Source organism: Vicugna pacos, chromosome 13 (assembly GCF_048564905.1).
Source record: "Vicugna pacos chromosome 13, VicPac4, whole genome shotgun sequence".
Lineage (NCBI taxonomy): Eukaryota > Metazoa > Chordata > Mammalia > Artiodactyla > Camelidae > Vicugna > Vicugna pacos.
The window spans coordinates 56,047,516-56,162,000 of record NC_132999.1 but is presented as its reverse complement, the minus strand read 5'-3'; the positions used below and the strand labels follow the sequence as shown (position 1 = coordinate 56,162,000).

General features: G+C 51.1%; 2 protein-coding genes across 3 annotated transcripts; both read left to right on the top strand.

Annotated features, from left to right (window-relative positions):
- The first annotated feature begins 44,216 nt into the window (after window positions 1-44,216).
- PADI1 (peptidyl arginine deiminase 1) lies at window positions 44,217-80,013 on the top strand. The gene is made up of 16 exons (XM_006196699.3): window positions 44,217-44,421; window positions 59,748-59,928; window positions 60,966-61,038; window positions 61,633-61,694; window positions 62,971-63,088; window positions 63,176-63,301; window positions 65,306-65,478; window positions 65,609-65,712; window positions 66,654-66,777; window positions 67,182-67,289; window positions 68,669-68,820; window positions 72,117-72,261; window positions 73,057-73,150; window positions 74,381-74,460; window positions 75,214-75,339; window positions 77,992-80,013. The coding sequence occupies exons 1-16, from the start codon at window positions 44,330-44,332 to the stop codon at window positions 78,223-78,225; spliced, it is 1,992 nt and encodes a 663-aa protein (XP_006196761.1). The 5' UTR covers window positions 44,217-44,329; the 3' UTR covers window positions 78,226-80,013.
- Window positions 80,014-82,067: 2,054 nt separating this feature from the next.
- PADI3 (peptidyl arginine deiminase 3) lies at window positions 82,068-111,219 on the top strand. 2 transcript variants are annotated; one of them, XM_072975276.1, is made up of 16 exons: window positions 82,068-82,199; window positions 90,003-90,183; window positions 92,543-92,615; window positions 95,471-95,532; window positions 96,508-96,625; window positions 97,635-97,760; window positions 99,390-99,568; window positions 99,907-99,998; window positions 100,103-100,214; window positions 101,514-101,621; window positions 102,774-102,925; window positions 104,159-104,303; window positions 104,399-104,501; window positions 106,394-106,473; window positions 108,533-108,658; window positions 110,378-111,219. In XM_072975276.1, the coding sequence occupies exons 1-16, from the start codon at window positions 82,108-82,110 to the stop codon at window positions 110,609-110,611; spliced, it is 1,983 nt and encodes a 660-aa protein (XP_072831377.1). In that variant the 5' UTR covers window positions 82,068-82,107; the 3' UTR covers window positions 110,612-111,219. The 2 variants fall into 2 exon arrangements, with proteins under 2 accessions (XP_072831377.1, XP_006196762.1); XM_006196700.4 differs by having other exon boundaries at window positions 99,907-100,010.
- Window positions 111,220-114,485: the final 3,266 nt, after the last annotated feature.

Here is a 114,485-nt window from a genome sequence, read left to right as displayed (position 1 = left end):
TTGGCCCATGAGCTGTAGTTTGCTGTCCCCTGGGAGCATCAGACAAACCCAGACTGAGGGACAGTCTATGAAAAAATTTCCTGGACTCTTCAAGAATGTCAAAGTCACAAAATGCAAAGAAAGTCTGAGGAACTGCTCCAGAGTAAAGGGCACAAAAGAGATACCCATTGGGTGAAATCCAGTGAGATCCGTGGGTTAGGTCATAGTGCTGCGTCAGTGTTAATTTCCTGGTCTGGCTAACTGTGCTCTGGTTATGTAGGAGAATTCCACGCTTTTAGGAAATACATACTTAAGTATTTATGGTAAAAGGACATCATGCCTGCAACTTACTACTAAGTTTAGGAAAATCGACAAATACATAATATATAAACCACAAATAAATATACAGTATATAAATATATATAAACTATAAATAAATATATGCAGTGGGAGAGAGAGAGAACACGGATGTAGTAAGATGTTACTATTTGGGGACTCTGGGTGACCTAGATGCAGGGCATCTGCAGATTCCTTGTTTTATTCTTGCAACGTCTCTGTAAATCTGAAATTATATCAACAGAGAAATTTGAAGACAAGTAGAGGGTTGATCATTCTATTTTATGTATCTATTGATATTGGCAAATTTCCTTCCAAAAAAGATGATACCATTTATCTTCCACACCAACAGTGAAGGAAAGTGCCAGTTTCTCCACATGTATACTAACACTGAGCATTATCAATCTTTTGAATTTTTGACATTGTGATAAGTTAAATATATATCTTATTTGTTTCCTTGGGCATTTCTTTTGCTATAATTGGGGCCGAACACATTTTTCTGTGTGCGCTGTCCATCTATATATTTTCTTCTGTGTAAATAGAAGGTGAAGGGGGCCAAGACCACATGCTGGGACCCTTCAACATTGGGAGGAGGAGCAGAGGAGTCAAGGAAAGCTGAGACAGCATGGTATCATGGATGCCAAGGAAAGAAGGTGCTTCAAGAAGGAGGGAGGCCAGTTGTGTCCAAGGCTGCTGAGAGAGCCAGTAAGATGAGGGCAGAGGAGTGACCAGTGGGTTTACTGGCAAAGAGGCCAGTCTTCATGGCATGTTGGATGGTGGCCCAATCACAGTGGGTGGAGGGGAGAATGGGAGATGATGTTTCGAAGATATGGACCATCCCAGCTATTTCAGGAATGCTGCTGTGAACTAGAGCAGGACTGGAGGGGGAAGTGAGACCAAAGAAGGGTGACACTCCTTGTGTTTGCTTATGGGGGTGATTCAGCAGAGAGAGAGAAAATGATGACGCAGGAGACAGCGGAGATAACAGAAGGAATGAAGTCCTTCAAAAGAAGAGTGGGGCCATTTTCTTCTCCTCAGGTGACCTCCCCCAGTCCCATGGTCTAAATCCTATCTAGACACCAGTGACTCCCAGTTGCAGGCTCTCTCTTCACCCTAACTGCCTGCCTGAACCCCAGTCATATCCATACACCTGCCTGCTTGGTATCTCTCCATGGATGGTCAGCAGGCACTTGAGCCCAATCTGGCCCCAGAAGAACTTAACTATTCTGGGCCTTAGTTTTCCTCATCTGTAAATTGGGGATGATAATCGAACTCATAGAGTGCTAGTGAGGATTATGAGAGAACCTATGCAGAGCAGTGTTCCCAACCAGTAATGATTTTACCCCAGGAGGCTATTAGGGAATGTCTGGAGACATTTTTGGTTGTCCAGCTGAGTGTGTGTGTGTACACATGTGCTACTGACATCTAGTGGGCAGAGGCCAGGGATGTTGCTAAACATCCTACAGTGTTCAAGACAGCCCCACAACAAAGAATTATGTGGCCTCAAACCCCTGATGTAAAGCGTGCCAGGCACAGAGGAAAAGCTCAGCAAGTGTTAGGTAATACTATAATTTTATTTTATTATTTTTATTTTATTTATTTATTTAATTATTTCTTAATTGAAGTGTAGTTGATTTGCAATGTTAGTTTCAGGTATAGAGCAAAGTGATTCAGCTGTACATATTAATACTGTTATTTGAAAACTTCTGTCCAAACCATCTCCTGCCCACCACCTCCCACCCTGTCTTCTGTCATTTTTCCTATCCAAGAAAAAGTACCACCATCTACCCAGGGCAAAATATATATAATATCCTTAACTTCCCATTTCCACTCATCCCCAAATCCAGTCCATTATTAGTAAATCCTGTCAGTTACTACCCTAACATCCTGAATCCTTCACCCCCACCCCGACGCATTCACCTCATTTCAAGTCCTCATCACTTGTCCACTGGTCCCATGTAGGCACCTCCTAACTCAATTCCCTGCTTCCCCTCTGGCCCTACTTTTGTCAACTCACAGCAGCCAAAGTGAGGTCTTTAAAAAAATGCAACCACATCATATCACTCTCCTGCTTAAAACCTTCCGATGGCTTCCCACCTCACTCAGACCTCAGCCCTCTCCCCAGCTTACAGAACCCTGCACGGTCGACCCCTCCCATACTCCACACTCCCCTCCTTGCCCACTTCTCTCTGGCCACACTGGCCTTTTGGCTTCTTGAACATTAGAGCTCATTCCTACTTAGAGACCTGGTGCTTCCTTGCTGGTCCCATCTCTGGAGTGCTTTCCCCAGAGAACGGCTGGCCTGTTCTTGTCATTTGGATATCACACCTTCTTTCCTTAATTTTTATTTTTTGTTTTATTTTATTGAGTATATAGTCAGTTACAACGTGTCAGTTTCTGGTGTACAGCATAATGTTTCAGTCATACATTTACATACATGTATTCATTTTCATGTTCTTTTTCATTATAGGTTACCACAAGATATTGAATATAGTTCCCTGTGCTGTATCAGCACCTTCTTGAGAGGTCTTTCGTGACCACTCACCTAGAGTAGCTCTGTCACCTCTATCATATCGCTCAATTTTACTTTGCCGTATAGTACTTATCATTAGCTGCCATGTGAGATATATATGTTTATTTGTTCGTTACTGCTGTGTCCCCTCACTAGGCCGTTTCAAGAAAGCAGGGACCTTGTCTTGCTCACTGTGTACCTCCAATGTCTAGAACAGTGCCTGGCATCCAGTAGTTGCTCAATGAATGATCATTGAATTGATTTAAAATTATGTGGCTTGCCTCTTTGTGACTTATACCTATTTTTGTATTGAGTTATTATTTTTATTTATTTGTAAGAGCTCTTTGTTTATTAAGGATATTAGCACTTTGTTTTCTGATTTCTTGAGAGGTGCTTCCTGAAACAAATGGTGCAAACTTTGGGCTACAGTAGTGTGAGTACCTAGCTCCTACCATTTGGATTAAGTGCTCCAGCCTCGGAATATGAAGAGTGAAAAAACATGCATGAATACCCAGGGTTGGCCAACTCTTTGGCAGCATCAAAGGGTGGGACCACTTCCCCTCCTTGGAATGCTGGGGAGCTTGGAGACCCAGATCCTTGCCCTGACTTAGCTAGTGGCGTGAGCAGGTGACTTTTTGGCATGTCTCTTTGCCTGAGCTGAGTCACTTGCAAATTGGGGATAATGATGCTTGTCTCTGGTTCATCAGCTTGGGGTATTTTAAACCTTTTAGATGGTAGGTTTTGGGGTTGGATCAACAGGTCCACAAATATTTATTTAGTGAGTTCCCTTTCTGTGCCAAGGCCCTGAAGGAATAAGACATAGTTCTGCCTTTAAGGAGTTTACAGTCCAGAGAAAGAGAGACATGTATGTGTATCATTAGAGGGGCTATGAGAAATAAGTGTGTGCACAAAGCACAGACATCAAACCCAAGAAGAAATGGGTAATGGCCTAGAAGGAGGGCAAGGAAAGCTTCCCAAAGGAGCTGACATCTGAATAGGGTTTGAAGGAATGAATACGAGTTCGTCAGACAGACAAGGGGACAGAACAATCAGAGCAGAGGGAACTGCATGTGCAAAGGCTTGGAGGCATGCAGCAACACAGTAGATATGGGAAAATGACAATTCTGTGGGATTCTTCTCTGTCTCACCCCAACTTCCATTACCTCTTTCCTTTCCCGACTTTGGCCTGAGCCAGTGTGTTCTTGAAGCAGGGGAGGTGGATGATGTGTTGGCAGGGGTGCTGAGCCTCCTTGGGTAAGGCTGGGCAACAGCCCTGCAAGGAGGTGCTCCCTGGAGGTGGGGTAGGTCTTTAGGGGACCTGCTAAGTCTCCTTCCTCTCTGCCCTTGGCCCAACAGTCTCATCCATCATGGCGGAGGACCCTTTCCAGGAGCAGAGAAACCACAGGGCTGGGACTCTGGGAGAACTGGAAGATGCTGACTGAATGGCAGAACTGGGCAGAACCTGAGCTGCCTTAGTCCTGGGAGGGCAAAATATTTCATCTTCTCTGGCACTTGTATCCTTGGTGTTTGGTGGCTATTGGGAGTTAGGTAGCTGAGGCTGAGATATGTTTCAGCAGGAAAGTGTGCTGGGATCAATTAGCAATGTCTGCCATGACTGTTGGAAGGGGCAAAAGTGGCCTGTGTGCTAGTATCTTGCCATTTCTGACCTAGTCAAGTGCTCTCATTTCACAGATGGGGAGACTGCGGGGCAAAGAGTCAGAGTGCCGCCTAGTGGTTCTATCTCCAGTCCCAGGACAGTATCTGTCACACAGCGCCAGGAAAAGTCTGTGCAACTGACTTGTATGAGACTAAAAGCCCAGTTTTCCCAAGTCTCAGTTTCATGTTCTCTCTGCGAAAACTGGACCAATGGCTGTCTGGTGCACAAACGCTTGCACGTTTCCTGGGAGATTTTCCGCCAAGGAACAGCCCCCAGAGGAGGCTGGGGTGTCAGAGTGGTGCCTCCTCCCGGCAGCTGTGGGCTGACCTCGGCAGAGAGGCTGGGAAAAGGGTCAGGCACCAGGCTGCAGAAGGGCTGACTTTGCCCTTTTCAAAAAGATCAATTCAAGTATATAAAATATCCCAGCAGAGCCACAGAATTTCAAGTCTGAAAGATCTCAGCAGACTTTAGTTCAATTTAGTTGGAAAAAAAGCACAGACCTGTGCTTTAAATCTCAGTTCTCTTTCTACCTACGTGATCTTGAGCAAGTGACCTGAACTCTCTGATTCTATTTAGTTTCCACATCTGTAAAACAAAGATAATATCATCTCCAGCTAAAAGGTTTAAAGGAAATATGCAAGTGCTTGACACTGAAAATAGGAGCTCACATTTTACAAAGTGGAAACGAAAGAAAAACGGGCAGATTCTGGTTCCAAAGACAATAGTGTTGGTATTTCTAGCAGATATACATATAAAAGAGGCACATTTTACTGCTATTCTGCACCTTCCAGAATATTCCATCTCCTCACTTCTTCCACCAAGTCTTTGGGCCACAGTCTTGTCTTCTGCACCTGTACAGTGTGGAGTTCTGGGATGACCCCAAAGACCCAGTTTCACTCAACACCCATTATGTGCCAGGATCTGGCTTAAGCACTAGGGCATGAGTTTAGTCCACACAGGTACAGGCAATGACTGTCAGAGGATCAGTGATTGCACAGGGAAGTCCAGCTCTACTGGTCCTGGGTAAGTTCCTTCTTGCTGGGCCTCAGTTTTCCCATCTGTGATATGGGGATGTCAGCCTGTACCAGAATTGCGGGAGCCCTTCCTCTGATCTCTCTGAGAGGGTGGGGGGTGTCTGGTGCTATTAAGGAGCTGGGGTTGGGGAATGGTGGACCACGTGGTGTGAGCAGGGCGAGAGAGATGCGCCTGGCCAGGCACTGACCCATGACGGCCCAACCCAACCCAGGAGTGAGCTCGCAGTGAGGCTTAGCATGGCATTAGCCGGGGATTAGGACGGGCGGCAAGCGCATTAGTGACTAAGCCTGTGTTCGAGGCCTGAGCCACTGCCCGGGGCATCTGAGCTCTGAAGGACGGGAGATGTTGTTAGGCCTGGATGCTGAAGAAATGCCAGAGCCCAATGGCTGGTGGCAGCCGCGTTGCCATTTGGCAAACCAGGCGCCTCCATCTCCCCAGGACTCGCTAGAGTGAGCTTGGGGCATGCAGAGGGTGCTCCACAAAGACCCCAGGCCAAGCCTTACTCTGCAGGTATCTGTGCTTCCCAAAGCATGGTCTTGTGGCCCCAAGTGAAGCACCTCTTTGTCGGTGGTTCCAGGCATCCTTTGTCCAGGCATCCTACCGTTTCATGTTAGCCTGGTGTACCGGTGCAATCCCCGGCCATGGGTTCAAATCCCACCTTTGCTGCTTGCCTGCTCCATGACCTTAACAAATTAAGCTCTCCAAGCCCCCACATTCCTTACAGGACTGTGGCAAAACTCATTACTAATAATAACAACAATAGTGAACACTTATTAAGAGGCATTATAGAGCCTGGAAGCTCTGAGTATGGTCTGTGGACCAGGAGCACCGTCCTCTCCTGGGAGCTTGTTAGAAAGCTCCAGCCAGACCTGCTGAGCCAGACCACATTTTCACAAGATGCCCAGCAGATTCGAGCACGTGGTGCAGTCTGAGACTCACTGGAGTGCCAGGACCTGCCTGCCAACCCCTGCCTGCCTCCTACCAGCTGCTAAGTTAAGACAGGTTACTCTGGGGTGCAATTTCCTCTTCTCTAAAATGGGGATAGCGTGCCTTAGAGAGATGTAGTGAGGATTAAACAAACTAAAAATTGAAAAACTGAACAGTGCCTGGGACAGAATAAGGACTCTGTAAATGACAGCCAAGCACGGAGGGGCTCCCACATCCCACCTTTGCTGCTTCTCCGGCTGCCGGCTGCGGTCCGCTCTCCCGTCCTGGGAGGCGGCTCGGCCCTAGCCCCGTGCCTCGGGGCTGTGAATCCCCTCCCACCTTCCCGGCAGCCCGGCCTCCCTTTCTCCCTAAGGCCGAGTCCCCCACCAAGGAGGGGACACGTTTTACTGGGCCTTACCCACAGTAGGTCGTTAGTAAGCGTTTGTCCAACAGGAGTGGGCTGCCCCCGCCATTGTGTCTTTATCTGTGTGCGTGTTTGGGTGGGGCGGGGGTGCTTAAAGGGAATTTAATGATCGCCTTTATTAAACGCTTACTGTGTTTCTAATCCTTGCTAAATACATGACATGATTATTCATGGGAGTGAGGTCGGTACTCCAGTTACTGCCATTTTTCTGATGAGGGAAAATGCGGAGGCTCAGAAAGATCAGGTCATTGGTTCAAGTCCCCACAGCGAGTAGGTGGCCAACTTGGGATTTGGTTGTCTTTCTGCCCCACGGTGTGACCCTGTCTCCCCTTTATTAAGTCTCTGGGGACAACAGTCCATGAAGACACTGGGGAGAAGGGAGTCTAACCTGGATCTGGAATGACATGGGGGTCAGAGGTTCTCCTTTGCTTGCTCCCTGGAGAAAGCCATGGGCTGGGATAGAAGGAGGGAGGAACTGAGGCTCTGAGAGCTGCACCTGGCATCGGGGCCAGAACCTGGGCCCTGCCCCTGTTTCTTCCGGCCCCTCCCAAGACTCTCCCTTAATCCTGCTGCTCTGGCCTGGCCAGGTGAGGCAGCTCAAGACCCAAGGTCTAAGAGTGTTGGGGTGGTGCCTCACTGAGGTGGGGGACAGGCTTCCCAGGGCTGCCCCGCCTGGCTAGAGAGGAGTGAGACCCCCACATAGGTCTGGATTGGAACCCTGGACTTTGGGATGTCAGGGCTGAGCTCTCAACCTCTAGTTCTGCCAGGAATCCGCGGAGGTTGGTGCAGTTACTTATTTCCCAAATAAACAAACCGAAGCTGTGTCTGTATTAGCTTCCTACAACTGCCGTAGCAAATGACCACAGACTCGGTGGCTGAACAATTCAAGTTTATCATCGTGGAGTTCTGGAGATCAGAATTCCGACCTGAGCTGGGCTAAAATCAAAGCGTCAACAGGGCTGCATTCCTTTCAGGAGGCTCTAGGGGAGAATCCGTTTCCTTGTCTTGTCCGGCTTCTTGAGGCCTCCCACTTCTGTTGGCTCACGGATTCCTTTCTCCAACTCCAAAGTCAGCGATGCTGTGTCTTTCCGACTCTTCCTCTGTAGTCACGTCTCCCTCAGACCACAGCTGGGGCAAGGTTCTCCACTTTTAAGGACTTGTGGTTAGATTGGGCCCTCCTAGATAATCCAGGATAATATTATCTTAAAATTCTTAACTTTAATCACATTTGCAAAGTAGCTTTTGCCATCCTCACAGGTTCCAGGGGTTAGGAAGTGGATGTCTATGAGGGAGCATTATTTTGCCTTGCACAGAGGGGTGAAATGATCTGCCCGAAGTCACACACCCCAGAAGTGGCAGAGCCAAGACTTGAATTTCAAACCCCATACCCCAAGCACCAAATCCCTCAGTGATGCCTCTCACCGTGTCCTTCTGCTGCTCTGGTTCTAATGTCTATTGACTGGATGAGGTTCACTCAAAGGTTTCAGGAAATTTCTAAATTAATAAATCTTTTAGAAACTAAGATGTCTCGGGGAGGGATATAGATCAGCGGTAGAGCTCATGCTTAGCATGCACAAGGTCCTGGGTTCAATCCCCATTACCGCCATGTGAAACAAACAAACAAACAAACAAACCTAATTACTTCCCCCCCAAACAAACAAATGAAACTAAGATGTCTCAGTGGGTACTTGCCCAGTAGATATGATTAGATGGAGGACAGAAATGTCAAAGATGGGATGGAGGAATGGGACTGCCCATGTCACTGCTGCCCATGGAAAGTTGATCTTTCTACCAAGGCTGCATCCCAGATTTGCATTTGGGGGCATAACATTGAGGTCATTATTTAGCAAAAGTGCAAAAAGAAGTGGCAATATGGATGGAGCTGGAGAATGAATAGTGCCCACTTTCTGACTTTCCTACAACCTGCCTTAGTAACAAGTGGGGCTATGAGAACCTATAAAAACAGTCACTGTGTTTATTGTAGGGATATTACTGACTAAACTAAACTGTTTATAGTTGTTAGAATACTCTTCATCAGCTACAAGGTGTAGAAAACCCAGCTCAGCTAATAAAGGGAATTTATTGGCTCATGGTACTGAAAAGCCAGAGGTAAGTTAACCTTCAGGCATAGCTTGATCCAGCAGCTCATACATGCTCAATTCTGTAGCCTCAACATTAGCTCAATTCACAGTCAGACTCTTCCCTTGTGTTCTTATAGATGACTCAAGAAGTTTCTGGGATTCTCTGTTTCTAGATTCAAATGCAGTAGAAAAGAGAAAGTTGCCTGGAATGGGGTCTTGTTGGCCTCAGTTGACCTGCTGTGGGCCATCTGTCTATCTCCTAATCAGTAACTATCCAGAAGGATGGGTCATGCTAACTGACTTAAGTTAATTGGCACTTGCCTCTGAAGCTGAGGGTGGGGTTAATTCCTCCCAAAGCATCAGGTTGGCAAATTCAGAGTCCCATTAGGAAGGGAGAATGGATGCTGGGGTGGCTAAGGCATCACCCTCCAAGTCATCATCGTGTCCCCCCTTGTAAAGACACACAGCTTTGCTATGTGTGACAATCTGGGCAATGGGCATGTTTGTACCTATGGACACCATGACTTTTGTGTGTAGGGGAGGGGGGAAGGGGTGCTCAAATGAAAAAGCAGTTAGGAGGAAGAGAAAATGAAGGTCAAGTAGGATAAAGCCAAGGAGAAATAGCACACAGAGATTAATGTCACAAGCATCTACTTTGTCTCAGCCTCTCTGAGTCTTAGTTTCCTCATCTATAAAATGTGGATACTAACCCTGGATCATGAAATCAAGTGAGAGGAAGTTTATAAAAGTTTTTGTGAATAGAAAATGGTGGCCATCCAATCATTCAGCAGTCATTTATTAAGCACCTAACATGTACCAGGCCCCGTGCTGGGGCGCTAATGATGGGCAAGACAGACGTGATTCCTGACTCAGAGGACCCAGAATTGCCCAAGTATAGAAGTTGTTATTATTAAAAGATGCCAATACTGGGGGTCTCCCCAGTCAGTTCCCAGTGCTACACATCGGTGGAGCTGGGACTTGAACCCTGAGCCTCCAGCCTTTGCTGCTGAGATCCGTGGCCTCTTCCCTCCCCACCCAGTAGCCACCCACTGGTTGATGCACCAGACTTCCTTCTGGTGCACTTAAGAGCTGTGTTTGATGTTGTTCTTCCTGGCTCCGGGAGCCGACAGGCCCTTCCCAAACTATTGCTGGTAATTGGGCTGGAGAATTAATCACAGCTTTGTGGTTCCACTTTCCCTGCCGGCATCCGGCACTGCAACCCAGAGAGGGAGGCAGAGCACGAGTGGTGGGTCGTGAGTTTTGTGTTTTGGGCCGAAGCCACCGAGTGGAGGTCAAGCCCGCTCTGCTCTGTGTGTATGTATGTCTGGGTGTGTTTGCACATTTGGGCATGTGTGGTGTGCTCTGTGTGTGTGTGTGTGTGTGGCGGGGGAGGGTCTGCAAGTGTTGGGAGCATCACTGTGCAAGGGTAGGGCCCTCCCCAGAGTAGACCTGGGTCTAGACCTGGCTCTACTCTTCCTTAGCTGCGTCACTGGGGCCAAGTCACGTTTCTCCAGTTGGCCTCAGTTTCCCTAACTGTAAAACAGGGGTCATCTCTGCCTTGGTCCTTGCCTTCCTTATGAGATGTTTATGAAAAACAAATGAGACTGTGAGGACAAAAATGGACAGGGGAAAAAGAAGGATGTCCTATAGAGGCAGAATGTTCTCATGGTTAGAATGCAGACTGCCTCTGTTCAAGTCCAGCTCCCCTGTCTTCTAGCCGCATGACCTTGACTTCGCCTCTCTGGGCCTCAGTTTCCTCATCTGCAAAATGGGGAGAGCATTAGAAACAACCAAAGTTCATCAAGTCTAAGACTCCCTTCAATTATCCAACATCAATATGTTATGTATTATAAATAAAGAAAAAAGGCTACCACTTAAACTAGGACGTAATGCTTCCTTATCACTTAGATTTTATTTTATTCTCACTGAAAGAGCTCTTTCAGGCAATGTTCTTTATTATTAATCAGTCTTATACATATATTAAAAGGAAAATATAAATAAAATGTATTAGTTAAGATATTCCATAAACATCTTCACATTCAGAATCCAACTTTCCTGAATCACTTTTCAACTCAGACTTGCTGGGGACCATGTTTCCCCTGATTGTGTTCTCTGTGCCTGCAGGAGTGTGGAGGTGGGGGGGGCAGCTTCTCTTAAAAGGGAGCTTGTCCTACACTGTACTTCCTTTCAACCCCTGACCCTCCTGCATTCGGTCCTAGACACGAGGCCTCTTGGCCAAGGGAGGGGAGTTGGCCCTGGAAATTAAGAGCAAAAGCATCAAAAAAGCTCCATCTGTATAAGGCAGAGAGATTCAGAAGAAAATTGACAGATTGTACCCCACCGCCACCTCCTTGAGAGGCACTCAGAGGGCAGGGGATGAGGCCACAGAAATTTGGGGATCCCAGAAGAGAGAGGGCATGATTCTTAACCCAGGAAGCAGTGATGATCAGGGGGTTGGGGGATGGCCCAGCAGTGGCCTAAGTTCTCTGACCTCAGGTAGGGTGTAGAGCAGGTGAAACTTCCAAGGAAGGTGTGTGGTGATGCTGTGGGATCGTGATAAGATGACACTGGGCCAAGGCAGCTGAGACCTCACAGCTGGAAACCAGGCAGGGATGCAGGGTACTTAGAATGGCCACGAACTCCATGGCATTATGTCCACCTCTGATTCTGCCCAAATGCCAGATGGCCCACTCTGGTCAGTGATATTGTGATGCTCTATTTAAGTTATTAACTGGAACTTAAATGCTACTGAGGAAGGAGGAGGGGGTGAGGGATGGGGAGGAAGAACCCGAAATTGATGGAACTCACCCTGATTTGCTTAAGGCAAACAGCTCCTTAACTGAGATTAATCTGAAATGACCAAGGTTATCCATTAGCCAGTTTAGGTTTCTACTAGCAGGAAAGGAGCTTGAGGCATAAACTACATTCAGTTGCAGGAAAATAAAGTTATATTTCTTGTGTACCTGAGTTTGTAGCCTGGGAAATCCATACCCACTGCATATTCAAATACATGTGCCCACATACATAGATGAGTATTCATGTATATATTGATATATGAGGGAAAAGAATCAAAGGAGAGACATCAAATGTTAACAGATTCCCTTTGGATGGGGCTACCCTGATTTGTGTCAGTTGGCTCCTGGGTTTTGTAGCTGTAACAAAGGCCAGAAAAGCAGTGGCTTTCACAAGAGAGGAGAGAAATGGGCAGAACACACACAGTCTAGGAATGATATGGAGGCTGACTGACAGGTTGGGTCCCAGACGCCTTCTGTCTTGTTGCTCTGCCTTCCTCAATACTTGACTTCTGCCTCATGATCTAATCTGGCTGTCCCTGGTCCCTTCATTACATCTGTATTCCATCTGCTGAGAAGGGAGAAAGGGGAAAGGGAGGGCAGGCTTCTTTGTTTCTTTTGTTTTTTAAGGGCACCATCCAAAAGTTGCACTCATCACTTCCTATCACATGACTTGGACCTATCTTGGTCACATCATCACATCAGCTGCAAGGGTGTCTTTAGCCAGGCAGCTGTGTGCTCAGCTGAAGCTTTTACTCTTTTTTTTAATATATTTTTTATCAATTTATAATCATTTTACAATGTTGTGTCAAATTCCAGTGTAGAGCACAATTTTTCAGTTATACATGAACATATATAATATTCATTGTCACATTTTTTTCTCTGTGAGCTACCATAAGATCTTGTATATATTTCCCTGTGCTATACAGTACAATCTTGTTTATCTGTCCTACATTTTGAAATCCCATCTATCCCTTCCCACCCCCCACCCCCTTGGCAACCACAAGTTTGTATTCTATGTCTATGAGTCTGTTTCTGTTTTGTATTTATGCTTTGTTTGTTTGTTTTTAGATTCCACATATGAGTGATCTTATATGGTATTTTTCTTTCTCTTTCTGGCTTACTTCACTTAGAATGACATTCTCCAGTAACATCCATGTTGCTGCAAATGGCATTATGTTGTCGGTTTTTATGGCTGAGTAGTATTCCATTGTATAAATATACCACAGCTTCTTTATCCAGTCATCTGTTGATGGAAATTTAGGCTGTTTCCATGTCTTGGCTATTGTAAATAGTGCTGCTATGAACATTGGGGTGCAGGTGTCTTTTTGAAGTAGGGTTCCTTCTGGATATATGCCCAGGAGCGGGATTCCTGGGTCATACGGTAAGTCTATTTCTAGTCTTTTGAGGAATCTCCATACTGTTTTCCACAGTGGCTGCACCAAACTTCATTCCCACCAGCAGCCTAGGAGGGTTCCCTTTTCTCCACAGCCTCTCCCGCATTTGTCATTTGTGGACTTTTGAATGATGGCCATTCTGACTGGTGTGAGGTGATACCTCATTGTAGTTTTGATTTGCATTTCTCTGATAATTGAAGCTTTTACTCTTAAAGAAGGGGTGAGTGGATCTGGGGGAGGGGCATCTAGCAGTCTGTCACATGGATGGTTTTCAGTATTCTTTTTCATACTTTCGTACTTAGTGAAATCATCCTGACCTGCAATGTTGATTCATTTTTAAATGTTTTTCTTTCCCTGTTTAATGGGAGGCAGTGTGATATAGAAGAATGAAGATCTGTCCCGAGTTTAAATTCTAGATTTGCCACTTTCTAGCTGAGAAACATAGGGCAAGTCATTTTAAACTCTCTGTGGTAGATGTTGCTGTGTGTTGCCCAGATGCTCCCCCGCCCCCAGCAAAAGAGAAAATCCCTGAAATACACGTGCCCTGGTTTCGGGGAATATTGTTGGCTGACGGCTCTCAGATGAATCCCTCTCCAGGAATTGCCCTTAACCAAAGGGAGCCGCCCTCGGCCAAGGCCATGCCCCTTTCCTGGGGCAGCCCGTATCTAGTGATTCATCAATGTGGGGGTGCAAAGCCCTACCCCTTGCCTCCATGTAGGACATCTCAGAAGGACATTCCAACTCCAGAGCCTTCCCAGGGGTTAGTTGAGGCCCCTGTTATGAATGTTCTGTAGCCCAGCTTCTCCCTTCACCCTGGCCAGCTTCCCGCCCTACTCCCCGCCCAGATGTCCACTCTGGGAGCACTTCTCAGTCACTGCCCGCGTGCAGACCTCCATCGCAGAGTCTATTTCCAGGGAACCTAACTTCACCCACACTCTAAGCCAGTTCCCTCAATTTGTAAAATTGAAACAAACTGCTATAAGGGTTAAATGTAATATTTTAAGTGAAATATCCAGCACTTCGCAGGTGCTCAGTAAATAATATTAGTGAACACTTAAATAGATAGCACTGACTCTGCTACACCCTGTTCTGTACCCTTTACCTGCATAACATCATTTATTCTTCAAAACAAGTCTATGAGAAAAGCACTACCATTGTCCCCATTTTACAAAGGAGGAAACTGAGGCTCAGAGAGGTTAAGTAATGTGCTCCAGGCACCAGCTTGTAAATATGCAGATGCAGTACAGATACGTGTCAACTGGTGGATCAGGATTATGAGGCCAGAGCCAGGAGGATAGGCTCCGTGACTCCAGCCAAGGAGCCTGGACCTTAGGAACCTCTGCTGGGAACTTCCATCCAAGTCAGCACACTGGCTCCTTCAAGGCTCCCACGCGACCATAGAAGGAAGTGCTTTGTAAACTGTAGTGTGCTTGCTTTGTAAACTGTAGAGTGCTGGGCACCTCTGCAGTGTGGTCATCTCTCATGACTCTTCCTTCCTTCCTTCCTTCCTTCCTTCCTTCCTTCCTTCCTTCCTTCCTTCCTTCCTTCCTTCCTTCCTTTACCTTGCAATGAGAAGGCTTAGGATTTACTTTTACTTTTTTATTAAAATTTTTTAATTTAAATAAAATTTTATTTAAATAAAATATTTTCACTTAAATAAAAAATTTTAATATATTTTATTGAAGTACAGTCACTTTACAATGTTGTGTCAGTTTCTGGTGTACAGCACAATACTTCAGTCATATAGGCACATAAATACATTCATTTTCATGTTCTTTTTCAGCATTGGTTACTACCAGATATTGAATATGGTTCTCTAAATATACATAACACATCTTCTTTACCCAGTCATCTGTCAGTGGACATTTAGGTTGCTTCCACGTCTTGGCTATTGTAAACAGTGCTGCTGTGAACACTGGGGTGCATGTACCTTTTCAAATAGGAGTTTTCCTCTTTTCCAGATACATACCCAGAGTGGGATTGCTGGATCATATGGTAAGTCTGTTTTTAGTTTTTTAAGGAATGTCCATACTGTCCTCCATAGTGGCTGCACCAATTTACACTCCCACCAAGAGTGTAGGAGGGTTCCCTTTTCTCCACATCTTCTCCAGCATTTATTATTTGTAGACCTTTTAATGTCTACAAATGATGAAGTCCATTCTGACCGGTGTGAGGTGGTACCTCGGCGGAGTTTGGCTTTGCGTTTCTCTGATAATTAGTGCTGCTCGTGATTCTCTTTACAATGATGATAATAGCACCCATTGGTGGTGCGCTGGCCCCACGTTAAACACTTGACAAACATTATGCCATTTATTCTCACCAACCGCAGGAGGCAGGCAGCTGTTGCTGTCTGTGTTTTACAGATGAGGCCACAGAGGCTCGGGGAGGTTAAGGAAATCGCCTTAGGTCCCAGGGCCAGGAGGTGGCTGTGTGGGACGCAAACCCAGGTCAGTGTGAGTCTGGAGGGTGACCCTGACCCCGAGGCCAGCAGCAGGAGGAGGCCCTGCAGCAGCTGCCCTCAAACAGCCACTTCTCGGATTCTAGTTAATGATCCCAAACAGAGAAAGAGAACTTTACCAGGGCTTCCTGAGCAGGGGATCCAGGGAGTTCCCAGGGCGTCGGGGAGACACAGGTCCACGCTGGAGAAACTTCTTCTGTGCAGTTTGATGGGCAGGCTCAGCCTCTGTCCCAGCAGAACCACCAGTCTGAAGCGGGGAAGTGCTGGGGGAGCTCCTGGTGTGGCTGGAGAAACACCGGCCCTGCCTTGGAGGAGACCGTGATCTAGTAAGGGAAACTCTGTCCCTGCCCTTGCTCCCCGCAGTGGGGAGCTCGGGTGCCAACAGAGGCCCCAGGAAGGAGGAAAGAGTGGTGAGAAGGGGCCGAGGAAGGGGAGAAGCTGGAGCAGGGAATCGGCCAGAGGCCAAGGTCAAGGCCAGTCTCTCCTGCCTCGCCCCTCCCCCTGTCTGTTCGGGTTTCTGTAACAAGCCTGTGAGTACCTGCCTGGGGGCTGGGAGGCCAGTCACAAGGACATGATGGGGCCTCATGAGGAAGCCACACGGCCCGGTGTGTGGGACCTGGTGACTCAGGAGCTACCCTCTGGGGTGGTATGTGGCTGGCTCCACCATCTGCCCAGGCTGCTCCCCTCCCCAACTCACTTCGCGGCCCTGGACCAACCTCCTCCTCTCTGGGCCTCAGTCTGCCCATCTGCCAATGGGGGGAATAGCCCTGAATAGCCTTTCTCCTTCTGTGGCTCAGTTGCCTCAGGCCACTGACCCACAGGAGCCCTCAGTCTGGGAAATGTGGTCCTGAAGTCCCCTTGGCCTCTGGTTCCTGTCCTGGCTGGCTCCATTCCCTGCTCCTTCTCAGCCCTCATCGCCCGCTTAAAGACCCCCTTCTGAGGAAGGCCTTGCCGCCAAAGCCAAAGGTCAGTCCTAGACTGACAGCAGCTTTGATTTCATGAGCTGTCCCTCCTGGGTTGAGTGACATGGCAGGTTCCTGGTTCCCCTCCTGCTGCCCCATCACCTCCTTTCCCTCACCCTTGGCAGGGTGCAGGGGGTGGGGGGACACTCTGCAAGACTCAGATGTCCCTCTGTGAGAGCGACTCCCAGGTGTGTGTCCAGCTGCTCGCGGGGCCTTCCCTCTGGGGTGTCCCCCGTGCGGCCCGACAGGATACACGGTTTCCATGCTCACTGCAATTCCCCATGCCCCGTTCTGGACGTGCTAAGTTATTTCCCCTCCCCATCCTCAGTTATCAGTGAGGTCTTTGCATCCCTTGCTCCCAGGATGTGCCTGGGACCCAAAGCCAGGCGCCCTTCAGACGTATGCTCTGTGGAGCTGGGACTGTGTGTATCTCGCACATTTTGGTACCCCCCGGTCTAGGTTCCACACCTGGCATGTGGTAGGTGCTCCATAAATATTTGTGGACTCGATGGGTGACCAGATGGAGGGGTAAGTGCATGCAGTGTTGGCATCTGTGCGATGGGGAGGGTCACGGTACTGACTTCTCAAGGTTGTTGGGAGGAGAAATGAGAAATGTCTGTGAATAGCTTAGCACAGCGCCTGGCACACAGTAAGTGTCCAATGCATGGCAACGGGGATCGTTACTTGCTGGCTGCAGTTTGACAGGGTAAAGTGATGAGAACTTGCACCTGTCACTCTGCTGGTTTCTTTTGGGCTTTGATTCAGATTCCTGCCCATGGCCTTTCAGAATGAGTCCAGGTCGGTATCTGATGGAAGACCTTGGAACCTCTGAGTCTCAGCCTCCAGCTCCTGGGGACTTGTGGGCCTCCCAGACCCCAGTGTTTTTGTTGGCCAGTTCCCATAGCAGTAACGGGGAGGGAGGGAGCCCTTCAGGAGGATCCCCTCTGAAAGAACAGAGCTGAAGCAGGACCTGCACAGAAGGTGACTCCTTGGGTTGGACCAGCCTTTGGATCAGTCTCTGACTCTCTACTGAGCATCTGCTGGGGGCCTCCACCTGGGAGAGTGGGGTGTGGGTAAGATGTGAGAGGCGGCTGCTTATGTGGGGTTTGGAGTCAGACAGAATATAGGGTGACTGGGGAGGAACCCCTTCATCTCTCTGAGCCTCAGTTTCCTCAAGATGCAGGGTGACTGTGAGGACTCAGTGAGGATGGAGCACAGCCTCATATGGTCACGCTGCCGGGCACAGTGTGCAGCATTCAGAAAATAGCACCTACCTCTTACACTTAATTATACGGTAGGGTTTGACTCTTAAGGATCTCACATTCCAGGTAAGGAGATGGACTGATAAGAAACAAGCTGAGAGCCCATAGTTCCAGCCATGATGTGGGTCCCAAGTGATGTGCAACTGGAAAGAGTTAAGACAGAAACTCACCTGGGTTAGAGTGATCCAGGAGGGCTTTCTGGAGGAGGAGGGGTATCCCTCAACCTTGCCCAGGGGAGGAACAGGCTGTAGACAGGTGGATGGGAGAATGGAGGGCATTCAGGTAGGGGAATGAGGTGCAGGGAAGCATGGAGGTGGGGTGATACCCATACACTGAACCTGGAGACAGTGTTAGGGGGTGGCAGTGATGTGGCCGGAGGGCTGCCAGGGACACTTTGGGGGATGTCACAAGAACAGGGTGGGAGGCAGGGCCCACAGCCTTCTGGGGGCAGGTGGAGGTCGCTGAGTGGGCCTGATTTAAGGAAGGTTTATCATCTCTTCTGCACTAAGCTGGGTTGGAAGTTAGTTTTAGCAGTTCAGGGGAGAGATGAGGGGGTGCAGCCTCCCATGGCCTTCAGGACCAGTCCAAGCCCCTCAGCATGATCCCCCCACCCAGGGCCCTTTGTGACCTGGCCTCTCCCCATCTCTCCGACCCAAGCAGCCCCACCTGACCCCCTAGCCAAGCTGAACCATGCCATGTCCCTCAACGTGCTTCTGGCCTTTGCTCTGCTGACCTTCCGCCTGGAATGATCTTTCCCTCACACCTACCTGGAAAACCCCTGCTAATCTCTTAAGACTTAAAAGTCACCTCCTCTGTGAAGTCTTCTTTGATCTGCCCAGGAGGAGTGGGCTCCTTTCTCCCGTGTGCCCCACACATTCATCCATTATAGCAAATGCATTTTGCTCTGCCAGTAACTGGCTATGTGACCTTGGGCAAGTTATTAAACATCTCTGTGCCTCAGTTTCCTCATCTGTAAAATAGAGGTAATAATGGTACGGCCTTGAATGGGCTAACACTTGTAAAGCATTCAGAACAGTGCCTGGCACTTAGTAAGCAGTAAATGTTATCCATTATTAAAATAATTACTGTTACCTCATAGGGCTGTTACGAGGATTAGATGAGTTAACACATGTCAAGTGCTTCGCACCATGCTGGGCACACAGTGAGCCCTTAACAATTTGGACCGATCATCCCCATTGTCATCACCGTCACCACCATCGTCATCATCATCAGTCTGCCCATCTGCCTCCCCTAGACTGCGAGGCACAGCTATGCCCTGGCTATCTCTGATCCCAGAACCAGGCACACAATAGATGCTCAGTACGTGTTTCTTGGGAGAATGAGGAGAGAGGGCTCTGGCATGGGGGTGATGAGGAGGGCAAAGATGTAAGCGAGGTTTTGGAGGGAGAGTTGTCAGGACTACAGCAGTAGGGGTTGGGGTGGGTATAGGGGAAAGTGCTGGGTGGGCATTAACATGAAACCAACCAGCACTGGGAGGCTCTGTCCTCTGCAAAGTCTTTCCAAAGCCCTTTGGATCCAAGCTGCAGCCTCTGTTGAAGCAGAAGGGTACTAAGAGGGATTTGGAGAAAGCAGATCCCCTCGGAAGATAGCTCGTCCTAAACCTCCAGCCTCAGGAACTGTCTCCAGTCTTGGACTCCACCCTGAGCTGAAGCTGTTGACCTCATAGATGTATGGGGTGGCCCTGGGCGAGGACGGTGCGTGTGGCTCCAGGATAGTCTTCTCAACAACCAGCGATATGGATGGAGAAGGGTGTCCCTGGGATACAAGCTGAGGGAGTGTGAGAATTAGGGTGGGCTTCCTGGAAGAGGTGTTTGCAGTTGGGAAATAAATCCAGAGAAGGGATAGGTGGTACCAGTGGTCAGCAGAGAGAGAGGAGTGAGCCCTGGGTCCTCAGGGCTCAACCTACCCACCTCTCCCCACCTCATTGACCCTGCTCTGGTCCAGACCCCCATCTCCCCTGCCTGGACTGCTACATCCCTCTTCTTCCTGTCTTGCCTCCTTAGATTCCACTCCCTGCCTGGCATCCTCTGCTCAGAACCTTGCAGTGATTCCCGTCTCATTCAAAGTCAAAGCTGCCAGAGGCTCTGGCATGACCCGGCCCCTGCCTGTGGCTTTTATCTTCCTCACCCCTTCTGTCTCTCACCTTTCCAGCCACAGAGGTCTCCTTGCAATTTCCTAAACCCTCCAGGCTGTTTTCTACCCCAGGGCCTTTGCACAAGCTTTCCCAGCTGCTTGGAACACTCTATTCCTGACAATGCCTGGGGCCCTCTCATTCTGGAGGTGTTAGCTTAAGTGTTTCCTTGTCTAAGGTTTTCTCAGACTTCCTTATTTGATTCCTTCATAGACTGAATCACAATCTGCAATTCCCTGTTCTGTTCTAAAATTTATTATTCCTTCTCTCCACTAGAATGTCAGCTCCACAAGGGCAGGGAACTTGTCTGTCTCTTATTGCCACGTCCCCAGAACCTCATGCAGTGCCTGACATCAAATAGACCCTCATTAAATGATACAGAATCCATACTGTGCTTTGAGATTAGGAAGGTTGGGAGAATTGAGGAAGGCTCCCTGGAGGAGGTGTTTAGAGCTGGGAAACAAATGCAGGGCTGGTATGGGTGGTGGACAGGGAGGACAAGTTAGAGATACACAGGAGATGGGTGGAGAAGGCCCAGGGGAGCCGTTTTGCCCTCTTTGGACTATTTTAATGATAGCCCCCACCTGAGGCTGGAAAACTTCTGTCTAGGTGTGACCTTGCTCCAGGAGGGCCATCCTGGGAGGCTTTAGAGCCAGGAACACCCAACTCTGCAACCTGTGGACAGTGCAAGCTGTGTGGTCACGGGGAAAGTCCCTTAATAGTACTGGGCCTCAGTTACCCCATCTGTTTAATGGGAGTGGTGCTAACAAGGCCAGTATTCAATGAGCGGCAGCCCTGGTGCTAAGTGCTTTATAAATGCAGCCAACTGGATCCTCACAGCCACTGCATGTGGCAGGTGCTACTGAAACAGGCACAGAGGGATTCCGCACAGTCTTGCCGGTGAAAGGCTAGTCTCCACGGCTGGCCCTGGTGCGCACTCAGCACTAAGGGTCACCAGTGAAATCGAGGCTGTGGGCACTTATTTCCCCTGCAGAGGGAGCCCGGGAACCTGCTGGATGCTGACTGGGACTGAGGCAGGCCCATCCTCAGGCTGTACCTTGATGCCTGCCCGCACGAGGGGACTTCTGCCCTTCTCCAGGCCTCTCTCTGGAGCTCGGTCAGGTCACCTGTCCCTCTGGCCTGCCCCACTGGTACCCAGGGCAGTGATGTGAGTCATGCAGCGCTGCCTCCCTGCCCGTGAGTCAGGCCAGCTGTCTGCTGTGCGTCACATTTTTATGTCAGTTAATTACAGCCATTACTGTCATTATGAAAAAGTTATGTGATCTCGCAGGTCCAGGAAGCCCTGAAATGCCCGGGGGAGCTGCTCTCCATGGATGTGGGGACGAGGCTTTTCCTTGCTGGCCTGTTCCCTCTTCCTCCATTGCACTAGCAGCCCTCTGAGGATAAAGATGGTATCTCCCTCACTGGGCAGGTGTTCTGGACCAAAGACCTAAAAGAATGTTTTAAAATGCATGATTCAGCTGGCAAGAAAGTTGAAGCACTCCAAAGCAAAACATAGATAAATAAGTTTTAAACAGTAACGAATTATAAATAGAAAAGAATGTGTGCACAAGCCGAGAGAGGTCTGTGAGCCCTGAACCGGCAGCTCCCCTAAACGAGTCCTGTAAACTAGAGCTTTGCTGGTTTTCAAATTAAGGCCAACTTTACACAGAGTAAAATTCACCCTTTTCAGTATAAAGTGCTTTGAGTTTTGACAAATGCATATAGTTGTGCACCATTCACTACAATCAAGATGTAGAATGGTTTCACCTGCCCTCAAATCTCCCCGTGCCCCTCTAATCTCTTTCCTCATCCCTGGCAAACATTGATCTGTTTCCTATGCCTTCAGTTTTGCCTTTTTTTAGGATGTCATATACATGGAATCATATACTAGGTCACCTTTTGTGTCTGGCTCTTTTTTACTTAACATAGTGCGTTTGAGATTCCTTGGTGGTGTGTGTGTCAGCAGTTTACGCCACTGTATGGATGTACCACAGGGTGATTAACCATTTGCTTGTTGAAGGACATTTGTGTTGTTTGCAGTTTTTAGTGAGTATGAATAAAGCTGTTAAAAACATTTGTGTACAGGTAGCGGTATAAATGCAGGTTTCTATTTCACTTGAGTGAAGAGTCTGGGGTGGGATTGTTGGGTGGGAAAGTACAAGCTTGACTTTATAAGAATCTGCCAAACTGTTTTCCAAAGGGTTGTGCCATTTTGCATCCCCCTCCCTGACCAGCATGTGGACCTTTGCTTTTAACAGATGTGCATGAGGCAGGAGACAAAACCCGAGACCTCACCAGACAGAAGGTGGGATCTGAGACTCCCCCGTAAAGTCAGAACCTCTGCAGACAACATCATTAGAGAAAGGGCAAACTTGAAAAATACCTATTTTCCAAAGGTAGATGGTGAGAAAAATGATTGGTCTTGACTTTGACTGAGGATGGAAGGGGAAATAAACTCTTCCCTGAGCTAGCCCTCAGGTGAGGTCAGAGCCCAAATTTCTACTTTTTGTTTAGTCTGGAAACTTCAGGCTGAGAATTAGTTTGAAGTAGTTTCTAGTGAGTAATGCTCCCAGGTGTCCAGTGAAAAACAAACTAAAATCCTTTTTAGAGGAAAACATGATAGTCAAAGCCTTATACAATTTCCAGATAGAGTCCTAATGATCATGAGCTTACAATGAAGAATTTAAAAAACACACAAAACCCAAGATTCCAGGAGCAAGTTTTAATAGAAACAAAAAGCAGCAGAATCAGACCTTCAAACACCTCAGGTGTTGGAGTTCGAGCATTCATATTAGGAAATAAGGGTGCTAAGCAATTTAAACAAATAAAAGGAAGTACTGAAAGTATGAACATGGATCAGGAAACTACTAAACATAACCAGGTACAGACTCTCATAAAATTAAACATCTCTTTACTGTATGAGCCAGCAACTCCCTACCTAGGTATTTGCCAAAGAGGGATCAAAGCATATGTCTTGGAAAAGATTTGTATATGAATGTTTGTAACGGTTTATAATACCTCCAAACTAGAAATGACACGAATGTCCATCAACATATAGATGGAGGAACAAATTTTGGTATATAATGGAATTCCACTTAGCAATAAAAAGGAATGAACTATGGATACTTTGAACTATCTGAATTAATCTCAAAAACATTATGCAGAGAGAGAGAAGGTAGACACAAAAGAGTACAAACTATGTAATTTGTATGAACTCTTTGAACTGTCAAAATCTAAGCTATAGTGACAGAATATAGATTACTGGTTGGCATTGGGCAAAAGGACACAGGAGAGCTTTCTGGGAAAATGGAAATGCTCTTTTGTTTTTCTTAGTTTTTATTGAAGTGTGGTTTATTTACAATGTTAGTTTTAGGTGTAAAGTGCAAAGTGATTCAATTATACATATACATACATACATGTATATTTTTTCCACTATGGCTCATTACAAGAAATTGAATATAGTTCCCTGTGCTATACAGTAGGTCCTTGTTGTTGGTCTGTTTTATATATAGTAGTTTGTATCTGCGAATCCCAAACTCCTAATCTATCCCTCCCCCTGGAAATGCTGTATGTTTTGATTGTATTGGTGGTTATCTAAGTGTATACATTGGTCAAAACTGTACACTTAAAATAGATGCACTTATGGTATGCAAATTTTAGGCAATATAATTACACCTCAGTAAATTACATTTCAGTAAAGTTAATTTCAAAACTAAAGAGTCGGTTATCAGGAAGTTTGAAAAAGACTTAGATTGAAGTTCTGGAGGTGAAATATATAAAATCAAAATAGAAAATACAAGAGATAGGTTGAGTAGTAGACTAGACACAGCTGGAAAGAGGATTCGTGAACTGAAAGATTGCTGAATAAATCTCCAGATTGCAGCATCGGGAGACAAAGAGATGGAAATCATGAAAGGAGTTTAAGAGAATGACGCGAAAAGAGCTAAAACAAACCAACTCAGAATTCTAGATAGGGACCATAGGGAAAGTAAAAGAAAAACATTTTTCAAAAGGATAAAGGCTGAGAAATTTCCAGAATTAATGAGAGATGAATCCTCAAATTCAGAAACTCAGCCAGGAAAACTAACAAGAAATACATCTTGACAGTTATACAGAAATGTTAGGATAACAAGGATGAAGAGAAGACTTTTAAAAGCAGTTAGAAAAGTCAGGTCACCTACAGAGGAATAACAATTAGACTGATAACTGACATTTCATCGGAGACAGTGCAAGCCAGAGGCACTAGAATGATACCTTCAAAGTGCTGAGAAAATAGCTACTGACCAGAACCAGATACTTAGTGAAACTATCTCTGAGGAGTGAGTGGGAGTTTCAGGCACTTCTGGATCAAGAAAAGCTGAGAGTTTAACTCCAAAGGAGACACACGAGAGGAAATCAGAAAGGATGTGCTTCAAAAAGAAAGAAAATGATTTTAGAAGGAAAGTCTGAGACACAGATGGAAATGTGAATAATAAACATGCCAAACATGTGGCTAAGTCCAACTAAATACCAAATCTATAATTAGTGATGGTAATATCTTTTTTGAGAGCATAAAAAAATACGAGAGAATGAAAATGCCAGGCAGCAATAGCATGTTAAGTCAAGAGGGGTGATCAGATTGAAAGCTTTCTAAGGCTGCTGGATTATTTTGGAGGAGAGTGAATGCAGTGATTATTACATATGCTTTTTAGGACAGAGGTCTGCAGACTATGACTCTAGGGCCAAATTAGGCCCAGTGCTTGTTTTTATAAATAAAGTTTTATTGGCACACAGCCATGCCCATTCCTTTATGTATTGTCTATGGCTGTTTCCATGAGTGGTTGCCACAGAGGCAGTAATGGCTCACAGAGCCTAAAACATTTACTACTGGGCACTTTGCAGCAAATGTTTGCAGATGCCTGCTTTTAGGTTTTTAGCTACTGAAAATACAGAAATAGAGGATATAACATTTAAACAAACTGAGGGGGACAAAAGCATGAGGAGAAAACACAATCCAAAAGAAAAGAAAAAAAGAAAAATTTACAAGAAGATCAAGATAATAGAAAGTACAAAGACGGCAGAATTAAGTCCAAATGCTTCTAGTCACTGCCCGATTCTCTGCTTCCATTTCAGCAAAGCCCTGCCGAGGTGGCTTCATGCACAGTCTCCATACCTCGCCTCTCCTCTCTTCTCAAAACACTGCAATGAAGTGCTTGTTCCCATGACCTACTGTCCCAGCTCTGGTCAAGGGTACCAATAATTTCCACATTATTGAGCCCAGTTGTCCAGTTTTCCAACTGGAGTCCTATGCGTGGAAGGGTCTCAGATGCCCAGATATGGGTTCTCTCTGCTCTTGGGGCATTGGGCAGGGCCAGGGGTGGCTGGAAGTCTCAAGTTGGTCACCTGCATCCTTGACAGCCTTGTCTGTTTCCCTGGGAGGCACACAAATATTGGTGTTTTCTGTGTATCCCATCACATGGAAAACGCTGGGAGGCTTGGTTAGGTCCGTCTTCAGTCCTTTCCTTAGACTCGTCTGTAGACTTCTGCAGCTGATCATGCCTCTTTTGGGGACCCTTTCTCTTCTGGGTTGCGCCCACCCTTTCTTGGTTTTCCTCTTACCTCCCTGGCTGCTCCTTCTCATCTCCTTCCTTCTCCCCAACCTCTAATGGTCGGAGGACTCCAGGATGTGGTCCCTGGGCCTCGTCTCTCTCCGGTCCACAGCCCCTAGCACTCTCACCCAGACTCTGGCTTCAAAACTGCCCTATAACTCCCACATTTGTATCTCCGGCCCAGCCCTCACCTCTGAACTCCAGTGGGATCGTCTAGTCCCCTCCACATGTCACCTCTTGAGGGTCTAATTGGCACTTCAGTCTCAACTCCTGTGAACCCATCCTCCTGGTTTGCAGTCCCACAACCCTGCGCCTCCCCCTAGAGTCCCCATCCCAGTCAGCGGCAGCTCCACGCTGCTGATTTCTTACATCACAAACGTGGCATCATCTTTGGTTCCTCGCTTTCACTCACACCCCACATTCACTCCATCGGTGACCTCTGTTGGATCTGCCTCCAAAAAAAGTTTCAAGCTGACCACTTTTTACCTGCTCCATTGCTTGTTTCTGGCTGAGATTATTAGCGCTGTCTCCAACTGGTCTCTCTGCTTCCACTGCTGCCTCCCTGTAATCTGTGGTCTGTGGAAAAGCATCTGGAGGGATTCTGTTGAAACGTGGAGCAAATCGCAACTCTTCTGCGCTTAAATTCTCCCAATGATGCCTCATCTCACATGAGTGAGACCCTTCCTTTGGCCTTCAAGGTCAACACGATTCTACCTTGTACTTTTCTGACCTCATCTCCTAGTACCTTGGCCCCTTCCCCCCTACCCCTTGGCCACATGGGTCTCCCAGCAGGTCCCTGAACATACCAACCAAGCTCCTGTCTTGGGGCTTTTGCACATTCTGTTCCCCCTTCCTGACACTTGGACCCTCCACATGTCCACATTGCTTGTTGCCTCGCTTCCTTCAGGTCCCCACTCAAGTGTCACTCTGCTAGAGGGGCTTCTGGGCCCCTGGATAATACAGTGACCTTGCCTTGTTCTATGGCGTCGATCACCACATCTTATCATTGATATTGGCCTGGATCACCTGGCTGTGTGTGACTGGCACCTTAGGCTCCTCACTAGGCTGGGAGGGTTAGGAGTGCTCCCTATGTGGTCTCTACTTACACCCTGGGAATGGGGGTTGGCCTCATTACCCTGAATGGTAGTGAAAGTCCTGACCCTCTTCTAGACTTCCCCTGACACCGCCCCATAAGGAGGAGCCCCCTGTTCCTGCCGGGTGCTGGGAGACCAGGTCCCCTCACACGGTCTCCTCTGGTATCGCAGCATCAGGGAGGCACCTCGTTAACTCCCAGTGAAAATGCAAGTCCTGGCTCCTCCGCGTACTCTGACAGCGGCACAGCGGAGCCGTTGGGGCACCTTATTACCGTCTGACAGAGATGGGGGTCAAGGTCCCCTACTCACCCTTTGCTGGCACGGTAAGCCTGGGGTCACAGTTTTTTCTATGCTGTTTGGCTGGAATAGGTGGTTATTGTCTCGAAGTTTCCTGTCTTACTCAGCTACCCCTTTCCTGGTCATTTGGCCAAAGAGTGCAGGCTTTTGTGGGGCTTTTTTGTCTCATGTTTCTGGGTTGCTGGCTTCTCCAGTGCTCAGTCTGGGATATACAGTCATAAGGAAAACTCAGGAAACTCAACTGTGTATATTTTGAACTTACGTTGTTAAACCATACAAGTTCAGAATTGTTCCAGCTTTCCAGTGTGTTGAACATTGTGACATTATGTAGTAACCCCTTTATTATTACATTTATTAATAATGTACATTATATATTTACTGATAATATATTTATTTATATACTTATAGAGAATTATGTATATTGATATTAACTATGAAGTTAATTAATAATTACATGATTTCATATATAATGTATATATACATTATACATGTATTGATGAAATAAAAATTCATATTCTAAAGCAAGTCAAGAAAAATTTAAATATCAAAAATTTTCTCTGCCTTTTGGCCTCCTCTCCCCTTTACTGTGCGTGTGTATCTGTGTTACGCATCAAACAGACCTCCCCAGCAGCAGAAATACCTGCTCGACTATAAAGAACAACATTCTCCTAGCACCAGCAAAATAACTCCTTAAAAAGAAAGTTGTGGTATATAAATACAATGGAATACTACTCGGCCATAAAAAAGAATAAAATAATGCCATTTGCAGCAACATGGATGGACCTGGGGATCATCATTCTAAGTGAAGTAAGTCAGAAAGTGAAAGAAAAATACCATATGATATAACTTATATGTGGAATCTAAAAAAAAAGACACAAATGAACTTATTTACAAAACAGAAACAGACTCACAGACATAGAGAACAAACTTATGGTTACTGGAGGCAGGGTTGGGGGAAGGGGTTGGGAAGGGATAAATTGGGAGTTTGAGATTTGCAGATACTATTAATATAAAATAGATTAAAATAGATAAACAACAAGTTTATACTGTATAGCACAGGGAACTATATTCAATATCTTGTAGTAACCTATGATAAAAAAGAATATGAAAACGAATATATGTATGTGTATGTATGACTGAACTATTATGCTGTACACCAGAAACTGACACATTGTAAACTGACTACACAAAAATCAGTAACAGAAAGATAATAGGAAAATCTCCAAATGCTTAGAAATTAAATGATATGCTCCTAAATGATACATGGGACAAAGTGGAGCTCTCAGGGAAATTAAAAAATACATTAAACTGAATGAAAATTGAAATACATCATATCAAAATACATGATGAGCAGGAAATCTATAGCTCTAAATGCTGACATTAAAAAAGGGAAAAAGTCTCAAATCAATATTCTAGGCACCCACCTTAGGAAATTAGAAAAAGAAGAGCAAAAACAAAACAAAACAACAACAAAAAAGCAAAACCCACAAAGCAAGTAGAAGGAAGGAAAAAAAAATAAGAATAGGAGCAAAATCAAAGCAATTGAAAACAGAAGAACAAGAGGGAAAAGCAATTAAACAAAAACCTGATCCTTTGAAAAGATCAAATGACAGAGAGAGTGAGTGAGAAAGACACAAATGATCGATATGAGGAATGAAACCAGCAATACGAGATCTGCAGACATCAAAGAATGATAAGGGAACACCACAAACAACTCCACACACATAAACTGGAAAACTTGAATGAAATGGATCACTTTCTTGAAAAACACTAACAACAAAAATTCACCCAATATGTAATAGGTAATTTGAATAGCCCTGTATCTATTAAAGACATGGAATTCACAATTTATAAATTCCTGAAAAAGACATTTCTAGGCTCAGATGGTTTCACTGGATCCTACCAAATCGTTGAAGAATTAACACCAATTCTATACAATCTCTTCCAGAAAACAGAAGAGGAGAGGTCCTTCCTCAGTTCATTTTGTGAAGCTAGGGCTAATATCAACATACAGGCAACCAAAGTGGATTGACATCTGAGAGCTGGAAAAATCTACTCTCAGAGCGGGAGATTTTATGGATAAACTGATGGATAAACCAGCCTCCTCCTCCCAAATCAGTAGTCAGTAGAAGATTTGACAAACACCAATAACAAGGTCCATCCAACCAACATTGGTGCCACCTGCATCAACCATGGACAAACACATTCCTCTCAAGCACTGTGAACATATACAAAAACTGACTATGTGAATCCTGGCCGTAAAGCAAGTCTCAACAAAATCAAAATAAATCGGACCATCCTGACCACATCCTCTGACTCAGAAGTGATTAACTTAAAACTCAGTCAGGATAATAAGAAAATCCCATTTGTCCGAAAAATTTAAAAAGTCATTTAAAGAACTCACTGATCAAAAGAGACAGGGATGGAAATTCTGAACTGAACAATAGCAAAAAGACAACTTATGAAAACCCAGGGAATTAGCTGAAATGGCTCTTAGAACAAATCTTAAATGGTTGCGGAAGGAAACAAGAAAGGCAGGAAATGAATGAATTAAGCACCCAACTTGGGAAGTTTGAAAAATAAGATTAACCCAAGGAGAGGAAAGATAAATATAAAAGTAGGAGTTGGTAAAAAGAAATAGGATTTTTTAAAAATCCAAAAATTGGTTCTTGGAAAAGATTAGCTAAATTGGTAAGCTTCTGACAAGATTCATTGAGGAGAAAGAGAAAAGTATAAATAAAGGGATTTAATGAGAGATTCACAGGAGAGGATGAAGATGTACATAGGAAACCCAAGGAAGCCACCTTGGTGCCTGCAGTGGAGAAATGGGTACCATCTCAGATCTACCGGCCTTTGAATGACCCCAGGAGGGGAGACATCCGTGTCCTGTGATCTTTGGGGAAAGCCAAGCTTATGAAGCCAAATTTCACACTCCTACCTACAAATACACAGGACTCTAGGCCTCCAGAGAGGTGCCTGCTTCCTCAGAAGAAAGCCCCTGGCGTAGCATTCCCTTCCTCTTACACCTCCTGCCTCGGTCTCCTCTTGCTGAGAGGTAAAAGAACTATCAAACTAGCACAAAGATGCACCGAGCTGCATTTCCAAGCAGTGACACCATTTTACATCCCCACCAGCTGCATATGAGAGTTCCAGTTTCTCCACATCCTTACCAACACTTGCCATCATCTGTTTTTTTAATTTTTGATAGTAGCCATCCTAGTGGATTTGAAGTGGCACCTCATTGTGGTTTTGATTTGCATTTCCCTGCTGACCAATGATGTTGAGCATCTTTTCATGTGCTGCTGACCATTGGTACCTCTTCCTTGGGGAAATGTCTGTTCATATCCTGTGTCCATTTTGTAATTGGGTTGTCTTTTTAATGTTGAGTTGTAAGAGCTCTTCATAGATTCTGAATATTAGACCCTCCTCAGATAAGACTTGCAAGCATCGCCTCCCATTCTGCAGACTGTCTTTTCACTTTCTTGATCTTGTCCTTCGGATCACAAAAGGTTTAAATTTAAGTGAAGTCCAATTTATCTATTTTTTTCTTTAGTTGCTAAAATTAAATGTAAATGAAAAGAAAATATATACCAACAAACGTGAAAACCTAGAGGAAACGGACAAATGTCTAGAAAAATGTAACTTTTCCATACAACCAGTGGTGTGCTGGTAAATGCTTAACATTTGGCTTTCCAGACCAACCAAACACACACACACACGCACACGCACTCACACAAATCCCCTCATTTGTAGCATTTACCAATTTCTATAGTGTAAATAATACCTCTCTAGCCAGTTTCAAGCTTCCAATCTGACATCATTGAGCGTAGAGGCAGCTGCTAGCGCACCTCTGAGTTCTAACATGAGAAATGGAAATCTGTCATGTCTTCCTGCAAAGGACGCCCCAGCAAGGCACCCTCCACTCTGGTAGTCACTGATGTTGCAGTTAGTGAGTGATGACCTTGACAGAGTCCCACCAGAGAGGGGCAGCCCAGGAGTTCATACCCACTCCTAGCCTGGCTCTCTTTCTAAGGACCGATAAGCAATGGTCCTGTCTGAACCTTTGAACCTAACCAGGCATGTGTAGAAGTGTGCATCACAGGATGTTAATGACCAACTCTGGCTCAGAGAGGCCCAGCAACATGTCCAAGGTCACACAGCAAGCATATGGCAGAGTTCAGCTGGAACCCAAGCCTCCCACTCCAGCCTTGGGACTGTGCAAGTTTGAGTCTGGCTGGTGAACTCCTTTAGCTGGGCGCCTGGGCCTCCCATGTTGCTCTGTGCTGAACTGGGGATCCCAATGGGTCACTCATACACCAAGGCCAGGTCTGACTGTCTTTATTGCTCCTCCTCAGGAAGCCTAGGGGTCTCCAAGAGCAGGTCTATGGCTAGAGGGCAGTCAGCAAGGCCAGCTTTGAGCCATGGGGAGAGTCCACCTCCCCAGGACCAAGTCATCAGGATAAGGTTGACAGAAGGCTCTAGACACTTTCCAGAGGAGGCAGGCATCCCCTGGGGCCCTTTCGGAGGCTGTGCGTACGATGGGGAAATAAAGCATGGGCTTTGGAGGCAGACAGAGCTGGGCTGGCAGTCCAGCTCCCCACGGAGGTGCTGCGTGACCTTGGGCAAAGCGTCTCAACATCTTTGAATCTCCGTTTCCTCTCATAAAGGTGCCTGTCTCACAACGGTGTGAGGCTCGCATGAGGTCATGCTCAAGGGCTCTCTCTGGATCCATATACAGGAGGTGCTCAGTACACAGCAAGTACCGCTCCTCGCCCGCTGTCTCAGCAGGGCCTTTCCCCTGTTCAGGGGATCCTGCCAGCTGACTGCGTGGCGATGGGCAGACGGGTGATATGAGTCTGTAAGCCTCACAACCCCTATCTTGGAAAATTCCTACCATGGCCAGGACCTGGGTCAGTCCCCTCAAGGCATGCTAAGGAGGGGTGGTGTGCAGAGCCAGGAGTTGCAGGTCCAACCCCAAGGCAATCCTTGAATACCCCAAGTACAGAAGATCTTTCTGACCCCTGAGCTATTCCCACAAGGGCAGCTTGAGGTGAAGAGCTGCTCCCCGTGGCCCCAGTGCTGGCAAGAGCCTTGGTCAAGGGTCAGGGGGCCAGTGGCAGGTCCGAGCTCTGCTGCTGATGTGCTGTGTGACCTTGGGCAAATCATTGCCCTTCTCTGGTCCTCACTGTTCCCTTCTGTAAAAGGCAGGGGTTGGGCCAACTCAGCCCTGGGGTCCCTCTGGCTCTGATCGTTGGAGATTTTAAGCCTCCACCCAGCTATGGCTCTCAGAGAAGTGGCCTGGGCCAAGGCTGCACCCTAGCAGGTGTTTTCCTTGGCTCACGCAGGAGCTGTGCCCCAGGCTCCCTGGGCCAGACCAATAAACTGAGCTCATAAATGGCTGGCAGGGCAGCAGGACTCCCTCAGATAAAGTGTTTTCCAAACAGATTTGAGAAAGGTCAACTCTGGGCAGCCCTGAGTCAGCTGTTGTGGGGCAGTGGGGCAGAGGGCTTCCGGCTGGCTGCCCAGCCCTCCCAGGCCAAGGGCGTGGGGAACCAGCTCCCTTAGTCATCCACCCCTCTTCCCTACCTCTCTCCTTCCCTCTTTGCCTCCGGAGATAAACTTGGGCTCTGGTCCTGCCTTCCTGTGGCCTTGGCCCTGCCACTTCTCCTTGTGGGCCTCAGTTTCTCCATTTGTCAAACAGGTTCCGCAGAGCATGGCCTGTGCCTCCTCCTTCAGACTGGGGACCCCTGTTGTCCTTCTTTGTCCATCTCCTTCAAAGCCAGCACCTAGGACGCATGTTGTGGGCAGCTGCTGTCCGCGGGGCTGGCCCTTGGGGACCAGCGCTGGACGTCAGGGAGAAAGGAGGCCACACGTGGACTCGGGGAAGTTGAGCAGGAAGCACGGATTAAAGCAGAGCTGTGGCTCGGAACGAGGTGCCCGCCCTGCCAGGCCACGCTGGCACCAAGAGCTCAGGCAGAGGGCCAGGGTCGGGCTGGGTGACTCAGGCCTGCACTGGGGCTGGTTGGCTCTCAGACTCAACCCAACCCTGACTGGCCTCACTGTGGGTTATTTGGAGTGAGGAGGGGTGGTCACTGAGGCTGGGGGCACTGGGATGCTCTTGGGAAGGAGAAGTGGGAGGGGTACCAGGAGGTGTGGGCCTCGCCTAGTCGCACTGAGTCCATGCTGGTCAGCTCTCTTGGATCAGCTACCCAGTCTTCTCCTTGTACAGATGTAAAGACCAAGATCGTGAAGAGGGTGCCCAAGTTTACACTGCCAGTCTGCGGGGCATTAGACATGGAACCCTAGGCTCCAACTCCTGGCCCAGTGCCCCTTCCACTCTGCCTGCCTATTTTGTGGGAGACAGAGCCCGAGCACTGCCTCCCATCCGAGGGTGGATGGAGCCCCCTATCCCCACCCCACGGTTAACACTGAGCCCCGACAACCCGGGCGAGAGTCTGGGCGCTGCCTGCGAGACTTCCCAGGCCCTCTTACCAAGGACACGTGACCTGACACTTGCCAATATCTACCCCTGAGTAAAGGCACAGCCAGAGACATGCCCTGGAGGGGCTCTGGGGTCGCAGCCTGGGAAGCCAGCTGTGAGCACAGGATCTCCTGGAAGGTTCCTGTTTAATACCTGCAGCCTGTGAGCTCTGCTCTACCGTGCAGGACTGGTGGCTTCTCTTTTTCACACTGATTTGCAGGCGCCCCTTACAAAGTCTGGATGGGGGCCCTTTGTCACATGTACGGATTACAAGTTCTTCTCTCCTACGTGGAAAATGAAATCATTTGTCATCAGCTCACCCTGGGAGCATCAGTAATGAATGGGCCAAGCCCTGTTTATGCTGGGCACCGGGGTTCCCAAGTGCGTGTGATGTGACCCCGTCCTCAAAGAGAGCGCACCTCTGGGGGATGAGACGGACATTTAGAATGAGGAAGAAAGAAAGGCCACTTTTCCCAGGTTAACATGATTTTCTTTACAAAAGGTCTATCAACACTTTCTTTAGAACCCAGGGAGAGTGAAAAGCAAGGTTTCCTCTTGTTTGTTTTCTGGGCTGGGTCTTTAAATCAGTTAAGCCCTGCTTCCAGATACTTCCTTGACTCCACAAGCCCCATTGGCTGAACCTCACCCGCTGACCTGTCCCCTGGTTTCTGCCCTGGTTTTGTGTGTTAATGGCTGGCAGGATGGGGAGCAGGGGTAGGGTCAGGCCCCATGAATGTTCTGCAAAGCTGGGTCCAGTTTAGAACTCCTCATCTGTCCTGGGGTCAGTGCATCCCATGTCAGGCAAAGCCAGACTCCCCCTCCCATCTGAAGGGGACTCGGGAAGCTGTGAGCCAGACGAGGGACAGAGGCCAACCCTTGGAGCAAAGGGGCCAAGTGGAGGCTTTTCGAATGGGTCTGGCATAGAAGGGGGGCCCAGGCCACAGAGAAATCCATGGCCCATCAGTGCACGGATAGTGGGGACTTGGCAGGCTGGGGGCAGTATGTTTAGAAGTATGACAGTAGGCAGGGGAGGGCAGAGGATGCTGGGCAGGGTGCGAGAGGCCTGGGTTCTAGCCTGGGCCCTGCTCCTGGCCTGCCATGTGCCAACCAACTCCCGTCTCGAGGCCTCAGTCCTCTTATCTTTGAGGTGGGTGGGCAAGAAGGATCTTGGTAGGTGGGTGGTGACAGTTTCCACAGCCCATCTGATAAACCTAGAGCCTCCTTGCCAAAGACTTCATGAGATTTATTTGTTTTCTTTGGAGCCAGGCAAGGCGTCAGGCGAGCTGGGTTCCAGCCTGGGCTCTGTGGCTAGCTGCTTCGTTACCCAGAGCCAGTCACCACCCATCTCTGGGCCTCAGTCTCCCTGTCCATGACCTTCCTGCCAGCACCCTAGCAGCAGTTTATTTAGATGAGTCATCTATGGCTCCCAGCCCCATTTTCTTCATCTGCAGAGTGGGGATAAACACAGCTACCACCTGAGAGGTGTGGCGGTGGGGGGGTTGTCCTCAGCTCCCAGGCCAGGGGCAAAGTAAGTAATCAGCACATGCCTGGGTACAGGGAGCAGAAGGCTTGGGGAAGAGACCCCGGGGGAAGCAGGAAGGCGAGAGAGGATCTTGTGGGCTCTAGGACTCCCTCCTGCTCCTCCCTCAGTGTCTCTGTGCCTTTCATTCTCTGTTTCGGTCCCTCCCTCTGTCTCCATCTCAGCCTCTCTATGCATCTCGCTGTCTCTGTTCCCGCTCTTCTCTGTGGCCCTCCTCCTCCTCACTCTCTCCCTTTGTTCTCTCTTTTTGGGCCTTCTTTGTCTGTCTCTGTTTTTCAGTCTGTTTCTTTCTGTCTCTGTTTTTCCGTCCCCTTTTCCCATTCTCTCTTCTCTCTGGAGGCCCTCTGGCTTCATGGAACCTCCAGACCAGGCTGGGTAGGGAGAAGGATGCAGCTGTGCTCCCAGGTGACCCCAGGGTCCCTGAGGATGCTCAGCTTAGTGCCAGGGTCAAGGAGATAAAGGCCAGACAGCCCAAGAGCTGTGTCAAGGGATGGCCAGAACCTCTGCCTGGGGAACATGGGGGCTGCTGATTGGCTGTGGGATGGGTGGCCGAGAACTCTCGTACCTCTGTGAGTCTGGATCTTTTCATTTAAGCCAGTTTTCTCAGCCCCTGCCCCTACCACCACCAGAGTCAAAGACTTGGCCACTGTCTGTCCTCTGAAATGTGCAGTTTTGCCAGAGTGACATGGGATCGAAGCAGGTAGTTTTCCAGGGCGGCGCCTATAGGGGTCACTTAGAGAACAGAACACTCCTGGGAGCCAGAGCCATCTGGAAGGGCTTTCTGGAGGAAGCGGTCTATGAGGGACCAAGAGGGAGCCTAGCATGTCCGGGGCCCTGACCTATGCTAGGTGCTTTAGAAACTGCAGGTGAAGAAACTACCTGGGAGATGTCCGGGGAGGGGGGTTGTGTGTGTTGTAAAGCCCAGCGCCCGGGCCAGGTGTGCACGTAACAAGTCCCTTTCGGCAGATGAAGCCAAAGCAGCCCCAGAGGGGTCAGCTGGCTGCTCATGGTCATGTGGCCAGTGAATGATGGGTCAGGGCTGGACCCATGCTCCGTGCAGTGTTGGTGCCGCCTGCCCAACTGCTGACCCCCCTACACACCCCTAGGGGCCCTTCCTCCCTCCCCAAGTGACCTCGGGTCTGTGGCTGGCCCACTGTGGGCTTACAACCAGTGGCAAATCAGGCAGGTGGCTTTCTGAGCGGATCTGTGAGCCCCAGGCTCCTGCTCTAGGGTTTCAGGGACTGCTGGAGGGGGAAGGGGTGAGCATGTGGGACTTGAGCCCCCAGCCGGCTTGGGCCCGAGTGTCTACTCTTTAATCAGTTTTCAGTGTGACCTCCTGGACTTCCAGGTTATCTCTAAAGCCTCCCCTTGCCCTGACTTCCTAGGAGGGCACGTGTTCCCACGCCCTTACTCCAGCCATCAGGGCCTCTCTGCCCAGGCTAGCCCCCAACCCCAGGACTCAGGCCAGGCCAAGGCCAGTGGGGACAGGATGTCCTGGCCCTGCCCTGGGAGGCTCCAGGGCCTGAAGGGGTTCCAGAGTGATGGAGTGACCTAGGCTGATGTCCATAGGACCTTAATGGTGTGAGACGGCTGGGAACTGGGTATCTCTTGAGTTCTTCTGCCATCAGGCCTCTGTGTGGGGGTCAGGAAAGGGGTTGCTCTGGGACCAGCAGGCCAGACCCAGGACACCCTTCCCAGGGCAGAAGTAGGTAAGGGATACACGGATGCAACAGGAGAGGCTGAGGCCAGTGGCCCCCAAAGCCTCTAAGCGCCAACAGCACAAGAGCTACCCTGGCTTCACCCTCCTTGGGGGCAGTAGAACGTAGCAATTAACACACAATCTCTGAGTCCCCTGGATGGGGTTGCAACTCTGCTCCCATCCTCAGTAGCAGGACACCTTGGACATGTTGCTGAAACTCTGAGACTAGATTTCCTCCCCTGCCAATCAGAGGCAGCAGCAGTGCTCATCTCCTGGGTTAGCTGCAAGAATGCAAGATAATGCCTGCAAAGCGCTTAGCAGAGCTGGCTCAGTGTCAGCGTTCAGTCAGCGCTGGCTCCTGGCATTACCATCCCTCCCCCGCCGTGCATGCATCCCTGCTCAGAACATCCCCACTGTGGCTCTTACAAAACTTCTCAGTGACAGCATGTTCACAGTCCACATACTCCATAAACTACGCTCTCCTATAAGGCAAGTTGAAATCAGGTCTTGTTCATCTGCTTATGGACTGGCCCACAGTAGATGCCCAAGAAATATTTGATTGAATGAGTGAGCGATTTGGGGAAAGATGCTGAACCCTCTGTGTGATGGTTTCTCTGCTGGGGGTCTTGGCAGATGATGCTTCACCAGTAACATAGACGGTGAGAGTAGCAGCTGGACGGGTCAGATGTAGGTGGAGCATCAGCTGGCCTGAGAATCCCAGTTTCTAACTCTGGAGTCGATTCTCCCTCTTTTACCCCACATTGCCTCCACCCGGCTGTGTGTTTTGAGGCAAGTCACTACTCTTCTCTGGGCCTCTCTGTCTCTGTGTGTCTGATGAGGCAGGTGGACCAAGTTTTCTGGAGGGGCCTGCTGAGACTTGAAGCATCTCCCCAAACCCCTTTCCAGGAATGATTCTCCAGCTCTGAGTAAGTGGGTGGAAGGTGCTGGACCCGGGATGATTCTCACAGTGAATGTCAACTGCAGCCAGATTGGCCAACATTGGAAGATATTGGATCTCTGCCTTCTCAGCACCAGGAAGAGCCATCAGAGAGGTCACCCCCAAACCCTCTGCCATTCCCTCCCTATTCAATTAAAGACTTGGATAAATGAAGAATGCTCATGGAGGAGAGTTGGAAGGATACAAAGCCCATATTTCTATAGACAGTCCCCTCTGCAATTACCTGTGGATCAATCCAGACCCAACCATAAGAATGTCGTGGATCACTTAGTTTAATATCCCACCCTTGCTCCATTTATTAAACGCCTCTCCCGGGGTGGGGGCAGGGGTATTTCCCTCAATTCTCAGAGCCTGAAGAGCTGGGCTTCTCTTCCTCAACTGTTTTAGTTTTATCTCATGAGCACCATGATTCATGGACTTGATGATGTTTCCCTTTTTTCCTGGGCCACCAGGAAACTCACAGTGAAATCTACCAAACCAGACAGGATGTCTCTCCTTGTCTTTTTCCTTCTTTCCCCGCTGATTGACTTCATTTTCTCACTTAAAATAGCAGTCTTCTCCAGGTTGCACTTTGTAAGCTGTCTCAAATCTTTGTTATTAGGGTGCAGGCTGTAAATCCATGAAAGAAGTAGAAGAAGCGTTGAGTTTTCCCATGCAGTGGGTGCTGGAGGAAGAGAGGTGGGAGTGTGGAAGGGAAGGGGAGGGAAGGAAGGCTGGTAATGGGCAGAGGTTCACGGAAAAGCCCAGGTCAGTGAGTGAGCCCCGAGTAAGGGCAGGAGGGCAGCCCAGAGGTAAATGATCAAAACGTGGGTCAGGTACTGAGTGAAGGAGGGATCATCAGGGGCCTGGTCTGAGGATCTTTAATGCTAGACTAAATTTCTATTTTTTGAGGATCAGTTATACCCCAGGTAGTTTATGCATGTCATATATAACTTCTCCATTATTCCAGGTTTTGTGAATTAGGGGACAGCCTCAGAGAAGGTAAATTGTTTGCCTAGGGTGCTGAAATCTAAGAAATGTCAGAGCCCAGACTGGAACTTCAGACAGCACGGCACCCAAATCTAGGCTTTGCCCACTTTCCTTTATCCTGGGGACCGTAGGAAGCTGAAGGCTTTTCAAGGGAATGACACGATCAGATGCGTGTTTCCTACAGATGACTGCTGCCTGTGGCAGGGAATGGGGTTAGTCTGGGGCCTGGGGGATCTGCTCAGATCTCTGCTGAGAGTCAGTGGTGACTGGAACCAGTAACGGGGGTGACAGTAGGGTCAGAGAGAAAAGGGTGGGGCCAAGAGAGATTTGGGAGGTAGAGCTGACAGGTCAGGTGAGGTGACTTTTGGTGCTGGGGGTGACCAGAGAGGTTGCCTGGGTCTCTGGAGTGGGCACCTTGGGGTAGAGGCAGCACTGTTTGCTGAGATGGGAAAAAGCCAGCTGAGGGCAGGGAAAGAGGAGATGTGCTCGGGAGCCTGCTGAGTCGGCCACCCGTGGGGGCGGGGCTGATTCCACCTGGCCGCAACCACCCCCAGGCCTGGACTGTGCCCAGCCCAGCCCCTCCTGTGGTGTCATTAGCTCTGCTGACATTGCCACATGGAGCCTTGGCCGTCCCAGAGAAGAGGAGGGAGTCGGTGATTCCTGCAGGTCCCTGGTGCCCAGCGGAGACTGGGGCTGGGGTGTCAGACTCCAAGGGGACAGTGTGGATTGAGTTGGGTGATTCACGGCCCTCACTACTTCCTGCCATTACAGCCACTAGCCCCAGGCGTCAGTGGGTCTCCTGCTTCCACACGATGGCTGAGTCAGAGCCCACGAGGCCCCTCCTCCACCCACCTGGGGGCCCAGGATCCTGCTCTGAGTGTCAGGCGCACAGGGAGAGTTTGGCGGTGAACTGGGAGATCCTGGAGGGGTGACTCCATGTAAGAAGCTGAGAAGACTCATCAGGGAGTGAAAGCTCTGATCTCTAGAATAGCATCTATATACAAAAAGTGCCCAATAGCTGTTTTTCAGTGAAGGAAGGAAGGAAGAAATGAAGGAAGGAATGCATGAAAACCTTGGATTCAGTGTGATCGCTGTTTCATCTCAGAAATGTCATTACTCTTCTCTGAGCCTGACTTAACTTCACTGGAAAGTGGAGGGGCTGGATGAATGGCCCCCAGGGACCCTTCCAGCTTTAAGTTGAGGATTCTAGAGAGCAGACGGGACCGGCCCTGTGGTGCTCAGGGGTGCTGGGCATGGAGAAAGGCCACAGTGGAGAGTCCAGAGAGCTGAGCTCTGCAGGTCCTCCCACCCTCCCTCCCTGGCTGCCCCAGGTAAGCTCAGGCACTAACTGTGTGTGTATGTTGGGGGCTGTTCCTCCAGAGTGGAAGGGCCCACAGCTGGTGTCAGCAATGATGGGGACAGCCCAGAAGCCACTCCCACAGGTTACAAGGCCCGACGCAGGCGGGTTCCACGTCCCGATGGCACCAAGACTCACCTGGTCCCAGGTAGCTTATCCTCATGGGCATCAAACGACTCCCTCGACCAGAGTCATTCCCTCCACCACCCTGCTTACCCACCAATTCATAAATAGTCCATGCTGGGGTCTCCAACTAAAGGCCGAAGGGTCAGATCTGACTTCCAAGTGAGTTAGTTTGGCTTGACCCATGGTGTTCTGTTTTTAAGGAATATTGCATTTTAATGCATCTGCCAAAGCAGGCTGCCTTCCCTTTGTCATAGCTGCCACTCCTCCCTCTCGTCTTGCACTTGGTAGTGTCACACATTCATGTTATCCTCTGACCCCCGAAGTCATCTGAGTTTGGAAACTGAGCTAGTTCAGCAACCTGTGAGCAGGGAGACGAGTGGGGAGGATGGAACCCTGGATGATCTGAGGTTGGAAGCGGTCTTGAAATCATGAAGGGCTCATTTTCAGACCTGCCCCAATATCATTTCTTCAGGCCTTCCCTGGCCAGCCTACTCAAAACAGCACCCCGTCTGCTCTGCCCCTTACCCTGCTCTGTCGTCATCACTTCCTGACACCCCAGTCTCTAGCCTCCCAGTCTATTCCCTGTCCCCCCAGCTACTGTCTGTGCCCCAAGAGGGCAGCGACTTGGTTTGTCTTATTTCACTGCTACATCCCCAGTGCCAAGAATAATGGCTGGTGAAAGGTAGGTGCTCAAAAAAATTGTTGAAGAATGAGGAGAATGAGGTATCTGGACATGGTAGCGCCAACCCAGAACCTCCCAGCTACAGTTTCCCTGGGTTGTTCCTGGACATTCTGGAGTCACGCTAGAGTCCTACGGTCACCCAGTGGCTGGCAGCTCTCTTCCCCTGCATGGTGCTGTGTTTGAGGTTCACCCATCCGTGTTCTACCTGCCAGAGGGGAGAGGGGCTGGGATGTCTTCCAGCCCCCCCCGCTCCTCCCCACCCCTCCTCCCCACCCCTCCTCCTCCCTACCCCTGCTCCCCAGTCCGGTCTGGAATCCCAAGTTCAAACAGACCACAGCCTAGATGTGCAGGATGTACCTTTTGCAGGTTGTGGGCAGGGCAGGGGCCCGGGCAGGTCATGGTGTCTTAGGTGTTCTCAGAAACGAAGCAAAGAGGAAGGCTGCAATCTGCCAAGGGTGGGCAGGGAGGCCGAGAGCAGGAAACTCTTCTTATTTTTTTTCCTCCAAGAGAGACTTTCTTTTTTTCAACAATAAAAATTTTTGGTCACAAACTGTGTCAACACGCCACAGAAGCATGAGGAAGAAGGTAAAAAGGACACGACATTCTACCTCCTGGAAATCTAGTCCACAACACGAGCCTGGCTAGAATCAGATGGCCAGGGCTCAAATCCTGGCTTGACCACTTGCTAGTGACAGACCCTAACTTCTTGGTGCCTTGATTTCTTCATCTGTGAAATGGGGATTCTCTGGTGTTCCTCTTAGCCTCTCTGCCCACTCCCTGCTATTTCCTCCTTCTTTCCTCCAGCTCTGAGAATATTTCTTTTTAGGACACCATGACCTAAAAGGGCCCTTGCCCTGCCCACAGCCCACAAAGAGTACATTCTGCACGCCCAGGCTATGGTCTGTTTGAACTTGGGATTCTGGTTTAATCGGTACCTGTCACTCAGTATTGTTGTAAGGATTAGATGAGTGAATCCATGGAAGGGGCTTAGAACAGTGCCTGGTACATGGCGAAGGCTGTGTATGTGTTTGTTAACATCTCACCATCATCTTCACCATCGTCATCACTGCCATCATCATCATGGTTATCATCATCACCTTTGCAGACAGCCATTTATACACCAACCTGCATTCCTCCTTCTTTCTCATCTGTTCATTCACCTATCCATCTGTCCATCCATCCATCCACCCTCCCACCCATCCATCCATCCATCCATCCATCCATCCTTCCACCCTCCCACCCATCCATCCATCCATCCATCCATCCATCCTTCTGTAATGGGAACATACCCATGTGCTCTTCAGGAACCTGCTTTTTACACTCCACATTACATTACGTATAAACTAAATGGCTCAGGAACTGGTTAATGCGGAGGGGTGTGGGTGGTGGAAATGAAACCATCACGCATCCCATGCTGTTTTGCTGGGTTCTGTATCCATGGGGCAAATCTAGACTCTGCCTTGGTGCCTTTGGGTGTAACGAACTTTGCAGATCAGGAACATGCATAATCAGGTACATTGGCAGTAAGAAAGATCATTCCAGGAAAGTCTTCCAAATCAAAAATAACAAGATAAATGTTTATCCCATTTTTATGTTTCCCTTCTCCCTGACCAGGCTGGGCATTTCTGGAGGTAGGGACTGTGTCCTCTCCTGCCCCATCAGATTGACAGTTGCCCTAGGCAAGGGGTGTTTCTCCTCTCTCTCTCTTTGCCATCCTTCTACCCCAGACCTGTGGATGTGGGTGTTCTGGTTGTGGGTCCACTCTGTGCAGTGACTGCATGGCTGAGAAGGGCCATCATGGGATTCCTGAGGGAACTCTCCTCCTTGTCACCCACCGGTGCCCAATATAGAGGAAGCATGTCCCCTGTAATTACTGGTCTCTACCCAGGGGCCCAATAGACATTTCACGCCTGACAGATCCAAAATAGAATGTCTGGAACCCCTGCCCAACCTGCCCACCCCCCGCTTTCCCCATCTTTCTGAGGACAACTCCATCCTTCTAGTTGCTGGGGTTCAACCACTCCAGTCATCCTTGACCCCTCTCTTTCTACCACACCCACATCCAATCCATCAGCAAACCTCAATTCTGTCTTCAAGATACGTTCTGAATCCAACCACTTCTCACCACCTTCACTGTTACCCCAGGACAAAGCCACCGTCATTTCTGGCCTGGATGAGGGGGACGAGCATCCTGACTCTGTCTGATGTTACCCGTACTTGACTTATGTAACTTTACTTATCCTCCGTCTCCCTGGAATACAAATGCTGTCAGAGCAGGGACTGTGGTCTGTTTTGCTCAGAGTTGTGTCGCCATCGCTTAATAGGGTGCCTAACAGAGTAGGTGCTCAACGAATGTTTGTCGAGTGAATGAATGAAATTCCACAAACATCCTGAGAACAGGTGGGAGCCAGTGCTTTCCAGAGCTGAAAGGAGGGGACTTTTCAGAAACAAATTAGGGGGAGGGTATAGCTCAGTGGAAAAGTGCATGCTTAGCAGGCATGAGGTCCTGGGTTCAATCCGCACTACCTCCATTGAAAAAAAACCCTAATTACCTCCTCCCAAAATAAAAAAAATATTTTAATAGGGACTGAAAAAACAAAAAGAAATCAGTCTTTCCTAGCCCACTGTTCTGAGCTCCTTTTCAAGTTCCCTCCCCACTGGCTGTCCAAGGATACTGACATGGGGTGGCTTTTGCCATCTCTGGAGTTGGGGGACAAAGGCACAACCTCACCCCCTGAGGGGTGGCACAGTGTGGTGAGTCAGCAGACCTGCCTGTGGCTCCCCCACTGACCAGCAGTGGGATCGGCAGCCGGGGTTCTCCTGTGACATGAGGGTACCGGCAGTGGTTGCCCGTGTTTCTTCTAGTGAGTATTACGTGCCAGGCACTGTGCTGAACCTCCTACTGGGAGGCCACACAATCTGCACATCAATCCAATGGAACAGGTACTACTGCTACGACTGCTGTCTCACACACGGGGAAACGGAACCTCAGAGAGGCGGAGTAACTTGCCAAGATCGTAGGATTTTAGAGGCAGAGCTGGGATTCGAACCCAGGCAGTCTGACTGCACCTTGGTTTATGTGCTAGCTGATCGCTTAACATGTGAGATAAGATCTGCGAACCGCTTAGCCAGCATGTAGTTAGCCCTCAGAAAACACTGACATCGTTACCGTGTGGATTCAGGCACTGAGAATCTGAGGATAGAGGCAGAACTGCAGAAAGGGGGACAGGGGCTGCGGGGGAGCTTGGTCGCCTTCTGTTGGCAGCTGAGCTCTGCTCCACCAGGGGCCCCAGTTGAAGCCCCCCCTTCCCCATCCTCCGAGAGGCCCTGGGTACCTCCTCCCTTATCCTCTTCGATTGACAGGCCTGAGTGAGGAGGGATGGGCATGGAGCCAGGAGGTGGGGACGTGGCTCAGGCAGGCTAATCAAATCATAGGGTGAAATTAAAAGGGAGGAGGAAGGCACCGGCTCATCCGAACTCACTCTCCTTCCTGGCAACGAGGTGCCGGGGAGAGCAGCTGGGGAGCCAGGGATCCTGGAGATTGAGAGCCGGGGGGACAGGATGGCCCCGCAGAGAGCTGTGCAGCTGTCCCTGAAGAAGCCCACCTATGCTGTGTGTGTGGTGGGAGTCGAAACATATGTGGATGTTTACAGGTGAGAACTGAGAAGCACCCACCTGGCTGCAGAGGGCTGGGCTGGAACGGAGGACCTGAGGCAAGGGGTGGGCACTGGGTGGACGAAATCAGACACTTTTGAGGAAGCTGGCAGGAGGCTGTTTTGAGGAAGCAGAGCAGGCGGATTTGGCTGTAGCACCTGGGAGGGTGGGACGAGGATATCAGGTCCACCTTGGGGCTCTGGCTTCTGGCACGGGGAGGGGGCAAGTCTTTGGCCTCAAATCCTGGGATGAGGGTTCCAGTTGTGAGCCGTGGGACCAGGCTTTGGGGTCTGGGCTCTGAATTCTGATGTCCAAGCGGAACTCGTATGGAGCATCAAAATGAATTGTTGCTCAAAACAGGGGACAGGACTGGGCCTCCCCTGATTTGCCAACAAACTGATTTACCAACAAACTGATTTGTTTCAGTTTCTTGCCAACAACCCATCTCTCTGAGGGGGAGGGGTGGTGTGTGTGGCAGCTTGATCATCGGAGGCCAGACATCGGAGGCGACTGGGATCAGGAGGGAGTGGTTAGGGAACAATTCAATGAATTAATAAAGTAAAAGGCTGGGAACCAGCCTGGGGCTTGATGGTGATGACAGCGGTGACGGTGGCAATGATGACATCTGAGGGGCAGTGTGAGCGTCAGCTTCTCCCATGGGCCTAGAGTCTCCCTGTCCCGGCCCCAGCCTCAGGTTCCCCAGCTGGCCACTGACGGAGTTGGGCTTGAGGATCTCTGGGGGCCTTTCTGGCTCTGACACACTGTCTACGAACTCCGTCATTACTGGAACAGGTGGGGCCAGAGCCCTAGCGGATGGGGGGTGGGTCAGGAGGGGAGCCTTCCTCCCAGAGGAGGTGGGGGCTGAGCCTCTCCTTCCTCCCCTCCCACCCCCATTGGCCCCCTTGGGTCTCAGTCCCTGCGCTCTCCCAGTCTGGTTAATGAACTCTGGGCCCAGCTTCACCTGGCTTCAGGTGAGCCTCTGCCCCAGAAGGCCTCCCTGCCCCTCTCTCGGGCAGTGGCCTGGGGCCGAGGAGGGACAGGGACAGCCAGGAGCCCTGGAGGCTCTAAGTCATCCTGGGGGCCCTGATGTGGGGCAGGTTCCCTTGCATCTGGGTGACCAGCAGATCCCATTTTCTCCTGCCCTTTTAACACAAGGTTGCCAGACTTAGCAAACGAAAATACAGGATGCCCAGTTAAGCTTCCACTTCAGATTTAAAAAAAACATTTTTTTTTTTAGTAGTTGCATGGGACATACTTGTATTTAGAAAAAAATGGCTGTTTAGCTGAAATTCAAATTTAGCTAGGCACCCTGTACTTTATTTGGCAACTCTGCTTCAACACCGAGAGCAGAGAAGGGGTCTCTAATGAGCCCCTAGCTTCCCAGTTCCAGACCCCTGTCCTCACCCCAGAGGATGTCTGTCTCTGGAAGGTCATTTCAGAACCCCAGGCCCTGGGCTGAGGTTCTGCTGTCTAAGGCCAGAAGCACTTGACTAGTCACTGGTCCTCCAAGGGCCTCGTTTCCTCCTCTGAGCTCTGACAGGATGACCCGAGTCGCCTCTGCAGTTCAGGGTGGCGGTAGGGCCCCCACACTCTGAGGTTGGACGGACTCAGTTTCCTCATCCCAGCCTTGTTCGTAGCTGTGTGACCCTGGGCAAGCTACCCTACTTCTCTGAGACTCTTTCCTCATCTGACAAGCCGGGCAGCAATAACATTGATGTTAATGGGTTGGGGCAGGAGAAATAGGAGCGTACCTGTGCCGGGCCCCTTGCTCCTCGGGTGCCGGGGAAGTGGGAGGTGCTTACAGCTCTGACTCCCCAGCTTCTTGAGTTCTGTTTCCCCCACTATCTGTTCCTCCCATCTCACAGGGTGGGGTAGAGGACAGATCAGGGGATGTGTAGTGGGAACATGGGGGCGATGCTGTCTGTAAATCTTCTTTGAGATCACCAGGCACCTTGGTATCCTCAGGTATGGGCCCCGGCCCAGGTGAGGGGCACAGGGAAGTTGCCTGATTGTCCGAAGCTTCTGTGCCCTGGTTGATTCTGGGGGGAGGGAGCTGCTCGGGTCCTGAGTGAGCACCAGTGAGAGACCTTCAGGAACCTTCACCCTGGATATTGGTGGTGACTAGGGTCATAGCCACGGAGAGTCGCTAAATTAGAAAACTGAATTTTTCTGCAGCAAGTTGGTTTTAAAGTAGACCTAAAGAAGAACTTCCTGCCAGGGAAGTCTTTGATAGGTGGAGAAAGGCAACGTGGAATTGTCAAGAGAGGTGGAAGCGGGGGGGGGGGGCCATGAATGGTCAACCTGGGGTAGTTTTAAGGGGAGCCTGAAGCTAACTCCGGGCCTGGGCTGGCTTGGAGGGAGGGGCTACACCTGATGGTGACCCTGGGGCTTCCCCACCCTCATTGCCAGGTGACTGGCTCCAGCTGAGGACAAACAAGGGCCTTCTGTTTGGCTTTGCTGGTTGAAGGGGGAAGCCCCCCCAACCAAAGAGGAGGTGTACCAGTCGCCTGAGCTGCCCAGAGTCTGAGCCCTCCAGGTTCAGTAGAGATGGGTGTGTAAGGGTGACATCACAGGAAGTAATTAATTCCCCCATGTGCTCTGTCGACTGGTTATTTGGAGAAATATTTGTACTGGGGTAATTGTGTGCCCCAGGGTGTCCCAGCCCAAGGAACCCTTAGAAATCCTCTGACCCAGCATGTGCCGCAGATCCTACACTCATCCCAGCGGGCTAGCTCACCACCGTGACCCTTCGGGTCTGGCCGGATGGCCTTGGCTGTCCCTGTTCTTCCCTGGAGGTGGCCCCCAGAGGACTCATGCCAAAAATGAGGGGGTGTGATGTGAGGAATCCATTAATGATCCAGCCTAGGCTCCCTGTCTGCCCAGGGGCCAGAATCAGAGCTGGAGGCCAAAATGAGTGTTTATTCTTGGGGGTGGAGGAAAAGGCTGGCGGGGTGGGGCTGGGGATGTTCTCCTGGAGTTTTTCTAAGTCTCCCCCAAGCCCAGCAAAAGCATCAAAGCAGAAGAGACTCTTTAGATCCCAGATTGTTGGGATTTGAGGCTCACAGAGAAAGGAGTGTCTGTGGGGCCTCTCAGACAAGCGGGAGAGAGGACCAGGCCACTTCCTTTTTCTGGGGTTACCTGTATTTCAAGACACAAAAATACCCAAACAGAGTTATAAAACTTGTGGTATATATATATTATATATATATATAATATATATATATATATATATATATATATATATATACACACACATATATATATGTATGTATTCTTAATGTTTATGTTGAGTAAATTAATGGTTTTAGCTTGCACAGAAGGACAATGAAGCATAATTGTGCTTCTCATGGAATAATTATAGGATTGATGCCGATACTAATTCACAATGACTGACAGGCTCCGAGAGCCCGGCTGGGACCTGGGTTTAAAGCCGGATGAGGACCTCAGCTCCTCCCAGTTCCATTCTGCTGCTGCACCACATTCCTTTATTGGAAGTAATGTTGAAGTTTAAATTTGAGGGTTCTTGGAGAATGTGAAACGGGGGTCCCGCATAAGATCCACGGAGCTATGAGAGGTTGGAGGTCGCAGAATCTGGATGTGAAACGGTGGAGTTAGTGAGATCTTGATGTGTAAAATATTAGCATCAGGGAGGGCATCAGAGGTCAGCCTCCTCTTAAGTCTACAGATGTCCTCACCTCCCTGGTCCCCATTGCCACCTCCTGTTTTGAGATCTGGGAATCCCTCATCAGTCTCTCTTTCCTCCCCATTTCTGGCCCTGTAGCCCCTCCCCTGCCCCAGCCTTCTCTTTCCCATCAGTTTGGTCTTAGAATCTCTCCTCCTCCTCCACTGCACTGACTTCTCATCCCTCTCCTGTTCCCATCACTTCCAACCCCCACTTCTCTCTCTTCCACCCCAGCCCTCTCCCTGCTTTTCTCAGTGGTCCCAGGGGGCCAGCCGATGGGCCCTGAGAAAAGACATGAGATACAGGGAATGGAATTATGGTCGTTTGCCCGTGATGCAGATTCCTTCTTGATCCCAAAATGCTTTCCCTATGATGTGTTGTCCTCTCCTTTGCTCTGTCCAGAGAAGCTTCCACTCCCTTTGCTGTGGCTTCTAAGCAGCTGTTCAGCTCTGACAAGTGGTCCTGATGCTCAAAGATATGTGGAGGGTGGGATGTTGGGCTGGAAGGAACTGGCAAATCCACACCCAGCCAAGGATATCAGCCACCTGGGGAACCCAGGAGGGGTGCTCAGCTGTGGGCTGAGAGCGGTGGGGGGATTCCAAATGCTGCTGCCGAGGGGCCGGTACCAAGGAGGCTGGGATCTGCTGGAACTTGATAGGGGCCTGGCCTCTTAGCAGGTACAGACCTGTGATGGGCCCCCAAATGCACCCTGGGCCACAGAACAGAGAACTAGGTCACCCTGCATTTGAGTCCAAGGCTACTTAAAGCCCTGCCAAGTGCTTCTCCATCATACCTTTCCAGCCACGTTTATGCCCCCTCCTCCCCGCACCTGGCTCTCTGTTGCCATGCTGGGAGGAGTGGGCAAAGGAAAGGCCAGAAATTCCTCAGTAGGATCCTGCAGAAGGTATGGTCTGAGCCAGGCTGCCAGGCATAGAGGAAGAGGGGGCTGGGGTTTCTGGACCTGGGTGAGGAGGAAGGAAGGCTGGGCACTGTCCCGACAGCCCCAGAAGACGATGAATTGGGGTGGGACCGTCTGAGAGTCAGTTCAGTGACTGCTAAGAACGGGATGGTTGGTAGTTATAACCACCAGCTGGGGATTAGGCTGGTTCTTGCAGGCTGTGTGACCTTGGGCCAGTTACTTAGCCTCTCTGAGCCTGTTTCCTCCCATGCTAGATGGGGATACTCTCATCTGTCGGCTGTACCTGTGAAATTGGCCCCTGTTATACAGGTGAGAAATTACCTCATCCTCAGAGCACAGCCATGCAGTTCCCCATTTTGCAGATGGGGAAACAGGCTGAAAGGAGAGAAGTGACTCATGACTGTGATCTTCCATGCAGGGCTCTTCTCTCAGGACATTCTGGCCCCCAGCCCCTGTCTGTCTCTGCTGGGAAGGCCCATGGATGAAAGCCATCATTCCCCTTCTCCAGCCCCCATTTCTGGGCAGGCAGAGGTCCACTGAAAGAAGGCCTGGTGGGCCCAGACCCTCCTTGCAGGCACTCTGGATATGCCCTTAGCTGAACAATGACAGGGCATAAGGCGCCCGTGATTACTGTCTCTGGGGAGGAAAGAAAGAGGGAGAGGACATAGCCACGCCCTGCGTGATCCTACACTTAGGGGAAAATTCCTGCCCACAGTGTGGGGTCTGGGCGGGGGCAGGGGGTTGTCAGCCATCGCCCTCCCCGCGCTCTGTCAGCACAGCCAGCACCCAGGGAGGACCGTGCCAGGGTCTGAACCTTCGGTGGCCTTTACTCTGCTGCAGTCACTTAACAAACGTTACTGGACACCTGCCCCTTGTCCAGCTCTGTTGGGCTGTGGCACGTGGAGATGATACAACCCACACCCGCCCCTGAGGGGCTCCCATCTTAGTCTGGGAGCTAAAAAACTTCAGGATGCGGATGCTGACAACTGCATCACTAACCAGGTTTTCAGGCAGGTCAGGAAGTGAAGGGAGGTGCTAGAGTCCTCTTCCCCAGGGTCTGCCTGCTCCCTGTGTCCCCTGTGACAGTAATGACAGTGACGGCAGCACTGTGTTACATGTTCACCGCAGTCTCTCAATTAAGTCTCACAACGAACCTATGAGGTAGTGACACCTAATCTCCATTTATCGGACAAAGAAATGGAGATACAGAGAGGTCAAGAGACTGGCCCACAGTCACACAGCCTGCACATAGCCGAGCTGGGATTTGAACTCAGGCCTGCCTGAGCCCAAATTCTCTGAGCCCAATCCCGAGAGAGCCCATTATCTGGGAATCTTTTATGTTGTCGGGTCAGCTCTAGGGGTGGGGTGGGAGCAGGGCAGAGAATGAGCTTTGTAGTCAGACCTGAGTGGGGTCATATCCCAGCTCTCCACTGTCAGTCACCCTGTGTGTGGCCTCTCTCTGGATTTCAGTTCATCTTCTGTAAAATGGGGAAAGGAATGAAAACTGCCTTGCTCAGCAGACAGGAGCCATGCAGATGGAAGGAGAATGGTGGAAAAGCATGTTGCAGACCATGATGTACCTGCCGTGGGTGGGTCCCAAGAGGGCGGGGGCAGGGGTGACTCATCCCTGCTTTCCCAGGACCCAGGGTGGCACCTGACACAGTAGGTGCTCAGGAAAGGCACCTGGAGGTGGAGCAGCTGACAGCAGTAACCGGAGCTCCCTGTGCTCCTGGGGAGGGGTCTGCCATCCTCTACGGCATACGGGTGGTCGGCCAGCTCTGTGGGACTCACGGTGAGTCTCAGCTCCTGACAGGAGTAACCACAGAGCTGGATGCACCAGAGAGGACTTGCTGGGCCTTGCTGGCTGGTCCCATGGTATTTCTTGTGGCGTCAGTCCAGGGAATGTCAAGTCTAGGCCCCCTGGAGGGTCACACCTCTGGGACTTCGGGAGGGCAGGTGGCTGGCTGGGTGTGAAGGAGGATCCACGGGCTTGGCAGGCTGGTCTGCACAAAGGCGGCCCACTGGCTTGCTCCCCAGTCCTTCCATCCAATTCTTCACGGTTGTCCCTTCTGCTCTCGCCTCTCCCCCACCCCAGTGCCCTGGACAAGCCTCCAGAGCACACTGACCCTCTGCCACCACCTCTCATACCCACCCACCCAGCTGGAGGCTAGGTCAGCACCACTCTGCCTTCCCTGCCCACACCCTCGACGGGCAGAGGGGCCCCTGACCCCTGAGCTTGTCCTGGGGCTGGTGCTGTCCAAGAAGCAGGTAGGAAGGACGGCACGGGAGGGAACTTCTCTATGACTGCGGTGTTTCTCTTCTCCCTGGAGACCCGGTGGTCAACTTCCGAGCAGTTGAGATAAGGTGTGTCCTGTGGAGCCCCAGTGGGAGGAAGCTTCTGGATGCAGGTTGCAGCGAAGCCAGAGAAAAGCTTTCTAATGCCCTGGGCTGTCAAAGTACAGAGGGCGTAAGGTAGTGAGCTTTCTGTCACAGGAAGTGTTCAAGCACGGAGTCCTGTGATGGGCAGGGAGCCGGCCAGGATGACCTCTGAGACCCTTCTCTGACCCAAGGCCTATGCAGATACTCCACAGTCTCATTGTTTTAGGGCAGAAAGGGGCCAGAAGGTCATGGGCGCCACTCTCCCAGTCTGGACCTCACCTCTGCAAAGTTTGGGTGTGCGGAGCGGGAGGGGGGGACATGGCTTTCCTGCCTCAGTGCCTCCATCCTGCCAGCTCCTACAGGAGTCTATTGAGAAGCTTGTCTTGCAAAGTTTCAACATTTTCCTTTTCCTTCCTGCGTCTTCCCTGTCTCCTTCCTCCGATCCTTGCCGGGGACATGCTCAGGGCACATACACCCATTTTAATGTCAGCCGGGACAGCATAAGATAGAAGACAAACCTGCTGTTCCTTCCTCCCTGTGTCAGCTGTGTGACCCTAGGAAAGTTACTTAACCTCTCTGAGGAGATTGCTTCATCTGCTGAATGAGGACAGCAACACGTATGTAAGAGGGTTGTGGTGAAGTGTAGATGAGATCACAGGTACCAAAAGCTAAGCAGGTGCCTGGCACATAGTAGGTGCTTGAAAATGCCACCCCAATATTACCCGATTCCAGTGTGACCTGTGAGACATGCTGCCCTTATGCCTTAACAGGTAGGTGGGCACATACCTTGCCAAAGCAGGTGGGCCTGGCTGGGAATTAACCTGTTGATTTGAAATTCCTCATTCCTTCCTCTGCGCCTCCTTTTGTGAGATTCTGTGAGAATTGACTCCATTCTCCTTGCAGCCTCTTTATTCATGTGGTAAAGCAGGCCTGGCTCTGGGCATGGGGCGTGGAGATGTGACAGGGTGAGTCAGGGTGTTGCTCTGGGTGACACGGACTGTGACGGGGTTGGAAGGAGGGTCTGAACTGTCGCTGTGGGGTCACAGAGGAAAGGATATGGGGCTCTGGCTGAAGTGGGTTGGGCTGCTGGGGGCTCTGGGAAGAGTAACAGCAATGATGGACCTAACACTTATTAAGCACCTACTGTGTGCCAAGCACTTTAAATGTACCACCTCATGAAATCCTTCCAACGGTCCTAGGAAGTAGCTCTGGATTATATCCATTTTACAGAGGAGGAAAATCGAGGCTTAGAGTGGCTCAGTGACCAGGTTCAAAGCCACACTCCACACACAGCTCACACTCCACTCCACGGAAGGGGTGGCATTTGAAGTGGGTCTTCAAGAAGGCAAAATATCGCCCTCTCCCGGTTCCCACCCCACCTCTGCCGAGAAGGGCGAGGGCAAGGTGAGGGCACAGGCCCATCAGTGCAACAATGGGAATGAGGATACAGATGCTAAGAATGATGACACCTGCCAGATGGCACCTCCTGTATGGTAATGACTTAGTCCCTTTCCCTTAATAAAGGGGTGCTTTCAAATCCATTACCTCACTTGACTCTGAGTTTGGGGGCATGCCAGGACTGCCTCCCGGGGTTTGGTTGGGTCTGGAGGCTGCATCCTAAGACCAAGAAACAGCTGGTGGGGTGGGGGGAGGCGAGGATTGGGAGGAACCTGCCCAGCCGCTTGGGAGAACTTGTGAGGCAAATTCCACTGGGGGCAGCCTGAAGCTCACCCCAACTCCCACACCTGCCTGTTACACCCTCTAAGAGCTCCCCCCTCAGCCTGCAGAGTTCCTGCTGGGACAGCCTCAGCTCCCCGCACCTTTTTCACCCTGAGAGGCAGCACAAGGGGAACGGCTTGGTTGGGGAGATGGGGCCTGGAAGGCAGCGGGGCTAGGACCTGAACAGCCCCCTCCGGGAGGGCAGGTGAGACCTGCCCTGGGGCTCAGCCCTTCCCATCACGTGCAGGAAGCCTCCTTTCCCCAAGGTCCATCCTTGCAGGGCTCACCTGGCACCTGCAAGGGGGAAGGGAGGAAGCTGAGACCAGTATCCCAGCGCCCCAGAGAGGGGCGAACTAGGAGTGAGCTGCAGAGCAAGGTGGGGGGTGGTATTGAGACTGCAGGACACCAGGCTGGGCTCAGAAGGTCCTGATAGCCCCTCTTCTATTATTAAAAAAAAAATTATTACTATTTTTTCTACCAAGACTCCAAATAAGGGGTTGTGTGGCCAGGGCTGTGGGCAGCATGCAGTTAACTTCTGTCACCGGGTGGGGGTTTCAGGCTCTGTACAACAGTTCAAAGGACATGGCTCAAAATATTATCTATGGCCCTTGAGAAGAAACTAAAGTCCTTAACTTTGTTTAATGGCTAAAACTTTATCTTGCTTGACTCTTCTCCTTTGTTCCTACATTTTCTCACTTATCTGATTAAATTTATTCATTGGAACTTGGGGAGGGCCTAGGAGGCTAACGTTTTTCTACAAACAAGAGGCAGGTGAAGGACACGGGGTGGGGGTCTGTCCCGGAAAGGTCCATAGTATCCTGTTTGGTTACAATTCCACGTTCCTGGACTGCCTTGTCTTCATCTATGAAACAAGGGTTTCCTGTACTCCTCAGCCACGGCAGGCACTGCGCTGGGTACTGAGCTGACAGTAGTTTTAGCGAAAGGAAAATAGAAAAGTTCTCTGCATTCTAGAGGGAGAGATGGACAATAAGGAAATACGTCAAATAAAGATGACACATCAGGTGACAAGTGCTGTGGGTTGAAATGAAGCTGGGTCATGGGTTTAGGGAGTGTGGGATTCGTGGGGTCATCCACGTCTCACAGCCTTAAATAGGGCAGCCAGGAGGACCTCTGGGAAGGAGGGGATGAGTACCCAGCAGATGCCTGCAAGCTGGACATTCTGAACCAAGAGAACTGAGCGCAAAGGGTCTAAGGCAGCAGGGAGCTTGGCAGCTGGAGGGAGAGCAGGAACTGGGTCTGTGGGAGCAAGGGGGTCACGGCCAGCTGGGGGCAGACCACGGAGCCCCCACCAAGGAAAGGCTGCAAGTAGAAGTGACCTTGTAGACTTTTGTTTTAAGAGGATCCCTCTGCTGCTGTGTTGAGAACTGACCGTGGGCTGCAGGAGAAGAAGCAAGGGGACTAGCCTGTTGTAAAAATCCACATGGAAAAAACTAGTGCCTGGACCAGGATGTTAGGTATGGAGGAGATGCGAAGGTCAGCAGGCGGATGCTGTGAAGACGGAGCTGATGGGGTTTGCTGGTGGCTAGATGTGAGCGTGAGGGAAGGAGAGAGGGCCGGGCTGACCGGACTGACTTGGGTAGGTTTCGACAGAGCAGGAGTTGGGAAGGAGGAGTTTGGTTTTGGATATGCCTAATAGACACCCAAGGGAGATGTTCAAAAGACAGCTGTAAGAGCCTGGAGATGGAAAAGTGGGGGTTCTCAGCATATTGGTGTGACAGGTGGCAATCACTCAGGGGGCGAGTGTCGGCAGAGAGGAGGGGACAGCCCAGCCCTGAGCCCCCGGGGCCAGGCCGGCTGTAGCCACTTGAATGCACTCGCCAGAGCTCGAGCCCATTGCTAGCGCATCCATTCCAATCCCGCATTCCGGACCTGGGGGAATAAAAGTGCGGGCTGGGTTTGTTCGGGCACCCACTGGACCCATGGTGAGACAGACCTGAGCTAAACTCCATTGATCACCTGATCGCTACAAGCCTCTGCTCTGACTGGTGGGCTGCAGGGTCCCTTTGAGTCTCCCAGAATTAGTGTCAGTTCAGAGCCAGTGTCCATTAAAACCAGAAAAGTCTGATCATTTCCTTTTCCCCAGTGTAGAGTCACCCTGGTAAAAGGCTGTAAGTCCCTTTGGGGACGGCTGGGAGAAAGGAGAACAGCACAAGTTTTTAGCACTGTAGCAGGATCCTTCCCCAAAGGGACCTGGTTGTCCATTGTTTTAAGGAAGTTAATGAGCCTGTCATCAAACACAGCCCTTATTTTAAATTAAACTACATATACTTACCGTTAAATAAATTAAATAAAATTCAACGATAATGAATACTCAAAGTGCATCGCTTCCTAATTATTTGACTACGTTCTACCAGTATCTGCGATCATTCCCCTCCATGTGGTAGGAGAGTTATCCATGGAGGGGCTACGTGCACCTCTTTGCAAACCTGAGTTCAATGACTTTGCAACGTTAACTTGACATTGTCCATACTGGGAGTATTTACACCGTGGAAACTAGCCAAGGCGAGTCAGGACTCCATTGATTGTTTTCTCAATGAAGAAAAATTAATGATGCAGATGTCACTGGAAGGTGTATGGTGTCTATAGCTGTCCCCTTGAGATTAGCACGAATGTGTGAGGAGGTGCTCTTCAGTGGCCTCTGACTCAGCAAAGAAGTCTCTCGTGGCCTTGATGGAGTAAAGTCTGACATCGTCATGGTTTCACTTTCCTCTTACTCTCGAATAGAAAAGAAAATATCAGTCAACATCCATGTCACATAAATGTTCGGCAGTAAACCTACTGGGGGAAGAATTTGCAGATCCAGATGCAACTCTGTTTCTGGAATCATGACTGAATTGCAACCATAGGTTGTTGGCTCCATTGATAAGAGAGGCATTTTGTAAGAGTCAGTGAGCTACGGAGCACTGACAACACATTTTACAACAAAGAGTAATGTCTGCTGTACTGTTGTTTGTATCTTGTGTGTTACATGTCATCTATATCAGTAACATTTATAGTAAACTTATATCTGTGCATACTTTGCTCCCTCCCCTCACCCCAGCTGCTGGTGTTAAATGTGTGCCTGTGCACCACAGCCTGGGGCACCTGGAGTTAGAACAAGATGCAGGAAGGAAGCAGCAGAGGAGACAGCCAGGGAGGTAAGAGAGCAGAAGAGTCTTGTGTCCCAGAGGCTGAGTGGAAAGTGTCTCCAGGAGGAGAGTTGGTCACCTGGGTCAGATGCCGCTGACAGATCACCTGGAGGAAGAAGAGAAAGGACATTTGGATTTGGCAGCAGAGTGGTTTGGATGGCACTGTGCAGAGGAGAGCTTGATTAGAGGCAGGTCACAGAGAGGACAGGAGGAAAGAGCTGGGCAGCAAATAGCCTTCAGTCTTGAGGAGCTTTCCTAAGATGGGAGCAGAAGAAATGAGGCGTGAATTGTTACGATGGATGATATTTATAGTATATCTGTATGGTCGTGAGTGAGGGTGAGAAGGGGCAAGGCTGGGGCGATGCCCTCCAGTAGGGAACGTGCACTCAGGGAGGGCTGGGGCAGCCCATCCATTGTCCAGGAGGGCAGGCGTGCTGGGCTCAGAGGCAGTGGACTGACAGGTGCGGCGCTGGGAAGAGGGAGGTGACCAGCTCTGAGTGATGGAGGGAGGAGTCAAAGAGGAGAGGCCTGGAACGGTTTTCTGGGACCACAAAGGAGAAGAGAACCCCCCAAATTGTTGTAAGCGATCAGCTGCATGGGTGCAGATGTAGAATTAGGGTGAGGTGGATTTGACGGTGGCTGGAGCTTTGCCAGGCAGTATGATGGAGGGAAAGACATGCAGGGGTGTTGAGAGTGGAGGAGGGAGTGACCTTGATGTGGGATGATGGAATCTAAGCCTGGGGAGGGGAAGAGAGAACAGGAGGGGTGAGGGCTGGCAAGAAGGGGCAGAGTGGGCTCAGCCTTCCATGGATGCAGGTCCCTGTGTACTTGAAGGCCTGCTGCAGTTGGCGTGGCAGAAGGACCGGGCAGGTTGGGAGGTGGTATCAGGGTGGGTGGCTAGTAGGGGAATTTGTCATGGGTGCAGTTCTTGGCAATGACAAAGTCTGGGGTCCACCCACGGGAGAGGCCGGGTGGAGGACAGGACCACTGGAAGAGAGGAGGTCAAGGGACTGAGGGGCCAGGCTACCCCCTCACCACCCCTGTGGCCCTTGAAATAAAAGTGGTGACAGCAGCGCTGGAGATGGTGGCAGGAGCTGACACCCTCAAGGAACAAGGACAGAGTGACAGTGGCCTGGAAGGGACAGTGAGGAGCAAGCCAGACCCCGGCCCACCCCTGGGCCCAGTGGATGCGGGGAGCAGGTGTCTGTGACAGGAAACTCTCCCAGATGTGGTTGAGGCCCCCGTGCTGATGATGGCGTGTGACACTGACTGAGACTGGAGGAGGTTGGGAGATGGGGTCAGGTTAGCGGATGAAAGTCTGGGAGACTTGGGTTCCCCTGGCAACTGATTAAATAAGGACAAAGATGGGAGGGTAAGGTGGGAGGCTGCCTGAAGGGATCGTGCCTCAGGCGGGTGGTGAGGCCAAGAGTGGGGGGTGGGGGACGAGGATCTTGCCAGGAGCCTACAGGGCTCAGGGGCCCCCTCCACCCCAGCCTCATCCTTAAAACGAGGAGATTCAGAACTGCCTTGTGGAGCCATGGTGCACATCAGAGAGCCAGGCACTGAGTGGGACCTGGGGTTGTTCAAACTGTGACCATCATCACAATGGTCAAAGGGGGCTGTTGCTTTGGGGGACTGAGTGACCATGGTGGGGGCTAGAGAGGGGTGTCTGGTTTCTCCAGGGCTCTCAGGGGTCCAGGAAAGGATGAAGGCAGAAGGAAATGTCAAAGGACAGTGCATTTTTACAGTCAGGTGGATGTCTGCAAGTAGACTTGACCTTGGGTGATGGCCCTGAGGCTGATGGCTCTGCCCTGGGGTCTGGCAGTGGAGACCCCCGACTCGTCATGGAGGGAGAAACATTGACATGTAGTTCCCTGGTCTGACTTCCCCTCTAGGGTGTGGGCTTCATGGCCAAGGGCCTCATGGAACCCTAGGGCCTAGCCCAGGGCCGGGACAGGGAGGCACACAGATCAGGCTTACTCAGGGGATGAAGGACAAGATGCACCTGTGGAAGTCCTGTTGGCTTAGCTCCGGGTGCCCTGCAGCCCGAGTTTGCAGGGCATCCCCTCTGAGTCTACGGCCCAGGAAGGCTGGTCCCTCCCTGCTGTAGCTGGTGGTCCGAGGAGCAGCTTGGAGGCCCGGGAGATGAGTGCCCCTGGCTGGGGCCTGGCGGACTGAGGGTTCCCCACCCCCTTTCTGGAGTGTAGGGTTCTAGGGCATCCGGTGGATGTGCTATATCAGGCAGACGGGGAAAATTTTGCTCTGGGTCCTGGCATCAGTCAAGTTTTGTACCACCTGGGACAGATGGGCCTGCATCTCTCTGCAGAGTAGGGGAAACTGAGTCCATTCATTCACTTAACAAGTGTTTATGAGCACTGACTGCACACCAGGCACTGTTATAGGTGCTGGGATATAGCATGAGCAGAATAGACAGAACTGCCCGCCCTCGTGGGCCTGACCTTCTAGCAGGAGAGATGCACAGTAAATAACAGCATGATTAACAGTCAGCAGAGTGAGAGCGATAGGGAGAGTGGGGGAGAGGGTGGGGAAAGGGGTAGCATTACATGGAGTGATGGGGGAGCTCACTGAGAGCGTGACATTTAAGCAGAGCCCTGAAGCGAGTAAGGGAGTGAGCCGTGTGGATATCTAGGGGGAGGAGCATTTTCTGCAGAGGAAACAGCTGGTGCAAAGGCCCTGAGGCAGGACAGCCTGACAGCTTCCTGGAACAGCAGGAAGGTGAGTGTGGCTGGAGCAGAGTGAGCGAGGGTTGAGTGTGGTTGGAAGGAGGAGTTTCTAGGGGGTGGCAGAGGGCAGATCAGGAGGGGTCTTGTATGTCATTGTGAGAATCTGCTGCGTGTGACCGGAACCACTGCTTTTGAGCATTGGAATAACATGTGCTGTGTGCAGAACAGACTGAAGGGGGCACAGGTGGGCCTAGAGAAATGGGTGAGGAGACTGCCCAGCAGTCTAGGAAGGCAGGGATGGCAGTGGAGGAGGTGAGATGGGGTCCTGAATGGATTTCCTGTTGGGCTAGAGAATTCAGAGGCATCAGAAGATGAAACTTTGGGGTGGGAGTGGGCTATCCAGAGGTGAAAACTCCAGAGTCTCTGCTCCCTGGAGCCTCAGTGGAAGGGTTAAAAGGCATGGCGTGGCACCACCCTAGCTCCCTTTTGGCTGTCTTATCTCTGAGGTTCCACGTTAGAGCCACTGAAAGGGCTCAGCCACAAAAACAAAGTTCAACAGGCATTTTTCTGCTCCAAGCCCTTCAGGTTACAGATGGGGAGCCTGAGGCCAGGAGACGATGCGGCCATGGTGGGTCATGTGGGAATCACTGGCGAGCTGGGATGGAGCCCTGCGGCCCAAACAGGCTGGTCTCCAGGCCAGTGGCACACCCCACTGCTCCTCCCCAACCCAGCCCACTACCCCACTGGTCTCTCTCCTGAGCCCCTGGACCCTTCCCTCTCTCCTTTCTGTCAGTGATGTGCCCAAGGGCTCTGTGACCTTCGGAATCTCTGGGAGCTCCGGGGTGGAGATCTTCATGGTCTACAATCCAGCACAGGTGACAAAGCCCACAGGCAAGACCCACTGGCCCCTGGGCGCCGGCGTGGACGTGATCATATCCGTGGACACAGCCAGTAAAGATTTAAATGATCTCAAGGTAAGAGGCCACCTCCCCACAGAAGGTAAGAGCCCCCCACAGAGCACACCCTATTCGCTCATCTCCCCCCCACCCAATCCCCATAAGGCTTTGCCACCCACATGCACACAACACAGCCTGATACAGTCCCTAGACACCCCAAGCAGGCAAAGCCACCTCAGCGCCCCAGCATCTCACACACACACAAACGAAACTCCCATAAAAGCACAGCCTGTCTGCTCACCCCTCAAATTCACAATCACCCCCGTTGATCCCTGTACTCAATTCCACACAGACTCCAAACAAACCCCCAGTTACTGAGCCCATAGCAGGACCTGTGTATGCTCATACACATGCGTGAGACATTCACCGGTACATACCTGGCTGTGTGTGTGTGTCTCCCACCTTTTACAGAGGACACCGTCCTCACTCCCGCCCAGGTGCCTGCCACACACACAGTGACTCCTGATTCATTGATTCAGCCTTTACTCCAGTGACAGGTGTTAAGAGCAGGGGCCCTGGAGCTCAAATCTTACCTCTGGGCCCCATTTACTGGGCCATCCTGGGATGTCGTTGAGATGGCCTGGGTCAAGCACTTGGAATGGCTTCTGGACCTTGGGGAAAGCTCCATGAGCACTGGCTGTTATTGTGGGTGTAGGGATTGTTATTCCCATTTTATAGATGAAGAAACAGAGGCCAAGAGAGGTTGAACAACCTGCCTCAGTCAATGGCGACAGCTTCCCCATCCCTCATTTTTCTCTCTGACAACTGCATGGATTCTTGAGGCTCCAGCTGTTCCCTCTGGGATCTGCACCCACCCTGTCCCTCAGCTCAGCCCTGGGAGCCAGGGAGGCATCCTTGGCCTCTCCAGCTGCAGAAGGCAGCTCTGAATCCAAGCTGGAAGCCCATGAGTCTTGGGCCTTCAGCAATAGGGAGTACGGGGGGACCCCGCACCTCCCCTGCCTCTAGGCAGGGCCTTCGGGGTGTCCCCCAGTCTCTGTGCCATGGCCATTGGAAGGGGCTGCCGTGCTGGCTCAGGGCTGATGATGTCCCTGCAGGTGAAGGTCTCCTACTTCGGGCAGCAGGAGGGCGGTGCCCTGGGCCAGAGCGTGCTCTACCTCACTGGCGTTGGTAAGTACCACCTCCTGGCTGGCCGTTTGAGGGTCTTAGGGGAGCCCCTGAGTGCAAGTTGATGGTCACCTTCCTCCTCTGTCGAGGAGTTTGGCTTCTTAAGAGGCTGTGCATCTTCTTTAGGACCTCGGGGGTAGAGCCCCACCATACTTAAGGGCCACGAGAATCTAGAAACTGCACTGCCCATAGGTCAATGGCTAAACTCCTTCATCCAGAATCCCACCTGTCACCCTCACTGGAACTCCAAGACTTAATCACTAGACCTCGGAGAGCCCTATGCCGCCTTCAACTGGGGCATGGGGCAGCTGGCTCCAAGTCTCATCTTGACCACCAGAGTCAGGGCCACCAAGAGGCAGCAATTCAGCACACGCTGATGAGTAAGAAATTCAAGAGCCAAAGACTTGATTCCCTCCAACACCCAGAACCACGGGGGGCTACCACAGGGGCCTCCCAGGAGTTGGGTGTGGTCCTCAGAACAGGGCCTCCTGGTTCTCATGGGCTTGGGGAGGGGGCAGAGCTTGCCCCAACCTGGACATTATGGGTGTGAGGCTGGGACTAGGGAGCCCCTGGTAGCCCCTCTCCATCCCTTTTCAGACATCTCCCTTGATGTCGACATGGGCCGCGCCGGCAAGGTGAAGAAGAGCCAAGGTGACAAGGTGGGACTCTCCTGGCTAGCCCAAGAAGGCAGAGTTGACAGGCAAACCTTGGGGTGGGGTAGGCTCTCCTTCCAGAAGGCTAATGAATTCTAAGGTCTGGGGTATCCAACAGGGTAGGGAAGTCATCTGAGGACTGCCAAATCGGCACAAGTAGGCACAAGTGTGATCAAAATGCTGTGTGACTCCTGGAAAATAGCTTACCCTCTCAGAGTCTCTCTTGTGCCACCTTAGAACTGGGATTGGTTCTTTGGTTTGATGTCTTTTCTATTTCCTGGGCTGTATTTAAACCCCTAAACATGACAGGTACTTCATAAAAGATTGTAAAGTGACAGAATGAAGGCTTTTAGTAGACGAGGCTGAGTAGAAAGCCCCAGTTGGACTCTAAGAGTGAGGAGGAGGATGGGGTAGGCTCAAGGCGTTATCCCATAGGAAGTGTCTGAAAGCCATTCTGGGAGGGTAGGAGATAGAGTTTGCAGGGAAAGTCCCCAGAGAGGAAGCCTGGCTCACATACAAGACTTTGTAGACAAGATGGAGCAGGGTTGCCATGGATAGCTGTGCAGGTTGTTCACTGCACAAGATTGCTTGGGCAAGGTGGTGGGTGGGGCCTATGATGCAAACCATGTCTTGGGCCCTGGTGCAGAACAGCATCTAGCCAGAGGGGTGAACAAGAATGCCATATAGGTTAGCAGTGGCCCTGTGAGTTTGAGTCCCATCTATGTGACTTGGGGCTCACTTCCCCAGAGCCTCTTTCCCATGTCTGTGAAATGGGGAAAATAAGCCCTGCCTTGCAGAGTCTGGTGGGGATAAAGTGGAGGCACATCAGGAAGAGCTTGGATCACAGAGGCAGGGCTCCAGCCATCTTTCTTGCCTTAGTTTGGACCTCCCTGTAGGGCCTTCAGGACCATGAGTGAATGTCAGAGACATCTGTGGGCCAAGCCCCAGGAGAGACGTGGGGTGGGGATTCTCCAGCCCCATCAAGGTCAGGGAGAGGCAGCCTCTGTCCCCCAGGTCGGGCCAATGCTAAGCAGCTGGCAGAGGCCTTTCTGGGTTCGGCAGCATCACCCTCTTCTGGTGTGATGGCTGGGTAGGGCTGCTGGGTGGGGGTGTATAGGCTGTTCACTGGGTCTAGAGACCTGGAGCTTTAGTCCCCGTATTTATGACCCCTCTTTAAATCTTTAAGCAAACCCAGAATACAAGCCTCGAAGTTAACAAAGCAGGACCCCTTCCCAGAGACCCCTGGGTTCCCCTGACCCCAAGGCCTCTTGTTTTGCCACAGAAAACCTGGCGCTGGGGCCCTGAGGGCTATGGGGCTGTCCTGCTGGTGAACTGTGACCGGGATAGTCTCAGGTCCAAGGGGCTGGACCTCACCAACACCCAGCTGACATCACTGAATGGTGAGTAACAGAAGGGGTGTGCAGGGCTGTCCAAGGTGATAGTGTGGGGTGGTGGGAGGGTTGTCTCATGGGTACCACTCTCTCCAGACCTGCAGGACATGTCCCCCATGGTGCTGAGCTGCGATGGCCCTGACGAGCTCTTTGACAACCACAAGCTGATCTTGAACGTGCCATTTTCTGATTCCAAAAGAGTGGGGGTCTTCTGTGCTAGGGGTGAGTGGCCTGGAGGGTCCTCTTCCCTCCCTGCTCCATCCTCTGCTTCTCAGACTGGTTCTTTCTTCTCTGATCCACATCTCTCCCTTCTCCATCATCTTTTTGTAATTCTCCCAACAGCTTACAAACAGCCACTCCATCAGGACACGACCTATTGCCCAAGAAAGAGGGTCCCAAACTAGACCCATCTTACCGAGGGGGAAACTGAGGCTCAGACCCATGAATTCACTGTCCTAAGGTCACATAACCAATTGTGGGTGGAGCGGGCATCAAAGCCTGCTCTTTGATACCAAAGCCTCCCTCATCTTTCTTTTTCTTTCTTTCTTTTTTGGAAGGGGGAGGTAATTAGGTTTATTTATTTATTAATTTATTTTAACAGAGGTAACTGGGGATTGAACCCAGGACATCGTGCGTGCTAAGCACACTGTCTACCACTGAGCTATACCCTCCCCCAGCCTCCCTCTTCTTTTCCACAGCCGCTGACCCTTCCCCCAACCCCATCCCCTCTCTGGGCTGTCAGCCTGGAATGGGTTCTCCATGTATGACCAGTATTGTCCAGGCTGGGTGAGGTGGGAGCAGGGACTAGAAAAGCTAAAAATCCAGCTGTTCTGCCAAAGAGGTTATTAATTGAAGTCTGTGGCTTAAAAAAACAAAACAAAACGAAAACAATCCTTAACCCTGAGGTGCCCTTACTCATTTTTATAAATAGCAAGAAGCCTCTCCTGCCCCTTCCTTCTTCCTTTTCACCCTCTGTTCAAACTGACCCAGAACTTGTTCCAGCTAAATGAGACTGATAGGAACCAGAATGTTCCTTCTCTGCACCTGTGGTGGAAGTTTAGGCAGAGGTCCAGCCTGAAAACATTTACTTGTGATACCAGAACATAAGAAAAATCTCATTTAAGTGAACTGACAACCTTTCCTGCTGTGACTAAGAGCGTGCCAGGGTGACACTTCCCAGACAACCCTTGGAGGGGAGGAGAAAAGGGGACGGGCCAGAACTCCTGTGTGCTGGGCGCTTTTCTTTTTTTTTTTTTTGCGTTCTTTTTTATTGACGTATAGTCAGTTCACAATGTTGTGTCAATTTCTGGTGTACAGCATAGTGTTTCAGTCTTACATATACATACATATATTCCTTTTCTTTTTCTTTTTCATTATAGGTTACTAGAAGATATTGAATATAGTTCCCTGTGCTATGCAGAAGACACTTGTTGTTTATCTATTTTATATGTAGTAGTTAGTATCTGCAAATCTCAAACCAGGCGCTTTTTTTTAATTGAGGTGAAATTCACGTAACATAGAATTAATCATTTTAAAGTGAGCAATTCAGTGACATTCTCAATGTTGTGCAACCACCACAAAATTTCTAGTTGCAGACATTTTCATCACCCTCAAGTAAAAGCCTGTACTCACTGTCACTCCCCATGCCCCCACTTCCCAGCCCTAGGCAACCACCAACCTGCTCTCTGTCCCTAAGGATGTACCTACTCTTTCAACTTGTACGAATGGAATCATCCAGTGTGTGGCCTTTTGTGTTGGGCTTCCTTCACTTAGCATAATGGTCTCAAGACTCATCCATGCTGTAGCGTGTCTCAGTACTTCATTCCTTTTGTGGATGAATAACATTCCAGGATACGGATATGCAACATTTCATTTATCCATTCATCTGGTGATGGACATTTGGGTTGTCTTCCCCTTTTGTGCCAGGTGCTTTTATTTCCTTATCTGATTTAAAGCTTACATTGACCTCATGAGAAACATATAATGTTAGCCCATTTTACAGATGAGGAACTGAGGCTCAGAGAGGTTGAGTCATTGGGCTGAGGTCATGCGGCTTGCACGTGGCAGAGCTGGAGAAGAGCCCAAGTAGTTCTAACACAAAGGTGACTCTGCCCCTGGATTTCTGGTCTCAGGTTCCCTGTCCTCCCATCTTCACAGCGCCACCCCCCTGTCGCAGCACTGCTCCCCACCCCCCCCGACCCCGGTGCTGACTCTGGTTGCCCCTAGGTGGGAATTCCCTCTCCGACTACAAGCAGGTGCTGGGACCCCAGCATCTGTCCTACGAGGTGGAGCGGCAGCCGGGGGAGCGGAAGATCAGCTTCTATGTGGAGGGGTTCACCTTTCCTGATGCTGATTTCTTGGGGCTGGTCTCTCTCAGCGTCAGCCTGGTGGACACCAAGGTGCATAGGGCGTTGGGGGCTGGGATGGGGGTGAGGGGCTTCAGGGACCAGTTTGGAGCCTCCAGGGCTGGGAGGCTGGAGGCTGGGGGAGTCTTGAGGCCTGATGGGACTCCCTGCATTTTCCCCCCAGACCCTGCCTGAGGTGCCCCTCTTCACAGACACCGTGACCTTCCGTGTGGCCCCCTGGATCATGACCCCCAACACCCAGCCCCCCCTGGAGCTGTATGTGTGCAGGTGAGGCCTCGCCCCTCCTGCAGCTCCCCCACCAGCTCTGGACTCGTAGAGATGGGAGCAGAATGCTGTACTGGGGTTGGCCCCTCCTTCACTCTGGACAGATTCACTGAGGACACCCACAGGCACAAGCTGGGCCTTCAGCCCCACCTGCTCTGAGCACTAAGGCCCTGGCCACAGTCACTGGCTCAAGCTCCAGCAATCCTGCCCCTACCCTGCCTGCAGCAGCCCTGCAGCATCTGGGATTGATCCAGGCCGTGGGGCCAGGCCCTGTTCAGGCTGCTAGTGGCTGTGTGAGACCTAGCCTTGCTCTGATTTCAGTGTGCTCCTGGGCCCTTAGAGAACTTGGGAACCCAGCCTCCAGGATCTGCTGTGAGCCCTGCCCCAAAGTGCAGTCCTGGTCCCTCTGCCGTCTCTCAGAATCCTTGTCAGACCCCTTGATGGACAGGTGAGCCTTGATTGGCATCAGAGACTGGACCAATGGAAAAGGCTAGAGGTGACTTGGAACATAAGTCAAAAGGCCAGGAAGGGTGTGGCCAAACAGGTTTGCTCTGCTTACCTGGGTCCAGGTGCGTGCAGGTGTTCAGAAGGAAACACTTTCTTTCTGCTTGCTCACTAACCCCACCCTCACACGTTTATTTAGGTCAATTGTGAGAAACTGGAGAAGATAGGGACTACCTGCTCCCCACTACCTCCTTAACCAGCGGTAGATTTTTCCCTCCCCTTGTGCCTACCACCTGATGTGATCTGGGGACATTATACATCTCTGTCATTAGCCCATGAGCCTCTCTAGTGCAGGGGCTGTGTTTGAACTCCTGTACCCAGGGGCCACAGGGGGCCTAGCACAGACTGGCCACCCCATCCATCCATCCCTGCCTTCTGGCCCTAAGGCCAAGGCCACAGTCAAAGTCATTATTTCTCTCCCCTCTCCCTGTGCTCTGCAGTGTCGTAGACCTTCATGGCTCAAATGAGAAGTTTCTGGAGGACATGTCTAACCTGGCATTGAAAGCCAACTGCAAACTGATCATCTGCCCTCAGATTGAGAATCGAAATGACCGCTGGATCCAGGTGGGAGCGGGAGGGACCCTGGAAGAGAGGAAGGCAGCCCTGGAGGCCTGAGCCCCATACTTTACTCTGGCTTTTGGGAAAGAGGGTGTGCACAGGCTCCAACCTGGCTTCCATCTCCTTAGAGAAGCCAGGCGGGCTGAGTGCCCGGACTCAGGGTTGGGGCGTGCAGTCTAGGGGAACCCTCTCCCGCTGCCTGTATCGCCCTAGTCTCTCCTGCTGCCGTCCAGATACTCTGGTCCCTGGCAGAGTCCTCTCCTAGCTGAGGTCCTGAGAGGCCTCACTCCACCTCTGTTCCCCGCCCCCTGCACCCTCCAGTCCCCGCACTGCCCTAGGCCTGGGGGATACCCTAATTCTTAATACTACACACCCAGGTGGTCACTGTGGTCTTTTCCTCCCTCTCCCAGGATGAGATGGAGTTTGGCTACATCGAGGCCCCTCACAAGTCCTTCCCAGTGGTCTTTGACTCCCCTCGAAACAGAGGCCTGAAGGATTTCCCTTATAAGAGGATCCTGGTATGTGGCCAAGGACAGAGTGGGGAAACCTTGGGTGACTCCTTCTATATGACCCTTCAGTCAGCCTGGTCCTAGTGTTTTAGGGGTTGCAAAAGGACACAGGCGGTGAGGCCTGGCAAATGAAGAGTTAGTGGGAGGTTTGGGACGATTATTTAAATTGAATGCAAATCACATGCAAATCACCCCTGTTCTGGGCCGAGTAGGCCAGCAAAATTCTCCTAGGCGAAGTCACTCCCCCAAGGAGGAGTGAACAGAGGAGTCAGCCCTGTGGAGACCAAACTGCCTTTTAAGGGAAGTGCACCCTCAGTGAACCCTCATGGCTCTTGCTTTTGTGACCTGGGGCCTCTCTTCAGGTAATGAATATTTTCTGAACACCTACTGTGTGCCAGGCACGATGCTGCCCCCTATACACAGCAGGGCAACAAGAGCAGCTCCAGCAACTGTGTACTGAGTTCCAGGCCCTCCCTCCTAGTTTTACATGGTTGCTAATTTAATCCACGTGGACTCCTATGGATAAGGACTGTTATTATTCCCTCTTTACTGAGGCTCAGAGAGGTTAAGCAATTTATCCAAGGCCACATAGCCAGTTAGCGGTGGCACCAAGATGCAAAACTAGAGCGGCTGCCTCCACAGCCCCTGCACTTCACTGCTAGGCTAAACCACCTTTTGAAGTGGCCTGTGTCCCATTTACTGGCCCCCCATCCCCCACCACCAGGATGATGCCAGGGTCCAGGTAGGGGCTCTAATGGGAAAGTCTAGGAGCTCGTGGGCACACAGAGCAGGGGCATTCTCCCCAGCCTGGAGGGATCAGGGACGAGTCCCTGGGGAGGTGAGTCTGCATCAACCAAGGACCTGACCCGAGCCCTGGGCCTGACCTGGACAGCGCATTTTCTACCAGTCTCTGATCCTTTTTCATTATTTTCTTCCGTCTACTTTCTTTAGGTTTAATTTGCCATTCTTTTCCTAGCTGGAAGTGGAAGCTAAGATTTTTCAACCCTTTGTCCTCCTAATATGTGTGTTTAGAGCCAGGGCATTTCCCTAGAAGTGCAGCTTCACTGGCCTCGCACACGTTTAATGTGCTGTGTTGACCTTACCTTTTAGCTCAAAATATTATCTAACCTTCCCTTTGGCTTCTTCTTTGACCCATGGGTTCTTTAGAAGTGTGATGTTGCCTGATTTCCAAACATTTGGGGATTTTCTAGTTACAGTTCTGTTATTGGCTTAGACTTTAATAGCACAATGCTCAGAGCACAGGGAGGATTTTTTAGGGAGTGGGAGCCCCCCACCCCATCACCCCTAGCCCCCCTGCCCCAACAGCTGTCTCTCCCTGTCCTCACTGACCCCTCCTTCTGGGGGTGGTCTCGTTGGTCCTCCCCTAGGGTCCTGACTTCGGCTATGTAACCCGGGAAATCCCATTCGTTGGTGCCTCCGGTCTTGACTCCTTCGGCAACCTGGACGTCAGCCCACCGGTCACTGTGGATGGCAAGGAGTATCCCCTGGGCCGTATTCTCATCGGCAGCAGCTTCCCCAAGTGAGAAACCAGGGTGGAAGGGTGGCGGAGGTCACTGGAGGGCATGGGGGGGGGGCGAGGGAGGAGGGAGTGACTACAGCATCCACCCTCCAGCTCCCGCACCACAAACACAATTCTCCATCTGAGAAGTGGTCTTAACTTCCTGCATGGAATCCTAGAATCAAAGACTCAGGGTCCTAGCATCTTAGATTTGAAAAATTACAGAATTTTAGGAAAAAACCCACAAACTAGTGGCCCACGGTCTTCGACCCTGCCTAGTATTTTATGAGCGTAATTAGTCACCAACATTAAATCAATATGTATCAGAACGCCTCACACAAAAAGCCAGATTTCTGGCTTCTTTTGAAAAAATCAGAAGGGCTGGGAGGTGATGTGTAATCCAGCGCGGAGGTAGGAGACGGATCCCAGGAGGAGATCAAAACAGCTGCTGTCCTGGCAACAGCATGAAAGGGCACAGAGGTCACCACACGGCTGCAGGTGAGCGAGTGGCTGGTCGGGATACCAGGGTGACAGAGGTGACTCGATGGGTCCCACCCTGAATAGCTGTCATCGGGCAGGAAACACAGCATTTAGGGTTTAAGGTATCTGTTAAATCCCCCTGAGTAGGTCCCACCCTGCAACTGAAGAATGGGGTGTGTAGCACAGGGATCCTGGTGGCATCCCCTGCTTCCTGCCCCAAAGATTAAGCCCATCACAGTCCCCAGAGGCCACCTTCCTGTTTGTGTGGGGCTAGTGTGGAGCCCAGATGTGCCCCAGCTTGCCTCCGCATGCCCTGACTACCTGCTCGTGGGCCGGGAGCAGCCAGGAAGTCCTGGGAAGGTCATCCAGCTTCACATGGTGACCCTGGTGGCCTCAGGGCTCTGGATCAGGTGAGGTGAGTCTTTCTGGCACCAACCCCGGGTGCAAAGCCAGGTGCCCAGGCTGGGTGCCCGGGGCTGAGGTTGGCCAGGGCAAGAGGAGTGTGTCTGCTCACCTTGCTGGTGATTCATGCCCAGAACTACTCTGGGGCTAGATCCTGACCACAGCCCTGGGGATAGAAGGGACTTGGGACCTCTGGGCAGTCATTCTGTGCTTCAGGGAGAGGGACTCAGGAGCAAGGAGCACAGGCTTTGAAATCAAATGGATTTGGGTTTAAGTCCTGGCTCTGCCACTTATTGGCCATGTGACTTGGGGGTATATCACCTAACTAGTGCCTACCACAGTGCCTGGCACATAGTAGGTGCTTGATTATTTCATTTAAAATATTTATTGAATGCCTACGAAATGCCAGGCACTGTTGAAGGTAGTAAGGCTATATCAGGTGACAAAGATACATTATTAGTTGAACAAATTATTTTATATTTTGTGCCTCAGTTTCCTCATCAGTAAAATGGGCCTACAAAAAAAGTCTCCATCTTAGCTATATAATTGCCATTACTGGGGATAAAGGATTCATGTTAACTACCTTCCAAATGCTTAAGAATTGTTTAGCTGGATCTCTAGCCGTGGCTCTGCCTTGAAGCAGGTTGGAACTCAATGGATAAAAGTTATTGATCACCTATGTGCCATGAACTATGCGCCATAGTGCTTTACCCAGGTTACCACATTTAATTCTTATAACAGCCCTATAAAGTTGGGACAACTGTTATCCCCATTTTACAGATGAGGAAGTTGAGGCTTAGTTAAGTGAAGTGAATACCCTCATTCATGCATTCATTTATCAATTCAACAAATATTTATTGAGACTTCTGATATACCAGGGCTGGGGCCCTATGCTGAGGATGAAAGAAATATTTATTGAGACTTCTGATATACCAGGGCTGGGGCCCCAAGCTCAGAGCAAGGACCCCAGAAGGGAAGGTGTGGGGTCTCTAGTACAGCTAGGCCCCACTCCATTGGCCATTGTGTTGAAAACCAAGAATAAAGCTTTTGGTGATCAGATGGGATCCCGAGGGTCAGAGAGGGACAGCTACTGCCTAGGACCACACAGCAAGTTAGTACAATGGTCAGAATCCAGGTCTTCTCCTTGGGCCTCAAATTAAAACTTAACACCCAAGCTGCGGAACTATGTTCCTATCTTGGCTTTGACCTCAGCAGTGAACAAAACAGACAACCTACATACATTCTAGCAGAGAGAAACCAACAGTAAGCAAACATAGTAAATAAATAAATTGTCTAGTATGTTAGATAAAAGTAGCTTTGGTGAGGGGTTGACATTTCCCTGAAGGAAATGAGATGGTTATAGTTGTGGCTATCTGGGAGGAGAATGTGCAAGGGAGCGGGAAAAGCTAGTGCAAAGGCCCTGAGGCAGGGCTGTGCTGGAGACATTAGAGGAACAGCAGGAGGCCAGTGGGGCTGGAGCAGAGGGAACAAGGGGGTGTGGAAGGGGATGAGGTCAGAGAGCTTGGTAGGGCAGCGTTCAGATCATGACCTGGGCCCATTATTTGTAGGACTATCATAGGGTTATTATGGGGATTAACAAGATACTCAGTGTGAGGAGCCTTAGGCAGGTGCATAGTAGGTGCTCAGTAAATGCCCCCTCTATTCTCTGCTATCTTGGGTTCTCCATGCTCTGCTCTCACATTTAAAAGAATCTTTGAACAATTCTGCCCCCTGGTGGCAGCTTTGCTGTGACTCAGAGACCAGGTCTGAGGCTTCCCAGGGCTGGAGTCATCTGGTCCATCCCTCTGCCTCCAGGCAGAGGGCTGCAGAGTCTCAAGGAGGGACTCTGCCCCGCCTCCAATCTTATATGTTTCTGATTCCTGCCACTTTTTGCTCATGAACAATTTCTGAAATCTCACTCTTCTCTGCCATCTCTCTGTTTTTTAAAGAGGTCTTTTAAAATTGTCAACACTATATTAAAATACCAGAAATACAAGAAAAATACTTTCTGTGTTCCCATCCCTCAAATCAGGTTAATGTTGTCATGTGTCACTGCTTGCTGGACTAAGTCTGGTGAGGGCTGGCTGGGTGCCTTGGGTAAAGAATCAACCTGTCTGAGTCCCAGAATGTGAGATGAGTGTCTTCGGTTCCGTTTGGCACATGGTGGTCTCTCATTTGACTCTCTTTTGTGGGAAGGGGCAGCAGGACTTCCCTGGTCCTGGGGAGGATGCTTTGGGGTGAGGGAGGGTCAGACTGTCTGGGACGATGGTCAGGATGGACAGTGAGTCCCTGGGAGCACCTGGAGGCTGGGGCCAGAAAGTGGGGACAAAAGAAGACCCATTCAGAGAGTTGTCACGAGTCTTGGGCAGGGAAGCGCTGCCGGGAACCAGGACACAGGCGGCACCGATGGCCCTGCTCTTTCCCTCCCCGGCCAGGTCAGGTGGGCGGCGAATGGCCAAGGTGGTGCGTGACTTCCTGAAGGCCCAGCAGGTGCAGGCGCCCGTGGAACTCTACTCGGACTGGCTCTCCGTGGGCCACGTGGACGAGTTCCTGAGCTTTGTGCCCACCTCCGATCAAAAGGTACATCCCCTCTCCTCCCGCCTGAGCCGCCTCTGACCCGATGAGCTGGGATAGGGCAAAGCCACCTGAAACCAGCGCACCCTCTCTGTCCATAGAGAGCTTGGAGTCAGGGTAGCCTGCAGGCCAGGTGGTGTTAATCAGGGGGGCCTTCTTGGTGGAGGCCAGAGCTCAGGTCATGAGGGCACTCATCCGCTCACTACACATACACTTACTGGGTGTTCGCTCTGATTCAAACCTCTCAGCCAAGACCCAGAAATGACACTGATAATAATTGGTAACATTTACTTATGAGATGTACATGTTTTAATCCATTAAATCCTCTAACAGCCCCATGAGGTGGGTACTGTTATCATGGCCCCTACTTTGTAGATGAGGAAACTGAGGCTCAGAAGGGCAATCAACCAATAGGGTAAGATTCAGACCCAGATGGTGGGCTCTAGAGCAGCATGTTAACCCCTCAGCTCCACTGCCTTTCAGAGGTGACTAGGGAAGGCACAGCCCACAGGGAGCAGGCAGCCTGGGAGAGGAGGCCTCCCAGTGCCCAGTGGTTGAGTTCCCTGGTGGACAAAGTGAGGAAGAGCCTCCAGGCAAGGAGAAGGTCACGGACAAAGGCCTGGGGGTGTGAACCAGCTTGGAGGATTGGGGGATCTGCAGACAGTTCTCTGTGGCTGGTGGGTGGGATTGAGCAGGGGTGCCATGGGCAGTTGAGCCTCTGAACTCAGGCCTCTCCTGAGTCTGGGGCCTCCTGCATGTCGGGGGATCCCATACACTGAGCTCTCCCTCCCTCTGTGCCAGGGCTTCCGGCTGCTCCTGGCCAGCCCCAGCGCTTGCCTCAAACTGTTCCAAGAGAAGAAGGAGGAGGGCTATGGGGAGGCGGCCCAGTTTGACGGTGAGTGCCAACGAGCCCGTCACCCCTCTGGACCCTGCGCTCCCGTTGCCAGCCCTGGGCACTGCTGGTGCCCTTCATGGCCGCGCTCTGTCTACAGGCTCTTTGTCTTTGAGCTTTCAGCTCAGAGCCCAACATCACTGATTCTCCCAACACCTTCATATGGGACCAGAGGGTGAGGGCTCTCCCTTTCTTGAGCCAGGGGTGGAAGCCAAGGGACCCGTGGATTGTTCCCGGCACATGCAGGGTGTGACCCCCTCCCTAGGAGTCGGTGCATCCTGGCCACACCCCAGGAGAGGAAAGAAACAAGAAGCCGAGAGCGCTCCATGTGCCTGTCTGTGCAGGCGCTTTCATGCTGTTGACCAATCAGATCGCCAACCCCCTTCTCCTCACCCCTTTTCACTGAGGAGGAAACTGAGACTCAAGGAGAAGTGGCCTGCCCAGGGCTAAGCAGCAGGAAGCAGCAGGGACTCAAGAGTGGGAGGAATGAGAAGCCAGGAGGATGGTCAGGACCCCTCTGTAGACCCTCCTCTGGGACTTGAAAGACCCTCCAAGGGCCGGGCTAGCCCCTTTGAGCACCGCCCCCATTTCCCCACCATCGGGGGTTCAGTGTTCTTACCTGAGGAGTGGAGCACTGGACGGGATATGGCGTACCCTTTGGCTAAGATAGACCTGGATTCAGATCCTGGTTTTGCCACTTGCTGGCTGTCAGATCAAGGGTGTGTTCTGAACCTCTCAGTGCCTGTTTCCTCTTCTCTGAATAGGGGGTGATAATTAACCCAACCTAGTATTGTTTTAAAGATCAATAATAAATATAATGGCGGGGGAGGGTATAGCTCAGTGGTAGAGCATGTGATTAGCAAGCACAAGGTCCTGGGTTCAATCCCCAGTACTTCCATTTGGAAAAATATGCATATATGTAATTATTCCCCCCTACAAGATATTAAAAAATAAAAAATAACTATAATCGGAGGCCCAGAGCAGGGTAGCCGTACTGTTATTAGGCCCTGAGCGTAGGAGTCCCTTCCCAAGGAGTCCATAATCCATCACCAGGTTTTACTTGCAGCACGAGCTTGGTCCCATCTGGGTTTCCAGTCTCTGGCTTTCTCCATCCAAGCTTCAGACCCTGGTGCTGAGGTGGGAGGAAAGTCCTGGCCCAGATTCTGCAGCCCAGGCTGGAGGTAGCTCTGGGCAGGACTCCCTGAGCTGGCTACTGTCTTCTTTGTCTTGCAGGGTTAAAGCACCAGGTGAAGAGAAGCATTAATGAGATGCTGGCAGACAGACGTCTCAGGAGTAACAACCTCTATGCACAGGTGAGGGGGGTGGAGGGTGAAACAGCCCCAGGAACCACTGGGGTGGGGGTGAGGGGTTCGGCCCTGGACCTCTGACTGTCCTGGGTGCTGCTGAGACCTGTGGGTAGGGTAGGGCCTCTGCCCTTAGGACCCCACAGTCTGGTGGAAGAGACACAGCCACGCCAGGGGAGAGCTTGCCCTGCTCTGGGGAAATGACAGATTTATACGGAAGCAGACGCGTTCTCCCCTGAGAAGTCTGGTGAGATGAGAGATGTGGCTGGGAAATAGGGCTCTGTGGGGGTGATGGGTGGGGTGGGTGGGAGTCAAGGAGACCCTGTGAGGAGGTGAGGAGACAGGTTGGAAGGAGGTCTCAGGAAGAGGCGAAGCTAATGCCTGCCACGTGCGTGGTGCAGGCCTGGCACGGGGTCCTGCTTAGTAAATGGGAGGATGCCCTGGGGCTCCTCCTCAACTGGGCAGGGGCTTTTAAGCCCAGCTGTGGCTGGAACAGCTTCGGGAGGCGGCAAGCACTTTTGGAACAAGAGACTGCCTGGGTCCAAAGCCCAGCCCCACTACCTCCTAGCTCTGTGCCCTCGGGCAGGTCACTTGAGCCTCCATTTCCCCGTCTGGGGCAGCAATGGCACAAAGCCATTGTGAGGATCACAGGAGCTCAAGGACACAGAGGGCCCTGCGCGGGGGCCAGCACACAGCAGGCACTCAGCAAGCGCTGGCTCCTTCCTGGCTCCCTCGTGCCTGTGCCTCTCCTCCCACCCCCAGAAATGCATCGACTGGAACCGGGAGGTGCTGAAGCGGGAGCTGGGCCTGACGGAGCGGGACATCGTGGACATCCCCCAGCTCTTCTCCCTGACGGGCTCCTACGCAGAAGCCTTCTTCCCTGACATGGTGAGAACAAGGAGGCAGGATGGAGCATTTCTGTCCCTGGGGCCTGACAGGGTCCTGATGGGCAGTTAGCAGAGGTTCCAGAGGTCCCTGTTCCTGTCCACAGACACTGGCACAGAGGCTGGGGCAGGCCCTGTGAACCTCTCCAGTGTTTGCTTTTGGGGCAGATATAGAATATCTCCATCAGTAGTTCTCAACCATGGTGATTTTGCCCCCCAGGGCATTTTGATGCCGCTGAGCAGGATGCTACTGGCATTTAGTGGGTGGAGGCCAAGGATGCGGCTAGGTATCCTACAGTGCACAGGGCAACCCTCACATCTAAGGGTTTTTTCCTTGCAAAGAGAAAAAGGAAGCATGGTTTGGTTCCAAATGTTTCAGGCTTCTGTTTCTGGGCCTCAGCTGCCTGCTCTGCTCCCCTTCCTGGCATCCTGTCGCCTGCTCCCCATTAGGGCTCCTGAATCAGGCAGCTGGGGTGGGTGGTAACTGCCTCACTGGCTGTCATTAACTCAGGCAGCTGACAAGCAGATGAGCAGATGTGATCTCACCATTGTGGCCCCTGGGAGGGGCCTGAGCGATGCTATCAGCACAGTGCTGCCCAGAGTGCTCATTAACCCCTTGGGAAAAGATGTCGGGGCCAGGGGGTATTGACAGCTGTGAGGGGTGGTTCCCCAGGATGAGAGACCCTCCTTCTTTAGCCTGGGGCCTTTAACTCGAATCCCTGTCATTGGACAAGCCAAGGGTTGGGAGTGAATCCAGGGAATCCAGGGGTCTTGACTGGAGGCAGGTGCGTGGGTGGGGCTTCCCTGCCAGGATTGTATTCACTCCTGACTCCTCGCTGTGGGGTCCTGGCAGAGACCTGGAAGGCAGGGCTTCACAGCCTCGGTACTACTGCTATTTGGGGCTGAAGAATCCTTTGTTCTGGGCGGTGCCCTATGCATCCCAGGATGGTTGCAAAATGCCCTAGGGGACAAAATCACCCTGGTTGAGAAACATTACTCTAAGTCAGGGCTGTTAGAACTTTCCCAGATGATGGAAATGTTCTACATCTGTGCACCGTGACATGGAAGCCACCCCATGAGGCTATAAGCACTTCAAATGTGGCGACTGTGACTGAGGAATGGAATTTTTACCTTTATTTTAAGGCCAACAGCTGCAAGTGCCTGATGGCTACCGTGTTGAAGAGCAAAGCTGTAAGGAGGCGCCTGGCTCTGGTGCTGGCTGAGGGTCGGGGAGGGCTCAGGACTTTGGTCAGCCCTCCTTGGGCTGTGGCCTTGCCCACACCTGCTGGGAGCCCCCTTCCCAACATACACCCCTCTGTGGGAATCTCCCAGCTCCAGCTCAGGCCCTGTGAGAGGATCCCAGTGTGTCCTCACTGTTCTTAGGGAACACTCAGTTCACCCCTCCTTTGTCAGACGGGGAAAGGGACACTCAGGGGAGAGTGAGAGCCTGAGGTCACCCAGCAAGCAAGTGGGCCAGCCTCCAACCTCCCGAGTCCTCATTCAGGAGGAAGCAAACCGGGCTGCCTGTGGTTCTGAATCTGGCTCTTGGCCCTACTCCCACCCCAGCATGTTCTGGTCCATTAGTGGGCAACTAGGCAGCTAAGGACCGAGGCCATGGGACTGACCCCAGGGGGACCCTCCAGCTCCATTTTGGTCCCAGTAGTGGATGGCCCTGCTTGGCAGACTTGAGGGTGAGGGGTCAGGGCATGGAGATCAGGAGGGAAGCTCACTCCACACTGAGATGACCTAGTACCAAACAAAGCAAGTCCAGAGTCCAGAGTGTCCCCTTTGAGCACCAAGGACAGCTCCTATGGCCATCCATCTGGGCCAGAGGTTACCTCTAAGAAACCTCTACACCCTGCACTGGGCAGACTTCCCTTCCCCTGTGTTAGGGCCCTCAGCCAGGGAAGCAGAGGTGCCACCAGAGATAAACACAGTTGTTCCCAAGGGCTTCCAGCCCCTTACCCCAACTCCTCAGCACCCCAGGCAACCACAGTGCAACACTCTGGCAGACTATAAAGAGCACGGGCTGTGGCATGAGTCAGACCTGAGCCAAATTTCAATCTCCCCGTTCTCTGACTGTGTAGCCTCAATTACGTTACTTAAGCTGTCTAAGCCATGGCCTTGGAGGGAGGCTGTGGGGTTTAGTGATGCTATATTTGGCACATAGAAGATGCCCAATAAACAGTAACAATTATCAGGGCTTCCAGGAACAGTTGAGCAAGATGTGTACTGCACAAATGCACCACGCCTACGACATTCACACTGTGGACCTTGTACAGGAGTACATTTGCTGTACAAATTTCTGGCAGATGACAGTAAAGTCTTGGTCCAACAAAGCTGTTATAATCTAATTTTCTGATAGATGGAAGAAAGTGTCGGAGGAAGGGGTGACTTCTATTTATATGAAGTTACCAGGTATGTTACTGGCAGCCCTGCCTGTTATTAATCCTGTCTTCCAACTAGGAATCTATGTCTTTTCTGCTTCCAGAAACTCTAGTTCTTGAGTGAGTGCCAGCCCTGGTGGCTCAAAGATGCTGGCAAGGATGGGACTAGCCCTGGGGATGGGTCTGCCAGAACCAGAACCCAGAAGAGGCCCCTTGTGTTGAACATCTCAAGTGAACCAAGTCTCTTTCTTGCCTTCTCTCTTCTACAGGTGAACATGGTGGTCTTAGGCAAGTACCTGGGCATCCCTAAGCCCTTCGGGCCCATCATCAATGGCCGCTGCTGCCTAGAGGAGAAGGTGCGGTCCCTTTTGGAGCCTCTGGGCCTCCACTGTATCTTCATCGATGACTTCTTGTCCTACCATGAGCTGCTTGGAGAGATCCACTGTGGCACCAATGTGCACCGGAAGCCCTTTCCCTTCAAGTGGTGGCACATGGTGCTCTGAGCCTACTCCCCATCTGCCATCCTCTCTGCCTACCTGCCAGGGAACCCCGCCAGGGTGAGGAAACTTTGCCTGGCCTCCATCCTTTTGGGGGAGCCTTGGGTGCTTCCCCCGAGTGCCTGCAGATGTGCTGGTCACGGTGGGTACCAGGACACACGGATGCTGCCCATCCTCGCCTCGAGAGTGGCCTACCCAGCTCGAGAAGGACCGCCTTTGTTCTTCCCTCTCCTCTTTCCCATCCACAACTCCCAGAGGTTCTGGAAAAGATCCAAAGCCTTAGCATGTTCAAGGAAGGCTGTGCGCGGCTTCGACAGGTGCCCCACTTTGAATAGCCGCTCCCCTGTTCTGACATTCCCTTTGTGGTTGCACCAGGAATGGGACCACAGGGCCTGGGGTTGGATGTGAGGGCCCTGGGTCTAGGCCACCGGTGGCTCTTATAAGACCAGGAAGAAGGATCTGAGGCACCCTCTTGCCTTTATCAACTGTCTTCTCCTGCCTGGGACCCCCAGGCGGTGACCCCCTAGCATCATATTTACATAGACAAATAAGGACAGAAAACCTCAGCGTCTGGAGGCCTGTTTTAAAAAGAAAAAGCAACAACCCCCTTTAATACCCAACTCCAGCCTCAGAAGAGTGCTTGTGACCTGTTTGGAAAGCCTTTAATTAGGAATGCTGGCTGCTTCCGGCTCAAAAATGCTGAGAGGCCAAAGTGAGGCCTGAGGCAGGCGCACAGAGGAAGGCGGGGCAGGAGGAAAGGAGGCCAGGAGGCCAGGAGGCCAGGATGGCAGAGGAGGCTGAGACAGGAGGATAAGCCAGGGCCTGGCTTCTGCGCCCTAGGGCTCCCAGGCTTTGGATTTAGGACTGATTGTGAAGGGGTCTGGTCGTTCCAGATGCAGAAAGGGGTGGGGCCCAGATGTTAGAAGAGGGTGGGGGGAGCCATTTAGGTTATCTCTGAAGGTGGAGTTTAATTTCCTTTAATAGTCTTTAATTATTCCCCTTCGTTCTGCAGGCAGTGGGAGGTGAGGCTCGCCCAGTCTCTCTCAGCAGCCCAGAGACCCTGCCTGTATTTGGGGTTTCACCTGTGAGTAAAAGCCCGAGGCAGGCCTGTGTCCCCTCCCATGGAAGGGAAGGCTGAGCTGCCACTGGGAGTTAATAGCCTGGCCCCAGGTGAGGTCACCGAGATGTGTACAGGCAGGCTGCCCCAGACAAGCATGGGCAGGAGGGAACTAGCCTGCCCTCCTCGGGGGCTCACAGCCCCCAGGCCCCCTGCCTTCTGGGTTTTCTCACTGGCCCGAGGTGAGACACAGGCTGAGCCAGCTGCCCTTAAACTCTTTTAACCCTGAGCGATCAGAGGCTACCATGGAGACCCCACGTATGAAAAAGGAACTGCTCTGGTTTAAGGGGTGCGGGCCTTGTACCTGGATCCTCCCCTTCCAGAAGGCTCTGTGGAACCCCATTTGCAAATCCCTGGTCTAACCTGTGCACTTTCTGCTCATAATCACCATGCAGCCTAGACTGAGCCAAGAGAAGGAAGCTCTTCAGAGGCCAGAGGGGTGCAGCCAGGGTTGGGATTCCCCAGGGACCCTGCTGCGGGGGTCAGGGGAGAGGAGTGGGCATTGCAGAGATGGGGAGGGTGGGGAGCAAGCCTTCTAGAGCGGCACTGAGCGCAGGAAGCTCTGGAATTGCTGCTGGGCTGTTGAGGGGCAAGCCCTGATGTTCCCACAGAGAATGTTCCGGGTGACCGGTCACCTCCTTTCGGATTAATTAAAATGTCAACATGCCTTTCTTCAAGTGGCTGCCTCCTTAGCTTCTGTTTGTTGGGCTGTGGGGAGGAAGGGAGGAAAGGGCAGGGTGGGGGCCGTCTTCTCTTCCACCCACCATGCTCCCAGCTGCTTGGCTTACGTTCCACTGGCCATGGGCAGCTCCTACCCAGCCGAGAGAGCCCCCAGAGCCTGTGCCGGGCAGGCAGGCTGACGCGGCAGGGTGGCTGGCACAGGCCCATTGCCATGAGGCTGCCTGCCCTGCTGAGATGGCTATCAGGGGAGGGTGGGACCTACCTCTTCCTCTCGCTCCCTTCCCTGGACTATCTTTTCCATCTCTCAGAGGGCAGGCCGGCTGGGCCCTACTGGCAGAGAGGGAGATTTCCCAGCAGGACTGGTACCCAGGGCCACAGGCCACTATAACACCTTTTCATTTCTGCCTCTGTAGCTACTAAGTTACCCAGCCTTGGTGGTCTGAAAACATCACCCCCCTCATCCTACATACTTGGTGCGGCCTCAGATCGCTCCCTTTGACACTCACTCACCCATTCACTCACTTTATTTTAGCTTTTGTTGTGGACTAATTGGCAAAGAGTTGCTGCCCATCAGTCATTGACACTTTAGTCTGAATGAACCTCAGATCTCTTTCTAAAAGCTGGCATGTATTAACTGGGGAGAGGTGAAGGCATAAGTCTACTTCCAAAGAAAATTACAGAATTCTGAGGGGGAGGCTGGTTTAGTTCCCAGAGGGAAGCCCCCACTTTCTGCATCTGTTTCCCAACTGTGCCCGCCTGGGGTTTCCTCCTGAGCTCTGACTCTGACCCACAGCTGAGTCAGCCACTGAGCCATTTTACAGCCAAGAAAGTGAAGCTGTCACTGGACCCAGTAGCTCAGCAGCTGTCCTTAAGATTATCCTTACTTAGAGTCTTGCTGTGATCCTCGAGTTGGTGCAAACACACCAGCCGGGGACTCTGGGGAGCAGGTCCTCGTGGCCACCCTGCCTCAGGCTTTCATCATCACCAGGGAGAAGGGAGGAAACCTCTATTCAGCACCTTTTGAACCTTGCTGGGCAGGGTGTACCCCACTATTATCTCTGCCAGGGCTGGTGATTAGCCACATTTCCTACAGATGAGGAAACCAAGGCTTCGAGAGAGGGAACAAAACTCCCCAAGGCCACACACCAATGCCTGGTGGAGCCTGGATCCGAACCCGAGACTCCTCTTCCCAGAGCCCTCGCTTCTGCTGTTTCAAGCTGCCGAATGCCCCTTCTGACCTCAGTTTCCCCACCTGACCAGTGAGCCTACCTTCTGAACATTCTAAGCCCCTCCTGGCCAGAGAGGGTTTTCACCTTCATCACTTACTTTTTTCCAGAGGCTTTGAACCTCTAACAATAACAACAAAAACAATGACCCTCATAATAAAATTATGCTGAGCTCCATGCTAGAGCTCTACCCACACTGTCCCATTAAGTCTTACAACAACCACTTTTCAGATGCCAAAGTTGAGGCAAAGAGCAACGAAGGGACTTGCCCCAATCACCCGGTCAGGATGTGGTTGAAGCAGGGCTGAAATCCAGCCCTGCCTCTAAAACCCATGCTCTTAAAATAAAAGGCTGGTGTTACTCAAAGAGCATCAAAATGCTTTAGGGGTGCTTGTAAAAACAATCCAGCTGCCAGGCAGCTTATTAAATTGGAGATTGGGCCTGGGAATCTGCATTTTCATCCATTCCCCCAGCTAGGTAGAGAAGCTCCCCATCTCTGAAAATGCAGGAAATGCGGGTAAAGAGGATGAGTGCTGAAAGTGAGGAAGGTCCCCAGATCAATACCCCACATCTCTGCACCCCTCCAAGGCCCTGGTGCCCTGGCCATGTAGGTACCTGTAGGGAACCTACTTGCTCCCCAGTAAAGTGAGAAATTAACTCCCTCTGTGCCTGAGGCAGGAGTAACAGGTTCATACGCAAATACTGGGTTTCTTCCAGCCAATCCTGAGCTCTTGGCTCTGGAAAGGGGCTGGGCTTCCGGGATTAGAGCCAATGAGCTATCATCTTGGGCTGGAAGGGCAGGGCCAGGGGCTTTTAAACCACAGGCCAAGGGGTTTTGTGGCCCAAGCCCAGCCTAAGGCCAACATGTCTCTACAGAGGATCGTGCGTGTGTCCCTGGAGCATCCCACCAGCGCTGTGTGTGTGGCTGGCGTGGAGACCCTTGTGGACATTTATGGGTAAGAGCCAGAAGCCTGGGGGTTTGCAGGCCCCTGATGCTAACCCCCTTGGGCTCTCCCTATGAGCTATGTGGGGCTTCCTGGCTTGGCTGCCCTCTCCTGAGCATTGGCCTTGGAAGAGCAGCCAGTCACGGAAGCTTGGGTCCTGGCCTTTCTCAGCCAGGCTTCTTAAAGACCCCAGCTAGGGGCTTGAAGTGTGGGAGACTGAACGAGGGTAGAGATGGTTGCAGTGGCAGAGCTCTGATTCAGGGCCCTCAGAGGCTGCTAGTGCTGTGGGATCTTGGGTACTTTCCTCTTTCCAGAGGATCCTGCAGTCTGGGCCGGGGGTCTCCCTGGGCACACAAGAACAGAAAGAAGTGTACCCTCCACCCCCAGCCTATGAGCTCTGAAGACAGAGCATCACTCATTTTTTTAAAAAAATCACTTATACTTAACATAGCACTTACTATGTGCCAAGCACTGTTCTAAGAGCTTGACGAGCCTCTTGAATTTAATCCTTGAATTTTAACTCTCGAATCTGACTTTCACAGCAACCCTGGGAGCTAACTTTATTATTAGCTTCCTTTTGTTTGCCACATGAAGAAACTGAGGCCCAGGGAGGGCAAGCCATTTGCTCAATCACACAGTTACTAAGTGGCAAACCCAGAATTTAAACCCGTTCATGGTCAAGTGTCCTGTGCTTTCAGCTGGCTGCCACTTGAGGAGGAACACCCATCCACTATGCCCCTGCTGTGAGCCATGGCCACAGCCATGTCCTTAAAGCCAGTGCCTGGAGGTCAGGCCCCACCTTATCTCCCTCTCCCAAAAAGAAAAGGAGAGTTTGGGCAGAGTTGCAGGAGCTGGGCTCTGGGAATCACCAGGGAACCAGCTACGTTACCTTTTGAGGAGTCTCTAGGGGTCCCAGCTCCAAGGCTGAGTGGGGGACACAGGTAATCAGGGGACTGGGAGGGGAGAAGGCAGAACCGTGTCACTGTTCCCATCTTGCAGGTCTCCCACCCTCTCCTGAGACCGGGTTTCTCAGCCTCAGCAGTCTTGGCACGGTCATTCCTTGGCGAGGGGACCGTCCTGTGCGCTGTGTCATGCTGAGCAGCATCTCTGGCTTCTGCTCACTAGCTGCTGGTAGCACACCCACTACTCGTGGTAGCCAAAAACATCTCCAGACATTGCCAAATGTGCCCTGGAGGGAAACGTCATCCCCGGCTGAGAACCTGTATTCCGGACTAAGATTTCAAAAATTAGAGTGAACTTAGTCAGAAGTAGAGATGGGGTTGGTTCCGGGGCATTAGACAAAAGTAGGTGAGAATTGGGTCATGGGAGGGAACCAAGTCTGGAGCAGGCCCAGCCAAGCTAGGTAGCGGGAGCTAAAGCCTGGTTGAGGGTGGGTGGGCAGTGAGTGGGAAAGGGATTCATTTGCTCCTGCAGCTGGGGGCAGCCACAGAGGGGGGATGGAGGAGCGGGTACTCATACCAGCTGGTGCCACTGCCTCCTCCAACGCTGCATGCCCATGGGGGTGACTCACTTGCCCTGGCTGCCAAGTGCCCATCGGGCAGATGTGTCTCTAGCTTGACCTGCCCCAGGAAGCCCCGGCCTGGCTCCTCCCCTGCAGAGGATGGAGGACAGATTTGGGTCACGAGAGGTGAAGGCAGTAGTGTCTTGGGATGATGTGGTTAGATGGGCCACTTTGGGGTTCGCAGAGGAGCCTGTAAGTGGGACAGTCACAGAGTGGGGGGTGGGGACTCTGGCACCCTTAAACAAGGGACTCTGGGGTCTCCGATGACCAGACCACCCTGGAGATGCAGGAGAGCTCGTAGTATGTTCACTCACATGTTCATCAAGTGTTTCTTTGCAGTCTAGCGTGTTCCAGACACGGGGACTCAATAGTGAACAAGCAGGCATGGTCCCTGCCCCCTGAGAACCCTGTCCTGCAGTTCTAGCAGGGGCTGGACCACCTCGCAGGGGTGCTGCAGAAATGATTCCTGTCTTGCAAGGGGAGCAGGACCAGATTAACTCTAAAATCCCTTCCAGCTTAGAGATGCTGTGATTTAGCCATCCTGGGCACTCAGACTGTGGGCCAACGAGAGAAAGGGCAGTGGGAGGGGTGGCTCAGCCCTGGCTCTCTGACCTAGCAGCTGTGTGACCTTGAGAAAGCCACTTAACCTCTCGAGTCTCTCTTTCTTCATCTGCAAAATGAAGATAATAATAGTAACAGCAGCAATGATATTTAAAGCCAGCTCCATATCAGTCACTTCCCTAACATGTGAACTAATGCTTACAACTATTCTGTGAAGTGGGTACCATCTTTATCTTCATTTTTGAGATAAGGAAACTGAGGCACAGAGAGGTTAAGTAACTTGCCCCATGTCACACAGCCAGTGAGGAGTGGCAGAGCCAGGAAGCAGCCCAAGCACTTTGGCCTTCATTTCAAAGGGCAATTGGGACAATTGAATGAGACTGTGCATGTGGAATACATAGGCGATGCTTGGTGTGTGAATTATCATCATCGTCATCATTTTAAGGCTCTTTTCTGGCCCCGTAGACAGCCTCAAGCATCCCCAAACCTGCCATCCACCAGGTGGCTGGGGAACAACCTCTGAGCCCTCCTGGGAGAAGAAGGAGATAAGAAAAGAGAAATTAGCACAGGCTGAACAGTCAGGGCAGGCTTCCTGGAGGAAGGGCACCAACCAGAGCTTTGAAGGGTGAGCACAGGCAAGACCTTTAAGACTCCTCTCTATCTGTGGCAGTGAACTAAACTCTGTCCTCCTGCCTTCCGTTGAGTTGGGGGTGGCCCAGACTTGCTTTCCTGAGTGGGGATTCTTAGCGGGGAAGGATAAGGAGGAGTAATACACAGGTGTGCTGAGCCAGGCACTGGGTGTGGATGTGCAGCCAGGGTTGAGAACCACTGCCCTGGGTTGGAAGGGCAACCAGCTAACCCCTTGCTCAGCAGAGGTGGTCTAACAGAATGAGGAGGCTCGGGGCACCTGGGGGCCAGGAACCCTGAGTTTTGCTCCTAGTTCTGTCACCCACTGCTCTGTCACCTTGAGCAACTTTCTGCGCCATCCTAGGCTTCAGTTTCCCTATATGTACCCTGAAGAGGTTGGCATAGCAGAGTCGTTACGGAACCAAACTTGGGTCTGCTCACCCGCCCACAGTAAAGCCAATCTACTGACCCCGGGTTGCGGTGAAGGAAAGTGCCGTGTTTACTGCAGGCGCCAAGCAAGGAGTCCAGACAGCTGGTGCTCAAAAGACCCCAACTCCCCGAAAGCTGTCAGGGAAGTCTTTAAAGACGGGGTGAGGGAAAGCGGTTGTAGGGGGTGTAATCAGCTCGTGGACATCCTTCTGATTGGTTGGTGGTGAGGTCATTGGGAGTCAATTTCATCAACCTTCTGGTTCCAGCCTGTCTGGGGTCTATGTGCTTGTGGGCAGCGTGCAGGTAACTTCTTCCACCTGCTGTGGGTTTCAGGTGCTACAAAACAGCTCTGGAGATACGGCTCAGAATATTATCTACAACCCTTGAGGAGGAATTAAACGTCTTTGACTTTGTTTAATGACTAAACTACTATTATTTTGTCTTGCTTGGCTGTTTTCCTTTCTTTCTGCATTTTCTCCCTTCTCTGATGCAGTGTACTCTGGAACATGGGGAAGCCTAGGAGACTAAAGTTTTTCTACAGACAGGAGGCAGGCAGAGAACATGGTGGGGGTAAGGGGCATCTGTTCTGGAAAGGCCCCACAGGGTTCTGCTCGGTTACAGAGTAGGCTTCAAACTCAGTTCATGGAGACCTCTGAGCCTCCTCCCTGATTAGATAAAGCAGCCGCCCTTCTGTCTCCACCAGATTTTGTTTGGTGTAAGAGCTCTGACTTGCCTGTGCGGAGAGCTGGCCTCTGGAAGGCGGATGCATCTTCAACTCTCTTAAGTATTTGGACTTTGTAAAAAGGGTTTGTGTGGCTGCCATTTTCTGGGGGCATGAAGAACGTAGGATTAAGGAGGGGCAGCGATTGCCTGAACCTGGTTCTATCTGTGAGGCTGGCCGACTCGGGAATCTGGGATCCTCACTGCGCAGGGAGGGGCAGCTGGTACTCCCACCCAGAGCCTAAGCTGCCTGGGCCTTGGTCTCCTCTGCTCCCGCGGGCCAGCATGTTGGGGACCCTAATGCTCATCTTTTCATCCTTTCTGTTTTCAGCATAAAGACCTTTCCCATCAGTTTCCCAGGCCTCAAATGTCTGGCTTTATTTTCCCAGAGGCTGAGGCTCTGAGCACATGAAGGGAGAAGATAGGTTTGTGTTTGGGAAGGGAGTTGGGACACAGCTGGCTGTGAGTCCTGGCTCTGTCACTTACCAGCTGTGTGACTTTGAGCAAGTCACCTGGCATCTCTAAGCCTTGTTTTTTTTATCTGTAAAGTGGGGAAAATAGTACCAACATCATAAGGCTAGGGGAGCTGTCTTCATCACCATTGTCACTATCGTCATCCTCACCATTGAAAGGGTGACAGGAATCTAAAGGGACACCTGACCTGCCTTGATTCCCAGGAGCACGTGGGCTCACAGGGAGTCACGCCCACACTCCCAGGGGTAGGGGTCAGGGTCCAGCATTTCTGAGACAGTCCATCCTTAGCCATAGTCCTCAGACTTCACTGGGCATCAGTATGGTTTAAAATGCAGGTCTTAGAGCTTTGCCCACAGTGCTTATGTTTCTGGAATCTGCATTTCAACAGGTAGGTCTGAGGTTGACCACTGTGAGGTTTGCCCAAGCTTTTCTAGGTTTTAGCACTGCACCCCAGGAAACACCTCTGTCCCTGACAAACCAGAACTGTTGGTCATCCCACCATATTTTCCCCACGTACACCAGCTCCTAGACTGGCTGTGCCACTGAATCAGTTGGGCGCTCAGGCTGGCTGGAAGGGCTTAGTGCTTGGGAGGCTCTTGGACTGTCCTACGTGTGGACAGACTCAGCTGCGGAGAGCCCGAGGCTCTCAACTACATGAGCCCCCAGGGCTGGGCGGGGGTGTGCCTAGAATAGCACTCTGGCAGCTCGGGGTGGCCTGGCTGGAAGAAGAACTTAATCCAGGTGAGACTCTGGCCGCTTCCCCTGTCCTCCAGGAAATGGGGGATCTTGAGCCTTCCATACCTGATGCAGGCTTTCCTAGCAGCCACCCCTTTGATTTTCCCAAGATACAGCCACATGATGGGGCATGATCACTGGACTGGGAGTCTAGGACATGGCCTTTTAGTCTAGTCCCTACTCTTCTGGGCCTCAGTTTCCCCAGCAGTGAAATGAGGGCATGAGCTGAGGTGCCTCCAACTTTCATCCCAACTGTTCACACACGCCCACTTCTTTCACCTTCCATCACCCCATGCTATAGATGTAGACCCTGAGGCAGAGGGAGGCCAAATCACTCCCTTAAGGTCACACAGCTAGCAAGCAATAGGGCTGGGATTTGAACCAGACTGCCCAGCCCCAGAGTCCACAGGCTTAACCATCTTGCCATGGCTCCATTGTGTTACTGCTCACATCAAGAACCATCGCTGGCTCCCTATTACATAGGGGAAAAATGAAAATGAGCTCTTTGTAGCCTGAGTTTACACTTGACCTCCTACGGCTCTGGAGTGGAAGCCCCTCCCCCTCGTCCTTGGCTCAGCTGCTTTCCTCTGGGAAGTCTTCTCCAGACACAACCCACCCTCTCAACCTGCTTCCACCTATCCATTTCCTGCGCCCTAATTTACCTTAATAAACCCTTCCCCTGTCCCGGGCTGGTCGTTTTCCAAGACTCCCCCGTATATTATTGCACTTGAGCCTCACAATTGCCCGTGAGGTTGGCCCGGCAGGTGTCATTATCCCACTTTATAGCGCGAGGTTACTGAGCCCAGGGAGGCCAGGTCATTTACTCAAGGTGACCTGGCTGATGTGTGACACAGCCTGGTCTAGAACCTGACTCCTGACCCTGGTCGTGGCGCCATCGAGCCCCCAGCTTCTTTGGGAGCCTCCTGGGCAGGGGCGCTTCCATCTTCATCAGGGGTCCCCTGGTATCACACAGGGCTTGTGCCAGTGAGGTGCAGGGGAGCTGGACTGAAATACCCGAAGCCAGGGGCTGGGGCCTGGGAACTGGGTGGACTTTAACAACATCAAAGAAGGACCAGCAAAGGTGTTCAGCTTGAGCTTGTGGAGACCTGGGGTCTGAGGAGCAGTTTGGGGTTGAGGGCAGGGTGCTGGGGGCCCTTCATACCCGGCTCCATCTCCATCTCCACGAGTCTCTGTCTTTCTGGTTCTCCATATCTCTTCATGTCTCCTTGTCTCTCTCTGTCTCCATGTCCCCATGCCTCTCTATCCAGGGTCTCCGTGTCCCCTGATGGTCTGGCTCGCACACCCAGGGCACAGCAGGCCAGGGCCCTGGAAATTATAGCTTTGGTAGTAGGGTTGCCAGATAAAATCCAGGATGCCTAGTTAAACCTGAAGTCCAGATAAACAATGAATAATTTTTTGATGTAAGCATGTCTGAAATATTGCGTGGGCTATACCTAAACTCAAACACTTGCTTGTTGTTTATCTGAAATTCATGTCCGACTGCATGTTCTGTATTTTATGAAAGCTGGCGGCCCTGCTTGGGAGGAGACACAGGTGTGCCAGCCCCGCCTGCCTGGTGAGGATCTCCGGCAGGGCCAAGCCCTGGAGTGGGAGCCCCCTGGGGGAGTACAGTTTGAGCTTCATTTATTTCTCTTTTTATAAAGAAGCCATGTCGAGAAGTGTCAGAATCATGCTGGTGGAGGAATGAAGAGGGGGCTTTGAAGGAGGTCTGTTCTCCTCTGGGTAGAGGTGGGAAAGGGAAAAGGCCTGGGAGTGGGGGCTTCATGGTTGACTGTGCCAACCTGAGGAAGCCTCTTGCACATACTGAGCCTCAGTTTCCCCACGTGTAAATGGGAGTAATAAGTCCCTCCTCCTGGAGCCAAGGATTAGATGAGCTGGTGTTTGGAAAGTCTTTAGCCGAACCTGCCACAATAAGGGTGCAGGGGCCAGGGGCCAAGGGTTATGGAGACTGATGGTAGTACTCTTGGGTAAGAATGTGGACTCAGGAGCCAGAAGGCCTGGGTTTGGATCCCTGTCCTGTCACTTATTAGCTCCATGACTTTGCACAAGTTACTTTAACCCCAATTTTCCCATCTGTAAAATGGGAGACAATAACAGTACCTACCTCCTGGAGTTTTTGAGTGGGTTACATGACATAATACACATAAATTCAGATCGGGCTAGCACACGGCAAGGGCTCGGCCAGTGTCGGCTGCTCTTCTCCCCCAGCTGGATGTGTGTACTGCTTCTTCCAGGAAGCCTTCTGGCCCCTCTGGTTTACAGTAGCCTCTCCCTACATGGGATTCCACCGATCCCATGGTCCTGAGCCCCATCTGGCTGGCCTGATTAAAGGCTCTAGGGCAGTGGGTGTATTTGCCACAGCCCGGCAGTGCCTGCGTGCACAATGAGCACCCCCTAGACAGCCAGAGGAAGAAGAGACTGACTTCAGACACCAAGCCTAGCTGGAGCTGCAGGACTGCATTCCGCAGGACAACAATCTTTTTAACTCTACAACTAATGCCTGAAGAACCCACAAGGGAAATTTTAATAAACACAGAACCTTAGAATGTGAGACTGTGTAATGTGTATGGGGTCCAGGCTTGGCTCCCAGGGGCTTGCTGTGAGGATCTGAGAGGCCAAAGGTAGTCAGGAAAGGCTTCTTGGAGGAAGCAAATGTTTGAGCCAGAACTCAAGCATCTGAACAAGGGCCGCCTCCTGGCGCTTCTCACGGCTCCTGTCCTCCCCAGGGCCGTACCCCAGGGCACAGAGATGTTTGAGGTCTACGGGACCCCCGGCGTGGACGTCTACATCTCTCCCCGCACGGGGAAGAAGCGGGAGCGTGCAGACACCAGGCGGTGGCACTTTGATTTGGGGTTCGAGATCATCGTAGTCGTGAACTCTCCCAGCAACGACCTCAATGACAGTCATGTGAGTGGGTCCCCTGGTCTGGGGGTTGGTGGGGAGGCAGTGATCTAGCTTCATAAGGGCCTGGCGCCCTCTCTTTACCCAGAGCGCAGGGTAGCACAGTGGATCAGCGCCTGGCTCTGGTGCCAGCCAGCTCTGTGACTTACAAACACCAACTGTGAGTCCACTGGAGAGTCACATCCCCCCTCTGGGCCTCAGTTTCCCCATCTATAAAATGGGGATAGTCATAGCACCTCCCTCCTAGGAGGTGGTGTGGAGCGGGATGTGAGCCAGGCTTTGCTCCTGCTCTTGCTTCCCAAGACCCCTTGTGATGGGGGAAGTTGTGTCAGGTCTTCGGGTTGGGCCTCAGTTTCCCCATCTGCAGGCTGAGGCTTGATACATGATCTCTCCCTCTCTGAATGAAGGAGAGAAAGCAGAGATGGGGGAGGGGTGCCACTGCCTGGAGAGATACCCCCTCCTCCAGCCGCCTTGTCTTCCCCAACCCACTCTCTTCCTGACCCCGTTCCCTTCTCAGAGGCAGAATGGCTCCCCTTCCTCTTCTCTCTCTGCTCATTCAGCCAGTGAGGGTGAGTTTAACAAGGCCCAGCTGGAAGCCAAGTTCCAGCCCCAGGGCAGGGGACATTTAAAAAGTGGGAGAAATGGGATGGCCCTTGAGCTTGGCACAGGTGACACCCCTTAAAAGGGTGATGGGAACTAGGCCTTGTTGTGTGGGTAACAGGTCCCCACTCCATGTCAGGAATGATGCTTCAAAAAACTGGCCCTTTAAGGAACACCGACTTTGCGCCCTGACTGCCTCCAGCCCTCACAACAGCCCTGAGAGTCAAGGTCTGTCTCATCCTCATGTCACAGGTGGGGCTACCAAGGTTCAGAGTAACTGTCCGGGGCCACATCTGATCAGTGGGAAAACTAGAACTCATCACAGACCTGTCTGACCACTGGGGGCATGTTCCCTCCATCACCCCCACATCATTACCATCCGTGTTTCTGATTTAGCCTACCCAGGGAGCTCTATGAAGCAGATGGGGTAGGACTCCATGAACCCATTTTACAGACAAGGAAACTGACACCAAGAAGGAGCGTGATCAGTGAGAGCCAGGACAGAGGCCCCGGGGCAGAGCAAGGGAACCAGCCAGCCTGTAAGAGGCCCCTCCTGGTGCCCCTCATTGAGCCCAAGGCCATGTGGGCGCCTCCCCACCCTGAGTTCCTTGGCCCCAAGAACCACAGGGATTGAGGAGGGTGGTCAGACTGTCCCCCTACTTCCCTCCCCTCACTTTCGGCCGAGATCCAGTTAATTGTCTGCCTGAGGCAAGCATCATTGCTGGGGCTCAGTAACTGCAGGATTCCGGGGCTCCCAGGAGTGAGAGGTGCGTGGCCTCTATAAGCTCCTGAGCCTTCTGGCTGAGATGAGGACATCAGAGCCAGAGAGCTGAGGGACCCACATCGGGAGGGAATGTCCACATGGAAGGCCGGGGTTCGAAGGGGCTTTGATGCATCCGCCTGGAATTGCTTTATCATCACCCGCATCTTCAGCCTCACCCCTGACAGTTACTGGGTGCCTGCTGCGGGCCAGGCACTGTGCCAGGCATGCCACATGGTTCCTTCTTTCATCCTCACAGCCTGTAATCAGTCCTATGGAACTGTTATTATCCCCACTCTACAGCTGAGGAAATTGAGGCCCAGCAAGAACAGTAACTTTTCTCGGGATGTTTTCGCCCGGTGGGTCCTGAATCCCAGTGCAGGCTATCTGACTCCTGCACTCTGCACTCACTGCCACACCTGCCCCCTAGTAACAATGACTGGGAGTTCTTGGGCCGTTCCTACAGGATCAGTCTTTTACATGGATTGATTCAGAGCTGCACGACCATCCTCGGAGGTGGAGACCTGCGTGGTCCCCATTTTGCAGATTAGGAAACTGAGGCAGCTCAGAAAGGAGAAGGGCCTTGACCAAGGTCATAGAACCCAGATTTGCCGGGCTCAGTCGAGGCTTATCTGAATCCCACTGTGAAGAGAGAATCGCTAAATCCTGCCCAGTCCAAAGTCCTCATTTTATGACTGGTGAAACTGAGACCCAAAGGGGAGTAGAGGCTCGCTCAAACCCCGCAGTAGTCCTGGGCAGCACTGCAATGCGGGTCTCCTTGGAGTCCCTCACATATAGTTCCCATTTTACAGGTGGGCCAATTGAGGCATGGAAAAATAAATGGCACAGAGGAGGCTAAAGGAGGAGCCGGGTTAGTAAACTCAACCTGAGTGCACAGAGTTTCTTGAGACCTCCTCCTCTCCCTGCCAGATCCCCCGAGACCTGTGTTTTGAGGGTAGAGCTCTTGGCTTCAGCCAGCTTGACCCTGGACCCATCTCTCCACAGGTTCAGATTTCCTACCATTCCAGCCATGAGCCCCTGCCCCTGGCCTACGCAGTGCTCTACCTCACCTGTGTTGGTAAGCTGGGGGCCTCAACCAAGGGACGTGTGCAATTGGTTAAATATAGTGTTAAATATAGAGCAAGGGGTCACAGAGAGAACCAGGACAGAGACCCAGGCTCATGTGATTGTCCAGTGACATTCAATGAACTTGGAGCCCTGCCTCACACCATACTCAAAAATGAATTTCTCTAGTGGTTCCCAGTGGGGAGAGGGAAGGGGGAGAGGCAGTATAGAGGTGGGGGATTAAGAGGTACAAACTATTAGTTATAAAATAAGCTACAAGGATACATAGCCAATATTTTATAATAACTATAAAAGGACTATAACCTTTAAAAATTGTGAATCACTATATTATATACCTATATTATATATATAATCTTGTACATCAACATACTTCAATTCTGAAAATTTTTTAAAGTAAATAAATTTCAGGTGGGTTAAAAATCTCAAAATGAAAGTCAAAATTTTAAAGCTTTTATAAGAGAATATCATTTCAACTTCAGAGTAGTCCAATGTTTTAACAAGGCAAAACAAAAGCACAGGCCACGAGGGGAAGGATTGCTCAATTAAAATTTAAAAAATTTTTTAAATAAAAAATTTCTGTACAACAGAGGACAAGTACAAAGTCAAACTATGGTTGGGAGAAGAAATTTGCAATGCGAATGGCTGATGGGTGTATGTAGATGATGGAGAACGCCAATCAATAAGAAAGGAAAACCAAACAATTAATAGAAATAGGCAAAAAATATGAACTAGCAATTCAGTTCTGAGCCCCAAGGATCAGAACCCAAACGAAAAGAAACTTATTAGTTAATTAATTAAAACTTTTTAAAAAGGAAGATAGTGTCGCCAAGGATATGGATCTGGGAGCTCCTTGCACTGGGGATGGGGGTTTGCATTGGTACAAATACTTGGAGAACACTTAGCAAGAAAGTTGAAAATGACTCATCTGCAGGAAGCATTTTTACCTTTTTTTAAATCTTATTTTTTATTGAATGTATAGTTGATTTACAATGTTAGTTTCAGGTGTACAGCAAAGTGATTCAGTTATACATATCCATACATATATATTTTTCTCTTCAGATTCTTTTCCATTATATATCACTACAAGAAACTGAATATATGGGGGAGGGTATAGCTCAACTGGTAGAGTGCTTGTTTAGCATGCACAAGGTCCTGGGTTCAATCCCTAGTACCTCCATTAAAATTAGATAATAATAAAAAGAAATTGAATATTGTTCCCTGTGCTTCACAGTAGGGCCTTGTTGTTTATCTATAGAGTCATGTGTATCTGTTAATTCCAAACTCCTAATTTATCCCTGCCTCCTCTTTCCTCTTTGGTAAGCATAGTTTGTTTTCTGTGTGCAGGAGGCATTTTGAGAAGCAGATCTGGTGAGTTACAGGGAACATACATTTAAAATTCTGATAGCTATTGCCAAATGACTGTTCGAGAAAGACCGTGCCACTTTACACACCCACCAACAGCATATGAGAGTGCCTTGCCAACACTGTACATTATCAACCGTTTCCATTTTTGACAATTTGAGAGGTTGGTATCTCACTGTTGCTTTAATTTGCCTTTCATTAGGATTGAGGTTGGGTACCTCTCTGCGCCACCCCACCCCAGAACACATACACACCCTTGTTCGTTGGAAAATACACGTACAGAAAAAACAAATTTCTTCTGTAGAGCACAAGGAACTATATTCAGTATCTTGTAGTAATCTATAGTGAAAAAAATATGAAAATGAATGTATGTAATTATATATATGACTGAAACATGATGCTGTACACCAGAAATTGACATACTGTAACTGACTATACTTCAATTAAAATTTTTTAATTAAAAAAAAGAAAATACACATACAGAAAGGTGCACAAAGCTTTATGTGTGTGAGTTGTGTGTGTGTATGCATACACACAGTAATGAATAGTTACAAAGCAAACACTCAGGCAACCATCACTCAGGCCAAGAAACAGAACGTGGAACGTGACCAGCGCCCCAGAGTACACCCTGCCGCCAAGCTCCTCTCTGATCTTAACTCCCTCCTTCCCCCAGAGGTAACCACTATCTTGTGATAAGTATTTCACGCTTTTCTTTATGGTTTGATCATCTAAGTATGCACACCCAAATAATCTATTTTTGCCTGTATTTGAATTTTCTATGGATGGAATCATATTCTACACGTCCTTTGGGGCTGGGCTTCTTTTCCCCACGTTATGTTTGTAAGATTCACACCCTGTTACATGGTGGCTGGGTATCATTCATTTCACACGATTAAAAACCATTCCAGATTCTCTCTTTCTCTACTAGGGGCTGGGGGTCTTCTCTCTCCCTCTCCTCCTTGAATGTTTCACTGGTATTGTAAAATCTCTAGGGTTTTAGAAAGGTTTCTAGGGAGAATGGTTAAGAAGCTGGGAAGGGGGCTGGGAAATTGAGAAGAAGCTGAACCCAGATTCACATCCACGACTCTTAGACCCCAAAGTCCAGGCTCACTGCCCCATCCCAAGGAGATGAGTCAGCTTCACACAGACCAAGAATATCCAGCATGACCTGGGCTCAGTACAGGGTGTGCCCCCAGACAGTGACGGCCATAGGGATGCAGAAAAGGGAGAGTTCAGGGAAGGCTTCCTGGAGTGGGCAGCATTTGACCTTTCTCTGACCATGCTTCCTCCTCAAGGCCTCTTTCCCTAGCCCAGGGAGGGAGGTTCCAGATGCTCCTCACCTTTGGGCAGTGTCTTCTTGGAAATGACTTCTATTTGCTTGGCCCCAGGCGGGTCCTGAGACTGAGACTAAAAGCTGGAGGCCATGGGCTTGTGCTGGGCTCCTGGGAACCCTGTCATGACTTATCCTCTGCCCTCCCCTTACAGATATCACCCTGGATTGCGACCTGAACTGTGAAGGCAGGCAGGACAGGAGCTTTGTGGACAAGGTAGTGTATCTCTGCCTGGGACCCGAAAGGGGCGTGGAGTTTGGAGCTGCTTTAGGCTGGGTTAAGAGGGTTGAGGCCACTCAGGTGTCCCCCTGCCTCCCAGCTGATGCTGAGGTCAGGGAGCCAAAGAGGAACCAGGCATAGCTAAGGGGTCTTTCACTGAGAGAAAAATCATCACCAAGAGTTTTCAAGCACACAGGTGCCTAGCCCCAGGCTAGGCCTTCCTTTGCAGGGAAAAATCCTTCTGGGTTTTCAATCTAGATTGGGAATTGGCAAACATTTTCTGTAAGAGCAAGATAGTAAATGTTTCAGGCTTTGACAGCTGTACTGTCTCTGTTGCAATGACTTGATTCTGCCATTTAGGATGAAAGAGCTGTATTCAACACAGAAACAAAGGGATGTGACAGTGTTCCAATAAAGCTTTATTTAGAAAAACAGGCAGTGGTTGGGCCAAGTTTGGCCCACTGGCAGTAGTATGCCGATCCCCTCATCTAGGTGAAAAGGGAAATCTACCAAGTATGAAACTAAGAACTTTGGGCTGAATTGTGGTGGCATTTAATGCATTGGGAGTTCAGAGGAGAAGTGTCAAGATGGGTTTTGTGAGCAAGGAAGACTTTGAAGTCCACCTGAGCTGGGCTGCAAAGCGATGCCAGAGGGAGGGCATTCCAGGTGCGGAAACAGCAGGGGCCAAGGCCCGGAGGGAGGAATGGATCTAGTAATCAGGAAGTTGCCTGTGGAGAAAGGATATTGGCTGGAGGCATAACACAGACAGCCATGAAAGGCAGATGTGTAGCTGGACTTGATGGTGTCGGCAGTAGGGAGTCATTTCCATTTCTTGAGCAGAAGTGAACCTATCCTCAGAGGGTGGGGTGAAGATGAAGAGATGGGGTTCAGAGGCTGGCCACGGGGACACTGGGGAGGGAGGCGCTGGTCTGGTCTGAGCCCCCATCATCAGCTCTGCTTTGCCGTTGGCAGCGGCAGTGGGTCTGGGGGCCTGGTGGGTACGGAGCCATCCTGCTGGTGAACTGTGACAGGGACAATCTGACCTGTGATAACCAGGACAACTGTGACCAGCGTGTGCACTGCCTGCAAGGTGAGGGGGTGACGGGGAGCTTGTGGCCCCGGATTTCCAGGGTCACTGCTCAGCTATCCTGCAGGGATTCTGACCCACATGGGCAGCTCTTGAAGGCAGATCTTGGGGCCAGAGTTTCAGCTCCTAATACACCATGATATTCCTTCAAACCTGCCTCAGGCTGGCAGCTGACCCTCCCCAACACCCCCAGTGCCAGTGGGCACCCGCACACTGAGGCAGAGCTCTGGAAATAAGCTGACTCACCTTTCTCTCCCTCTAGGGCAGTGGAGAATGCTAACATTACTTAAGCACTTACTGTGAGCCAGACCCTTTCCCAGAATTCTCTAACCATCCAAGCCGGAGGGCAGCATCTCCGCAATTCAGAAATGAAGTTGTTGAGGCTCAGAGGTCAGGAGACCCCTGAAGTCACTCAGCCGGTCTCTGGCAGATCCAAGGTTTCCTATTCCAACCCCAATTCTGGCTTCCTCCCCAGGCATCGCAGGCCTGGATGTCAGGGAAGTCCATCCCAAAAGATGTGGGCCAGAGAGGTGCTTCACAGCCAAGATGCCTGCAGTTACTCTGAAAGCAGGCATGATTGTCCCTGGTTTCAGAGACAGGAAGGCTGAAGCCCAGGGAGAGAGGATCTGGCCGCGGGCAGCAGCGAGTGATGCTGGGACTGAGGCTTCGCTCCTCACCTGCTTGCAGCCCAGGTGGCCTTCTTACCCTACATGCATCTCCCGAACACCTGTCGTGTGCCAGGCACCGGGCTGGCCACTCTCCACTTCCTGTTCCTCTGAGCAGATGAGGGAACAGAGGCACAGAGTGGGACGTAGCTCACCACGTCACACACTTATGGACATCTTCGTGGTTTGCTCTTGTTGGTTCTCAGTGTTTCCACAGGATGGGCAGAGCTGGGGCTCAGAGACCCAGGTCCTGGCACCCTGTGCCCTGGGGAGGGCGGCAGGCAGGAGTTGGAGGTGCTGGGGTGTCAGAGGCCCCCTGAGCTCCCGCCCTCTGTCTGGCTCCACAGACCTGGAAGACATGTCCGTCATGGTCCTGCGGACCCAAGGCCCCGCTGCCCTCTTCGATGACCACAAACTCATCCTCCACACCTCCAGCCATGATGCCAAGCGAGCACGGGTCTTCCACGCCTGTGGTGAGTCCTTGCGCATCCTGCCCTGCCAGGGGGGCCTCAGTTTCCCCACCTGGGGCTGGAAGGCTGACTGCTCTTCCCGAGATGCCTTGGTCGGAGGGTCAGAGGAAGCGCAGTCAGACGCGGGGGCTCTGGAGCCGGTCAGCTGGCATCCCCTGCACAGCTGTGCCCAAGGTTGTTTTACTGGATTAATGCATTTTTAAAACATGTTCTAAGCACATTTAGAAATTTTTATTATCAAAACTTTCAAACATACACCAAAGTAGAGAACAGTGTAATGAAAGCCCACCATGCCAACCACTCGGAGTCAACAGTTGTCACTATTTTGTCTTTCCTGCTTCATCAACCCTTTTCTGTTTACTGAAGGGCTTTAAAGGCAGTCCCGACAGGGGAGGGTACAGCTCAGTGGCAGAGCATGTGCTTAGCGTGCATGAGGTCCTGGGTTCCGTCCCTGTACCTCCATTAAAAATAAATAAACAAGACTGGCGTTATTTCTCTCTCAAATATTTGGAAAGATTAACTGACAAAGCTAAAAGAAAATTTTTATAAATAAACAAACATAATTACCTCCTCCCCCAAAATAAAAATAAATGTAACGATAAGAAAAATTAAAAAAAGGAAAAAACCCTGAAATGTTTTATAAATAAGTAAAGAAAGGCAGCCCCAGACACCATGGCTATTTGCCTTGGTGATAATTCAATTTGCGTCTCCCCCCTAAAAAAAACCCAAACTATTGCTTTACATAGTCCCAATGCCATTATCACAAGTACAAGCAAGGATATTAAATACCCCTTAAAATACGAATGTATATGATGTGTAATGCATATCATATAAAGTATGATATGCTCCTTTTAAAATACAGAAGTATGTAAAGTAAAAAATGAAAGTTCTCTATCCACACCCCGAATCTTGACTCTTAAAATGTGCTCACTGTTAACAGTTTGGTCCTTCCTGACTGTTTTCCTATATGCACTAAATGTGCATGGTGTGTGTTTGTGTGTATGCACATATTCTGCTTTCCAAATGGTTTCTTTCATTGAGTTGTATCTCCAACACATCTCTCTGTGTGTTTATTTAGCTCTGCTTCAGTCTCCACCATGGCTGCATGGAATTCCACAGCACGGAGGGGCTGTAACTGACCTGGTCCCCTGAACGCATAGTTTTTGCTGTGATTTGATTTTACAACCATATAGGTGCCTGGAGGGCAGGGACCTTGCTCATGGCTATGTCCTGAGTCCAGAACCATGCCTCATAGGTGCCCAATAGGTGCTCAGTAAATATTTGTTCAACGAGTGAATAAGTAACAGTGAACATCCTTGTACACTTATTTTGTAGGAAAGATACCTAGACTTGGAATTGCTGGTTAGGGGTAAAATTACTTTGTTAATAGCCACCAAGTTGCCCTCCAAAAGATCTGAACACCTATCTTAGAAAGGAATGCCCTCTCTTCCCTGACCCTGCCCTGCTCATGCTGTGACTTAAGCATCTTTCTCTCATTTGCCAGTGGGAGGCAGGAGGCAGGAGTTGTTGTCTGGCTTATGTTTTTGAGAGAGGTTGAACAGACCTTTCTGCATCCCTCATGCACCCCAGGCCTGCTAGGGAGCTACTGCCACCCCTTCTGTCCCCTCCCAGGTCCCGAGGACTCTTGCGAGGCCTACAGGCACGTGCTGGGCCAGGACAAGCTGTCGTATGAGGTGCCCCGCTTCCACGGGGACGAGGAGCGTTTCTTCGTGGAGGGGCTCTCCTTCCCCGATGCTGGCTTTTCGGGGCTCATCTCCTTCCACGTCACCCTGCTGGACTACTCCAATGAGGTAGGGGTGGCCAGGACAGAGAGGGTGAAAAGGTGCCTCCATTCCTGGGATAGACGGGAACTGCAGGCGTGGAAGATCCCAGGCTTCCCGGCCACCTGGCTGCTGCCTGTCTAGAAACTAAGGAGCAAGGCGGGTGGGTACAGCGCAGGGGTAGAGTGCATGCTTAGCATCAGGAGGTCCTGGGTTCAATCCCCAGCACCTCCATTAACTAAAAAAAGAAAGGAAGGAAGGGAAGAAACTAAGGAGCAAGCAGCTTGGGCAAGACCTCGGTGGCCGTTGAATCACCCAGGCTCTGCACCCTGAGGCCAGTGCCCTTTTCCCCGGTCTCCCCCTTGCAGGACTTCTATCAGTCCCCGATCTTCACTGACACCGTGGTGTTTCGCGTGGCACCCTGGATCATGACGCCCAGCACCCTGCCACCCCTGGAGGTGTACGTGTGCCAGTGAGTCTAGGGGGTGCTGGGTGTCCTTCTGACCCTGGCGGCCCCTCTGGCCTGGCTCTGTCCTGAGCCACTCTCCCCCGGCTTGTCCGCAGGGTGAAGAACAACATGGGTTTTGTGGATTCGGTGGCGGAGCTGGCCAGGAGGGCTGGCTGCAAGCTGACCATCTGCCCACAGGCTGAGAACCGCAATGACCGCTGGATCCAGGTACTGCAGCCGCTGGGCGGCACTCACGGGATGCTATCCTGGATGGAGAGGCTGGCCTATCCCAACGCGGGTGCTGCTGGGAATATCCAGGAGGACCAGGGCTGGGATCACCCTCTCCAGGGCCCTGCTCTTTCCGATTCTAGACTAGAGCTCTTTCCCTCTCTCTACAACTATATGGAGAGCCAGCACACTGTTGACATTGGACTCAGCGTCCATTCATGCATGGGATCTGGGCGAGGCACTGGGCGGGACCTGAAGGGGATGGCAGAGGTGGGGTGTGGGGTACATGCTTCCTGCCCTCAACAGCCTGAACCAGTGATTCTCAAAGGAAGGTGATTTTTGTCCCCCCAGGGGACATTTGGCCATATCTGGAAACGTCTTTGGTTGCTACACTGAGGGTGGTGACGCTACCGGCTTCTAGTGGGAAGAGGCCAGGGACACTACTAAACAGTCTACAATGCACAGGACAGCCCCCACGATGCAGAATTATCTGGCCCCAAATGTTAGTCATGCTGAGGCTGAGAAGCCTTGACGTAGTGAATGGGTGTGACAAAAGCCCCCACTCCAACCATTTAAGAAGTAGCAGGGTTCTGGCAAAGTGCCAGCAAGGTCTCGAGGAGGGTGGCATCACCTCTCTCTGGAGGAATGAGGGAAGACTGCCTGGAGGGGGCATCTGAGCTGGACCAGATTTGGCGAATGGATAATGATTTGTGTCATTTATTGAGCACTTGCTACAGGCCATGTGTAGCATCATTTCATCTTCCTGACAATACCTGTTAACACCCCCGTACAGAAGGAGCTCTCAGAGGGGACAAATGTCTAGGGCCACAGAGCTGGTAAGGGCTGTGCTGGAACTCAATGGATGGTGGTTCTGGTAGAGGGCCAGTGTGTGCAAAGGCCCAGAGGTGGGACGCAGGTGAAAGGACGTGTTCTCTTTGGCCAGGGCCAAGTTTCTGTGAAGGGCAAGAGTTGACGTGGGAGACCTCGAATGCCAAATAAGAAGCTTTTATTTCAGCTTGGGGTTCATCCAATGAGGTGATTCAGTGCAGGATTCTGGAGCCAGGCTGGCTGGTTTAAGATCCTGACTATGCCGCTGGTTAGCTGTGTGCCCTTGGACAATTAATTAGACCTCTCTATTCTTCACTGTCCTCATTCGTATTACGGGGTAATCATCGTGCTTCCACATGGGTGTGTCATGAAGACTAATGGAATTAATATTTGTAAAGAGCAGGACCAGGCACAAAATAGTGAGCTTCTTATTGGATATCAACTTCAGCTGTGTGTCCCTCATGTTTGCAGGACGAGATGGAGATGGGCTACATTCAGGCGCCGCACAAGACCTTCCCTGTGGTCTTTGACTCCCCCAGGAATGGGGAACTACAGGACTTCCCTTACAAAAGAATCCTGGTGAGTGGTCCCGGCCACAGCCTAGCCCTGAGGGCTGAGGGACATTACCCTGAAGGCCAGACTGGGAACTGTGTTCTTTAGGGACAGGAATAGGGTTGCCAGGTAAAATACAGGAGATGCTCAGTTCAATTTGAATTTCAGCTAAGCAATGAGTAACTTTTTAGGATAAGTATATCCCATACAATGTATGGGATATACTTATACTAAAAATATATTTGTTATTTATCTGAAATTGAAATTGAACTGGACATCTCCTGTCTCTTTGTTTACTAAATCTGGCAGCCTTAGCCAGGGGGAGGCGGGACAGTACAGCTGTTAAAAACTTAGGCTTTGGAGTCAGAACAACGTGGCTCTGTCACTCACATGCTGTGTGATCTTGCACGAGTAATTTCCCCTCTCTGAGCCTCAGTTTCCTCATCAGTAATAACGATATGTTAGCCTGGCCTCCCAGGTGCTTGTGAAGCTTCTCCATGCCCACACAGAGGAAGCGGATAGCACAGTTAGCTGGTGTCATCATTGGTAATAAAATAGTGTGTCTTAACAGACCCCCCACCTTGAGGAAAGAGGGGAGAGTCCCTTGATGCCATAGAGATCAGAAGGTCTCTCCAAGCCCTCAGTGGGTCCCAAAGTGAGAGGCGCTCTCCTCCAGCTCTCAGTATTGTCTACATTCCTTCTAAGAGGTGGTCCTGGGGAGTTCTCCCTTTTTCCAGAGTTGAAAACCTGATGCTCCTAGGGCCATCACCAGTCTCTTGGTCCCCAAGAACAGGCCACTCTAGAGCAGCCAGATACCTGCCCTAGAGCTGGACTGGGCAGGAAGACTGTGCAGAGGGTAAGGGGGTGGCTGTGGCCTCAGGCTCCATGTCTAATGGGGAGTGTAGGAGCAACCTCTGCTATTTCCCAGTGACCATGGGGAATCACATCCGGCAGCAGGGCTAGAGGGCTGTGTGTTTCCCAACTTTGGCAGGCATGCATCTCTGAGCGTGCGTGAAATATCAACAGGTTGGAGCCCCATCTTTGACTCAGTATTTCCATCTGAAGAATGGGTGGCTACTCCCACCCCGTCTTTAAGGTGTTTAGAGCCCAGCAAGTTGGTTCAAGCTCTTCCTGGCGAGCCCTCTCCACCCCCCAGCTTGACTCAGTTTCCCCTAACAGGGTCCAGATTTCGGCTACGTGACTCGGGAGCCGCGAGACAACTCTGTGAGTCGCCTGGACTCCTTTGGAAACCTGGAGGTCAGCCCCCCAGTGGTGGCCAACGGGAAGGAGTACCCCCTGGGGAGGATCCTCATTGGGGGCAACCTGCCTGGGTGAGAGAGAAGCAAGGAGAGGTGTTCTTGGGGTGGAGGCTGAGGGGGGCGGGGGTTGATGGTGGCTGGAGGAGGGGCCATTCTACTGCAGGAAGAGAGCCAGAAAAAAGGTAGTCCTGAATGTGGTGGTGGTGGGAGCAGTGGGATGTTCTTCAGACACTGTCCACACTTACCTCGGGGAGTTTGAGAAGACCAGACCCAGACATCGTTCAGTCCAACACTTTCATTTCACAAGTGGGCCCAGAGAAGGTGAGTGACCTGATAAAGGTCACACAGGATGCAAAGTTACGACTAGACTTAGGTCTTCTGATTCAGAAAATAAATAGATGTTGCTATTGATTAATAGTTACAGAAGGAAAAACTTTAAGTCTCAACAGTCCTGGAAGAAATTGCATTTAAATCAATGCTTGTTCATACTATGATGTAAATGACTAATGTCAGCTCTTTTCCTGAGAGCAGAAGGGAAATAGAGGACACAAAAAGTGAAATGGCAGTAGCACAGAGAGCATAACATGATGTCTCTTGTTCAACATGTGACACAGGGGTACTGCTGGAGAAGAAAAGGGGTTATAGTTAATGATTATTTGCTATGGAATAGACCAGGACATAGAGTCAACCAAATTCAGCAAAGCAGTTAGAACAGACTTGTGATCAAATAACAGATGAATCAAGAAGCTTCGGAAGGGACAAACTGCCCACAGACACATGATCTCACAGAAAGGGGAAGTTTGGGTCATGCCATTAGATACTTTTTCAGAAGGCAAAAGAAGGTTGGGGTTTAAATTCATGAACATCAGATGCCAGGGCTGTGAGACAAGATCACCCTCTCTCCCCACTGAGGTGCAGAAAGGTGAAGCTGCAGCAAGAGAGATGTAAGTTAAACTCAAGGAAGAACTGCCCAGCCATTGATTGAATATGGGGGTGAAATAAGTCTCTTGGAGAGTGTGAGGATGGGGTCTCAGGGTAGTTCTGAGGATGTGCCTGGATGGTGAGACCTGGGTGCATCACTGACCTGGTGTGATTGACCTGTCCTGTGTCTGCCTCATCGAGAACTCACCTTGAGTGTAATTTTAAAATATATATATATATATATTTATTGTCTTTTTTGATTACAAAAGCGATGCGTTTTTTGGGCAGATATTGCAGAAATCTTGGACTCTTGTCATTCCATTTCTGCATAGTTTTGTTTTGTTTTAAGTTAAGCAACTTTTTTTTTAACCCCTTGGGCCCCAGGTCAAGGGGTCGCAGGGTCACCCAGGTGGTTCGGGACTTCCTCCACGCACAGAAGGTGCAGCCCCCCGTGGAGCTCTTTGTGGACTGGTTGACTGTGGGCCATGTGGATGAGTTTCTGAGTTTTGTCCCTGCCCCAGATGGGAAGGTAAGGACTTGAGGGACAGCTCTGGGTTGGGGGATGAGCTCCAGGGAGCTGTGCTTAGGCCAGGAAGCTCAGCCAAGTCTTCTTTCTCCACACAGGGCTTCCGGATGCTCCTGGCCAGCCCTAGCGCCTGCTTCAAGCTCTTCCAGGAAAAGCAGAAGTGGGGCCACGGCAGGGCCCTCCTGTTCCAAGGGGTTGCTGGTGGGTACCAGTGCTGTGTCCCTCATCCCAGCTTTCCCGCCCCCTTCACCTAGATCAGTGCACATCGTGGCTTGAGAAAGGAATGGCACATTTTAAGGCAGGGCTGTCCCCCCAGGTTTGAGATCCCTTGCTCCACCAGCCATAGCCATCCCGGACTGGGGCAGAGCTGGCAGGGAGCGCCTTGATGACTGATGGGCTTGGGGTGGGCGTGGACAGAGCGGAGACATGGCCAGCTTCGTGGGCATGTGACCAGCTCAGTCAGACTGGGCCCTTCGCTCAGAAGGGCCCAGCACTTGGGGTTTAATGCTTTGCCCCGCTGTCTTGGAAATCTTAATAATTTGGGCTCTGTGAGTGAAATCTGATTGATCCATGGAGCATCTATTGGGGCTTGGAGCCTGGGCTCATGAACAGTCCCACCCTGGACCAAACCTACCACTGAAAGAAAAGCTTCCACAGAATTTAGAAGCTCCTAAATATAACTTCCCATGACCCCTTACTCCCCATCCACAATCATCACCCCGGAGCCCAGCTGTAAAGTGGAAGAGAGAGAATTTTCCCCAACCTCATTTCTCCCATAGGGACCATGAATAGACTCCTTAGAGCCCACACCAAACCTGAAAAATCCTCAAACCCAAATTTCCTGCACCAGGCTAGGGAAAAGCCATCTTCAACTTTCCTGGAAGCACCTGGTTTACAGTGAACAAGGACCAGAAATAAGCTAAGCAGTTTTTGCAATGGCCCAGCTGGGAGAGATGGGGAGGGAATTCACACTGTCGGGCCATGCATCCCCGCCTCGCTGCTTGGGAGAGCTGACCCCCAGGGTAGTGGCCCTGGGGACCCAGCGCACCTCAGTCATCACCTACTGCGTGTGCCGGGTCACAGCTGTGTGGTCCATGCACATTATCCCACTGGATCTCAGGAGAGCCTGTGAGGATTACTGTCTCTCCACTTCATACCCAAGAATGAAAGGCTCACAGAGGGGAAGTCACTGGCCCAGAGGCCTCTGCAAGAATGCAGTGGAGCTGGGACTGGACCTCAGCTGTCTGACTCCAACTGGGATGGGGGGGAGGCCAAGCCTACCCGTGAGCGGGTGGGTCCAGCAAGCCCTCCGCTTTCCCTTGGTCAAGGTTTCAGCCCTTCATGAGCCCTGGGCTTGGGTTGGAATCACAAACATCCCGTTTCCTAGCTGCAAGATCTGTGCCAAGTCTTCCTACCTCTCTGAGCCTCAGTTTCCTCATCTGCGAAGTGGGGGTAATGATGCATACCTTGTGGGGTTGCTGTGAGGCCTAAATAAGGTGCTGAATGGAAAGGACTGAGCTCAGGGCCTTCACGTGGTAAGAGCTTAATAAATGACAGCTGTGAGGATTGTGAGCCATTGGCATTAACCTCCCCTTCCCTGCCCTGCCTGTCCCCACAGGCACCCTCTCAAGCAGGCAGGAGAGCCAGGCCTGAGGGAGCCCCTTTGCCTTGCGGTCACCTCTTGGAGATCAGGGACAGGGGCCGACGGTGTCCATCAGGGCTGGCACTGATGGGCAGGTGGGTGACCCAGCCCCTGCCCCACCCCACCACCAGCCAGAAGAAGAGCGATCATCATCCAGTGCCCTGGGGGCGTGGGGTGAGGGGTGGGGTGTTTGTACATTTCCCATAACAGGCATCACCACTCCAGTGCACCTGAATGAAGGTCTGAAGTTCACAGCGCTGCAGCGACCTGCCCCGGCCGTCCTCACACACCCAGATGTGCACAGGGGCCAAGCGGAAACGGCAGGGAGCTGCTGACTCAGCAAGACCGGAACCTGCGCACTTGGCCTCTGCCTGCCTGCTTCCCAGAGCAGGTGGCCCTCACTGCTCGTGCTATTCCTGCCCGGCCCTTCATGTCTCTCTCTCCTTTACAGGCAACCAGCAGGTCAACACCATCTCCATCAACCAGGTCCTCGCCAACAGAAATCTCATCAGCTACAACAAGTTTGTGCAGGTACAAGGGCCGTGGGCTTTGAGTGGAGGGCGGGTGTGGCTGGGGCCAGGGATATAAATGGAGGTCTGAGGCTCATGGTTCTTGAAAGCTCAGGCTGGAACAGGCCCAGACAGAGGGCCTCTAAACCCTGACTTTGACCCAAGAGAAATGAGGGGGTAAGCCAGGTGCACGTGAGGGGGACAAGCATTCCAGGCAGAGGGAACAGCACAGACAATGACCCTGGGGGCCTGGAGTATTTAAGGATGAGCCAAGAGGCCGATGCTGGGTGAAGGGAGATGGGGTCACACAAGGCCTTGTAAAGTATCACTAGGACTTTGGTTGTGACTCCGCGTGAGATTGGAGGCCACTGGGAGATTTGAGCAGAGGAGGGACCTGATCTGACTTACGCTTTGAAATGATCTCTCTGTTGCTGTGTTGAGCAAATATCACCTATCGCGGTGGGGCGTGGGGGATGGTGACAGCAGGTCCAAGCAGGAAACATGCAGCCCTTCAAGCTGGAGAACTACAGCAAAGTTTATAAGGGAGTATTCCCAAAAGCACAGGGGAGATTTGAGGAAATCAGCAAGGGACTGCGCTGTACCCCTAGGCTGGGAAGAGGGGAGCTGTCACCACCGCTAGTCCCGAAGGAATTAGGGGAGGAAGTTGTTCCTGGAATCTGGAGGGGTCACTGCAGAAAGAGACTGAAAGACGAGAGCTGGGACTTCACAGGCAACCCGCAGTGAAGGAAGGGCGCGGCGACAGGGGGTGGGGTGGGGGACAAAGACCCCAACTGCACTCTCAGCCCCCCACCTCTGGCCAGTGCCCCCATTGGCTGACCCAACTGGAAGCCAGTAGGTATGGGAGCCCCTGATGCCCAAGGGTCAGCCTCCCAGGGCACAGAGGAGAGAAGAAGTGGGGACAGTGGGCCCAGCAGAGCAAACTGCATCCAGCACAGGGCCCTACAAGAAGCAAATGCGAAGATGGGGGTTTAAACACACTAGGGTTGCTTTAGGGACAATGCCTGCAGGAAGGAAAGAGGAAGGGAGCTGGAGGGGGCTGGGAGAGCTGGCCCCGAGGGAAGGACAGGGCCAGAAGCGGGGGTGGATGCATCCTATACTGTCATACAGTCAAAGTCAGGTTTGGCAAAGCTGTGGGGGATGCCGCAAGCCTGTCAACCATCAGAGGGGTCCCGTCTCCCAGAAACAGTCTGCTCTAGTGTCCCCGTAGCGCTCAGCCATGGGCAGTTAGCAGCCGGTGGGAGGTGTGGCTTCAGACGCCAACACAGAAAAGATTTTGAAGCTGGAGCTGGGCAGCAAGGGCTCTTGGTCAATTCCACTCCTGTAGTTGAAGGTCTGCGAGGAGCATTGTCACAGCTGTCACATGAGCAAGAGCAGAAGCAGCACGGAGACCAGTTAGGAAGATGCTGCAGGCAGCCAGGTGGGAGGGGATGCCTCTCCTCCAGGTGGAAGCAGTAGATGTGGTGGGAAGAGGTCAGATCAGGGATATATTTTAGAGGCAGAGCCCATGGGACTTGCTGATGACAGATATAGAGTGACAGGAAAGGAGGCAGCGAGAATGACACCAAGGCTTTTGGCCCGAGCAGCGGCTCCATTTACTGAACTGAAGAACATGGCAGAGGGGCAGGTAGAAATGAAGAATTTGCCTTTGGACCCATCACATCTGATGTGCCTGTCAGAGTGGTGGTTATCCTTACATGTCTGAGCTCAGGAAAGAGGCTGGGCTTTATAAAGCGCTTGGGAGATAGGAGTTTGGGAGCTGTCATTATCTGGTGTTGTAAACCATGAGACTGTAGGGGATCCCCTAAGGAGTGAAGGATCTGGAGAAGAGAGGAGACCAAGGATGGGACACTCTGGAACACTCTCATTTGAGCCCCAGTAGGGGGCTGTGAGGGGTGGGACATGGGGCAGGTATATTTTGATGAAGGGGCACAAAGAGGGTTTGTGTGCAGAGTTGGTCCATGGGTACCTGGACATCCTGCCCATCCTTAACCAGGCATGATCCCCTGGGTCTCCCTGAACACTGGCAACGTCTCCCCAACTCTGCCCTCCTCCTCCCCCAGAGCTGCATTGACTGGAACCGGGAGGTGCTGAAGCGGGAGCTGGGCCTGACCGACTGTGACATCATTGACATCCCCCAGCTCTTCAAGATGGAGAGGAGAAAAGCGCTGGCCTTCTTCCCTGACTTGGTGAGGCTCCCACTTGTGACTTAAGGTTTCATTAAATTAGGCTCCAAGCCTCTGCTGCCCAGAGGACAAGACGTTTGGTCGCTGCCACGTTTGGGATTGCAGTGACTGGTTGGGGAGAATCAGAGGTCCCATGGTGCCCAGCAGAAGGACTAGTTGGCTGTCATGGTCACTACACAATGCTCGTTGGCAAAGGTCTTGCTCAGAGGCCATCAGGGAAGGCCCCTTCTCTCCTCCCACGGATTCTCTTGATATTTCTGGAGTGAACAAAAGATTTCATAAGGCCATGCGTGTAAAGCACATAGCATCCACTGGAAACTCAGATGCCCATTCTGCTCCCTTCTTCCCAGCTCACAGCTATTCATCCATCCCTCACATATTAGGGTACCCTGCGTGAGATACAGAGATGTTTCAAGCAGCTCCCTGCTCCCATGGAGCGTCCAATCAAATCTGGTTGGAGGAAACTCTCTTCACCTCTCCGAGGGCATGCCCCAGCAATCTATTTTGTGTGATAAAGTGATGTGGCAGTTCAGAGTTGAGACAAAGCACATCCGGCCTAAGAGGTAGCACTGGAGATCCAAGAGGGCTTCACGGAAGAAGTGGCCTTTGATCGAGCCCCAGAGGCTTTACTTCTGGTGCCCCTGAAACTTGAACTTGCCTCTGGAACACCTGGACCAGTGGGGGCCCTCCTCAGGGGTTCTGATCCAGCAGGTTTGAGGTAGGGCCTGAGATGCTGCCACCTTTCTAACAAGAAAGCACCCAGGAGGCGCTGATGCTGCTCTCTGAGGACCGCACTTTGAGTAGCACTGCTGTCAGTTGCCCAGCTCACCTCTCCACCCCTCCTTCTCTCCCTCTCCATCCCTTCCCCACCTCCATCCCTCAGAGGAACTAGACTTGCCCATCGTCAGAGTCTTGCAGGGAGCCTGTCCACACCACCATTGCTTCATCCCCCCATTTTTCCTTCTCCTTTCTGGCTGACTTCCTGCCCTCTTCGATTTCCTCACTTGCAAAGCCTCTCATCACGCCCTTTCCTTCCTGCATCTCTAAGGAGGGATGTATGTGCCCCCAGGAGCTTGTGCAGTGGTCCAGGTTCTTGGACTGCAGGAGACAGTGGACTACCCAAGCTGGCTTCAGCCAGTGCAGAAGATTTAATATAAAGATACCATGGAAGCTGAGGGCAGGGCTCTGGGGCATCAAGAGGGCCTGAAACCATCTCTTGTCTCTGGATCTGTGTCATTCATCCCCTCCCCCCATTTTGGCTTCCTTTGCTTCTCTGTCCCTGGGGATGAATATTAATACAGCCACACAGAAGCACAGACACAGACCAGGCAGAGATTGACTCCACTGTCCCACCATGTCAACTTCAAATACCGGAGAAAGAGAACCTGATTGGCCCAGCTTGGGTCTGACGGTCACCCTGGTCCTATCAGCTACAGCCTGGGGGTTTGGGGTTTGTGTAGCACAGACACGGCAGCCCCGACAATCCACCCACAAGGAGGGCAGTCGCCAGAGAAATAAGTTGTCACTGTGAGCTCTGAAGATGCGCCCATGGGAATGCACAGCTGTCTAGGGTTCTTACCAACCCAAGTTCCTCTCCCACTGCCTGAAGGGGCGAGTAGCTACTTGCAAGGCTGCCTAAAGGACAAACCCAGGTCCTGCCAGGGATAGTAAAAGTGTTGGAGTGCGAGTGGATGATGAAGTGCTGCTCCCCGTTCTCTGCAGGTGAACATGCTGGTGCTGGGGAAGCACCTGGGCATCCCCAAGCCCTTCGGGCCCATCATCAACGGCCGCTGCTGCCTGGAGGAGAAGGTGCGCTCCCTGCTGGAGCCGCTGGGCCTCCACTGCACCTTCATCGACGACTTCACCTCGTACCACGTGCTGCACGGGGAGGTGCACTGCGGCACCAATGTGCGCCGGCAGCCCTTCTCCTTCAAGTGGTGGAACATGGTGCCCTGAGCCCATGCCCCATCCCCATCCTCTCCCCCTGGGGAGGAACATCCGCCCGGGTGATGGAGACTGAGACAGGCCCTTGAACCCCAAGGTTCCAGATGGAACCCCCTCTTGGAAGCCTTTTCTCTAGAAGTGTTCACGCCTCACCTGCAACCCATTCGGCTCTCAGACTTGATTCCCTTTGGCCTCCCAAGAAGAAGGACCTCATTTCTTCTGGCCTCTCATGTCGATCAGCATGACCCACGAAAACTCTTCCAAATAGTCCCCCTCCCCACCCCCAAATCCTCCGTTTGGAGCCTAATTCACTTTGGGGTCTAGAAACTTCCATGCATCTCCTCTGCTTTCTTGACCTGTGTGTCCTGATGGAAGAAGAACCCATGGGCCTGCTTTGGTCTGATTGCCTATCACTGTGCAGGGGAACAGCCATAAGGTCGCAGGACAGGAGACACTAGGCCCATAGCCTCACCCACAGGGAAGGAGCAGAGATCCATTTAGGTCAAGGCGGGACCAGCCTTCCGATTCCCAAGCTCCTGACCAGATGTTGACCTCTGCCCTGCCCAGCATTCTCCACAGCTTTCCCGTAGTAGGTGCTTCTAGGTATATATTGAAGCAATGATGGTCCCCCCTTAACCTTAGAAACACCTTGTCATCTGACGTTCAGAAATCTGGCTTGGTTCCAAAACCTCCTGGAATTTCTTGGTGATGAAAGTACCTGGGGAATTCCTGGAGCCTGGGAAAACTGGGTGCGAGGGAGAAAAGTGTCCTTTATAATACATAAGGCGCTTCCGCGGCCTCGGGGCCTCTCTCTGGGGGTGTGAGGGAGCCAGTCGTAGACTTTCTGTTGGCCCCTGGTCAAGATTTCCCTATCCTGCTCTGCTTCAGGAGAGGGGGGCCCCGGCGGGGCAGACCCACCGAGACCGCTCACAACGGGACCACTCTGGGAATGAACTGCTCTGAGCACAGGGGAGTGGGGGAGGGGTGGGTGGTTTTCTCCAGATGTGTGTCAGTTGCATGTGTGTTCTGTATGGGTCCAGCTGTGTCTCCATCACTGACTAATAAACCTACAGAAAAACAAATGGTTTGAGTCTAACTGGGGCCCTGCTTTGGTCTTAAAACATGACACAGGAACAGGGGAGTTTCTTGCAGCTGAAACATTTGCTTGCCTGCCCCCCCCCCAAGAATTTGAGGCTGACAAGCCCTGATTTTGATAAGACTGTGAGGTTGCTCTGTCTTGGTCATGGGAGGAGTTAGGGCTGCCATGGACTGTGGCAATAATATGGATGCAAAAACGCAACCCACGGGTCAAATGCAAGGCTGCTGGGACCCAGGGAGCATGGTGGGGCGGGGGTCTGGGCTGTGGCCGGAAGGTTGCATTGTGAGTGTGGCAATGTGGGAAGCCTGTGTGTGTGTAACACGGGGGAGGGGGGTGCCTGCTGTGTGCCCTTGGCGACATCTTCCTTCCTGCCCACGGGGAGGCCACAGGCACCCCATAAAGGCCAGGTGGGCTGGCTGCAGAGCCCCAGGAAATGGCTCTCTTTGCTTGTCCTTTCCAAGCCCCCGTACTCTCTCTAGAGGTGCAGAATTCAGAAACAACTCAAACTGGTCCCAGGGCTGGGGTGTTTCTAGGTGGTTAGAGAAGGTACTACAGCCTGCCTTCCCCTAATTCACCCTGCTCACCACCGTTTAGAATCTCTGAAACAGACTCCCAGTGCCCCTTACGTGACTGGATTTGGATGGATTAAGCCCACGTCCAACAGATGCTGAGACAAATGTGAAAATCACATATATATATATTTAATTACAACTACATCTTTACTAGACCATCTCTACCTCTAACACCTTCAGATCCTCGGAGATTCAGAGTAATCTTCCATTAACTGCAAGAAAAAGATAAAGGAGAAATTTATTCTTTCTTGAGCTCACAGCTGTGAAGTCCTGTGGTTATACAAACTCTGCATTTGCGTGCAAAACATGAAACACATTTACCTTAATTCTCCGTGCTTAGAAATGGCAGTTAGCTAGCAGGACTTTCCTTCCAAGACACACAGACCGAGAGGTGTTTTACATAACTGAGAAAATCATTTTTGAAAGGGTTTGGGCTGGGGAGCACGGCTTTAGAAGGCAAGGGCGAGTTTCCAAGCAGGCTTTTCTCACCCCTGGATGCTCCCAGACTGGCCATGAGGCTCTGGGTGGAGCCAGCGGAAAGCCTTGGAAACACCTCGCACCTCAAGTTTGCCTCCTGTGCTCCAGGTTGGTGTAGGTGGGCGGCAGCCCAGGAACCTAACCACAAAGCAGAGGAAGCAAAATAAGTCTTCATCTGAGCCACTGAAGACGACATTCACCCGTCCACATGGCAAAGGTCACAGCCAGTGTGTTGGGTTCCTATTGCTGCTGTAACAACCACCACGAACTATGTGGCTTAAAACAATGCAAATTTATTGTCTTATAGTTCTGGAAGTCTAGAAGGCTGTTTCTTCTGATGGCTCTAGAGGAATCTGTTTTCTTGTCTTTTCCAGCATCTAAAGGCATCCCGCATTCCTTGGCTAGTGAACTCTTCCTCCATCTTCAAAGCCAGCAGTGTTGTATCTTTAAATATTTCCCCAACTCTTCTCCCCTCCTCTTCCACTTTTTAGGACCCTTATGATTAGAGTGAGCCCAGCTGGACAAGCCAGGACCCTCTACCATTTTGGGGTCAGCTGATCCACAACCTTAAGTCAATCTATAGCTTTGATTCCCCATTGCCCTGAAAGGCAGCATACTCACAGGTTCTGGGGGTTAGGATGTGGACATCTTTGGGGGGACCATTACACTGCCCCATGCCACCCCCCACCCCCCAGCTATGCCCTGCCTTGGCTTTCTGGACCACATATGCCCTCTTTGAAATCCAGCTTGGCCTCTTTTTCTTTCCTTCCTTTCTTCCTTTCTTCTCTCTCTCTTTCTTTCTTTTCTTTCTACAAGCCTTCACCTATCCTTATCTCTGATCAATACCAGAGGTTTTGACAATTGGTTCAATAAATGTTGAAAAGGGTATTCTTTTTTTTTTTTACTGAAGTATAGTTGATGTACAATGTTGTGTTAGTCTCTGCTGCACAGCATGGTTATACACACACATACACATATGTGTATGTGTTCTTTTTCACTATAGGTCACTGCAAGATATTGAACATAGTTCCCTGTGCTCTACAGTAGGACTTTATTTTATATATAGTAGTTTGTATCCGCTTATCCCAAGCTCCTAGTTTATCCCTCCCCCTCTTTTCTTTTTGGCAACCACAGTTTGTTTTCTATCTCTGTGAGTCTGTTTGTTTTGTAAATAAGTTCATTTGTGTCATTTTTAAAAGATTCCACATATAAGTGATTTCATATATTTGTCTTTCTCCGTCTGACTTCACGTAGTCCGATCATCTCTAGGTCCATCCGTGTTGCAGCAAGTGGCATTATCTCATTCTTCATTTATGGCTGAGCAGTATTCCATTGTATATATGGATGTCACATCGTCTTTATCCAGTCATCTGTTGATGGACATTTAGGTTGCTTCCACGTCTTGGCTATTGTAAGTAGTGTTGCTGTGAACATTGGGGTGCATGTAGTTTTTCAAATTAGTTTTCTCCAGATGATGTGCCAGGAGTGGGATTGCTGGATCATATGGAAACCCTATTTTCAGTTTTTTAAGGAATCTCCATACTATCCTCCACAGTGGCTGCACCAAACTACATTCCCACCAACAGTGTGGAGGATTCCCTTTTCTCCACAGCCTCTCCAGCATTTATCTTTTGTGGACTTTTTAGTGATGGCTATTCTGACTGGTGTGAGGTGATACCTCATTGTGGTTTTGATCTGCATTTCACTAATATTTAGCGATATTGAGCATCTTTTCATG

Bases quoted from the DNA above. Each gene is read 5' to 3' on its own strand.
- PADI1 (XM_006196699.3), top strand. From the start codon at position 44,330: ATGGCCCCGCAGAGAGCTGTGCAGCTGTCCCTGAAGAAGCCCACCTAT. The intron at 67,290-68,668 runs GTATGTGGCCAA...GTCCTCCCCTAG, and splicing joins TCCCTTATAAGAGGATCCTG to GGTCCTGACTTCGGCTATGT. The intron at 74,461-75,213 runs GTGAGGGGGGTG...TCCCACCCCCAG, and splicing joins GTAACAACCTCTATGCACAG to AAATGCATCGACTGGAACCG.
- PADI3 (XM_006196700.4), top strand. From the start codon at position 82,108: ATGTCTCTACAGAGGATCGTGCGTGTGTCCCTGGAGCATCCCACCAGC. The intron at 95,533-96,507 runs GTAGTGTATCTC...TGCCGTTGGCAG, and splicing joins ACAGGAGCTTTGTGGACAAG to CGGCAGTGGGTCTGGGGGCC. The intron at 108,659-110,377 runs GTGAGGCTCCCA...CGTTCTCTGCAG, and splicing joins TGGCCTTCTTCCCTGACTTG to GTGAACATGCTGGTGCTGGG.